Genomic DNA, 144179 nt, shown 5'->3' on the forward strand with positions numbered 1-144179 from the left:
ACACTTTTTCTTCGTGGAACGGAAACACGTGTGTGGACAAGCTGAGGAGCTCCAGGACTGGTAAGTCCACCGGGGTGCACCCGGGCTAACTTCTCTTTTGAGCACTAGACGTTCTGATGCGTGTCTGACCGTGAGGACCCTTTGTGAGCCCTGAGTGTCCTATGGGCATTTTTCCAGTTGGTTCTGGCGTGTGTCTACTGTTGAGGGCCGTTTGTGAGCACGGAGTGTCATTTGGGCATGTTTCCAGTTGGTTCTGACGTGTGTCTGACGTCGAGGGCCCTTTGCACTGGCGAAGCATTTTTGTGGGGCATCCTCTTGGCGGATCTGTGGCAGTTCTGTCTTCTGGTGTGGAGGGCATATTCCATTTGTGTGATTGGTATCTTTGTTGTTTTTGGTAAAATGGGAAATTCCGGTTCAATTCATTAGAAAAATTTTAGCTATGAGGTTAAGACTAAAGAAAAAGAAACATTTTTAAAACAATATATGACAACAGTATTTCTACACCATTAACTTATTAGATACAGGGCTTGACTGACAACAATGCTATTTTTAAAATAATACTTGAATCCCTCTTCGCTCTCATTCCATTTCTGTATAATCTTTTAATTTAAAGCTACTTAACGTGAATAGTCTTGGATATCCATTTCAAGATTTCTCAAACTATAGCTTGATCTACCTTCGAAAATTGACTCAATGACTACAAAGTAGAAGTGTTCTAGGGAGGTGAGGGAGGGAAAATAAAAAATAGTAACGTTGGGAAGTGCAGACCCTGTACTTTATCTGACACAGGTGTAAATGATCTCCCAATACAGGTGTAAATAATCTCCCAATACAGGTGTAAATAATCCCCCAATACTTGCTTATTTACTCCCCAGGCCAATTTCCCTTGCGATGTGCTAAACATAGCTGTTCAGAGGGTCTGGTGACCTCTGGCAAGTACGCCAGCCCTCTCTTCTGATGGGTGTGCCCTGGTTTATAAATATCTTCGTAATGTTTTGCTTCTGAAAAAGATACATCTTTCACATACTATTTAGTGTAACATATAGTACTTAGTAGTCAGAGTAGTTCTAAGGACTTTATAAATATTAACTAATTTAAACCTCAAAATCAGCCTGGATGGTAAGAACTATTAACTTTTCTTTTCATGCATAAGAAATTGGAACCCAGAAATGTTACTTTCCTCAGGGGCCACACATCACTGGTACTGTCTTCAGAACTGATAGCTAGTGATCTTTTATGCAGCTCTACCCAGGAATCACTAGAGTCACCTTAGAAGACCTGATATACTACATATGAATGATGCTTTGTCATGTGGTATTTCAAGTATAGACTTTAATTTAAATGTCATTGTCTCAGCCTAAACAGATTGTCAAGTGTGGTTCAATCTATATTGACCTCCAGAATGTCATGTTTATAATTAATGATCACCCGAGATACATGCGGCTTTAATTGTGGGTCTCTGCAATCTATAGGTAGACTCCTGTCACCCATTCCTAGTTTTCAGTGAGCTAAGTGTTTACTTGAGGATGACATTCCCCTATAACACTTGGTAAAAATGAAGTACAAGTATGAGAAACATAATTATTTTGTCACCCTATCACATACCATCCTATTTTATCAAGTGTAAAACCAAATGAATTGTAGCAGTGAGTGACACCATATGGCAAACATAAATACTATAACAACTAACATAAATACAGGTACTACATAATAAATAATGTAAGAATATGTAGAAAGTGTCTTGAGCTGTCTATTTATTGTGTCTTCGTATATACTATAGATGTGTATCACTTTGATTTCATAAAATGAATTAAAATTAAGTACTTAAAGTTAAGTCATACTTTTGTATTTTAATATGTTGAATTTCAATTATTGGATTCAACAAATACTTAGCAAGAAATTTTAGGCACTATGCTTAGAACTGAATACATAGGGCTCTCATGGAATTTATATGGGTAGGTGAAGCAGATATTAAACAAAAATGTAAGAGCTAATGCTTATTTACAATAAAGAACAATACAGGGAAGAATTTGTCTGTATTGGTGCTATGGGCAAGTTTGTCAGAAATCTCCCCCGAGTTGAAACATGAATGAGGAGAAGTCATTACCAGGTAGAAGTTTTGCTGGAGAAAGTGTCCCAAGCATAGAAAACATAGTGTAGGAAGGCCCTGAGCCAAGATAACAATTACAAAATGGAAATAAGCGTATGGATTTTAAAATGCATTAAATTGAATAATAAGTACAATGTTAAATTTCTTGACGTCAAAATCTCCACAGTTTAGTAATAATTATTCTTTTAAACAAATACAAAATTCTTCACATGTTTTAAAGAAAATTAACAGAAATGTTTAAATTTTCAATATGTAGTCAGCATAGGAGATGAGTTCCTCATTATTAATCAGACTGTAAAGGCAAACAATTTCTTGACTGTTAAAAATAGTTACACTTCCATTGTCAGTGTGATGAAAAAGGAACTCATTTTTCTAGCAGCAAACATTTTTGCTCTCCTCTCCATAAGACTTAGTATGAATTACTTGATACTACAAATGAAAGTGTTCTCACAAACTCCGTGAACACCTGTGCCCAAAGAGATTACCAGTGTTTTATCTTACATTCCCAGCTCTGGCCCTCATTAAGAGGAAGGTGTTTCCACCAAGATGGGAAACCAAAATAATATTTTTCAGCCTAACCCAGCAGGCAGTGTGAAGTAAAGGAGAATTTGGAAGACTGTTCAGGATAGACTAGAGGTCTAGTTTATTACCAATATAAGCTTTTATCCCTGGCATTGCAGACAGATTTAAGAGCAGGGATCAAACAACTTGGATTCCATTTTAATTTAGCCTAGATGCCAACCTGACCCAACCTCTACTGAATCCAAAATCTCTTGTGCCCACTTCACATCCTTTTGATGAGCCCTGTGCCTCTACTGTTGCCATGGCAGCAAGCTGTGGGTGGAGGGAAACTGATAGAACCTCAGCTTAGCCTCAGTGACACACTCAGCTCACTTCCTGCCAGGGTTCCTCTCTCTCCAGCTGGACTTTTGCCTGCAGGAATCTGCGCATCCATTCTATCATGGGCAGATCTGAGAAGGCAAGGTAGTTGAAAGGTGACATGAGAACCCACGAATAAGTACCTGTTCTTTCATACCTGGAGTGTGTTCCGTACAGCATCTCAGAAGGCCTCCAGGGAATCTGAGTGCTAGTTGTCCACAGGGGTTCCCATATTGACAATGAATCCTTGGATTTGTCTCTTTCCTGCCATGGCATTCTTCCCTGGCCCCCAAAACTTCTTCCTGGTGACATCTCTCAAAATAAAGTCCCTGCAAACATGCTTAATATATTACATGAAGTTAGTTAAGGATTAAATAAATCATCTTTGGTAATATTATTAATATATCTTAGGGAAATTGTAAATTCTCTGTATATGAGAAATCTGAACTCGATACGGTTTTAAATAGAGAAATGAATAGATATTAATAAAAGGTTCTGATTAATGGCAGTCCATTTACTATCATGCACTGTTACAATTTTTCAATGATTTCAGAAACTTTAAGATCACATCAGTATTACATGTTAGAAATGTAATTTATGATTCCAAATTCCATTTGTTGTTTTGGAATGTATGCTAATGTATGTCAATGATGAATGATAGCTTTACAAGACACTGGGAGTCAGAACTATTAAATGTATTAACAGACAGAAACGTAGAACATGGTGGAGATTTCTTTGTCTGCAATCCTTTGCTTTTTCATCTGTGCGATTTAGCCTGCATGAACCTTTGTTCTGGATCAAGGTTTTAATCCAAGATCCAAAAGTGAGTAGTTCTAAAACTAAAAATATAAACCATGTTTCAAGGAAATCTCTGATAGGAATGGGGGGAAAGTACCATGAATAATAAAGCAGGATACTAGCAGAAAAGTGAACAACAAAAATTAAAATAAAGACAAACAAAAACAAATGTCTGGCTAACGCTTATTATCATCTCTCATATCAAGCCTCACAAGAATTCAAAATTGATAGCATGACCTCCTTGGATTTTAGTTACAATATGGTATATATAATAACATTTAAATTCTCTATATAGTAAAAATGTATGATTCTCATTCCAGACTGTGTGTCTAAGAGCATGCAAATGCTATAATAATTATGTAGTAATTTTTGTAATCATAAGTTTAATGTCTGTCTCTTCAACCAGGTTCTGTTTTGTGAGGTGAACTGTTGTATTGATTTTGCTCACCAGTAAATCTTCAGAATATGTATATCATATAGTAGATATTCAGTAAATGTATGTTTACAGAGGTGATGGGTGTTGCCCTCATAAGTAAATCTTAATAGTTTTATAACTTTTTGATAGAGCAATAATAACCATTGACTATCTTTTTTCTAAATTGATATGCACAAATTAAGGTTCTAGTACTAAGAGTAGGCAAAACCAGGTAAAAACAAGCTCTGTTGGATATTGTTTTAAACAGACATTTTTGTTTGTATGTGGTATGTCCTATTAATATTAATATATGGTGTTAATATCAATATTTTAGAGGAAATTTTAAACTTGTTTTCCTCAGTTAAATTTTTAAACTACACACACACACACTTTGGGTTTTCAGTTTGGGGGTTGTGACGTATGGCTGTATCAAAAATGAGTTTATATCACAAAAGTAAATCGAATTTGAAAAAAATTATCAAAGAAATTCTTCTCACATGTAAACTCACATTAATTAGACAAAACTAAGGATATCATTTGTAGATGCCTAGTTATCTGCTTGATTTTTCTACCCAGCTATTTTATATATATATATATATATATATATATATATATATATATATATATATATATATATATATATATCACACATATATAAGAACAAGAAAAAGATACATGGAAGAAAACTTAGAGATCATAGATATCCACATATTTTCCAATGCAATTCTCATAGTTATCTCTAGATAAATACTATTTGAATAAATGGAATTTGGTAAAATTGTGATGTACAGGGAAAAATGGATTCTGGATGCAGATTGATCTGGCTTTGAATCCTATTTTTTCTTCTAACTAAAACTTACCTTAGACAAATGACTTTTACCTCTTTAAGCATCAACTGGCTATATGTTAAATGAAAATATTTTCCAAACTATCGAAAATCTAGTGAGGACACCATATGAGTAGGTCATAGCGTGTTCTGGCATATAGCCGGTGCTCCGTAAATACCATTCCTTTAGTGTATCGTGTAGCCACGGTTCTCAGTGTGTCAGGTGGGGGTGCCTCGCCGTGCTTGACGTCATTTTAGAGAACAGTGCAAAACTATTTTCATACTAAGTTGCCTTTTGAATTCTCACCGTTTCTGTCACACATGTACAGAGGAGTTTCTCAGATGCTACATGAGGTGTGAAGACCTCACTGAACTGACTGATAATATAATCTGTATTTGTGTTTGTGCTTTTTGGGTTTTTTAGTTCTAAATATGGGAAATATGGTGTAATGTGTTTTTGTGATTTTAAAAATATTTTGGCTTGAATTTGAAAGATAGGAAATATGAAGAGGTATAATCTATACAAACATAAGCTCTTTGAGGTTCTCAATAATTTTTAACATTGTAAAGGAGCTGTGAGGCCAGTACTTTGATATCAGCTGTGCTACAGTCTGAAGCATTGTGTCCTGCACATACAGCAATGCAGCTACCAGGAGTAAACACTAAGCATGTGAGTTGGTGTTTCAGGATAGAAAACGGCCTTGTGACTTGATTGTCTGAACTCTACCTTTATTACTTGACTTACTTGCTCTAAAATAGCCTTACTGTCACTCACTCAATATTTCTTATTTAGAGAACTATCTGAATTCTTTCAGAAGACCAATGCCTTGATAATCTGATAATCTAGTAGTATTCCTGTTTCCAACATGCCCAATTATGATATCTTGCATTGTAGTGAACAGAATTTTATAAAAGCACATGAAGTATATTTCAAGACCTGATGGGTAAATCACTTGTCATTTACTGTTAGATAAATCATAGAGGGAAATATATCACAAGTCTGGAAGCCATCATTCACACTTCTTTTCTCCCTTAACCTGCATAACCAGTGGATCATCGAGTCCTGTTGATTCCGTCTCCTAAATGGCTCTCAAACCTCTCCTTTCCTCTGCATCTCCACTGACACCATTTAGGTTAAGCAACCATTACTCTTCCCTGGATTATCAGAATAGCATCCCACCTGTCCCTCTCAATCCACTGGGGGTAGATTCAGGGAAACTCATGTCAGGATTTCATTGTAGCAACTGTTTTCTTTGAAATATTGTTTTAAATCTTGTTATCTTGTGCTTTGCCCCATTCACGTGGGCCAAACTCTCAGTGAATCATGGCATTGAAGACGGCTCAGGATAACTTCCTCAGTGGTGCCTAGAAGTTTCCTGTTGGCTGAGTGCATCAGCCCAGATCCTTCCAGTTAGTGCATTTCACCAAATTTGCATAGATCTAGGGAAAATGGATCTGTCAGTCTACCCAGCAAAGAAATGATAGGAATATGAAAAGCTGAATTAAGTCTATGACCAGGTGAATTTTGAGGGGCGTCAGGGAAGAGAATAGCTGTCATAGAGATAGAAAATCTCAGAGTATTCCAATTCTGAATCCTAATAAATGCAGCTAAAGAAAGATCAGATAAAAACTATTTATTTGCCAGGTATGTCTTGGAACTAAAGTATTTGCATCTTAAATATGACATAATAAATAAAAGGAGGTCTTAAAAATATTTATCAGTATCTCCTATCAGTGAGAACTATACTTATAAATATTTATTGTATTTCATATAATAAATGAATATGAATAAAAAGCAATATAAGGACTCTACTTCTATATATTAAATAATGTGTAAATTGTAAGCAATCATTTAAAATATGTCACATATTTTTAATAGATACATAATGGAACTGGTTTCAAAGGTGAATTAGTTATGCAAACAATTATAGTCATGGGTTTATGCACTCAGAAAAATATTGCTTCTGAAGCTTTTATGAATTTCTGAAATACGTGGGTAAATCAGGAAAGTGAAGGTTGTGTATTCAATCATGAACTATTAATAAGGCGCCCGTTATGCACCATTCATTGTTAACGTCAGGGATAAAACAATTGATTAGACACAGCCTTGCTCTTGCAGGAACTCACTGCTCCTTAACGGACCACCAGACAATAATAATCACTTTTGGAAAGAGTCCCATTAACACAAAATAAAATTCTGACATAAAAAGCCATCCTAACTTTTGGGATATGCACTCTCCAGGTTTAGTGGCATTGCTGGTAAGACCTCAGTAATGTGGAGACCTGTTCAGAGTAAAATCTCATTTTGAACCCAGTGGAATTTCCAGTATGGATGAATTTTTAAACCAAATATTTCTGAAAATAAAACTTCAAATCTAAAGGAGGATAATTGGGTCATATTTTTTGGCAAAATGAGAACAAAGTGGTTAGTTCAAGGTTTGAGTCTAGGTATTTCCTCCTAGGACTGATTCTCAGTAAATATGCATAATTTAGTCCTATATGTAACACTCCAAAATACAAACAGCTATGGCAACACATCTAAATTAAGTAAAATATGTAACATATTAATTGATAAAAAGGCTCCTGTTTACATTTTAGATTGCTAATAAAAGCAGGAAACTCTTTTTTTTTAATCTATAATTCTTCAATTCCAAGGAGTCCTAAGATCTCTTAATGAAACTCTATACTTATAATGTTCTTAAAATTCTTTACTCCTTGGTAACTGGGCAGAAAATATCCTATTTGATTCTATTTGAACAGAAGTGAGTATAACAAATGAGAGGCAACAAAATCATAAAAATATCTAATGATGCTGAATTACTGTTATGTAGCACAAAGGTTATCTAGTTCTTTAATGATATCTGTTCTATTTTAATCAAATCATCAGTCATGTATCTAAGTAGATCATCCATGTGAACTGACAAAATAAAATAGAATTAAAGCTTTACCTTGAACATATCAGATAATGCCATAGTGATTTGCAGCAATATGTAATATAATAAAATTCCTATAGAAAGACACACCAAAATATTATATGTTGATGTCTTGATGTTAACCAAAAATGCTTTTGTTCTGTAAAATCATAACGGATTACTTTTTCCATCATAAGCATTATTTTTATCCTACCTCTTAAAATACAGACCACATCTTCAGGGAATAAACAATGAAGAGGTTTATTGGTAGTAAGACTGCTCATGTTAGTGTTGATTAAAGCCCCAAGAAAACTTGAAGGAAAAGAGATGGGTACAACTGCAGTTACCATTTTTTTAAATCACGGATCCCATATTTTTTTTATTGTATTTCTTTTTTGCATAATTAGGTCTCATCCTGCAACAAATGCAGAGAGAGTTAAAAAATAGATCCTAAAGAACAAGCAGACCAATGGAGGGAAATTTTCAGGCTGTTTCCATCACACTGATGCTCTTCTTTCCAAAATTCTATTTTATTGTATTTCTTCTTTCAGTCCCTGTCACTCTGTCTGCCACGCTGTGTCAAGAAAATAGCCATAACTGATACTGAAAAATTTGAAGAAATTTCTTCAGCCTTAGTAAAGAACGAAGAATCATACATCTCAGAAAACAAGTCATAAACAAATAAACAAAAATTTGGCATGTCGGTCCCTTAATTGCTGCTCCCAATTTCTCATTAATAGGGTCACAGTTTATCTGCTGCACCTGAAATGTCAACAATTAATGTTTCCTTTCAGGTTAGTAATGTAAATATAGACAGTAACTATTAAGATACATAAAATCCAGATGGGGAAACTACATTAACATAGCATTTATTATTAACTTAATTGAGGGTTTTTTGAAAATTGTATTTGCTGTCCCTGAAGGATAAACAGGTAGACAAGAGAATGATGACACTGGGCTTTCAGGCGGGTGTGGATAAAGCTGTTAGATATCATTTAGCTAAGAATGAGATTCTAGAAAGGCAAGGGGATCATGGGGGAGGGGCACTTAGAGAACCCAGAAGATGAAAACAGTGTCTAGACAGATGTTATCTACACAATCCTTTTGCCAAGAGCTAACTACAACCTCAGAAAGGCCCAACAGTCTTAACTAACAAGCAACATTATACATAATTTAAAAGCCCCTAACTGCCCAGGAAGACTCTACATTTGATCTCTTAGTATTTGTATGTTGAAAGCTATACAAATCAGATATAGTATTAGCTACCATTGCTAAGATTATTCACAATTTTATAATCTTTTCAGTATAATATTACAACATGTTATCTATAAAGATCTTCCAAAAATCCTAATTGATTCTGTTATTGTATACTTTAAAACCATCAACATATTCTCATTAAAGACAGCAAAAAATCTAAATACTTACTATGACGTCTGATACTTTCCAAGATCTGGCCTTTGCCCATATGTTTAATGTTTACACAGTGCTTTCCACGTAGCTTTCACTCTAATCATCTATACCCATGATCATCAAATTCCTTGTCCAACATACGGCAATTTGTTTCACCGCTTAAAAATTATGTCAAGGTGTTATTTCTTCCTCTAATCTCTCCCTGATTTTGCTGCCTGGAAAATACCTTATGTTCTTTAGTGTTAGCAGGTCGTTTTTGCTGTAAATCCTCTCCTGACCCTGATGTATAGAGACTGATCATTGCCTTTAAATAATGCTCTCCCCACCCTGAACGTCTATCATGATGCCTACCATATTCATTTTCATTTAATTGCTTAAATGTTTGTTTCTCCTTCCTACACTGCAGTTAAGGCAGGGATAATATCAAGTTCTGCTGTGTGAGCCCACTCTATGACACTGTGTTCGGTAGAAATGAAGTCCTCAAAAGCCATTGGATGAACTGAAAATTATAAGTAAAACAGTAAGCAGGTTGCCAATAGAGCTGTGAGTGGTCGAGAGCTGCAGCTTTGGGTTCAGAGATACAAGTTCAGGCATGTGTGCCCTGGAAAGTTGTACACTCTTTCAAGCATGCGTCATGGAGGTCATGACATAATGTCTGCAAAATGGTAGGCAGGGAAATTAGTATAGAGTGAGCATTGAGTAATATATGTATCATCATAACATGTCAGGAATTAACAGTTTTAATTATCTGCAATAAATAAAGTAGATTTGCCAAAATTGTAACCAAGGATTGGAAATGTATGAGCTTTTTAAGGTTCTTGATGCACATTGCAAAGAGCAATTGTCTGACAGCTGTATTGGATATTGCTGCCACAGCTACTGCTAAGAGGCAGGGATGAATTGCCCTAACCTTAAGCCACTTACTCAAAACTCAGAGCCCTGGGAGGCAGCGTGTATAGGGCAGAATTGTGGTCCCATGATCACCACTCACTTTACTAGAAATCTTGGAGAGGAAGAATGGTGTTCCTGTGATTCCATACAGGAAGGCGAGCAAGTGAGATTAATGTTCCCCAAATACCACCCAAAATCAGAGAGAAAAATTTCCTCCAAATGAAACTTGATACTTTTGTGAGCTGTGAATGCATGCTAGACAACACACAAAGGCAATACCTACTATATTGACTACACAGTGAAATTAATCTAGTGGAGAGTTTTTTATCCTGTGATTTCAAAATACAATAAACTATTATATCAGATTTTTAATCAGTTTTGTTCATATCCGTTTTTGATGACACATTTATTGACAATGTAAGAAATTTTAATAGTAATATTCTGCACTTATTCACAAAATTCTTTAGTAGAATGTATGCATGACATTTTTAAAATTAAAAAAAATCTAGGAAGCAAATGAGGATTTTTGGAGGTAAAATTCTGTGGGATGATTGGTAATCAATCTGAATTTCTTAATGTGGCCCATCAAAACAAATAAATAGCTAAAGATTATAGTTATAGTTTTATGTGACTAATGTAACTATGTATTTTAATTGAAATAAGGAACTGTATATTTCAAAGAATAAACTCAGTCTGACATTCAAGGATCCATTAAAGCCTCAGGCTTTTCCTGAAATGATAGGCCTTTCCACTAGTAAGAGAATGTTAATCAAGGGAATGGAAATGGCAAAAGAAATGACATTTCATGTATTAGAAAGTTTCCTCTGGATGCTATCAAATAAATGAAAGTAGAAAAGGATGATGTGATTCCAGTCATTCAACTAATCTCAGATATCAGATGGTGTCTTAACAACGTATTTATTTTACCATCAAACATTTCCTAAAATTTCTTTTCCTTTTATTATTTTTTATTGGAGTATAATTGTTTCCCAATGTTGTGTTAGTTTCTGCTGTACAATGAAGTGAATCAGCTATATGTATACATATATATCCATATTCCCTCCCTGTTGGACCTCCCACCCCCTCCCCCAATCCCACCCATCTAGGTCGTCACAAAGCACCAAGCTGAGCTCCCAGTTCTATACCGCAGGTTCCCACTAACAATCTGTTTTACACATGGTAGTGTATTTATGTCAAACCTCATCTCCCAATTCATCCCACCCTCCTTTTCCCCAACCATGTCCACATGTCCATTCTCTACATCTGCATCTCTATTCCTGCCCTGGAGGTAGGTTGATCTGTACTATTCTTCTAGATTTCTCATGTAAGTGTTAATATACGATATTTGTTTTTCTCTTTCTAACTTACTTCACTCTGTATGACAGACTCTAGGTCCATCCACATGTCTACAAATGACCCAATTTCATTCTTTTTTATGGCTGAGTAGTATTCCATTGTATATAAAGTTTATTTTTCTTAGGGTAGAGCTATGTCTTAGATTTTTTCCCCCAACATCATCAAATATCCAACAAGAGGAGATTTGCTAATAATTTATTCAAAAACTGCAAATCATTCAAAAACTGAAATATCATTGATATATGTTTATAAACTATTGAATTACATGGGCATATGCTAATATTTAAAATAAATATTTAAAATAAATATTACACAATAATATCAATAGTGTAATCCAAGTGTGCATGAGTACTGTATATTTAGGTGTATATTTAAGATTTACAGGTGTTTAAGTGTTCGCAGTAACCTGAAACATCATGAATTGTGTCATGGCGGAATAAAACTGAACTTTATTTAAAAAGACAAATTTCATAACTCAGTTAACACATATTATTAAATTTTATAGTATGATTTTCCATGCTTGTTTAAAGCATGAAAAATATACACAAGTTTGTATTAGATAGCCTTTTGTAACATTGGACCTCTTGAAAGCACTGCTACAAATGAAGTGTTTTGACTAGAAATTGTTCTCATGCTGCTTAAACAAAACACATTTTAGGCATACTCTTTTGAACCATTTCCTTAGGCAAATCCCTTGAGGGGTTATTAGCCAAAACTTTGTATATAGGTTTATTTTTCTCTGTCAAAACAATCACTAACACCTTAGAGAATTAAAGTAAGGCAATTTAAATAGAATTATCTTACTGAATTCCATCTCGAATTTTAAAGAAATTTCAGATTTAAGAACGCTAAACCTAAATTAAAAGTACTGCAGGTTTGCAGAATATTGTAAAATGATACCATTAATGTAAACCCCTTTCTGCAGTTATTATTTTCCATTCAGCACTTTTTAAAAAAAGTTAGCTTAGATATAATTTACAGCGCTCAAAGCACACACAGCTCCAAAGGCACACACTCTTCAAGACGAGTAGATTTTGTTATTTAAATAAGTTCTGTATTTTTTCATCCTCTCTATTTCACTGAATTATTTTAAATATCTGAAATGTGAGTTTAGATCTCAGCTTGTTCATGTGACATCTAAAAAAATTATTTAATACATAATCAGTTTTCTCTTTCTAAAATGGGGATTAATAATGGAACCTCTCCTCAAAAGGTTTTGAGGGACTAAGTTAGTTAAATACAGGTAAAACAGTTTATCACACAGGCCTAATCACTACTTGGATCCAGTAAATAAACTGGCTATTATTATTGATGTCATCATCACAATCATCATTATTATTTAGGTCATTCTCTATGATTACTTAATGATGCTATGACTCATCTGTTAATATTGAGCTTTAAATAAAGTATATTTGGCTTCCTTTTTTATAGTAAACTGTCAAAAATGTTATTCAATGTTAATTACCTTTCCTGCAATAGAGAACATTTTCTAGATATTAAAGGGAAAAGTATACATATTTACACCCATAACAGTAAAATGTGAGCTGCTATTTTCAAAAATCTGGATAGTCTTTATTCTTTATTTTCTGCAACTAAAAGAGGGGGAAAAGGCTCTTTACTTTGGAAACACATATTTCTCTAGTCCTTCACAAAGGAAGGTACAATTACTTAAAAGTTAATTTTCATGAGAAAAAAAGTAAAATTAGAGATGGCCACATCATTACTGTTGACAAGAGAAAGCTCATAAACATAACATTTAGTTCAGTGTAATGAAATTGGAAGGGATCATTTCTTTAGAACTGAAAAAAGTCACTGAGATGTACCCAAAAGATAGAGCACTTCCCTTAAGTCTATTTGTTTATAAGAAGAGATTATACGGTGACCTTTTCTTTAGCTGCCTTGGTTTCTCCATTTTTAATCATTCTGCAAGATTTGATAGGAATCCTTGCTGACACTTTGCTCCTCAGGGGTCAATTAAGAGAGTAGTGAATTCACTGGAAATGGAAAATCACTTTACTTTACTACCAAAAATGACAGGAGAGAAACCAACATACTGGGACTGCTAAAGCATTCTCCCGATGTTAGTAACACAAGAATCCATACAGTTGTGCTTAAGGGAAATTACATATCCAAAAGAAAATTATAAAATGCACCTCACAGATAGATCAGTTACAATTAATGCTATCTTACACATCACTTAGAGCTATAGTCCTACACTTAGTTTGCACATTTGTACAAATAAATTTGTTCTTAGCAAATCTCCTATTTTGGTTTTTGTCTATCTTGCTCTTTATATTTTGTATTTCCAAATTATATTACTTGGCTGAGAATTTTATTTTTTAGTGCCCAAAGAGAAAAGGGAACATTAGCATTATTTTTTTTCCAAAGTGAATGAATTTAAACTAAACGATTATATTATTTGAGAAATATCTGTATATATTTTAGGAAAAAAATACTCAGAGTAAAATGTTATATGAAAGGTGTATTATTCAGTGCATGCACCACAAGCTGCTGTAACAAACACCCCCCAAAGTTTAGCAGCTTAAAACAGCGAAGGTTTATTTTTCCTCTCTTACCAGTATCAGTGAAGGATAAATGGGCTTCTCTTCTACCCTGTGGTTTCATTGCCCCTTAGAGCCCCTGATTTTTCCACCAGAAACTCTGAATGAGAGAGAGAGAGAGAAAGAGAGGATGATTTCACAATGAGAAATTTTAGAGGTCAGACCTGGTTGATGCACATGGCCTTTCTCCTTCTATTTCACTATCCAGAAATCAGATGTATAGTTCCACGTGATTATCACATGGTCTTGACATTGTCCCCGGGAAAGAGATTATCAATGGCCATTAGCATTCTCTGTAAGAACGTTTCCTTTGAAAAATGTTTTAATAGGTTTCAGCTTGAGTTATGCGTCTTCTTTGAAGAAAGTATTTATTATTTAAAAGCACAGTCACTGTAGCAACATCTTTCTTAACTAAGATATTAAGAACAAAAATGAAATAAAATTCTATCTATCTATCTATCTATCTATCTATCTATCTATCTATATGAAATTTCCGTCACAGGTGTAGACCTTCTCTTTGCATTGACTTGTGTATCCAAGTGCCTCTTGGCATACTCACTTGCATGTCCACTCTCATTAATGGACAGTCCATTCTGGTGGATGTTTGACTCTACTCGTTCCTTAAAACTCTACTTCTAACACAATAACTTGCCAGCATTAACTTCAAACTATAACCACAAGCTGGCCATTGTCACTGATATCTTTCTGGCCCAATCCACTGTTACCTCTTTACTAGCTGGTGACTGTTCTCTTCTACGCTTGGCTATTGCATTTTATTCACAAAGCAGCCAAAGAGGTGAAGTAAAGAAAAAACCAAAACCAAAACAGAACAAACTTATATCCCTTAATTGGGTCTACACAACCCTGTTGATCTGCCTCACACAGTTTTGTGCTGAATTCTGACTTTATCTCCTATTCTTCTCTCTGAATCTCACTCTGCTTCATGCACTGGCCTCCAGGCTGTGCCTCTGTTCTTTCTGTAGATTGTCCGTCTGTTCACTCCCTCATCCCTTCAGGCCTTTGCTCAGGTGCTGCTCACTGAGGCCTTCTTGGACTCATCGACTGAATATTCAAAAGCACCACCTGCAACTCCTGGCATGACTCAGCCTCATTCTCTTTTCTTTCTTCTGTAGAGCTCTTACCACTAAGTTACCACCACTACTACTTTGAAGTACAGCAAGTCCCCTACGTATGAACAAGTTCTGTTCTGAGAGCGCGTTCATAAGTCCAACAAAGTTAGCCTAGGTACCCAACTAACACAGTCGGCTATATAGTACTGAACTATAATAGGTTTATAATACTTTTCACACAAGTAATACATAAAAAACAAACAAACACAAAAATAAAACATTTTTAATCTTACAATACAGTACCTTGAGAAGTACAGTAGTACAGTACTTTCATGAAATTTCATAGTACATAGTACAGTACAACAGCTGGCATACAGGGGCTGGCATCAAGTGAACCAGGCAAGAAGAGTTACTGACTGGAGGAGGGAAAGAATGTGGGAGATGGTAGAGCTGAAGGATCGTCAGCAGTAGGAGATGGAGGGCAAGCTGTAGTCACTCACGCCTGACATTGATGGCACAGGTTCTGGATTCAATTGCTGGATTCAATTCTGTCTACCCACTTGAAAAAAGAATCCAGTGATGTCTGGGTAGTAGCTCTCTTTTTCTCCTCATAGATGACACGTTAGCACTGGATACATTCTGAATGGCTGCTGCAACCTTGGTGTACTGTTCTACTCTCGGGTTCTGTGCCTCAAAAACTAACAGTACCTCCTCAAATAAAGAAAATCCCCTTGCCATTTCCTGTGTCGTGAATCTCTTCTGTTCTTCAGTTACTTCTTCTTCCTCTTGTCTCTCTTCGTCCTTTCTCTCGGCCTCCAGTTCCATCAGGTCTTCGTTAGTAAGCTGCACAAAAGCGCAACCACTTGTAGAGGATGCACCCACGTGACAATGTACGCCAGTCACGTGAACTAACTTATGTGATTGGACATGGGAATGCACATTTGCATCTTTGAAAGTTCGCAACTGGAAGGTTTGTATGTAGGGGGCTTACTGTACTATTTACAGTGACTTTCAGTCTTCCCCATAAGAAGATGATATATCCATGCTTATCCCCTGGTACTTCACTAAGTCTCTGTAAGATATGAGTATACTTCCCTGCCTCCAGTTTGGCTTCATGCTCTCTCTCCCTAGTCCAGTGTGGTTAAACAAAAGGACTTACACACCGTATACAGTACAAGTAGAAGCTATAAGAGCAGTCTTATAGTTCCACCATTATCATTTTTCTCTGCCCTGAGAACCCTGTTTCAAAGAGGGAAAGCCCTCTTAACCTAACATGTAAGCAAGGAAATATAATTTTGTTAATATCAGCCACTGAGACTTCTTCTTTTTTTCTTTTCTGTTTTTGATATTTTTGCTTGTTTGTTTGTTATTGTTCTTCCTTAAACATAATCTGCCAAAGCAAAGCAGGCTAATATATTTTAAACAACCTCTGTTTTAATCACTTTTTAAATTGCCTGTCTCTCTGCACTAGAATGTATTTCTCATGATAGCTATAATTGTGTATATCTTATACTCTGATTTATCCCTACTACCTAGAGAGTGGCTATTATAAAGTGGGCTGTACCTCGATAAATACCTGTTTAAGGAATAAATATTGAGGGTAGAGGAGGAACCTACAGCAGGTTACAAACGGGCTTAAAATTAATCTGAGTCCAAGTTTATTAAACGATACAGTTAAAATTGTATGTACTATTTGTTTTTAAAGAGTAGGATACTTTACCCCCTGCTCCAAATTATTAGTAAAACAGCAATTATGTAGAATAGAGAGAAGGAGATGGAGTCTTTCCCACTTATTAACCTGCAGTTCTGTTGAGAGGAGACACCTTTAGGATATCTCTAGATACTCAACAACCTACTAAAATACCTTTGGATTATGACTTCTATGATACTATAATACTCTGCCGTTACAGAAAACTGTTATACTTTTATTGCCAAGCAATGTTGTAGAAATCCAGTTATTATTTCTAAATTGCTGAAGAGAAGAATAATTCTTTCAGGAATATTGCTGTCTGATGAGAAGAATTATCTTCTTACAATTGTATGAAAGTTACTGATATACCCAAATATTCTCTACAGAATTCAAGAATATGGTAATTCATCCTCTGAACTCTTCATCTTATAATGTAATTTCAGTGTTGTATGAGATGAGAAAAGCAGCATCCTATGAATGCTGCTACAAATATTGCTTAAAGGTGTGATCTATTTTAATATATGTTCTAAATACATGAAGAGGGGAGAATTCGCTCTCTGTGGACTCTAGGACGTGGTAATCACACTAAACCACCCTCTCTGAGTACATTTCTTTCTGAGGATATACATAATTTTGACCTTCTGAGGTTGTTTGTGATTCAAAAGATTAGAACATAGCTGTCTCATAGAAATACATTTAAATAAATACTAATGGTCAATATCAAAAAAAAAATTCACCAGTAATGCATCTAGTTTTGGAAGCTACATCAGAAAACCTAATACCCCTGAGGAACTTGTGAGATCAGAAGGGGATATGGGTTTGAATGCTGCCTGGAAGGTCCTTCAGAAAAGCAGTCTCAGCACAGCCTAAGTCGTTCTTTCCTCAAGCAAGTGGTAGGAACAGGTCAGAGGGAACTGAGACTCAGCAGAAGGAACAGAGGAGCCATTCATCTCTCACTTTCTGTCATTAAATTGGTGGTAAATTAATTGAGTGATTTATTTTCTGCTCCTCGCACATGAATTTGAGCTAATGAAGACTCTGGGCCTTCCCTGGTGGCACGGTGGTTAAGAATCTGCCTGCCAATGTAGGGGATGTGGGTTCGATCCCTGGTCTGGGAAGATTCCACATACCGCAGAGCAACTAAGCCCGTGTGCCACAACTACGGAACCCATGTGCCACAACTACTGAAGCCTAGAGGCCATGTTCCACAACAAGAGAAGCTACTGCAATGGAGAAGCCTGCACACTGCAATGAAGAGTAGCCCCCCGCTCGCCACAACTAGAAAAAGCCTGCGCACAGCAACGAAGACCCAACGCAGAAAAAAATAAACAAATAAATAAAAAATAAAAAAATAAAAAATAAATGGCATCCCCCCAAAAAAGGTTATTCTTTAAAAAACAAAAAAGACTGGGCTTCCCTGGTGGCGCGGTGGTTGGGAGTCCGCCTGCCGATGCAGGGGTTTGAAACGGGTTCGTGCCCCGGTCCGGGAGGATCCCGCATGCCGCGGAGTGGCTGGGCCCGTGGGCCGTGGCCGCTGAGCCTGCGCGTCCGGAGCCTGTGCTCCGCAATGGGAGAGGCCACAGCAGTGAGAGGCCCGCGTACTGAAAAAAAAAAAAAGAAAAAAAAAAAAAGACTATGTACCATCCTGTTGAGTACTGTATCCTCAATTTCTAAAACAAAATTTATAATATAGTAGTTATTCAATAAATTCTTATTGAGGAGATGCATGAATTGAATTGATTAGTTGAAGAGCCTCATGGAAGGTTGAATTAGCAGTGAATAAGTCTACTTATGAATAGTCTCAAAAATCCACTGCACACTCAAATTTTTGGAAAAATACTATAAAATTACAGGGATATGGTTAAATTTCTTTCTTAACAGTTTCAGAATTGTTTTGTAGAGACAGTATCTTCTTTTTCTTCTAAAAGAGAACTAAAGGAATATTAGTATATATGTATATGTAATGTATATAATGTACATTATATAAAATGTACATTATACATGTATATGTATATTAAATGGCTCAGTTTGGAGGTATATTTGGGAAACCACCTTAAAAATAATATACATGATTAAAGAGTTAAAGTAAATTATTTGATAGTTAAAAGGAGAAGCTAAAAGATAGTTAAACCACTGAAGGTTAAAAAAATGCCAAAGTTTGGATTTCCCTGGTGGCGCAGTGGTTGAGAATCCACCTGCCAGTGCAGGGGACATGGGCTCGATCCCTGGTCCAGGAAGATCGCACATGCCACGGAGCAATTAAGCCCGTGTGCCACAACTAGTGAGCCTGCGCTCTAGAGCCGACGAGCCCCAACTACTGAGCCTGCATGCCACAGCTACTGAAGCCCGTGTGCCTAGAGCCCATGCTCCACAATGGGAGAGGCCACTGTGGTGAGAAGACTTTGCACCATGGTGAGGAGTAGCCCTCGCTCACCACAGCTGGAGGAAGCCTGCTTGTAGCAGTGAAGACCCAATGCAGCCCCCCAAAATAAATAAATAAATAAGTAAATAAAGAAATTTATTTAAAAAAATGCCAATGTTTATACAAGGGTATATATGTGCAAAATTAAAAATTCAATTGTAAAAATAGATTAAATACAGAAGCACATTTTTTTATAACTATGGAATTTATTAGGCAGTAGACTGAGCTCTTGAGGGAATGGATGTCGATTTTGTACACTGAATCATTTAAAAACGGAGCAAATTGAACACTTAAGGATGCCCTAAAGGGACTAGTCCTTTATTAGGAATAGGATTGAATAGATGAACTAATATAGTTTCCATTCATAATGTTACTTTTCAATCCTTGACTAAAAAAGTATACAAAGCTAATAGTCTCTTGATAGCTACCTGAGTAGTTAGAATATATTAAATAACAAAATTGATGCTGCTAACTTTCTCCAACACAGAAAACAGGAGCAGTATAATTAAAGACAGAAAAAAAAAGTCTTAAAAGCAAGCTGAGAGAAAAAGAGACAATACATATAGAGAAATAAAGGTATGAATTAGAGTAAGTATCACATCAAAAACAAGACAAGGGAGTGACATGAGGAATATACTGAAAGCAACAAAACAAATCAAATCAAAACAAAACAAATGTCAGCCCAGAATTCTATACTAAGCACCAGATATATCAAAAATAGAGAATAAGTTTAAATGATTATTTATGATTTTCATTATGCACACGTTACATCATTTGTAGTGTCCCAGAGTCCTTGGATATTCTGTTATCTTTTGTTCAGTCTTTGTCATCTTTCCTCTTCAATTTTTAAGGATTCTATTGATACATCTTCTAGTTCAGAGATTTTTTCCTCAGGTGTGTCCAGTCTACTAATAAGCCCATCAAAGGTGTTCTTCATTTCTGTTACAGTGCTTTTTTCCTCTAGATTCTTTTTGGTTCTTGTTGGTTCTAGGATTTCCATCTCTCTGCTTACCTTGCCCATCTGTTCTTGCATGCTGTCTACTTTATCCATTAGGGTCATGAGCATATGAATTGTAAGTGTTTTAAATTCCCAGGTTGATAATTCCAACATTCCTGCTGTGTCTGGTTCTGATGCTTGCTCTCTCTTTAAACTGTGTTTTTTGCCTTTTGGTATGCCTTCTAATTTTTTTTTTTTTTGATAGCCAAATATGACACACTGAGTAAAAGAAATTGCTGTAAATCGGCCTTTAATAACTAGTAACGTGGTGGTTAGGTGGTGGGAGAGGTGTTCTATTGTCCTGTGATTAGGTCTTGGTCTTTACTGAGCACGTGCCTCTGGAACTGGACTTCACAAGTGTTTTGTAGTATTTCTTTCTCTCCCCTTGGGTGGGACAGCATGGTTAGAGCTGCTGGAATTGGGTTTCCCTTCTGCTTGGTCAGTTAGGCTCTGACAACACCCCAGCAGGTGAGGCTCCAGCTAACTAGTTCCCCCTGAGAGCAAGTCTGGTTAAGAACAGAGAGCTCTGGGGTATTTCAAGACGTTTCTTTTTTCCCCCTCCCTGTGGAAGCGCAAGGGGATTTTTCTCAGATGTTCACTTAGCAACCTGGTGGAACTGCTAGAGGTAAATCTCACTACCTTGTGTGGACCCTCTTCGCCCACTGTTTAGGAAAACCCTGGAGTTTTTTGACTCTCAGACTTGTCCACACTGAGCCTCCAGCAATTCATCAGTTACAGGGCTGGTTTCCCACCCAGAACTGGATCCCAAATTGGATTTAGCTCCAGAGACTCTGCACAGCTCCCTGCATTTGCCTGTCTGTCTCTCTAATCTCAGGGGCAGCAGAGGTTTCCCCTGCGTTCTTCCCTTTCATATGCATTCAAAAGTGTTGTTCATTTTTCAGTCTGTTCAGCTTTTAACTTGTTGTTTGGATGAAGTGGCAACTTTCCGTGTTCTTTCTTTTATGGAACCGGAAACCAGCAGTCTCCTCCTATTGGTGTTTCTCCATGAGTAACTTTCCTTTCCTCTCCCCAAATCAGTCACAGCTAGCTCCCCTTCTTGGCCAGAAAACTAAACTGCAGTATCTTCCTCACGTCAACAAGAATTAGAGAGGAGAGGCGCTTCCCTCAAATATCATTTTCCTTAGTCAAATTAAGGCCTTTTTGTTTTTTTTTTACTAGAATGTATTTCAATGTATTTTTTTACTAGAATGTATTTTTTTTTACTAGAAGGTATTTCGTATTTCTTGAGGAAATACGAAAAGTTAAAAACATTCAATAACAAAGCTGCAACTACGCTACAGACAAACAAAAAAATAGTTGGTATCTGTAAGCATATATAATTTTATAAATAAGCTCCAGTAATAGTTCTTAAATTTATAATCAGTACAAGAAATTGAGGATCTTAGTAAGGTTTGTGTTGAACTTTACTGGTAAAAGTTTTGCATGTGTTAACTTTTTTGACCTTCACAATAATCCTGTAATGTTTTTGTTATTATTATTCCTGCATTACAGGTCATGCAACTGGGACTCAGAAATAATATATGCTTTGTCTTTGAGTTCTTAGACAATTCAGGTTTAAAATTAATTTTGAACCCAGTTTTTTATACTATTTTTTAAACTTCACAATCACTCCACGCAGAACTCTTCTAAGTTGGTGAAAAATAACTGAGGCTTATTTCTGTAAGTGTATGAAATTCCTCACTTGGCAGAAACATTGTCCTTGACCTAACAGCTGAGAGGTTGAATAATCAATAACAAATCCTTGACCTTAACAGTAAATATAATCTGAGTGCAATGCAAATTTCAATTTGCTGTTTATAGAAAGCCTGATGTATGATATAAAACTTCTTCCAAAGAGCCTTGTTAACTGAGTTTTGTGATAAAATATGATATTCATCACAGACTTCCGACATGTCATGCTTTTAATTTCCCAGTGATCTGTACTCTTCAACACTTGTCCTCAATTAATAAGAGTTTCTTTAATAAGAGTTTCTTTCCAGTGACAGCCAGTAACTCCACCTGCAGGCATTAAGGTGTTTGCCTCTCTTTGAAAACTATTGATCTAATATGTTTCAATTCTGCCAACAACTTTTCCCTTATGGTTACCCTAAAAATAAAGCAATATTGACTGGACACTAATGTGCCATTCTATTTTCAGTGAGTGGCTTTGTACTGTTTTGTTGATTGATTTAACTGAGTACAAAATGTAAGCCTATTTGTACTTTGAAGAGATGGAGAGGGGGGTTTCACAAACCCATCGAGGGACCACCCTGGGGTCCTTGGAGAGATATACAGAGAGGAAAAGAAGTTTCCTTTTTTCAACTGTGTATCAATATAGAGATGCTTGCCCTTAAAAACTGCTGCTGTTCAAATTCAGCATGGCATTGTGGCGGATAGCTCCTTGCCAGCTGTAAGAACACACAAGTATGAAAGAGTAAAAGGGGTTTTCTGTTTGTTTTCACTGTGAAAAATTTTCCAGCATAGTTCTGATAATATACAGTAGAGAATATTTTTTCTTGTTTTTCATTGAGTCATAGGCTACTACTTCCTCAATTTGAACAAAAGAATTAAACAGATATATGCTTGTTATTCAATGTTCCTCTCATCAAGTTGGCCTTATAGCTATTTATCATTAAAAAAGAGTATGAAATGGACTTGATGACATGAACATTGAATAACATTGTTATTCAATGATAACTCCTTTTCCCCCAACCACTGTCCACACTCAGGATACAGAGAAAAAAACACAATTCTTCTCATTATCTCAGACTATCAGTTTGGCTGTGGACTAGTCCAGTTAGAGTATGGGCCCTCACCCCACAGTCTAAGGTAATTAGGAAATTATTCCTACCAAGTGAACATATTGTTCTACCTTAAAGGATGTCTAGTGGATAAAGATCTCTTTAAGTTGCCCATCATGTGGAAATCACTGGAAAAATTATCTTAAACATATATTTCTGGGCTTCCCTGGTGGCGCAGTGGTTGAGAGTCCGCCTGCCGATGCAGGGGACACGGGTTCGTGCCCTGATCCCGGAGGATCCCACATGCCGCGGAGCGGCTGGGCCCGCGAGCCATGGCCGCGGAGCCTGTGTGTCCGGAGCCTGTGCTCCGCAACGGGAGAGGCCACAGCAGTGAGAGGCCCGCGTACAGCAAAAAAAAAAAAAAAAAAACAAAAAAAACACATATATTTCTGTTAATAAACACAACTTCTATAGTGCGTGATTTGGCGTCTAGTTTTGAATCTATTACAAATTCAGTGTAGTTTTTGTCCAGTTGAAAGAAAATGATGTGCCTCTAGTGTGTGTAAATATTCCAAAAAATTGAAAAAAAAAATTTAGCGAACGTGAATATGATTTAATCAGACTCTGTGGTGGAAATTGTTCTAAGTTGTTCTAAGTACAATTGTTCTAAGTTGTTTAGAGATGAATAATCCTATTAACTCCTCAATGAGATTTTAATTATTTTTATTATTATTTTTGTGAATTGAATATAAAGTTGAAAGAGATGATATGAAGCCATGCATGATTTTAAGAGTAAATCAAATGCATGATTCCTGGAAACCAGAGTAATATATAGTTGTTCTACAGAGTGTAACTCATGGAATTTACTTTTTAAGGGCTTCAAATCTAGATGGATACAGACAAATGTACTATTCTGATACCTAGTGAAGTGTGTTATGAAGTGTGAACAAGAAATAAATCTAACTAGTTTTCATAGAAGAAGGTGCTATTTATCTGGTGATATGAATTCATGGAGTTTGGGTAAGAGGTAAACAGGAAGAAAGATATTCCAGATTGATAGAATGTTTGGGCAAGCCATGGAGACTAAAGCATAAGGCATATCTCTAGCAGTGGGACTAATTTCCAATTAAAAGCATGGCATGGGGATCATTACAAAGGATATGAAAATGAAGATAAAGAATGAAGTTAAATAAGAGAGGTCAGAAGATTTAAATCATGTATTTTATAAGTAGGGTTTTGTTTTTTTTTTTCCCACTCAAACCAGACCCTTGAGATATGAGAGCAGACCAGAGTTGCTTGTAAGACGTTTCAGAAGTACAAACACGTGATTTTCAAGCTTAAAGTAGAAACTGTAATAAACATCAAAGTGCATACATCCATGTATTGATATTTTTAAAGTTTGCACCCAACAGATAAGTGAATAAAAAGTAACTTCAGCATCTCTAGAATACCTTCAGCTGAAAAGAGCACCATTTTTCTTTTTTTCTTATTTTCTCCTGCCAGTAATGACCTTGGATGTCATCCAGGTTTTTGACTGAACAATATCTATTCCAACTACTGTGCTATTCCCTACCAATGAGCAGAGAATTGCATCCCCAACCTTTAGCTTGGATGGTTGACTCTTCTTTGGGTCTTGGCTCTTGACCAAACAACCACTGGTTTTATTTTCTCTCTATAATCTTCTCTCTATAATCACTATATGGTAATATTATTATAATGATGTCTTAGCTATTAATAAAGAAAATGTTCTGTGGTTATATGGTACAGTGACAAGATCATGAGCTACAGATTCTCTAAGAACTAGAGCTGAATGATGGTTCTGTCATTAATAAGACAGAAATTTCTTTATTTATAAAGTGATCATAATAAAAGCAAACTACTGTTTTTTTTTGTTTTTGTTTTTGGTTTTTTTTGGCCATGGCTCACGGGCCCAGCCGCTCTGCGGCATGTGGGGTCTTCCCGGACCGGGGCACCAACCCGTGTTCCCTGCATTGGCAGGCGGACTCTCAACCACTGCGCCACCAGGGAAGCCCCTAAACTACTAAGTTTTGTGATGAGTACAGAATATACTGGACACTTTCCATAAAAGTTTCCACTTTAACTGTACAAATACAATTAATCCAAATGCAACCTTGCTTTTACCTGAATAATCCATATGCTTCAGCCCATCCACATCACCTGTGCCTCCCTTTTCAGCTTTCATGGTCCTTCCTCATCTCATGGAAAAACTTGACCTCATCTACAGTTCTGAAATTAATATCAATTTCATTAATTTAAAAAATCTTCTTATTGCATGTTATATAAAAATATAAATTAACTTTCAGAGATAAATGAAAAGTTGGGGGATACTTGAGGAATATGATCCGAGACCACAATGATAAATGTTTCTCTTCCATATATTGACATAAAGCATTAAATATATAATACAGCATATGTAGAAGATCTGTCCTATACTTTAAATGATTTTGAACATGTCAGTTCCTCCACATTTTAGTAGAAGCTGTCCATGATCCCTTGGTTGATAACCACGTGATCTCTATCGCACACAACTTTCCAAGTGCCGTTACCTCCAGGGTCCAAGGTCCGTTACTGCTGATCTTCTGCCTCCTACACAGGGCCATTCATCAGTACACTCCCTTTTAATAATTCCTCTGGGGATTTTTGCTTAGTTTCTGCAGAAGAAATTCAGCCTTTGTGTCATGCTCACAGTTTCTTGGACCACTTACAGAAAGGGTTTGGCAAAATTATGCTCACACCACCACCCTCTCTCCTCCCTGATATCGTCGTATAAACCACAATAAATGGACAGCCTTAGGAAGTACATCGTTTCCATGGAAAGACTGTCTCAATTTCACTTGAACCTTGTTTTCTGTCAACAGAGTTTACTCCTGGAGAGAGACCAGTCTCCCAGTCATGACAGAAGAGCCACTTTATAACATGTGACCCTAGGAACACAGCTCCATCTCCTGTAGTGGAGCATGTTAATACATTAGTTTTCGTAGTAATTTTTGCGGTAATTTTTTCAACCATGAATAAAAATAACAATACACATGGGCATTGCAAGGAAAAGCACACAGGAAGTATTATAGTGTCTGAAAATAGATGTTAACTATCATCATTATTACCGCCATCATCATAGTCACAACAGGTAAAAGAGCAATTGCTAGTGCTGTTTTCTATAAAAAAATGTTTCTCCTTTCTTTTTCTTTTTCTTTTTTTTGGTAAGCATTTTCCAGTAAAACACTGATATTAAAGAGAGTGTAATACAACTAGTATTCTACTTTCACTTTATCAAGAATAAACTGTCTTCGGAGATTCTGTTCACTAACCTGTTTTTGAACTTGTCTGTGGAAGTGTCCTCAGAGGTCTACAATTTCCTCACTTACCAATTTGGGGCATAAGCAAGTTGTAAATTGGAGTTGTCCGTATCCCTGTGAGAAAGGTAAACACCATAGTTACTTTCTTCATTTTAGAGTAAACGATTGTCATATACAAGGTTATCACTTTTTTAAATCCATATAGCTTATGCATTATTTTGAGGTAACCATTTGAATTTTCTGCCCCAGAGAAAACATTGTAATACTTGATGTCAATATATGGAAGGGAAATATTTACCAAGCTATGCATTTTTGTTTTATGTATCCCTCAGCACAAAGGAAGACTTCTATGAAGTTTTTCCATTAATGTGTTTAAGGAAAGTTGGAGTTCAGCAACCATTTTTCTTGCCTCTTTGATTCATAGATTCTCTAAGGCCCTTGCTTCTTAATGCAAAGTGTATTAATATACTGATTTAATATAGTAACGACGCTATTGAAATATACCTCTCCAATGCCATCAGGAGCAATGAACCAGATAAAAAACTTGCAATATTAAAATCAATTAAAATATAAAGAAACATTAAGTTGCATTGTTAGGATGCAGTCAGTTTCTATAGCTGGTTCCTGAGCAATTAAGGGAGAAAATTAGGCTGGGATTTCTCATTTCTCTTGCTCATTTAGCCAAAGGTGTGGTTTTGATAATTTAAGTACTACCAGTGTCTTCTATTGAAGGCGTCTGTAAAATTTTCTGTAAAAATGATGGCTTTAACTTCCACATCTATGTTTAATCCTACTTAAGATTCTCAGGTTTTAACTTGTCTAAATCAGTCCCTATTGCTAATTCAGGATCTTAAAAAGGCACATTGACATTTCAGGGCACTGGGTACAGTGTCACGTATTTGTACAAGAAGAAAAGAGAAATGCTATCTTCTAAATTACTGATAAATATTTTACAGGTGAAACAGCTGTGGCATAGTGGGAACAGTTCCCTTTCACTGCTCTGTGCCTTGAAAAATATTTTAAAATATTAAGATTTCTCTGTATTATCTTTAAGACGTTACTTATTAGTATAATAGCATTCTGCAAATCATATAATGGAGTAATAAATAAATCCTTTAGGGGTGCTTAACATTAGGTGGGCAGTGAAAGGAGATGAAATATGAAAAAAAAATGCTACTTAAGGACAAACTCCATAAAAATGTTTACAAAACCGAAGAGGACTTGAAATTATGTACAAGTATGAAAATGTATGAAGGCCTATAAGAACTATAAAAGGGCAATTGTGTGTTTCTGTAGTCTGGAGCTGTTAGAAAAGGCTTCATATGGAGTTTAGACCTCACTCAGGATTTCAGGGTTGTGTATGATCTAAAAGCGAGGAGGATGTGTATGCAGAACATTAGTCTACGTGTTGCCATTATTAACAGCAATGAATATATTACAAATAACTAGTTCAAGTTGCATGCAGGGTGTGCCACCTGTAGGAACAGTTCCTGGATAGTAAATTCCAGACATAGTGGTGAGGATCCTTGGCCATGGCCATCAGAGTTGATGTCTTTACATTCTCACTGTTGAACTGATCAGCTGAAGTTGAGTTCCTCCTCTTGAGGGAAGGGCTAAAAGTCTAGATGGCTTTCACCTTAAAATCCTCAGGCCACTCCCTATAAAAACACATAGAGAAGACATGGAGTGTTATTTAGTCTACATCTTGTACTGAACCAAGAAAGAATCATTAGCGTCATTGCATATCAAAGATAGGAATTGACACTATGGTAATTTACCAGCAGTTGATAAAGTCTTGGCTAAAAAGCTAAGGAGGTGGGAATATGGAAAACCTGTAAAATAAGGACCTTTTAGGAAAAAATAGATTCTGATTAATTATTGACAGATCCATTGAGAGGAGAGAAAAGACTGATAAAGGATTTAGGAATTTCACATATGAGAGGAGGAAGGACACTGTCACTGATGAGCATAGGTAGGGTAGTTGTTAATAGGTATTGTCATGATGTAGAGATTTAGGAGTTTATATTAAGGAGTAAAGGGACTGGCGAGATAAATAGTACAGTGTCCTAAAAAGGACTTACAATACGGAAGTATATCTTAAAATAGCACGAAGGAGAGAAAGTAGTATAATCACTACTGTAAAGGTTATAGTCAAAAAGTCAGAACTGTCTAATGGATTTTTTATAAATAAATAGGCACATAGTAAGGACTGTTTTTGGAGAATTAAAGAGAATTAGATATTTGGAAAGTGTAGAAATGTTAGAAAAGAATGATTAATATGGATTATTCCAGAACAATAGGAAGTGAGGAAGGAATTGTGAGAGGAAAAATTTTTAGAAGGCACATTGTTGGATGCGGGCAATAAATTAGGTCAAAAACACCACTATATTTGAAAACTTACGTTGTGGAAATACTCTTTAGTTTATAAAGAAAATGGAAATTGGGCATGCTTTCCAAGATTATAAAAAAATATTTAAATGTCAACTAAGTACTTGAATACTTTAGATGTCAAGAGCACTGGCTCTTTTTTCTGTTTGTCTCCTATTTCTAACTGCCCACAACACACACATACACACACACACACACACATACATGCATGCACACACACACCCATACACACACATACCCACGCATACACCCACACATACATACACATACGCACACACACATACGCATACACACATACATGCACACACATACACACGCACAGGCATACACACACACATACACACATACACACACATAAACACACACATACACACACAATATACCTCTAAATGGATACAATTCAAAGGCTCAGGAAAACAATGAACTACTATCAGATCATGTAAAAGCAGAATTAAAATTTAATGTGTACAGATTTACAATGGCATTCAAAAATTGACCTATTCTATAGGGATGTAGATTAAGACATTAATATCTTTCACTTTTTCACAGATAAGCTATTCTAACTCTTCATCTTTAGGCTAATTATTTTTAATGTAATTTTCTTACAGTTTTCTTCATATGCCTTTCCAGAATTATTTCAGCCTGTCCCTTCGCAAAGTAAATTCACTTATATAGAAAGAAGTAAATTATAATGGGGCCTTGTATTTTTAAATAATCTCAGATAATGGAAGCACTTTTCTGTTTTTCATTTTGAATTTATTTCAGTCTTGTACTCATACCCTGTCTTGTATCAGCTCTGACATGCTTTTCATATATTCCAGGATTTTCCAAGGGCAACAAAACTAATTTAAAATATTTGAAGCATTACAGACAATAAATAAAATTTTTAAGTACTTTTGTTGAGCCAATTCTTGGAAGATTAAATGATATTTCTCCAGAAAGTCTTAAATTATAAATATGTTTTCAGTTATTAATCATCCTTATACTAGTCTAATGTTTGAAATAAATTTGAAAATGTATCTCTAGGGCTTCCCTGGTGGCGCAGTGGTTGAGAGTCTGCCTGCTGATGCAGGGGATACGGGTTCGTGCCCCGGTCTGGGAGGATCCCACATGCCGCGGAGCGGCTGGGCCCGTGAGCCATGGCCGCTGAGCCTGCGTGTCCGGAGCCTGTGCTCCACAACGGAAGAGGCCACAACAGTGAGAGGCCCGCATACCGAAAAATAAATAAATAAATAAATAAATAAATAAATAAATAAAATGTATCTCTATAACAATAAAATGAAAGCAATATTGAAATCACTTTGCATGAAGAAAACTAATTGAGTCAATATTAAAAAATGTTTGTTTCCATATGGGAAGCAAATTTACCAACCTGAGGAAAAAAATCCACTCTTTCTTTCTCATCTCATAAAAAAATTTGCTCTCTAACTGCCTTCTATAAAATTCTCTATCTTCATCTACAGATGCATCTCTCTCTCTCAGTCTACATATATATATGGTTATGAATATATATATAATATACATGTGTGTATACATGTGATATATATGTGTATATATGTATACATATATACCTTCATTTCTCAAAAATTAGATGAATTTATTAAATAATTTTACTTTAGAAAACTAGTAAATACAGGCAAATATATTAATTTCTGTTTCTTTTTTAAAACATGAGAAGACATGTCTATAATTCAACATTCTGTAAAAGGCATTCTTATGGAAATATAAAAATATAGAAAATGTTAATTATAAGAGGAAAAGCAGTCTATGATATGGGCTGAAACAATATTGTCCATATAATAGGGGAGATTCTAATTCATTTAGTGACTTATGATGTTTAATAATGATCAGGTAAAAAATTTAAAAAATGAATACTTTGCTATATTTCACAGCAAACAGAGGTCAAAATAGGTATATTATAGAAATCCTAATGCATTCTATATAAATAACTATATTTTGTACTTATAGTGATGTCTAACACACAAATAGGAAGGTTTCCTGAAACCCTCTTTCATAAGGTAGTCTCACAACAAAACAAGAATAAAAAACAGTAAACAGCTTTCTCTTATACCTTAAGATAACTTTTATTGTGTAATATTCTGTTTTATTTTTATTTTTAAGTTTCTTTGATTTGGTGTCTACTTTTGAAGTAAATACATACTGCTCAATTTATCACATATTATAATTTATTTTTAAATCTCATGTCATGTTTTAAATGATATTGCAATTTATTTGCAAATTATGTTCAAATGTTAAAATAAAATATAATTTATTTTCAAATATTTTTTCTTTGTTCTCTGTACATTTTTTTCAATATATTCTTAACAATTATCAATTTTTCACTTTTCAGGTTAAATTTAAAGCCATTGTATTGAAATTTAGGTCAGGATTGAAAGATCTTTATAAATTGTTTTGGAGAGAACTTGTTTCTTTAAATACTGAGTCTTTCAGTGCATAAACTTCATTAAGAGCTTCTGTTTTTTAGTTTTATTCCTTTTTTTCTATTCCTCAGTAAATTTTTAGAGATTACTTCACTAATACTTGTGTATCTGTTACAAACATGTAAGTAGTTACACTTTACTATTCAGATATGCAAAGAAAACCTAGCTTATTTATTTTCTAGTGACAGTTTTATCCTTGCTCATAAGCTCCTACACCCTAACCTGACAGAGGTCTTAAGTTGTCCATTGTATTTTCTCTTTAAAATTGTCACTTTTGATGATGAATATATAATATTGTCACATATGCTTCATTTATATGAAATATCTATATGTATCCATATCTACTTTACACGCTTTAGGATAACTCCATCTTTCTAGTGTAAAAAATTTAGTCTTTTATATTATTTCTTTCTCCTCTTTTTTTGATCTGCTATGGCTTCAGATTACGGGTGTCGTAGGACACCAATGGGACAATGATGTAGCCCGGAGTGAGAGCCACAGATCTGCTTGGTGTCTTCTGGGCTCTGGTTTCCACTAAGTGAGTTTTGATCTAGGTTTTGGACTCTCATTGTGGGTCCACTGTTTCCTTTAGGCCTTTTCAGCCACCGTGTATTGAATACTTCTTGAACCCGTGGACAGTTGTTGCCTCCAATTACAAATACCTGCTACTGGCGCTCTTAAGCAGACCCTAGAATCTGTCCTGCTCATCAGGCCTTTCAGCAACTCTGAGTCCTCTCACAGGACTCAGAGATTCCTGCATTTGATCAAATACATTGACCTATGTATCTAAGTAACTCAACCAACTCCAAGTAGAATAAAGATTCACATCTAGATACCTCAAAGTAAAAATGGTCCCAGCCAGAGACAAAGAGAAACTATCGAAAGCAACAAAAGAAAAAATTACATGCCATGTAAAAGGGAACCTTCACTTTTGAAGGCAAAATAAAGACATTCCAAGATAAACAAAACTGAGAAAAATCATTGCTAGCAGACCCTCCTTATGAAAAATAATAAAAGAAGATCTTCAGGCTGAAAGCAAGGGAACCAGACAGTAACTTGCCTACACGTGAAAAAGCAAAGATCATCAGTAAAGGTAATTGTGTCCACATCACTAGGGTGGGAAAGGCCACACCATATTTTCATTTATCTTTATCCACATGCTCTCTATATTAATCTGTAAGACCTATTTGTGCAGGTGCAATGTCTTATTTATCTTTCTCATGTTCCCCCATTAGAGATATGACTTAGTATGAATATTTAAATTCTTCTTTAAGGGACAAAGGAGGAGAGGGAAGGGCAGGTGTAGAAAAGTGGCTGAGATATGCATACCTCAGCGTCTTCATTATCCTGCCCTGGTTCTTGAAAGTAAAGTAGTATCTATCTTGCATAAATTTCATTACTTACAACCTTGTGGCTTAAGGTAAGAGTCAATTTACTCCCCTTATTTGTCATTTATATTTCATACTGTGCAATTTTTCTAAAACTCTTTAGCAAAGCCCATTTATATAAAACTATAAATAAATAAATAAATAAATAAACAAATAAAACTTACTAAATCCCCCTGTTGACAGCATATTGCTCATTGATGCCAAACAATATCTATTACTTAATCAGTCATTGTAATTGTCAGGAAACAATGACTAATTTTCTTCTTCTCACTTAAAGTAAATACACTCTCATACACTATTGCTATGTTTATGAAAATGAAAATAGCAAGTAACTGCTCAAAAACTAAGGTTTTATAACAAGTGATCAGCAGATTTGAATTTTTTGTAATGCAGTAAACGATCTATTACAAAATCACTAATTTATATCTAGTTTATATATGTATAGTTTATGAAATAAAACTTTCAAAATCACTAATTTACATATAATTTATATATATAGTTTACATAGTAAAGTTTTCAAAATGCCTATGACAATAGTTTATTAAGAAAATCTAGAGTTTAATTTAAACCTTCATAATTCCTCAGGCTTTTCATTAATTATTTAACCATTATACTCTAGTGGCTTAATAAAATTAATGCAGTTTCCAAATGTCTAACTTACTCTGGGATTTTTAGCACTTTTCTGATAAATATTGACTTCAAAATTACTATATGTGGAGATATTTGCAAAGAACTTTACTTTTAAAATCAATTTAAGGAGACTTCTATTATAAGGTGGCAATGTTAAGCTAGGCCCCAGATTTTTCTTCCCTCACACTTAATGATGTAACCAGATAAAAAAGGTATCAAAAATATAGAATATCAATTCATCAAATGAAGACAAAGAATAATGCCACACTCAAAACTTTAAGATATACTGTGGAGTCAACAGGAGAAATCAGTATAGTTTAGTTTGGGGAATTATCAAATATTATTGGTGAAACGAGTGAGGTATACTGAAAAAGAAAAAATTAAGCTAATAGTGGGTTCTCATTCCCATACCAATGGAAGACCAAGACTCAGAAGCCTACTTAAGGCAAGATGTTGATTCTATAATTAAGTCACAACACAGGGAAATTCCACAAAATTCAGTATTTTGTTCTTGTTTTATTTTTCCCAGCTGGAAGGAAAGCATGAAAGGGAAGAGCAGATAAGCATAATCATCAAGAATGAATTATTTTTAGACTTAGAGATTAACTAGATGGCAGATAAAGAGATAAATAAAATAAAACACTCTGTAGGAGCTGAGTGTTTAAGAAACACTGTGTGTTTTCTTAAACACAGTGTTTAAGAAAAAGTTAGGTATTGTCATGAATGCATAAAATATATGTAGATATACATATGACATACCAAATATGTGTTAATTGGCTGTTTATGTTATTGGTGAGGCTGCTAGTCCACAGTAGGCTCTTGGTAGTTAAGTTTTGGGAGAATCAAAATTTACATGCAGTTTTTTTATTGCATGGGGGTTGGCACCCCAACCTTCATGTTGTTTAAAGGTCAACTGTAATGTAATGGTAGAAATTTTGTGGGAAACATGTTCATGTTAAATATGTAACCAATGAATAGGAAAACATGGCACACCTGTAAAAGTTCAACTACAAATATGAGAGCAAAATGGGTATAATGTACAGAAGATATCTTTCATTACAAAATAAAATATAATTTCTCATATTGAATGATTTGCTCAATATAATAAATTAATAACAACACAATGTCAGTGAAAGAAGCATCAAAGACCAGGTGATAGAAAACATATAATAAAGGGTATAATAAGGGAAACTTCTGATGATAATTCATTTTAAGAATAAAGAAATAAGACTACATATCTAATCAAGATTTTAGAAATATCAAGGAACCTAATAGACCAACTAAAAGATAAACTTTGATATTTATTATCAGATCATAACAAGGGATAAAAATATGAAAAGTTAAAAGCTGACTGAAAGAAATTAATAGTTATTGTATTGTATAATACAATAAAAATATGATGAAATAGAGAATTCCACCAAATTAAAGACAGTAGAATTGTTTTCTGTTGTAAAGTCCTGAATCAGCATATTGATACTGTTACAGAAAAATTTCAAGCAAATGGTTAAAACCTAGACAGTAGTTAACTTTATAGGTAATAAACTACAAAGATAAGGATAACACAATTTCAAACATTATATGTATCTTAAAGATTCACTTAAAAGATATATCTTATCAGCTATTTCTCTTATTATGTTCCTTATTTCCCTATTTTCAAAAAAGATAAAAGAAGAGGAAAGAGAAAAAAAGCAAAAAGAAAATGACGGCAGTGTGAGAATACCAATCAGTGTGCTAGTCAGTGTACAAAGAGCCATATTGTATCTTCAAAGAATGAAGCAATAAATATCAAAATCCTAAGAAAAAGAAAGCATAAGTCCAGTTGTAATACTTAGCCTATTTCCTTTGTAATAAATAGTTCAAGTTTCTCCAAAAAATATTAGCAAATCAAATTCAACAGTATATAAAAAGAATAATATACTATAACCAAGTGGGATTTATCCTAGGTATGCAAGACCAGCTCAACATTTGAAAATCAGTTAATGTAATACATCATATCAACAGGGTGAAAGAGAAAAATCACATGATCATACCTTTAGGTGCAGAAAACTCATTTGATAAAACCCAACACCCATTTACACACACAAAATAAATAAATTTGACAACATTCCAACCCACATTCAAAATCACACTTCCTTAACTCAGTAAAAAACAACAGCTAATATCATACTTAATTCTGATAAATTCTACTAAGATCAGGAACAAGGCAAGGGTATCCTTTTTCACCCCTGCTTTCAGCATTGTACTAGAAGTCCTAGCTATTGCACTAAGAAAAGAAAAAGCAATAAAAAGCATAAAGATTGAGAAGGAAGAAATAAAATTGTCTCAGATAACATGACTGTCATGATGCTGTAACATGTAAATATAAAATACAATTGTAAAAAAACCTCCAAAAACAAATAAGTGATCATAGCAAGGTCAGGGGATGCTACGTATGGCAGGACAATTACTAACTAGAATGTACCTTCCGTAACATAGATGATCAAGTGCTCTTTGAAAGCACTGAGGTGAAAATAAAGAGCATTAGATCATCTACGTTATAGGTGGTACATTCTAATTAGTTCTTGTTCTGCCATAAGCAGTGTCTTCTTTCTGGGACTGTATCATTACCTTTAAAAGGGGAAGTGTGTCCCAGATATTTTGTCATTAATTGTTTGCCCCTCAGAGCCCCATTTTTGTGGTATTTGTTTTATATTGTTGGTTTCTTAAAAAAAAATAGTAATAATTTATATTAGCTTTATAAATGTGATCTGGCCCGTCTGAACATTCCTAAACTAATTTTGTACCCTTTCCCCAAACCCACACAGCACACCCCATCCACACTGAACTTATTCCCAACACCACTTCAAACTTGTTTTCACCTTAGAGCACCTGTCCTGGCTTTTCTTTCTAACCAGAAAGAATCTTTCCTGAATGTCAACTTTTTGGTGGAGGCTTTTCCTCATCCTTCCATACTTAAAATTAACTTTCCCCCACATTCCTATATCCTGATATTTGGCATATCATTTCACTGTTATTTTCTACTTGTGTGTTTAATGTCGGTAACTCTACACTCAAAACCAAACTCCTTGAAAGACCAAGGAAGCTGTGTCTGCTTCTTTCAGTCACCTCTCTGACCCCAGAACAGAGAATGTGTGCTCTTCATCTGACTCAACAGAAATTCACTCAGAGAATGGAAAAATGGATGGATACAGGGATGGACGAATAAATAAATGTTAACCCAGGTGACCCTATAATTTAACTTCCAAACAAGGACACTGTAGAGAATGAAACAGAGGCATTATTTAATAATTTCACCATGTCAAGAGATGTGAAAATGGGACTTTTATGGGCTAACCCAATGGTTCTGGGAAAAGTAGTAAATATGGTCACACTATTTGTCAGTTCTACAATCCTTGAACTCTGGATACAAAAATCACATGTTTTCATACAGTTTATAAGCCCTTAAATTCAATCTTAGGCATTTGATAGAAATGAATACTTTTTAAAGGTCTGGGTCATATATATTGTGAGATAGTTTTTTAGTTTTCCTGATTTAATGCAAAAGCCCATTTCAAGACATCAGGGCTATCAGTTCAAGCATGACACATAGAAATTTCACAAACGAGGTGCCATGTTAGGTGTCCTGCAAGCACACTGACTATTTGGGGGTTAAAACTTTGTACTTATTCTGAAGCCTTTCTGTCAGATAATTTCATAGCTCAGACAGTATCACAGAGTTCTAAATTCATACCTTTAAAAGGAGTCCAGAGTTAATTTTGCTGCTATCATGACCTGAGTGGAAGATTGGGGACAAGTAATGAACACTCTCTTTGGAAGTTCTTCAACACCAAATTCAATACATAGCCTCAACTGCAATTGAGATTTAGTTAAAAAAAAAAGAAAAAGAAATGATAGCAGGCAATTTATCTACAGGGTAACTCAGACATCAAAAAGAAAAAGGGGAAAAAAAAAAGAAAAGTAAAGTGACTTAACAGACATTTGTATCTATAGAAGCTGGATTGACAGCATGTCCTTTGGGTAGTTGCTCATCACTGACAGACACACAGGCCAAAATTGGAAACACAATTGATATTGATAGATACTGGTCGTTGAAGGGAATCATGCTGTTTGCAATAAATGATGAAAAAATTAAGGGCACAGCCCTAAAAGTATTACCGCATCACCGTCTCTATTGCCATATCCCATTTTACAGAGGAGTTATCCTCTAACTTCACATAGGTCAGGACCTTTCACATGGGACTGAATGGAAATAGCAGATTTGATATTTTCCATTTAAAAGTCTCATAATGTGCATAAATTTCAGAGGAGAAATATCACTCTACAGATAGGGTGTTTATAAGCTAAAATGAAATTATAATGATGACAATAAGAAAATGCAACCGGGGCTTCCCTGTTGGCACAGTGGTTGAGAGTCTGCCTGCCGATGCAGGGGACATGGGTTCGTGCCCCGGTCCGGGAAGATCCCACATGCCGCGGAGCGTCTGGGCCCGTGAGCCATGGCCGCTGAGCCTGTGCGTCCGGAGCCTGTGCTCCGCAATGGGAGAGGCCACAACAGTGAGAGGCCCGCGTACTGCAAACAAAACAAAACAAAACAAAAAGAAAATGCAGCCATATTGAGTGATATGGGAGTTGATTTCAAGATCTCCATACTTGGCCAGAGAGATGAACTTGCTCACAAAGGCAGAGCAAAGGCAAGTTTCAGAGTCCATTCTCAAAAACAAGCAGTCTCTCCCCAGGGTCTGAGCTAGAGACCCTGAGAGGTTTACTAAAAATCCAGAGCCAGAAGCTGTTTGAGCCATGAGAAGAGATAAAGTGATGAACAAACAAAACACACAAACAGAAATACAAAATTCCTGTACTCAAATAGAGGAAGAAGAAAATAAGCAACTCATTAAAATAGAGTGTGGCCTGTATTGTAAGTGCTGTGGAGGGAAAATAAAACAAAGACTGTGAACAAGATGGGAATAAGATGTTATGTTCAGGGGACAAATGTAGGGTGAAGCAGTAGATATTTTAAAAAGAGTAATCAAGAATAATTGCACTAAAAAGAGACTATGAGGGACTTCCTGGTGGTGCAGTGGTTAAGAATCCGCCTGCCCACGCAGGGGAAACGGGTTCAATCCCTGGTCCAGGAAGATCCCACATGCCGCGGAGCAACTAAGCCCGTGTTCCACAACTACTTACCCTGCACTCTATAGTCCATGAGCCACAACTACTGAGCCCGCATGCTGCAACTACTGAAGCCCATGCACCTAGAGCCCGTGCTCTGCAACAAGAGAAGCCACTGCAATGAGAAGCCCGCGCACCGCAATGAGGAGTAGCCCCCGCTCGCAGCAACTAGAGGAAGCCCATGCGCAGCAATGAAGACCCAATGCAGCCAAAAATAAATAGATAAAAAAATAAATAAATTAATTAAAAAAAAGAGAGAGACTATGAAACCAAAATCCTCACCTAAGGAAGTGCAGAAATCAGCCAGACGGAGAGGGAGGGGAGAGCTTTCCAGGCACAGGAAACAAGTGGAAAAATCCATGTGGTAGGTAGGGTGTGATGGGTATGATCAACACAACTGGAGAGGAAGGAAAGAATACTGAGTTAAGCTTCCTACCAGAATTGACGTGTATTTTTCTTCAAATTTCATGGGCCAAAGCAAATTACATGACCTTAGCTGATACTGGGTAGCTAAGAAGTACAATTTCTCTGATTAAAGAGGGATAAGTGGGTAAAAACACCACATATATAATATGTGAAAAGGATACAATGTCTAATAGACTTTACAAACTTGATATGCTTTTTAAAAAATATTTATTGAGATATAATTGTCAGACAACAAAATGCACATATTTACATTGTATAGCTTGATAAGTTCTGAAATATGTACAAAACCAATAAAAGCATCAGCACAGTCAAGGGTGAACACATCCATCATCCCCCAGATATTCCTAGTCCCTCTTATAAAGTCATCCATGTCTCCACCCACCACCCCTCCCGCTACAACCCAGGAACCACTGGTCTGCTTTTATTTTATTTTATATTTTGTATTTTCTAGTGTTTTATATAAATAGAATGGTACAGTGTACACTCTTTCTTGCGAGGTTCTGACCTCTTCATTTTACACAATACAATTATTTGGGAGTTCACTCATATATTATTATTTATCAGTTATTGATTCTTATCGCGGAGCCATATTCCGTTGTATGGATACATCACGAATTGATTAGCCATTCATCTGCATGGACATATGGGTTGTTTTCGAGTTTTTTGGCCATTACAAATAAATCTGCAGTAAACATTTATGTCTAAGTCTTTATATAGATATATGGTATCTTTTCTCTTTGATAAATATCTAGAAGGTGAATGGCTGGATGACATGTGAGATGTTCACTTAACTTTTTACACAATTGCAAACTGTTTTCCAAAGTGGATGAGAAATCTTACTTCCTGTGAGCAGAGTAATAGAGTTTCGGTATCTTTATTTCTTTACCAATACTTCATACGATCAGTATTTTAACTTTTAGCCATTTCAGTAAGTTTGTATTCGCATTGTATTGTTTTAATTTGATTTCTCTTACGACTAATGAGGTGAAACCTCAACTCATGTTCTTATCTGCCACATGAGTGCTTATCTTCTTCATGAAAGCATCTATCCAAATCTTTTGTCTATATTTAATTGGATTTTCCTCATCTATGTTGATTTTTGAGGGATATACACTTTCCTCCAAGGTAAAACATCTCTTTATATCTTTTTATACTCATAGAGTCTTTCAAGGAAGAGAAATTTTCAATTTTGGTAGAATTCAATGTATCAATTTGTTATTTATCATTATATCAATCTCTACCAAAGAAAAAGCTTACTGGATTTTTAATGCATTGAGAGTATAGATCAATGTGGTAAACATTTTATATTTTTATGGTGGTGAGTCTTCCAACACTTATTAGTTCTTCAATTTCTCTCAGCAGTCACAAATTTTTCTTGACTATTTTGTGAGACATCTCTATTTTCATATTTTTGATGCTATGGTGAATGATAATTTTATTTCAACATTTGGTTGAGTTGCTCATGTACAGAAATATAAACTGTGCTATATTCACTGCAATCTTAATAGATTCACTTACTAGTTATAGTAGTTTTATTGCAAATTCCATCATATTTTTGATCTATATGAACAGGTTGTCAGTGAACAAAAATTTTCTTCTTGATCTAGATGTTTTTTTATTCTTATTTCTTTGCTTTTGGTTTGGCAATACAGTGTAGAATAGCAGTGACAATTGTGGACATCCCAATCTTAGTTTTAAGTGAACAACACTCTATCTTTAACCATTAGGTATTATTTACCTGTAGGATTGTTGAAGATGCCCTTTCTCAGTTTGAGGAAGAGTCCTTCTATTCATAATTTTCTTAAAGTTTTTAATAAGAATTCATATTAAATTCATTCCATTTATCACAACTATTTTGACATTGAAATGGCATGCACGCCTATTTTAAACCACTGAGATTTTGGAATTGTCAATTATATTAGACTAATCCAGTCTATTTTGACTAATATATCAAGTGTTTTTTATATTTATGGTTTCACAAATATTGCTTATAAATATTTTGCTGTAACAAGTCCAGTAAATATTCCCTTTCTGGGCCTATGGATTAAAAATCAGTTAGTACAGGTCTGTGTATGATGTTAATTTAGAGTCTCTTTGACCAAATTCCTTCCTTATTTGTATGGTTCTTCTGCTATGCCTGTCCATTATACTTACTCGTGAAGTCATTCTGTTAACAGAGGCTATTTGTTCTCCTCGACTTCCTAAACTGGCAACTTTCAGTTTTGTGGAAGCTGAGGAAAAATACGAAAATAATAATAATAATGTTAGTACTGTAGTAATTATAATAACAGCCATTATAACTAACCTGAAATGTGCTCACATAAAATGTCTGGTCTGTCTACTTGGGTTAAACCTGCCAATAAATACTTTCTACAGGATATTCATAAACAGAGTTAAGTTTTTCTCTGCAAGTAAGAAGTATTAATCATTAAAATATCATTCTATGGACTTTAAAACTATAAAAGTCAAATTTAAATGTACAAAAGTTATCAAATCTATTGATGACATAAGGTAGTAAAAATGAATTGTATTGATCCTACCAGTTTTCAAGGTTATGGATTATGCATCTTTAGAAAGAAAGAAGCACCAACTTTTTAAAAGGTACTCTTGATTCTATTAAAAAAGAAACAGCATTTTTGTGATGCTTTACTGGTGCCAGCTTATCATTCCCTAAGGCTCCTGGTTCTCCAGGGGAAAAAATGATATGAAAAGATTGTTAATTTTAGACCTTCTGAAAATTGCTGATAAGGGTTAAAGAGTTCATTGTGCTATCAAATCATATCCATCATATATATGTGAAGATCAGGTGGCCAGACAATGTGCTTTTCCCCTATTTCTTGCCTTTTATCACAAGCAAACAGACCTGAAGAAAGGCACCTACCACCTATTAGATATCTATGAACAACCAATCACATGTTGTTAACATAATGTAAAATATTTGGCCTTTTAGTCAGAAGTGACACTATTTTAATAGCATCAAAATTTGCTCCAGACATGCTGCTCTTGCTGTAATAAGATGCTGTAAAAGACAACAGTGAGTTAACTCTCTGTCTTTGGGAAATTGAGTGAAAAGCAGTTCACAGCTGCACTTCTCTACATAAAAAGAGCTCACATATAACCTCATTAAATAAGACAGCGAGTCTATGTGGCATCCAAAGCTATTAAGCAAACTAGATTGGTCCATAATAATAAGAAACATGTTTTGTATCTGTTGCACAGTACAGGGCTTTTAACAAGTGAGAGGCATAGCATGCTGGAAAAGAGTTGCTATTCCCCATCAGTATATCATTATCAATGGTAGTGCTGTCTCAAAAGAAGCACTTATCTCATACACTTTATTGCTTGATACCTTGCTGATTGCTTTTACAAAACAATAAATTGATGGCCTGATTCAGTACTGACATTAGGTTATGTTCATTTTCAGTGATTGATGTCTTGAATTAGAACTCTTGTATTCATCTCTGTTTAGGAATACGAAATTCTAAACAGGCTTGTCTGATGTCACAAATAAAGCAGTATAACTGATGCCAAATGAGCTATATTTATTCATTTAAATAACTAAATGGCTTTTCCCTTTAATAAAATTTTCATAATTTATGTTTTAAGGTCTCCATTTGCAATTAAATTGTCTAGCCAAATTTAAAAGAAACTTGTAAAAAAGGTGTTAAATATTTAAAATTTGCAATTTCAAAGCAGATTAAGGAAAGACTACAAAATCAGAATAAATTTTTAATAAATCAATTAGATAAATATAATTTTGCTAATTTTAAAAGGCAGAATATATTTATTATTTTCCATTAACTGGAGTTATTGTTTGATTTTGTAATTTTAAAATAATACTGAAACTAGAAAGGTAAAAATGAATAAAACAGTAGGAGGGCAGAGCTATTGTTTTTGTTTTATGTGGTTTCCACTCTTTTTCAGAAAATTTACTTTGGTAGACTTGATAAAAATAACATTAATATTAACCACATTCCCATAGAAGGCAGCAAGTTCAGTGCTAAGATTTTTAATAGTTTAAGAAAATCAAATAACAAACGTGTTCTCAGGCCAGTATATCAAATGAGGAGCAATCTAATGTATAATTAAATAATCTCTCTAGACCAGTGGTTCTCAACTGGGCATGATTTTACCCCCAGGGAACATTTAGAAAATGGAGACATATCTGACTGTAACAAACGGAGCGTTGACATTTAGTGGGTGGCAGCTGGGGATGATGCGAAACATCTTAGAGTGCAGAGGACATCCCCATACAACAAAGAAATCTCAGACCCAGTGTGCCCCATGTGCTGGGGCTGAGAAAACTTGTTATAGATGCTTCAAGGGAGCAAGGCCAGATCGTGGGCCACCTTGCTTACCAGTCCCCTTGTCCTGTTAAAATCAAACAGCTTAGTGTTTCTCTGATGATTAGTGATGTTGAGCATCCTTACATGTGTTTGTTGGCAATCTGTATATCTTCTTTGGAGAATTGTCTATTTAGGTCTTCAGCCCATTTTTGGATTGGGTTGTTTGTTTTTTTGATATTGAGCTGCATGAGCTGCTTGTAAACTTTGGGGATTAATCCTTTGTCAGTTGCTTCATTTGCAAATATTTTCTCCCATTCTGAGGGTTGTCTTTTCGTCTGGTTTATGTTTTCTTTTTTTTTTTTTTTTTTTTTTTTGCGTATGCGGGCCTCTCACTGCTGTGGCCTCTCCCGTTGCGGAGCACAGGCTCCGGACACGCAGGCTCCGGATGCGCAGGCTCAGCGGCCATGGCTCACGGGCCCAGCCGCTCCGCGGCATATGGGATCCTCCCAGACCGGGGCACGAACCCGTATCCCCTGCATCGGCAGGCGGACTCTCAACCACTGCGCCACCAGGGAGGCCCTATGTTTTCTTTTGCTGTGCAAAAGCTTTGAAGTTTCATGAGGTCCCATTTGTTTATTTTTGTTTTTATTTCCATTTCTCTGGGAGGTGGGTCAAAAAGGATCTTGCTGTGATTTATGTCATAGAGTGTTCTGCCTATGTTTTCCTCTAAGAATTTGAGAGTGTCTGGCCTTACATTTAGGTCTTTAATCCATTTTGAGCTTATTTTTGTGTATGGTGTTAGGGAGTGTTCTAATTTCATTCTTTTACATGTAGCTGTCCAGTTTTCTCAGCACCACTTATTGAAGAGGCTGTCTTTTCTCCATTGTATATTCTTGCCTCCTTTATCAAAGATAAGGTGACTATATGTGTGTGGGTTTGTCTCTGGGCTTTTTATCCTGTTCCATTGATCTGTGTTTCTGTTTTTGTGCCATACCATACCAATCCTCTGTGTGTGTCTGTTAAAGAGACAGAACGAGAGAGAATGGGACCAATCATATAACGTTCTGTGTGCCATATTTGACTTTTATTATTTACGGAGGTATAAGTGGTAGAATATGAAGGTAGAACAAAACTAAAAATTGAACAAACAATATTTGTAATACAGCAGAGTAAAATAACATTTTATTTCCAATGAAGACTAAAAGTAGCAACTGTGATGACATGGGATTGAGATGAGGTCTTTATTGCATATACATGGCTGGGGATTTGGATTACATAATAAGATAAACAGTAAAATGGTGAAAAAAATGCTCACCCAAGGCAAATTTGACAGAGCCAAAGCCACCTTTGAAATACCTAGTATTTTCTATTGGAGGTTCTTCTTATTTGTATGATTCCTAATTTCTAGTTTCGTTTGTATTTTATGTGCACACGCACACATTTCTGAAGAATAAATTCTGAAGAATAGAATTTCTGAGAAAAAATAGGGCATTTAAGTTGTTGCTATAAAGCCACTAAAATATCTTAAAAATCCACAGCAATATTCATTGTTATTCACAAGGTTGTGGTTACATTTAATACTGACACCATTTCAGGTTGTTGATGAGTTGATCAATTAATCAAAATTCATTGATTATGTGACTATTTTATTTTTTAATTTGCCAATTTATGTAGCTTTGAATATTAAGATGTTCTAGAAGTTTCCCATTACTGTTCTAAATACTTGGGATAAAAAGATGAAAATACTTGACCACACTTCAAACAGCTTGTATTCCTCAGAGTTCTCCAGAGACACAGAACCAATAGGATATGTAGAAATACATACAAGAGGAGATTTATTATCAGAATTGGTTCATGTTTTATGGAGGCTGAGAAGTCCTACCCTCCGCCACCTGCAGTCTGGTGACCTTGGGGTGTGGAGGTATAATTCAGTCCAAATCAGAGGCTTGAGAACCAGGAGCTCCTAGTTCCAGGGCAGGAAATAATGCACATACCAGCTCAAGAAGAGAGAGAGAGATCCGTCCCCTTCCACTGCCTTTTTGTTCCATCTGGGTCTCCAACAGATGGATGAGGGCTGTGTTCATTGGTGAGAGTGAATCTTCTTTACTCAGTTACTGATTCAAATGCTAACCTCTTCCAGAAACACCCTTACAGACATCCAGAAATAGAATTTTACCAGCTATCTGGTCATTATATATATATATGTATAATTATATATATATATATATAATTATATATGTATATTATGTATATATAATTATATATATATATAATTATCTATCACACAACTAAATTGTAAAAAAAATGGTAATTATAATATATAATAACTTAATTGTCATTTAATGATAAATCATAAGTTTGTCCTCGCTGTATCATTTGCTTACCAATAATGCAATGCTTGCAAAACTCCTATCGAGACACTTTATTTAGACACGTGTGAATGTGTATGTATATACATAAAACCACTGAAGCTTATATAATGCTAAAATGCATTAAAATACGTTCTTGAAAAAAAGCTATATTCCTGAAATACCTGTTCATTGGCTAGAAATGAATATTTACAGAGTCAAGAAAAAATTAATTATGGATGCTTGATTAAATTGACAGAAAATATATTCTAGTGGCTAAAACTGGATTCCAATTTGAGTTCTGCAACTTACAATTTTGGGGACACTCAACAATTTTTTAAAATACTGTTAAACTTCAACTGTCTAATTTATACAAAGAAGCAAATATTAATGCATAAATGACGGGTGTGAGGACTTACCTGAGATATGATGTGTTAAAGGAATTAGCAAAATTTTAGCTATATTGTTAGGTGCTTAGCAAATATGTAAATTTTATGTTCACAAGTAGAATTCTGTGGCAAATGCTTCAAGGATATCCTTAGATATGACACCACTTTGGAGAAAATGTTTTAATAAATGTCTCAAGTATTGTTATAATGTTTGCAAGGCTTCTGAAGATTGAGACAGGGCTTTAAAAATGTTGCACGTTGTATTCAGCAAATTTATATCTCTTTTGCTTTATTTACTGGTCAGAAAGTTCCTCCAACATTTGGTGGAAATTGTTTTGGACCAAGAACTTGTGGAGACTTTTTAGTTCTTGATGATGAAGGTAACAGACATTTCCCTCTGAGATGCTGCATGCTGTCGTGTTACCTGTGATGCAGGCAGGACTGATTGGGGACTCCACAGGAGTTGATGGCCATTGAGATTACAGTAGTTTTCAGGAAAGAGTTCTTTAAGCTTTGCTACAATTAATAAACACTACCAAGTATGACCATGTCAGTGATCCCAGAGGCAGAGGACTATGAGGACATGGTGAGGGCTTTTTTTTTTTTTTCTTCTGCCCCTTGGAGTTTGCCTTTATTCTGAATGGTTGAGAGGACTTGTCAAGGGGAGGGGGCAGCTATCTTGCTTATCGAATTCCTCCAACATCTGGAAAAAAGTGTGTTTTTCATGAAATCTATTATAGAGAAGAGCCAAGGAAGACGTATCTCAGTATGAATACATTGTGATCACGTGAAATACCTAAACGTAAAATGTTTCCTAAAGAAAATAACAGCAGAAGGGGATTATTAAATGTTTGACATTTCTAGTTTGTATGGAAAATGGTATTTTCATTTTCTAAGGCAAAGTACATAAATGTTAAGGCTAAAGCCCTGTATAGAGAGAAATGTAAAATTTTGATTGTATGTCTTTTTGAGTCAAGTTTATCTTAAATTAAACTACTACATGGTGATTGAACATAAAACTCATAAATAGGTTTCCTTTGAACCTAGTAACTAAAATTAAATGGATATTTGGCAAAGTGTATTTTAAAATCGGTGCTTAGGTAACTTGTGATCATTAGTAGCAAAATCACTTCATTGACATTTTCTGTTATATGCACAGTAAAACAGATGCAGTATTAATATAAATTATGCAAATAAATGAGAAAAATATAAACTAGGTGGGTATAAAAATAAAGAGTGGAGTTATAGGCATACCAATATTAACAGAGAAGAAAATCAGAGGAAAGCAAGATAGAGATCGAAGAGAAACACAGCCTCACAGCCTCCACTCACAGCATCTCCGAGGCTAAGATGAGCCTGCCCCACAAAGTGGATCAGTACTGCACACAGATCTAAGCATCATCTCTAAGACAGCATTCCTCCAAGAATGCAAAAGACAGGAATGACCGTTCAGGTCTCTGAATTCCATCGCTTTCTACCTTCCTTGCATCACATATCACAGTCTATCTTACAGTTACTTTTGTACATTTTTCTATTATCTCCCCTAGATTGCTATCTTTAGGAGGGTAGCCTTTGAATTTTTCATCATTTTATTCCCTTGGTCCTTAGCAAAGCACTTTGACCACAGTGTATTCTTAAGCAGCACTGGTTGAATAAGCGGATGAAAGAATTTAATAGATGGGGGGGGGGTTACACTTGAAATATGTTAAATGTTTGAAGAAGCTGGAAAACTTACTTCAAGTCTTTGAAATTATAATGGTTTGAAATATCTTTCCCATTCTTTATTCCACACAGAGATCCAATGCTTAATTCCATATGTCATGGAACCTATGAATGAGGCTTCTGAGCATTAACAAAAATTAATGTTCATAAACAGGGAAGTAATATATCTCAACTTGCGTTCAGGTTATATGTTTAAATCCAGTATTTTATAAACAGATAGTACAATACATAGTAAATTGAAGGAAGTTTAAAATAGACCAGTAGTCTTTGAATCTATCTGTTTAGTGAGATCCATGAGACTATTACCATTATCTTAATGCATTTTAAAAGATTTAATCGCTGTTCTATTTTAATAAATAAACATAACACACGTGTACATAGGCTTTAAACAAACATCTCTAACAGTCAAGAAAAAGTACTATCACATAATTGCATTGTATTATTATGTATAACATATGGAGCACACCAGTTCATGGAAGTTTGTGCTACAAATATATTGAGAACAAGTACAAACATTTTGGTCTTGAAAAGCCAGTTTCAAATGTGCATGAGAGTGAAAAGTTAACCTACTGGAACTGATTCTAGAAAGAGGGTTGAGTTGTCTCATAAAATACAAAGATTTGTCCTTTTATGGACCTTTCTATCAGGTATCTTTAAATTTTAACCTTATCTTTCTGAGCATATATTTGGAAAACATCACAAGCTGTTCCTTCCAATTACAGTTGTCAAACTATTAGCAAAGAAAATACAATATAAGGCAATGGCCTTCCACTTTTCTCTTAGGAATGACAATTATTTACTCAATTGGTGAGTAAATAATTTGAAAATTCATCCATTTTGAAATTCATGAATGGGTCTTTCATGAAATTAAGATCTATTTGGAATAGCTCAAAACTAATATGAATAGAAAATTTCATTTTGTCTTACACAATACAGAATGTTGTAATCAGAGAAAGGGCATTTTTTTTTGTCTGATGTCACTCCTCCAATTTGTGCAAATATTATGTTAATAGTATGAGCTTTAGTCTTAAAGGTAATTAATAAGTAAAATTTAAATATCAAAATTGTCATAAGAATAAATGCACAGAGGCACAAGATTTTCAACATACAAATTGTTACAGAGAACATGCTTACCTAAAGTGAAAAATAGATAGGATTTAGATGTACCTCTAATGAGGTTCATATTTTAACGTCCTCAATGAAAAAAAAAAAAACATTTAAAGGAAAGAGAAATCAGAGAAAATGTGACAAAAATAGAAATAACCAAAGAATGTGACCAAAAACATGGAAGTCACCATATATTTTATAAGACTGATAGTGTTTCTCATTATGGTACCCCAAATGAGAACATGTTGTTAATATCAATAAATGCACTAGGAATTCCATAAGCATTTGAACACCTGTAATTTTATTATGTTTAAATGTTTTTCCAATTGTCTATTAACTTTCTACACACAATCTTCCCACAACCTCATCTTCAATCTCTTGAGTTTTAACCTGTTAGCATGCATCTGACCATTCAATTGTTCTGTTAAGGTTAAAAGACAAGTTACTTTTGAGTTTACTATTTCATTTTCCAGATTCAAGAGCTTTCCCTTCAGGTTAGCTTCCAGTTACGTGCATCTGCGTTAAGGCTTTCCATGCTCTAACTCATTGTGGAGCAGGGTAGTTGCAAGAGGTGGACATGGCAGTTTTGGATTGATGGTTTTTTATTGGGTGAAAACTACTCTAGATACATTTAGTCTCTGTATTTTGGATTGTTTAATACAATGAGTGGATGATAATTGAAACATATTTTGAGTACTTTTCTTCCAAAGTTAGGAAGAATGCTAAGCTTATTTCACAAGCCCCTTTATCTCCCTTATCATAACCTGCCTTCTACCCAAGACACACACTACATCAGAAGTAAATACATTTTTAGCTATCTACTTATGGGACTTCTTTTCTCATTTCCCTTTTACTTTTGGGTACTTTGCAAAATGTATCAACAGAAATGAAAAAAAAAGTGGTTTGAGGTTATTTATAACATTGCAATTAGAAAAAAAAAATGAGGTTCAAAAGTCCCAAGCTCATCTAGGGATAAGAAATGATTTCAATAAATTTCCTACGAAGTGAAAAATTCTCCAGTCCGTATAACGTGTCCCACTTCTCCCAAACCCATTCTTCTCCCTCTGATCAGCATATAAAGCAATTAGCTACTCATCTCACATGGAACAGAAATGCCCTGTTTCTATTTCACCATGCTGAAATACCAGACAAAATGAGATTCTGTAGTGAAACAACAGGAACAACCAAGCAAATTCGATTCAGTTATGCCTCTGCTCTCCATCCCCTAACTAACCACAAGTAACTAAATAAATAAGGCAGCCACCTCTGCCCTCTAAGAATGGAAAAGGAAATAATATGCTATCAGTCTCCTTGAAAGCATTACCACTATAAAACCTATATTTCGACCCATTCTCAGCCTTCCCTTTGGGATAGCGATCTGTTCATAAAAATCTGCGTAAATATTCCCTTCCATACATATTTTTAAAAATCCTGTCTCCCTTTACCCCACTGTATACATACTCACAAACATTAAATGAGCCTGAGTCTCAACAGGCATACAAGAAATGAAAATTTTAATATAAGAAGATGCCTTCATGCAAATGTTAAAAGAAAGCAGTTTGTTACAAATGTTTTGCATTTCCTCAAAATGCATTTATCAAAATGCATGCATTTTTAAAATACCATAGGAGATCTATTAAAAGATGACTGATGAATTGTTTTGCAGTTGCATAGCTCAAAGCATTTTCTTTTATCCAAGTAAGACATTACCCAAAGGGCACTAGGTTTAGCTATATAAAAAACAGTGCTTTGAGTCTCTTGCCAGGTAGCGGCAAATACTGCCTTCCTAGCTTATGAGCTTTACCAGCTATGGTAACTGTCATTCACCCATAGATTCTTTCTTCACCCTGCCTCCACACACTCACCTCAAGGCTTATGATGAAAGGCTGCACTACGTAAACCTGAATATCCCCCCTAAGCTGTCAAGAAACTCAAAGCAACTAAAAGATGATTCATTACTCAGAGTATCATTTTTATTTGCAAGAGACTGGAGAGTCATGGCTGAAACTAAAGGCTGTGGGAGTGAAAGTAAAAGAAGAAAGGAAAAGGAGGAAGAAGCAGGTTATTTGAGATGGTAACTTAATTATTTTTTTCTTTCTTTTACAGTCTTCTTAAGGGTAAATTTTTTATTGTGTCTCAGTGTGGTAAAAGGTCTCACTTTATTGTTTGCAGTTTGATGCATGAAAGAATTTTAAGCCTCACGCCTCCCTCTTCCTTTTGTGCCCTACGTCTGGGCAAGCACAAGAGAGCCTGAGTGCTGGGTCCTCTGGCTTCAGTGACAGATTCAAACTGCAAACCTCTTTCCCTGGGAGGGACCTCTTATCCCAGCCCCATCCTCTCATCACAGTAAAAATCCCAAACTTGTTCTCCTCCTCTTCTCTTCCAAGCTATTTTCAGACAAGCTTGGGGGACCTGCCCTGTTTTCCCCAGAAGCCTCACTATGTACGTAACAAAAGTTTTTATACTCTCGGTCTATGTGTGGCTTCATCAATCTGGGCATCTTAACCAAATTTTGAGTGGGAGCCCTGCTTCCTCAGGTTGTCTGTAAGATTTAGTCAGCTCATTTAAAATTCACTAGATTACTTTTATCTAAATTGTATAGAATACAAATTTAAGGATGTCATTCGAATTCTAAATCAATAAATTCTGGTGCATTCTCTGGAGTCCAAAAACTAATTACAAAATGTTGCAGAGAATGCTATATTAATTTTGTACATAAACTGAAGTCACACTATTCCAAGAGAATAGATGTGGCCTTATCAGATGGAAGCTACTCACCATTACATACAAGCAGTGATTTTGAACTAGAAAGTCAGAAATAGACCAGACTTAACAAAGTTTGCAAAGCAGCCTTAAATCACCCCAATCTGTGATTGGATTAAGGTGATCTATAACTAGCCTAATCCCTGACAGAAACAAACAAAAAATCTGGTTTGCAGGAGAACATTTTTCATAGCGTAAACTATGCCTATATTCTTTCATACACATAGTCTAATATAGAATCAAAGAAAACTACCAGTAACATTGTATGACAAGATGAGATGACTAAAGATTAAATTATTTTTAAAAAGCAGTCCATAGGCACAGTCACTGGAGATTCCAGCTACTAGTTATTAGATATAGATTTAAAATAAAACATGGTAAATATGTTCAGGAAAATAGAGAATGGTGTCTAATATTTCAGGTAGATTTAGGAATAAAAGTCAAATGGAAGTGCTCAAACTGAAAAATACAGTACGTGAAATTAAAAACTCAATAAATAGGTTTAACAGAATCTTAGACATAGCTGAAGAGAAGGTTACTAGACTTGAAAACATATCTATAGAAATTTTCCAGAAAAAAGACAAGAGAGGGAGTGAGAAATATAGAACATGCAGCACGAATCAACGTGTAACAAATACATAGTTATACTCTTAGAAGAATAAGAGAGAATGGAGAACAAACAGTATTTGAAGGGTTAGTTCCTGGAATTTTCTAGAGCATATGAAAGACTTTAATCCATGGATTCAAAAGTGTTATAGGGGCTTCCCTGGTGGCGCAGTGGTTGAGAGTCCGCCTGCCAATGCAGGGGACACAGGTTCGTGCCCTGGTCTGGGAAGATCCCACATGCCGTGGAGTGGCTGGGCCCGTGAGCCATGGCCACTGAGCCTGCGCGTCCGGAACCTGTGCTCCGCAATGGGAGAAGCCACAACAGTGAGAGGCCCGCATACCGAAAAAAAAAAAAAAAGTGTTATAGGCTTCCTCAGGATAAATATAAATAAAAATTACACATAGGCACTTTCTAGTAAGTCTTCTCAAAATTGTGACCAAGAAAAAACTGAAAAGAACCAGGGGAAAAAGAAACACATGATCTTCAAATGAGAGACAGTAAGGATGAAAGATAACACTATACCTAGAACTGTAGAAGCTATCGTACAGTTCAATGACATTTTCAAGGTGTTGAAAGTAAATCAGTGTCAAACTAAAATTCAGCAATTCTATCTTTCAAAAATGAAAGCATAATAAGTTAATATTCAGAGAAATAAACACAAAGTGTATTTCTCACAAACAAGCCATAGTAAGAGGAATGTAAAATGGGCTTATTAAGGCACAGTGAAAATCACCTGTATGACTTTAAGGAAATGCATATAGTAAAGAGACACATCAAAAAGGATAAAAATATGAGGAACTCTAAATAAATGTCATGTGTAAATAATAAGAAGAATGCACTGAAAAACTTTACGTAGCAATAGATTGAAAATAAATAAAAATAGTAGAAAAAAATTGGAGGGTGACAAATAGCATTGACATGCCTTAAGATCCCTGCATTGTTGATGAAGTGGTAAAAAAATACTAAGTTGTAACAATTTTTAATATGTTAAAATAACATCCGTTATGGGCAAAGTGGAGCAAACTTACTTCATTCTATTCTGTTCTGTGAATTACACCTCAAAACCCAAGACGAAACACATAAGACATCTATCAAAAGATTCTGAAAGGTAAAAGAAAAATGCCAGACCAGTTAAAAACCTCAGTATTCGAGATGTAAACCAGTAGTGAATTCCCTGTTTTGTTCTGCTTTACCTCTTATATAATATATTCCCTCCTGGGTATAGAGCTTTCCACAACTCTTTTAGAAATTACAATATCCATTCAGTTTTAAAATGGCCTAGACAACTAGATATTTTAGTCATTTAGGGCCTGACTGCTTTGCATACCCCACAAGACCTCACCCAGCATCCACCAGCCACTGATAAGACAGAGCCTTGGGGGTGTAAGACCATAAGCTGCTATGGCCCCGCAAACACAGTCACCCCTCCATGCTACTGAGCAACATCACCCTGACATGTAAGCCCCCTCTTTGACCCCCTCTTCTCCAACGAGGTCCCTTGCTCCCCTCCACTTCTGGAGGTGGCCCCTGGTCCATTTTGTCTCATACTGAAGAGACTCAGACTGTGAGAGCTTCTCCTCTTGTGCAACAATATCCAGGTGCAGCCCAGTAAAACCCTTTGTGTGTTGCTGCCTATTGTGGTCATAACTTTTTCACTGATCAGCTCCAGAATTCCTTGAACCCTGCACAAGGGGTTGTATTGCTTTGAATGTTCACTGTAGCCGTAAGTTCCAGAAGCTTCACATTCATTCAGAATCCTTGCTTTTGTCTTTTCTTTTGACTTTGGGCTCTTCTAAATGATCTGTTGAACAACCGTGGATGGGGACGTAAGGTGTGGAACTATGGGGTCATTCTATAATTTCCTAAATAGCCTTTTAGGAGGCCTGCATCTTAGGAATGTGACCTTTACCTGCATTTCTCCGTCATGTAGCTTTTTACCTCTGGCCCTATTTCCCTCTCTGTCTGTTGCATTCCCAACCTAGCCACTCGATTTTCTTACCCTTGTTGATGATTCCTCCCCCACTTAGGTGAAAAAGGAAAGTTAAAGGGGGCTGGAATCATACTCTGGTAATGCCTTTTCCTTGCGAAATAGGCTTTTTTTTTATGGAGGAGGCTCTGCATATTTCACAATGATTATTCCTCCATTCTGCCTGTCGTGGCGTGAGGGGTCTTTCTTGGATTTTGACTGTGAGAACGTGTAGGGGCTGCTGAAGGCCAAGCCCTTGAACGTGCGAGGGCCCCTCCAGACTGTGGTCTCAGGAGTTCCTCCCTCTCACGCCAGTCCACACAGCCTCTAGCAATTCACCCGAATCGCCACCAGAGAGTCCCTTCCATTTGTCTCCAGAAGCTTCTGCTCCAGGTAAGCACATTTTGGCTGTGACTCTACAGATTTTGGCAGTTTGCCCTACAAACTCAGTTCTCCTGATGGGTCCAAGAAAAGTTATTGATTTTCAGTGCATCTGGCTTTTTCTTATGGTAATTACAGGAATGATGACTCTGAAACTTTTTACACGCGGAGCTCCGGGAATCTGACTTTTAAAGCTGCTTTTCAGCTTAAAACCAATGTTGTAATCTCTGTTTTCCCCAAATTCTTTTGTCTTCTCTTTTCTCAGGGGCAATGATCCTCAAATTTAAGGTTTATGTATAATGGAGTAAAGTGTATGTAAATTGATGAATAAAAAGATAATGAAAAATTACAAAAAGAGACCATATGATACATTGAAATCATTTAATTCTACTGTCTAATGGTATCACTCTCAGGAACTGTCTGATTAATAGGAGGTATATAGGAATAAATATCGTTGTGCAGTACTGTTTGATGCGTACTTTGCTGTTAATGATATGGTGATAGAGGAGCTTCAGGGCTTAGTCTGAAGAGAAGTCAGGAAAGACTGTCTTGAAAAGATAATACTATAATACAGTCTGGGGTTGCCATGGAAAGACAGAAGAAAATGTTTGCAGACAGAGATTGCAAAGTCCACCAGTTGTCAAAGACTTGAGGTATGTAATATAAGCTTAAGGAATATATATATATATATATATATATATATATATATATATATATATATATATATATATTCCCTAATATTTAAAAAAGTGTCAGCAGAGGGGTGATCATTTTAAGTCCTGGGTACACATAAAATTATTCCTTGGGTATAGAATCCTTTTGTTCAAATAATAGATTTTGGTATAAGAGGGTGAGAACACAGCTCATCAATATACACTTTTTAGCAAAGTTGTTCAGTAGAGCTTGCACTCTGTTTTTTGAATAAAGGAAAATCAAAACTAAGAGCCAGCCTGTAGCAAGAACATGTCTCTCAAGCATCCAGGTATAGTTAAAACCAACAAATACAAACAAACCACAGGTCCTTGACTGGTTGGGCTCAAAAACACTTTGTAACAAGTATTTATCAAATGTCTACTTTCTGTAAAGCACTATGTTTGGCAGACTCAGGGTGAGGCAAATGTGTCTTACACATACATCATCGTGACAAAATCTGCATCCTCAGGGAATGCTGATCCTATTCAGAGACAGAGCCAACAGACACACACACAAGAATAAAAATCTTCATTCGTATCAATTAAAAGTAACTTTACTTAAAGAATTTATAAGTAACTTCTCTATGGAAAATATAAATATAAAAGTTCCTGAAGAAATTTAAAAGAAAGCAGTGGATACTTTGGGGATTAGTTACATATTAAATGTTTACTTTTTTTTTTTTTTTTTTTTGGAGAGTTCCTTAAGTGTTTGCTATGGAGTTGTAATCCCATTGGTTTTCTTCCATCATTTTATCCTGTGGTGATTAAATCATCTGACTTTTTTGTTAGTGATCCAGTTTGGAAATAGTCAATTAAAGCAGTTATATACTATCACCACCATCTAGTTAAAAATAGAATTTAAAAGTGTGGATGCAGAGTCTCCTCTAAAAAGTTGGTCTTCAAAAATTGTTAATGAAGAATGGATTCTGATAGTAGCAATGTTTATCATTTATTATGCATCGAAGACATGGAAGACATACTGCATTAAATTCATTATCTTATGTAGAAGCCATGACAGATTGGCAAGCTGGTTATCATTATTCTCCTTTCAGAGTCGGTGAAATGGAGAATAGGTGAGTAGTCATCTAAAGTTGTTTAGCTAGGGTAAAAACAATGTGAAATTTTACATCTAAATATGTCAGATTCCAGATTCACATTGTTAACCAGTATGTTACACTGACTTGGGAGGGAGTAATAGGAAAAACAATACATACTAAGTATTGTCTGTTAATTCATATGCATAATTTGAGAGAGGAAAAAAAATGACACATGACATTAGTGGAAGTGTCCCAGGACTTTTGTTGGGGATTTCCCCAAGATATTTCAAAAATTCCTTGACATTTTGAAACTTCCTAGCCTCAAGTGAGAATAGCTGGTAGGAGATAGTCACTTGTTTAGTTTGAGGTGGGCAGGAGATGGCTGTTTTCTGTGCATGATGAGTAGATAATTTCCCCAGGTTGGGTGATTTTTCCTCTTCCACTTACTACCAACCCCAAGGGATGTAACTCTGCTTCTCCCCACCGAGTCTGCAAACCCTCTACCCCTACCTGGAGGCACACACCCTTGCTGGCTGCTGCCTGTCCCCAAACTGGGAGGGTTTGGGGGGATCACTTTCCTGACCTAATTGTAGCCCTTGTCTCTGGGCCCCTTTCTTTGCCCGGCATCCACCATTTCTCACCCTAAACCTTCTCCTCCATCACTTCCCTAGCAGTATTGCCCTGCATGTGTTTCTGAGTTGTGGTTTCCTCCTCCAAGCTACCATGTCATTTTTCCATCCTTCAGTGGTTCCCCCTGGCTTTGGTATCCTACAGACCCTCCACTTCTTCAACAGAGACCACACATAATTACATTGCTTGTTTACCATTTCTAGGTTTGGAGCACCTTAATTATCAGCTCTTTTATGCCTGATTAACTCCCATGCCTTCTTTCAAGATTCACAGTAGCTATTATGTATTTTGATATCCATAATTAATTTCTGATACTTAGTGATCCTATTGCTCTTTTTATCTATCTCTATTAACTGCACTTATCACTTCTAAGAAAGCTACTTCTGCTTGTCTGAATCCTCTGTTAGGCTTTAAGCTTCTGGTTCAGAGAACATCATTGTTTATATTTATATTTATATTCTTACTAAATCCCAGACTGGAGTATGAAGTTGTTATTAATAAGTATCTTTTGAACTTTTAATATGTTACATTTAACATAAACATTGAAACGTTTGTTCCATTAAAAGGTTAATTAAAGTAAAATAATTGGTTTCCATAATATTTGTCTTGCGTTTAAATATTCATATTTATACTCTTTTTAGTAGAATATTTTAATTATAAAATAGAGAGTGGTAGGTAGATAAAAATTATTTACTCTGGAGCTAATTGAAATAAATGCCCAGAGTCCTTTAATGTTATAAAACTTCCAGTGAAAGCTATTTTGGCTTGTGATTTAGAGTTACTTTTATAAGTAAAGGGAAAAAAAAGCAAAACTTGCCAGTCTCTTCCTTCCCAAAGGGACAAAGAGCAGTGTATTCAGCAATAGTGATAGGAAGTATTTTCTTTATGTGGATGCTGTGCAGGGAACAATGGTAATTACTAGTCTGGAGGTGAGTTTGGAAATCACAGACAATAATAAGATACAATTGAACTCTACCTTTGGGAAAGACATTACCACAGAACACAAAATCAGAAGCTCTCTAGGCAGAACTAAGCAATCAAGTCAGAGATACAAAGTTGGAATGTTACACTATCAGAATAAAGACCCACGTGTTGAGCATACCCTAAAGGTAGTATACTGTTGCTTGCTTTGTTTTGTTTCATTTGTTTTTCCTTATTTACACTGTTTTTTAAATTACTTGTACACTTTTAAGAATCCAATTATCAGATTTTTTTTTTTTTTTTTTGCAGTACACGTGCCTCTCACTGTTGTGGCCTCTCCAGTTGCAGAGCACAGGCTCTGGACGCACAGGCTCAGTGGCCATGGCTCACGGGCCCAGCCGCTCCGCAGCATGTGGGATCCTCCCGGACCGGGGCACGAACCCGCGTCCCCTGCATCAGCAGGCGGACTCTCGACCACTGAGCCACCAGGGAAGCCCCCAGATTTTTTAATTTAAGTAACATTAGAGTTCATCTAGTCCTATCTTTCAATGAGTTTGAAAGCTAAAATGAAAGATCAGCAAAAGTGGTAAAGCCAGATGATTTAGACCCAAATCCCTTCTCTTCTAGGCCAGCCCAGGAGTTTCCCTATAATCACCCTTCAGGGTAACTATTAACATCATCATCATCATACACTTTTTCTGTTCACTTTTTAAAGTATGGTTAGGATACATACTTTCAACAAATACTGGTCCCCACACCAGAAGTACTACTTTTCAAAAGAGACTGAACAAAGAGGAATATAGTCCAGAATATTCTCCAAAGAGTCAGAGTACTTCTGTCATGAAGACACATGATGATGGATTATTGGCCCAGAAAAGGAAGAGACAGGTACTTTTCAACATGGCAGAGGGTACTTTAATTTTAAAAAATCAGGTAGCAGTCCAAAATGGACTCATGACAAATACCAGCAGGATGGGATTGTAAGAGGAGTAAAAGACCAAGAGAAATAATGAAGAAAATAAGGACAGACACAATAAAGAAAAGGCATAGTGAATCCCAAGTGAGATTGCAAGAAGAGCAGGAACACACACCCACAGTTTATTTTACCACATTTTTGTTCTCATTTAAGAATGTAAGCATTTTACTTAAATTCGCAGCTTGCAAGCAGTCCATAGAAATTTTATTTCACATACTTAAGTATCTTGTAAAACAATAAATTGTGTGTTGAAAATTGTACTGAAATAAAGTAAAAACATGTTATATGCGGAAAATACATAAATGCATGTTTAAGACATAAATTGTTTTTGAGTCTCTCACCACATGAAACTAATAAATACTAGAGACCAAGCTGTCTGTCATTTCTATCACCTGTAATGAAAACATGGAAATGCATGACTATTATAATATCTAGGTATATATTGCCCTATAGATGACTTGTGTATGCTGCATAGATGTTACTCTGGAAATAACTTTTATTTCTATTGCACTGAATCTAAGAGGATAGTCTTAGAAATTAGTGAATACTTCTTCTCAGAAGCACTGCATCAATATTAGCAGAAAACTGCAAGATCACCTTAGATATTAAATTGGACTGGTCTTGAAAGGTTTTCAATATAGTAAAGTAAAATCCACAAGGGATTAGTGGACAGCTGGATCCAAGATTTAATTCTATGAGGTGGGCCAAGAACAGGAGGTATTCCACGGGTGCCAGAAACACAAGGGTTCAATAAGGAGCAGTGAGGGGGACAAAGGGCAAATGTCCATAAGTGTTCTGTTACATAAGTGATGGTGTCACTTCACACTACTCCACTCTACCCTAGGATGTATGCTAGCTACTTTAAAATAGGTTAATATTTTCCAATTATAATTAAATTGCATGAAACTAATAACTGTTGAGTTTAAGATACCAATAATATACTATATTTTACTCCATTTCATATCAAGACCTTATAACTAAATGAAGCATGTAAGGATCATAAGAAATATCCAGATAATACTTAAAAATGCACAGTTTGCTAACAATTAATATTTCCAAAACACTATGTCTACTTTTACTTTATTTTTTTTCTAAAAACCATGGGAAAAACTAGAGCGTTAACCCAATATTTCCAAAGCCATTATCATAAAGTAATTTCAAATATCTGAATGTTGCTTTCATGTAACTTACTTCTATGGCAGAGACTCAACTTTCTATGAAAAAGTGTTATTGACATATCTGACTATATTTAATTATTTAGAAAAATCTTGAAAACTTTGTCCATCTTAACAAATATTACCTTCAGTGTTTCCTTAAACAAACAATAGCTCATAATTCAAAAATTTGTTAAAAACTATGTCTTGTGTATTTAAAACTTATGCCCCTAAATTTTTATCTGTTTTAGTATTTTATTTGCATTACAGAGGGAATTTATTAATATTTTACATGGTTTGAGTAAAAGATGTTCCTGTGACATGTCAGGTATATTTGACAGACAAAATTCACTGTAGTTTAAAATTTTTATTTATTTAACCTTAAGTATTAACAGGCAAAGTGTAACTCATTTGTAAAATTTCAGTCTCTAGAGATGAATAGTTTTGAGTGATGAATGTGTCCCTTGTTCTAGTTCTATGTCCTGGTTTCCAATAAATGTGATGGCTCCGATTCCACAGATCTGAGTGTTCTGTACTGATCAGATTAGTTAAATATGAGCTCTCACTTAGGGACTAAGAGCTATTAAGCTATTGGTTAAAAATCTAGCTTAAAATATCAAGGCTGAAAACACTATATTCTGTCTTATATTTTTTGAGAAAGAACTGGATATTCCTTCAAATAAAAGGGTTGAAATTTTTATATTAGTTTGATAATATGCTTATTAATAAACAAGGCATTACATTTATAAATCTTACAAAAGTTGCCAAAAGAAATTCCTTTATCCTATTCTAAAAAGTCTTTTGGTAACAAACAAACAAACAAACAAATAAATAAATGTCTTTTGAAATTAGTAAATGTAAACTATTTCTGGATGCATGAATATGTTTGAGCAAATATTTGAGCAAATAAATACCATGTTAACAATCATAGAATTAGTTCCTGTGATATTCATATACTAGGTATTTCCTAGATTATTAGAAGCCACTAGTATAATAACTGAGCCTATTTACATGAATTATTCATTCGAATAAAGACATTCTCAATGCAGGAGAAAAAGTTTTCGGCTTACATTGTCTTCTACCCTCAGATAATAACCTTTGAAAAACAAATCATTTTGTCTTCTACCCTCAGATAATAACCTTTGAAAAACAAATCATTTATTTCAAAAGTTTTTTCCCCAGCTAAAATATAACTTTCTTGTTGAAATTTGTCATAATTTATAGGGGATTTCAATTTATTTTTTACCTCAAAAATGATGTTTGCAAATCAGTGTGTTTGTGCATGTGTGCACATATGGGTGTATGGATGTCTGTATGACAATTTTTCCACAAATTTTTTTTTTCAAGATTAGAATCTTTTGGGATTTTAATGACTCAGTGTTTTCTAAATTTGGACAAGCTTATTAACAAAAATTGGATTGTTTATTTACCTAATGCTAGATATCCACATACTTAATTGCCATATTTCATCAATACTTATGAATTGCAGGGTAGAAGCAATTTTGCTTAAATATAAAATAATGAATTAAAAAGTAACTTTCTAATTGAGGGACTCCATAAACAGTTAATTGTGCTTTTAAAGTCTACAGTTAGGCATGAAGTATGACATATTTGGAAGAATGATCATATTTTATAACAATGAAAAATTAAGTCAATTTTGCAGTTAAGCCTGGAAAAGTGAATTCTGTATTTGGAAATCAATCATATTCAGAATATTGAACAGAACATCTCATCCTATGCGATGTTAGGTGACAAGTTTGACTTTTGTGTTAGGAACCAGAAGTTTAAGAAACTTATTTAACTTTTTCAAACCACACATTGATGAATGACAGCTGTATAGACCAGCTGTCTTGACAACCATTGCAAATATATGTTGCATCTTGTCATTACCTAAGTGATATGTATATATACATATATACATACGTATACATATATACATATATGTTGTGAAAATGACTATACTACCCAAAGCAATCTACAGATTCAGTGCAATCAAACCAAAGCAGTCTTGAGGGAAAAAAACGGAGCTGGAGGAATCAGACTCCCTGACTTAGGACTATAATACAAAGATACAGTAATCAAGACAATATTGTACTGCCAAAAAAACAGAAATATAGATCAATGGAAAAAAATAGAAGCTCCAGAAATAAACCCACGCACCTGTGGTCAGCTAATCTATGACAAAGGAGGCAAGGATATACAATGGAGAGAAGACAGTGTCTTCAATAAGTGGTGCGGGGAAAACTGGGCAGCTACATGTAAAAGAATGAAATTAGAACACTCCCTAACACCATACCCAAAAATAAATTCAAAATGTGTTAGAGACCTAAATGTAAGACTGTACCCTATAAAACTCTTAGAGGAAAACATAGGAAGATCACTCTTTGACATAAATCACAGCAAGATCTTTTTTTGATCTACCTCCTAGAGTAATGGAAATAAAAACAAAAATAAACAAATGGGACCTAATGAAACTTCAAAGCCTTTGCACAGCAAAGGAAACCATAAACAAGATGAAAAGACAACTCTCAGAACAGGAGAAAATATTTGCAAATGAATCAACAGACAAAAGATTAATCTCCAAAATAAATAAACAGCTCATGCAGCTCAATATTAAAGAAACAAACAACCGAATACAAAAATGGGCAGAAGACCTAAATAGACATTTCTGCAAAGAAGACCTACAGATGGCCAAGCAGCACATGAAAAGCTGCTCAACATCAGTAATTATTAGAGAAATGCAAATCAAAACTACAATGAGGTATCACCTCACACCAGTTAGAATGGGCATCATTAGAAAATCTACAAACAACAAGTGCTGGAGAGGGTGTGGAGAAAAGGGAACCCTCTTGCACTGTTGGTGGGTATGTAAATTGATATAGCCATTATGGAGAACAGTATGGAGGTTCCTTAAAAAACTAAAAATAGAATTACCATATTATCCAGCAATCCCACTACTGGGCATATACCCAGAGAAAACCATAATTGAAAAAGACACATGCACCCCAATGTTCATTGCAGCACTATTTACAATGGCCAGGTCATGGAAGCAACCTAAATGCCCATCGACAGACAAATGGATAAACATGTGGTACATATACACAATGGAATATTACTCAGCCATAAAAAGGAACGAAATTGGGTCATTTGTTGAGACGTGGATGGATCTAGAGACTGTCATACAGAGTGAAGTAAATCAGAAAGAAAAAAACAAATATTGTATATTAACGCATATATGTGGAACCTAGAAAAATGGTACAGATGGACCTGTTTGCAGGGCAGAAATTGAGACACAAATGTAGAGAACAAATGTATGGACACCAAGGGGGGAAAGCGGTGGGGGCGTGTGGGTGGTGGTGTGATGAATTGGGCAATTGGTATTGACATGTATACACTGATGTGTATAAAACTGATGAGTAATAAGAACATGCTGTATAAAAAAATGAGTAAGATAAAATTCAAAAGAAAAAAAGAGACTGTTTAAACTGTATAAAATGATTCCCTATATAAATGAAATTGAAAAATATTTCCATGGGGTGATGGATAGAATGGGATGAAGGAAAATAATCCAATCGTGGAAACTGAGAAAGAAAGAGAGAAAACAAGAACATAGGCATGTGATAAAGGTTAGACAGATGGAAATCTTCTGAGGCAGCATTGGAAAGTATCATTTTATCTCTGTCAACAGTTTTGTCTTAATGTCTATTTAATGTGGTGTTTGCATAGACACTCCAGCTCTTTTCTGGTTGCTGTTTACATAATATATCTTTTGTCCCCATCATTTAACTTTCAAACTGTTTTTGTCTTTGAATTTAAAGATTGTGTTTGTTGGCTTTAGTGATTTGGCTGGAATCATTCAGTGCAGCCTCTGATGTCCTGCTCAGGTTATACCCCAGGACACCCTGGGTTAGGATGCTTTAGGAGTCAGTTGTGGATTGTGCTTAAGCCCCCTGAAGCAGTGAGGTTTCTACCTGTAACTTTAGATCTGTGTGTGGCCTGGAGGCTACTTTCTCAATTCAGCGAGTTGATGAGTTTACCCCTCACTCACTCAGAGATGGGAGAACCAGAAGTTCTTTCCTCAGAGGACACAGCATTGGGAAGGTGCACAGTCGTCATGACCTTCAGGATGACTGTGATTTTAGCTGCACCCTCTGAATGCCTTTACTCTGGTCTCCCCAATAGTCTTCTGAGTTGTTTGAGTCTATTGGCAACACATACAGCTGTGTTGTTGTTGTCACACATGAGGAATGATATTCTTTTTAGGTAGAGAAAAACTGAAAGAGTATACCACCAACTTACCCATCTCGAGGGAAAAAACACAGCCAAAGTACTCTCAAATATTTATACATAATCTATAAAAGATCAGTATAAATAAATACTTTTGGAAATTTTTAAGATATAGTAACTAATTTTGAGCAATAGAATGTAAGTGTCAAGTGAAATGAATTTGGGTCACAAATTATAGCACATATATAAGACAACATAACATGTATCAATTTCAAATTATTATAAAATAATATTCAGTTGATAATATGCATAATATATTTTTAGGTGTAAAGCACACTTCAGAACTATGGTGGTTTAAACTAAATAATAGATGTATAGATATGTTCTTTGCAGACTGAGGTTTTTTTTTATTTTTCACATTGTCTCTAAATCCCAGATCTATTAATTTAAAAGAGACTACGCAAAGATATGAATCAACTATACTCTGTTAAATACCTTATATTTGAGGACACTTTCAGAAGAGAAGCCAAACAAGCTATTTAATTTTACTTTCAAGTATTTAAAGTGCTTTGTAAGATGAAGATGCTTTCAGATTTACATATTTTAGTTCCTATTTATTGCAATTCATCAATTTACCTGCCAGAATACACAGATGTCCTTACATTACATTGTGCTACTTTACATTTTATTTTTTCCAAGTTGTATTGAATCACAAATCAAAAAGTTTGCAACATAGTTTTGATTCGTTTAAGACTCAGTAGAATCTGTTTCCTGTTTTATGTTTGACGATAATTTAGCATAATATAAACTGGTGTGACATTAAACAACATTCTTGAACAGAATTCAATTCCATTAACAAGCTCCATTAGGGAAATATAACTGCCTACAAATCAACGATTTTGTGTCAGTTTCATTAAATACCGCTTGGGCATAATTGGTGTGATACCGTACCTTGCATGACAGTGCTTGAATTGTTTGGCTAGAAAAGGCAACGCATAATGTTGGATAAAGCATAACCTAAATGTAATTTTAAGTTGCTTGTATCAGAGTCTGCCACCCTAAGAAGAAAAAAAAGTCATTTGCTTTATGAAATTCATGACTGACATTTTAATTTTCAATGAAAAATCTATTAATGGATAATTCAAGGAAAATTTGTAATTTCAAAAATACAAAGATTTATTATGTATTATATACTCTTTGCATTGATGGTAGAATGCTTGCTATACTTACCACACAATATTATGATTGTGTGGATTAAGTAAACATAATTCATGATGTGAATTCAAATCACTGGATGTCCTGCGGCATCGACCAATGTTTTTCAAAAGAAGATATTGATTTTTGTAAGAGAGCATAGATTTGCTCCAAAACCCTCGAGATGTGTGCAGGGTTCCTCTATGATGCTCTATGGGCAAATCCTAACATGGCAGGAGCAGCAAAGCAGCAGTGTGGTTTAAAGAGCCCCAGCTTGAACATCACAAGGTTTAGGGCTGAGAGAAAGCAACTTAATAATTGCCATATATCATGACATCCATTGTAAGCTCACACTGATTTCAGATGCATCAAATGTGAAACAAAATAAAGGTATTGATTTACTTATTTACAAATGTGCTTGCTTATTTATTCAAATACTTATTTTAACATTTTAAAGTACAATTAGTGTACAATAAACAGCATAAATTTAAAGTGCAAACCTTCAAAAATTTGACATTTGTATACACCTGCAACACCATCACAAAATCAAAACAATGAGCATATCCATCATTCTCAAAAGTATTTTACCTTCCCTAGACCCCCAATCCCAAGGTCACCATTGATCTGCTTCTTGTCTGATATAATACACTGTATTTCCTAGTATTTTATAAAAACGGCATCATGCAGTATGGAATCTATTTGCCTGTCTTCTTTCTCTAACTATATTTACTTTCATTCATAATGTAGCCTATATAAATACTTCATTCTTTTCATTGCTATGCAGTATTGGATGTATGGATGCAACACAGCATATGACCCATTCACATACTGATGACTTTTGAGTGGCATTAGGTTTGACTGGTGCATGAATTGCTTTTATCCTTTTGGGAAAATAGCTAGACATGTAACCCCTCAGTGTTATACTTCATTTGCTTTCAGGCAAATATTTTAATAACTTTGCTGTAAACTTCCTCTTTGATCTATGGGTTATTTAAAAGCGTGTAATGTAATTTCCATATACTTGGAACTTTTCCAGTTACCTTACCATTTTTGATTTTAAGTTAAATTCTATTATGCTCTGAGAACAGAACTTGCATGATTTCTATTCTTTTAAATTTGTCTTTTTTTTTTCCTAATGGCGAATGATATGTTCTATCTTGGTGGATGTTCTAAGGGTACTTGAAAAGAATGAGTATTCCCTCTTGTTGGGTGGCTCATTACAAGTGACAAACATAGCAGGTTCCCTGATAGTGTTTTCAGGTCATTACATATTTATAAATTTGAGGCCTAATTGCTCTATCAGTTGTTGAGACTAGCATATTGTGATCTGTGATTATAATTGTGGATTTGTCTCTTTTTCCTTTCAGTTCTAACATATTTGTTTTATGAGCTTCAAATCTCTGTTGTCAGATGCTTAGTTGGGACAATCTGTCTTCTTTGAGAATGTCCAGCTCTCTCATTATGAAATACCTGTTTTCATCACTAATAATATTGCTTGTTATGAAGTCCATTTTGTCAAATATTCATGTGGCTACTCCAGCTTTCTTGTGGTTGGTGTTTGTGTGTTGGTCCTTTATCTCTCCATTTACTTTCATCTTTCTCTATATTTGAAGCATGTTTCTTATAGATACCATTTTTTTTTTCGCCTGTGTTGGGTCTTTGTTGCTGCGCATGGGCTTTCTCTAGTTGCGGTGAGAGGGGGGTACTCTCCGTTTCAGCGTGTGGGTTTCTCATTGCGGTGGCTTCTCTTGTGGAGCACGGTCTCTAGGTGCACAGGCTTCAGTAGCTGCAGCACGCAGGCTCAGTCGTTGTGGCTCACGGGCTTAGTTGCTCCACGGCATGTGGGATCTTCCCGGACCAGGGACTGAACCCGTGTCCCCTGCATTGGCAGGCAGATTCTTAACCACTGCACCACCAGGGAAGTCCCTAGATATCATATAAAAATCTACCAATTCGTTAGTTGTTTTATTCTTTTCCATTTGTTCTCTTTCTGATTTCTCTTGGTTACCTCTACAGCTTGTTCTTGTTGGTTGTTAAGAGAATATCTTTCCTGTGTCTCTTGCATTTCTGCCTATTTTCTGAACAAAGACTGACAGCTTTTGTTCCATGCCGTTCTTTCAAACGTGTCTGTATGGCAAATATAGACATGGAAGATAGATATAAAGGTCCCTCTCTCTAGGACACTATATCGAGGAAAATAAAACATATTATCTCCCTCTCTTAGCAAGTGTGGACAGTTTTGATGGCAGCCCTCCTCTAACAGATTGGGGTTTCTTATACTCTGGGTTCTGTCCTTAACACACGTGAGCACATGTTAAATGACAATTGACACATTGCCTGCGGGAATTGAGGCTTGAAGGATGTGTGCTCTGGCCCGAATGTTTGTGTCCCCCCAAACTCCACATATTGAAACCTTAATCCTCAGTGTGCTGGTATTTGGAGATGGGGCCTTTGGGAGGTAATTAGGTCCTGAGAGTGGAACACTTATAATAGGATTAATGTCCGTATAAAAAGAGATACCAGAGGGCTAGTGCTCTCCCCTCCCCATTCCTTCCCACCCCGTCTCCTTCCTTTCCTCCCTCCCTCTTTCCCTTTCTTTCTCTTTCTTTCTTTCCTTCTTTCCTTCTTTCTTTCTTTCTTTCTTTCTTTCTTTCTTTCTTTCCTTCCTTCCTTCCTTCCTTCCTTCCTTCCTTCCTTCCTTCTCTTCCTCTTTCTCTCTCCTCCCTGTCTCTCTATCTCTCTCTCCAACTTTCTCTCTGTCTCTTTGCCATGTGAAGATAAAGTGTTTGTCTGTGAGCCAGGAAGATGATCCTCACCAGACACCTGATATACCAGTGCTTTCATCTTTTTTTTTTATTTCCTCCCTTGCAGAGAACTTTAAATCTTGCTTGGTTGATTATAATCAGGATTAAACTGAACTTTCTGCCTTTGTTGTTTTGCACTTGTACAATTGAACTCCACTGAAAGAATGTGACAGCTATGTTGACTACCTGCACTTAATTGTCATGAATCTAAAATATGCCTTCAGGGTAACATGGATCTCTTAAGGACCAACTTAGCTGACCACCTCTAAGACAATCTAGCGAAACACTGAAATGATAAAATTAACATCTAAAACCAGAAAAAGGTATGTGTGGGAGAATGACAAGTATCTCAAGTGGCAGCACTTCTCACTGTCATGTGAAGCTTCAGGAGATGACATGAGTGAAACTGGAAACTGCGCTGGTTCCTCAGGAGGTGGCTGCAGGGACTCGGCAAGGTGGTTAGGACCCTAGATGTCCTGAAGGTATGTCCAGTCATGGGTCAGATTGAGTCAGAAAATGAACATGGTACATTCACATATTGCCCAAGGGTTGAATTCTCCTTCCAAACTTACTGTAAAATGTGAAATCTAGACTCCTTTTCTACTTGGAAAATAAAATCCCTCATACACAGACATTCAGTGCTCTACAGACAGGTTACTAGTTAGCCAAGCAAAGATTTGAGTATCTCAGTATTGGCAGCAAGATCATGTGTGGATCATAACCTTTAGGAAAAGAATTAATCACTGTTCATTCATTCATTCATTCATTCACTCAATCATTCACCATATAGTTAGTGAACCCCTACCACTTGGGTGGTGCTGTGCCACCCTTTTAAATATTAAGGATGGGGAGAGATTCCTACCTTATTCCTAAAGGAGAAAGAAGCCTACAAGCATAAATTGTTTCTTATTTAAAACTTTGTGACAATACAGCCATCTACTTCTTTGTTAAAAGCTAATTTTGCATAAGAGTGACACAAAAATGGGTTTTGGTATACATGCCATTTATCAACCTGTAAACAGCCTTTAACAGCAAATGAAAGCCCTTTATTTGGATGCACACATTGCCAAAAATCTTACAGACTATTATGAGATTTATGACAGCTTTCACAGCATTCTTTTTTCTGGCATCCACTTCAGTGCATTAACTTTGAAAAGAAACCGTTTGGCTTGAATTGTGAATATGACTTCAAACAATAAAAGCAAAGGAATCCATATTGCAGCTCCTCTCTTGTATATGAATTCACAAATATTTGCATATTGAACGCTACTTGGTGCTTTTAGGTAGCTGCAGGTACACTTGAAGTCAAGTAAAATGCAAAGAGGTCTGCCTGGCGAATTTAGGTGTTAGTAAATTGTGAAGTATTGGTTAACACAGTGTCAGAAAATGGAAACAAAGAACCTGCTTTTGTATCTTTATTACCCTAAAAAAAAAAAAACAACAACACATGACTTCTAAATCTGGTAAGAACAATTTTGCAGAGTTCAGACTTAATTACGTAGGTAGCCACAACTAGAAGCTCAATGTATAATTTCAAGGAGTTGAGTAACACAGATATTCCAAAAATATTTAAAACATTATATGAATGTGAGTGCAGCATAAAGAAATACTTGTGGAATAGAGCTAAACACCCTGAAACATAGTTCAGATCTTGTAATAACATTGCACCAGGCATATATTTTAAACTCTCTGGCTCAAGCATAAGCATCTAAAAATAGAAAATTATCCACTTTTCTTTGACTATTTCACAGTGTTGTTCCATCATTAATTCAAAAATTGTGTAAAGAGGATAAAAGGAAAACGGACTTCTTGGTCTACTACTTGTAATACATGAGCCCTTGTCAGAGCCCGTTTTGAAATTATGAAATTGTTAGCATGTTTAGAATAAATTATTTGTACTAATTACCATTCAATATTATAGTGATCATTTACAACACTAAAATATCACTATTAACCTTTATAATAATTCTATGAGGTAGGTACTGTTTCTCCCCATTTTACAGATGAGGAAACCAAGTCTAGGGTGAAATAAATTAATCAGGGTCACAATAGCTTATTAATTCTTATAAATTCTGGCATTGGGAATAAAATGCTGATCTGATGTCCAAAACCACGGGTTTAAACACCATGATATGCTGTAACTCCTAAATTAAACTTTTAAGATGATAGACATCTTGAGTTGAATTGGAGGAAAGGAAAGTTTTTCACCTTGTTCAGGCAAATCATTAAGATAGATTGAGCGTATTTTAAATGGAGAGCATGAATCAAGTACTTTGGAGGGTGATTTAAAAGTAGCATAGGCCCTGTTTGCACATTACTCCTTCTATCATTATAAACTCCATGGAGAGGTTAGCATCTCACGTTATCTCCTTTTGTCATGGTCTTGTACTATTTCCGCAACATAGAAGTTGTTGTCCAACAATCATTAAAATAAACTAAACTGCTACCATGCCTGAAAAATGTTTCTGTACATAAAGATGTAAACTAATGAAATCATGGTTTACCTCATATTTGGTTGTAATTTTAAGAACATATCATTTCTTTAAGATATAAATTACTGAAATATAATCATATATAACTATACTCTAGATTTTATCTACCACTATCACATTAAATGGGTACATGGTTGATAACATCAATTTTATTTTGAGTTTTCCTATCAAATGTATTTTACTATATTGGAGCTAGTACTTTAACAAGTAAGAAGTCAAAATTAAATTGGAATTACGATAATGCTCTGAAATCATATATAAATATTGTATGAAAATTCTGGGATTTTCAGACTAAATTCAGTTAAGAAGGAAAGTCTAGAAAATGGCTTTTTATAATCCCAAACCTAACTTTTGTAATTCAATTCAATTCAATTGTATGAAATTGGGAGTTTTAAATAGAAATGGATCACTAACATGAGAAAAAATTGGGGGGGTGCTCTGATTTGACATTAAACAGTAATTCATCTCCCCAAATCTGTACTAATATAAAAGTATAAGCGTGGTGATATAGTCTTTTAACTTTGGTGTTGTTATAGTGTCAGCACAAACTTATTTTGACCTGTAGCTCTGGACTGAATACAAGGACGTCAATAATGAAGTTCATCTGTATATCACATTCCTGATGGATGGGCATGGAGGTTTTCACACACTGTACACAATACAGAAATCAAATGTACCTATGGCAGATGGAAAACCTAACATTCCTCATGAAGTCTATGAAGCATGAGCCACTTCCTTGGAAGTGCCTAAAATCAATAGTTTAATATCTGACATTAAAAGAAGCAGAGTATATAATTTCAGTAAATATAATGTATTTTTCTAATGTGCTTTTTCTGCTATAATATTCTCCCTGCCTCCTTCCTCATTGCTGAGGCCCACTGAGCAATAATTTTCATGCTGCATTTTGAAATGAAATAATGAGTGGTGTTTTACTAATTAAAAACACTAATCAATTTATAATAACATGATTTAATAGAAGAAACCAGCACCCAGAATCCCTGGAGAAAGAGCCAGCTATACGAGTAGAGTAGCAAATATGCGAGATGAACCTAGAGACTTTTGTAGTGGTGGAATGAAGGAAATGCTCAAAACAGGAAAATGAATCAAATCAGACGTACAAAAACAATGAGGGGATATGTCAAAGGGACACAGGACCTAATTGAAAGGGCTCCCAATGATCAAAGCTAGAACAATTTGAGAAACAAAATAAATAAAGTAGTTTTGGTTTATAACTTAAAGTATGACATAAATATACATGAGTACCGCTGACATAAAAGCATGATTGAATGAATAAATAAATCAATGGGGGAGAGAAAGACTGTGTAGAAGGATTCCAAATAATTTATGCAGATACTCCACTGTCAAGGAGATGGAGCATAACTCAAAATATCACCCTCTTTAAGTATGAGCCGTGCATGGTGACTTCCTTAAAAAGAGCAGAGTACATAAAAGGGAGAAAAAAAGGGCAACTTTCACCTTTCGAGTAGAGAACCCTGAAGAAGAGCGCACCAACCAGCTAAAGAAGGGTAATGGCAGTCATGATAATTCATGTCGATAGGACACACTTTTGATAAGAAGAGATGAAAAATGGTACTTTACCTCTGTGCTCTTTCTCCCCAAATCCTATATCTACCATCAAATAATGAGAAAATCATCAGGCAAATCCCAGTTGAGGGTCATCCCACAGACTGCTTCACCAGTTCACCTCAAAACTGTCAATGAAGTTCATCAAAAACAAGGAAAATTTGTAAAGCTGTTGAAACAATAGGGGCCTGAGGAGACATGACAACTAAACACAACGTGGTGTCCTGGATGAGATCCTGGAGTAGAAAAAGAATAATAGGTTTAAAAAAAATAAGAATTCAGGAAATCTGAATACAGCATGGACCTTAGGTGATAATAATGAATCAATATTGGTTTATTAACTGTGACAGATGTACTTCACTACTGTAAAATATTAATAATAAGGGAAATTGGGTGTGGGGTGTATGGGAACTCTCTGTATTAGCTTTACAGTTTTTCTGTAAATCTAAGAATGTTCTAAAAAGTTTGTTAAAAAATCATAGTCATCCCAGGAAAATTTTTTATAAAGATATATGAGATTATTCTAAAATTTATGTTTGCAAAGTAACTAGAACAGATAAAACAATGTTGAATAAAAAAAAGAATTAAGTGGGAGGAATTAGTCTACCTGATTTCAAGATTTATTACATAGCCAGAGTAATCAAAAGAATTTCCAGAAGGGATACACACATAGATCGATGTAGCAGAACAGAGAGCTCAGAAACAGAACCACAAAAATATGTCCAATTGATATTTGACAAAGTTGCAAAAGCAATTTAATCGAGGAAAGATAGCCTTTTCAACAAATGGTACTGGAAAATTGGATATCCAAAGCCAAAATAATAAACCATGGATTGAAATATAAAACTATAAAACTTTTAGAAAAAAAGAAAATCTTGGAAACTAGGGCTAGGCAAAATTTTTAGACTTGACGTGTAACCATGATTCATAAAAGAAACAATTGATATCTTGGACCTCATTACAATTTTTAAAAAATTGCTCAACAAAGACCTTAAGAAGATGAAAATACAAGCTACAGGAGAAGATATTTGAATCCACATAGCCAACAAAGAACTAGTGTCTAGAAAATATAAAGAACTCTCAAATTCAACAGTAAAAAAAGCAAACAATCAAAATAAAAACTGAGCAAAAGACATAACACATTTCACCAAATAGAATACACAAATGGCAAATAAACACATGAAAAGATGTTGAGCATCATTAGCCGCTATTCCTGTTTTCTTGCCACATCAATTCGTTGTGAAAGAAGACACACTTAATGCAAGTGATGGACGTATATATTTCTAAACTGATGACAAGTAACATCCTGTCATGTACTCATCAAGCTGAAATCTTTAAGATGTTTAATAATGTTAGCAATATTTTAATGTATTGATTTACCTTTGCAGAACAAGGTATAATAATATCATGTATGAATTAATGTTAATATTCTGATGAGCAGGAAACCAAGAGGATAAATATGTTTCTGAATGAACATATATAATCAGATTGTCCAATGTGATACAAATCTGAGTATTCAGTGTTAAGCTTTACTAAAGAGGCTTAAAGACATAAGCAATTATAGACTGTCCTTCCAAAGTCCAAAACCTAATGCAGAAAATTAATAAAACTATAGGTGTATTTATCTTTACACCTTAGCTTTATATTAGCATATCTTGTCTCTTCTGTGCATCCTTTCTATTAACTTCCTCTTTATCTGGGCTATGAACGACATAGATTTTCGCTTTTCCTTGCCTTGACTTTTTTATTTAGCATGAGAAACCTATTATGAACAATGTACTTATTCCTAGGGAATTGGCTCTCAGAACACAGCTTCACTAAGTAGTACTTAAAAATTTTTAAATAAGACTCTAAGTATATTCACTTTGTGATATATTGATAATAGACTACATAATGTTTGTTCATGTCCACCAGAGACTATCTTGAAATTTATAACTTGGACCTCATTATGTCCCCCTATTCCCTGTGTGTAGCAACATAATAATTGATTATCTGTGGGTCAGTAACCCATGATGGAACATTTGTTTCCTACCCATCTCAATTGTGGTACTATAGTGGAGATGAAAATAGTTATTCATCTTAGAATTAAAATGCAATTATAATCCTAATGACGAACACATTTGCTTAACTATGGACATTTTTCTTAGTTCAAGATTGCTAAAAATTTTTACTAAGTACCACAACTCCTATCCCATCAGGTGAAAGAACCAATAAATTGTCTCAGATTGGAGGGTGTGACTTTTAACTAAAACCTTAAAGGTTGTTATGTTTCTTTGGAATGAAGCACTCAGAGATGATAGCAGTTTTATTTTAATGTTTTTTAATTTGCATAACCATAATCTTGACCTACATTTGTGCAATATACATGAGGGGAAGTTTGCAGTTATAAAAGGGAAAAAAGAGAAAAGAGTAGAGGGAGAGGGTAGAGGAAATGAAAGGTTTTCAGATTGATCATATTTAAAACAAAAACAACTGCTATTAAATCACTGAGAATCTTGGGAGAAGGACCTACAAAATTACTTAATATCAAGAAATCACTCTTGCCTGTGCTAACAAAATGCTGGATTTAAGAGGAGCATCACATTAAAAGGAAGATGTTCCTAAACAAAAAGGCTAGTGATTGAGTATGAGAGAGGCATAGGGAAAAACACATACAATGGGCATTTTTTGGGTTAGGAGGTGTAAAAGATACTCCAGGGAACAGAGTGCCAACGTGCAGAAATGTCTCAGACTCTGAGCGCTTGTAATTATGCAGTCTTTCCCTTAGGGCTTACGTGTTTATTTGTCTGTTGGTGGTTGCCTGAACATTTTAAATTAAAAGTTTGATGAAAAGAAAGTTCCTGCCTTAAAACCACACTTTGCAATCCTAAAAAGGTCTCCAGAGAACAATGTTAAGGTTTTATAAAGATATTTTTAAAAATCAGTTTTATTTTTATTGTGCATTTCACTTTCCTCTTTACTGTGCTCTGGTTAGGAGAAAATTAATTTAGAAAATAAAAGTAAGTGGCCCCCAAAGTCTTCCAAATTGTTTTCATTGTACTTTCTACAAATTAAATCTGGTAAGCTTGACTGTGGTGGAGATTTAATGGTGTTTAAAGATTCGTTAGGAGTGGAAGGATGCATTAACTTTTTTTCTCTCTGTAAAAATGTAGTGTATCAATTGTTTTAAGAATATTTTCTATTCATTAAGAGATTTTTTTCATATAAATACAGTTTTTATGAACAGAGAAAAGCAGGATTAAAGAGGAATATAAAGTTCTTTGCTAAAGAAATAAACTAAAAAAGAGCAAGATGCATTATCCCTTTATTTTGTACACATTTGAATAAATGTGTAAAAATGGTATAGATGGTATAGAAATGGTATTAATGGTATAGAAAAATATGTGGAAAAGAAAAATGCAACTTACATAAAAAAACATGAAAAGAAATTCCGTAAAAATGGGGGATACCGATGTTTGTAAAAAAGCATTGGTAATCTGGCATTTTCATTTTCAGCCTTGTCTGACATTTATTCGACCTCTCTGGCTGCAAATACCCAAATATTTCTAAATATCCACTTATTGTTTTTTATGTACATCACCGGTTTGCATGGCAGAAATTGAGACACAGATGTAGAGAACAAAAGTATGGACATCAAAGGGTGAAAGCCGCGGGGGGTTGGGGATGGTGGTGTCCTGAATTGGGCGATTGGGATTGACATTTATACAGTAATGTATATAAAATTGATGACTAATAAGAACCTGCTGTTTTAAAAAATAAATAAAATAAAATTCAAAAATTAAAAAAAGGAAAATATAGGAGAAAATTTTTGAGATCTTAGGGTAGGCAAAGATTTTATAGAACATATACCAAAAGTAGAACCCCTAAAAACTGAGTAATTGAATTTAATTCCCTGTTTGTTGAAAGACACTGAAAAGAAAATAAAAAGGCAAACCACAGACCAGAAAGATAATGTTTGTAAACACATATCTGATGGGAGACTGTATCAGTAATACAGAAAGAACTGAAACATACTCATTAAAATATTTGAACAGATGCATTACCAAAGAGAAATGATTTGGAGAGCAAACACATAGAAAGGTGCTTTCCATCAGTATTCATCAGAAAAATTCACATTAAAATCACCATGAGATACTACTACACAGCTACTAGGAGAGCTAAAATTAAGCAACAACAAGAAAAATTGGCAAAACCAAGTGCTTGAGTGTGCAGAGCTGGATCCCTTCTACATTGTTGATGGGGTGCAATGGTGCAGTCTTTTTGAATAGTCTTAGATATTTATCCAACCGAAATGTAAAAAATATGCACACAGATTTGAACATGAATGTTTATAACAGCTTCATTCATTATAGCCACATACTGGAAACAACCCAACTATCCACCAATATATAAAGAGATATACAAATTGAGACATATTGATCTAAAGAAATATGGGCTGAGCAATAAAATGGAGTGAACTACTGGTGAATAACAGGATTACTTTTAGAAGGGTTTTGGTATGTGAAAAAAGCCAGGTCGTTTATAAAACATTCCAAAAAGGCAAGACTGTGAATAACAGAGATCAGTAGCTGCCAGAGCCTGGGGGTGAGGGATTGACTGTAAAGGAGCAGGAGTTAATTGTTTTTTAAAGTTAATTCCTATTGGAGTGCAGTTGATTTACAATATTGTGTTAGCTTCTGCTGTACAGCAGAGTGAATCAGCTATACATATACATAGATCCACTCTTTTTTTGAAGTTAATTTTTGAAGTTATAGAAAGGTTTTCTATCTCACCTGGGGTGGTGATTATCCTTTATATTTGTCACAGCTCAGCAAGCTTCACACTAAAGATGGGCGAATTGTACTGTTTGTGAATCGAATTTCATTAAAACTGACTTAAAATTTCATCATAGCAAAATGTATAACCATACTTTTAGAGACATTCAGGAACTTATCAAATGCATTTTCTTGAGCTAGGAAAAGTGTTTCAAATTGTTTCATTAATTTTCTTCTCTTTATTCTTAGAAATTTTCCATTTCCATTATCCTCTCCTTTTATATAACTTAGGTTTGGGTCTTTTCATTGACCAGAAAATAAAAATAATCTGCTCCGTGTTAGGCTTCTGTGGGTCTCCATACCTGCAAGAACCCAGCCAGTGCCTTCAATCTTCTCACCACTGGTGGCCACGTTTGATGCCTCTTTCCCACCTCAGCGGGTGTGAGCTGAGGGTCCACAGTGGAGGGCTGCCAAGTCCTAACAGCGACTTTTCGCAAAGGTAGCCTTTGAGGTCTGTAGTTGCCATGGCTACTGGCATGACCAAATTTGAATACACCACTGCTTTAAAACAGTCAAAGAATTTTAAAATAGGGTTGATCTATTAGATTGAGACATGGATTATAAGCCATCCTGACATAAGAGAAGGTGACATTTTCTCTATGATACAAATTTTAGAGATAGAATAAATAAGTTTAAACATACTACTGTTTTTTTTTTTTTTTAGTAGTCTCATTTACTTGAGGAGAAAATGAGGAAACCTGGACCAGTAATAAAGCATTGACATTGATTGGCTCATGGAAACCCAAAGGGTCAAAATGGTCACCCCATTAAAGTGGGGTCTAACGGGGTCAGGGGCATCTTGACTCAAGTGTGGCTCACAGGGATCATGTCTCCAGTACCCACATGTATATTTGGGACTGATATATTTAGCAGCTGCAATAACCTCATTTTGGTTTCCAGTCCTGTGGGTAAGACCCATCAGTGTAAGGAAGCCGTGAAATTGCACCCAAGTCAAGGTAGTAAATGAAAACCAATTATTACATCCTAAGTGAGAGAGTGAAATTAGTGTCACCGTTAAAATTGTGGGGTGCAGAGGTGGTGGTCACTATCACATCTCTGTTTAATTCACCAGTCTGATCTCTGCAAAAACCAGAGGAAGCCCAGAGAATGGCTATAGAAGTTTGTACCTTCCAGAAGTCACTGGCCTCACTGAACATTGGAATGGACTATTAAAGGCAAACTTACATGGCAAGGCAGTACTCTGAATAGATGTGGTTCTGTCCTTCAGGGCGCCATATTTGTAATATGTCAAAGATTTCTCTATGGTGATTTTTGCTCAATAAATAAAACATGGGTTTGGGAATCAAGGAGTGGACATGTAAGTGGCTTTGCTCTCCATGCATTCCAATGTCCCACGGAAGGATTTAGCGTTTCCCATCCCCACTTCTCTGGGCTCTAGGAAACTGAAGTTTCCATGCTCCAAGGAGACACTCTTGGTGGAGGACATATCAAGAGCCCCATTGGTCCACAAGGTAAAGCTACTGCCAGGGAGCTTCCGGCTTCGGGGGTACAGGGGCCATGAGGCAAGGAGGAGTGCCCGCGTTGGCGGTAGTTATTGACGCAACCAGAAGGAGTGATTGGGACTGCCGTCTCCTGTCTAACAGTAACAGGGCATGTGGAGTAACGGGCAGACGTAGACTATTGAAAGTGCAGACAGTTCGTTCCGCTATTAGCTGAGGGTATGGGAAAATTCTGTATGAAAAGTGGAGGAGGGAGAGGATGAAGACCCGTTGTGGCCTCAAGGTCAACTCCCATGATGGTGGCTGTGATGTTTTCCTTGAACCACCCTGTTGTAAGTTCTCCCCCACGTGGAGTGGCTGCCTGAACCCGTGTGTGGAAACACATCTGCTTGGTGCAGGGTGAGGTGGGGTGGGGCGGCGGAGTGGTGGCCATGACAATGCAGCGCCCAGATCTCCCGCTTTAGGGAGCGTGATTGAGAGAGAACCCCAGGGACTGTGTTTGGAGCCCACCACGAGTTCGCATCACAGCCCTGCTCCCAGCGGGCTCCTCGAGCCAGCGCCTCGGGACAGCTGGGCTTCTCAGGCCTGCTCCCTCCCGCCATCCAAGGGGCTCCTCTGAGGAGCAAGGTGGGCTCGAACACGCTGCCCTGGGATGGTCAGAACTCTCCTGCACCTGCGCTGCTGCAGGTGTGAGAAAGCAGCTACCCTTCTTCGCAGGGCTCAGACGCCCCTGTGGCCTGAGGACTTTCCTCGGTATCTCCATACTCTTCTCTTTTTGTGCTTTTTCCTCCCACGTGTTCACCACAAAAATCTCTCTTGCGCATCTTATCACGTCTTGGTGTCTGCATCTTGAAGAATCTAAAACAGGGCAATAATTCCGAGCTTCAAGCTGGTTTCTGTTATTTTATTGTGTTACTTGTGAATGACCAGTGTTCTTCCAATGTGGGAGCATAGTCAATGTAAAAGCTGACTGATGCCTCCACGTTTCCTGTCACCAAGGAGCCTAAAAGCGCAAGGGAACAAAGGCTCCACGGGCTTTCACTTAGAGAAAAGCGATTACCAGCTGCAGCGCGTATGTGCTGAACACGTTTTAGGGCACATTTTAATTCATTCCCCAATTTCATATAACCCTTTGCTCAGCCCCCCGTGGAATTTGGAGAAGAGCAGATCAGCATTCTCTCAGAAGCAAACTTTCGAGAAAGTCTGTATGAGAATATTTAATCTTTCCTGAAGCTCAAAAAATTCTCGATGAGTTAGAATACTGTTTTGGGGACTTCCCTTGGAATTAAAATTTGAAGATTAACACAAACATCTATATTTCATGTTTTCCTTTGGGCCACTTTAATTATGTGCTGTTATATTTTTGATAGAGCTTTTGAAAGACTATATTTAAAGGAGTCAATAATACAAATTAATGATCTTTCAGAAAACAGGATTATGTGGTATTTCTGGATACTTCGAGTGAGCATAATTTTGTTCATGGTGCTTTTTAACTATATCACTTATATAGGAAATGTCTAGATCCTTTGAAATATTATACTCAAATCATGAGCATCCTCTCTCCTTTTTTCTTTTCTTTCTTTTTCTTTTTTTTGCGGTACACGGGCCTCTCACCGTTGTGGCCTCTCCCGTTGTGGAGCACAGGCTCCGGTCACGCAGGCTCAGCGGCCATGGCTCACGGGCCCAGCCGCTCCGCGGCATGTGGGATCCTCCCGGACCAGGGCACGAACCCGTGTCCCCTGCATCGGCAGGCGGACTCTCAACCACTGCGCCACCAGGGAAGCCCCTTCTTTTTCCTTTTTTGAACCTCAAGTCATATAAATACATTAGAAAAAAAAATACTAAACCAAATTTGTTGAGATAATAATAATAATAACGTTTTATACCTTTTTGCTACATCTTATCTTTTTTGGGGGTGTATTGAGTCGATACAGAAATCAAAATGCATGGGTCTTATTCTCAGAAGCTTTAGTTATGCACATCTAGGATCTTCCTGTCTGCACTTTTATGACTTTAAGCCACTTACTTTAATGTGATAGTCATAACATTCACTTTTGTAGGATGATGAAGTCACACTCATCTACAAATCCCCAGCAGAGAAGAAACTTTATGATATGCACAAAGTGATCATTACTGACAGACCAGAGAAGAGACTTACTATGATGTGTGTAACGTGGTTAACCTGCACAGAAATTTTGCATGTTTGTAGATGAAATTTGGGGTAGAAAATACCCATTAGACCATCACCATCTACCCTATAACATTACTAGTTTTAAGTACTTTTGTTTAGAATTTTAGTCAGTCATTCTAGTTTTAAAGTAAATCCAACAACGTAAGTGACAAAAATGTATAAGCACAATTTTTAGTAGCTCCTCTTTCCTCAGCCAGCTATGTTATATTGCACTTTTCAGCCTTGTTCATTGTCCTGAAAGATATGCTGGGTGATAATTAAAACCACACATACCAAAGGATGGAAGAAAAGACTAGACCAATTTAATAAGGATAAAGTTAGGGAATTGCATTTCAGCTTAATGATATCACATACTCCACATCTCCTTTAAGGACTGTTTGATGTCCCTAATTAACTGGTCATTAGTGACATCAATCCCCCTGCCGGCTTTAATCAAGGTTCAAACTTAAAGCACATGGGGCACTAACTATTCACCAAGGCACATAAATTAGCTCAAAACGTCTCTCTTCAGGTAGAGTCTGTGAAAGCCATTTAACAGTCCATTTTCGTGCTACACCCAAGAGAACAAGTGAAGGAGTGTTCTGGTGTCAAGGTGTGCACTTCAGCACCTAGTAATTACCAAGGGATTTTTATATCAGCCAAATTAAGTCAATTAAATGTAATACAGACAATTCATTTTTACATATTGAGAAATTAAAGTATATCCGGGAGGGGAAATACAGATGAAAAATCACTGATTAGATTTTGAAAGAAAATACTAGTCTACCTTACATTTCAACATCTCTTAATATGTGACAAGGAAAATAATAGTTGTATCATCAATGATTGGGGTGTTCAGGTGGATTAATTAGAATGTAGATGGGCTCTATTACATGCTTCCCATCACAGTATCTTACATAGTTTTCACAGTTTTGAGCCTTTTACTGCTTCTTTATATTCTCCACTACAGAGTATGCATTACAGGAAATGATTGAAATTATGTATCTGCAAATTCCAAAGCACTAACTATGTGTACCTCTAAAACTGTTAAATTTTCACACAGTCTCCAGACATAAGTTCCCACTATCCCTGGTTTTCCAGGTTTAACCATTGGCAGATCCCCTGTACTTTTTACTCAACATTTCACTAACTGATCATTCCTGCAAAATTCACTGAAGTGATAGATACTATTTTACATCCATTTCTAGCTTTCAAGAACTATGAAGGGTTTCAGATTTTACCTTACTGCATGCTAATGAATAAGATTGCAGTGGTATTACGGATGTTGGGAAAAGACACAAGACCCCTGGGTTGCAGATCAAAGACTATATACTACTCAGGTCAAAAGCAGTTGTCAAAGGATAGGTTGGCCACATCCATTCCTGCATACCAATTACCCGCTGCGCAGTACAGGTGGCCTAAGATGGAATCCGGTATTGGGTTGCATTTCAGGAGAGTACCACCTGAGCCTTATTAGTGGCCTGTAATATATTCAAGCATGCCCTTTTTCCGAGAGGAGAGGTCACCTCAGCCCTCAAGTTTGCTCACTGAAAACACAGCTTAGAGAAGTGGTCTAAAAAAAGAGAAGTCACATCCTTGCAGTCTTGGCATCCCAGCAAGACACGGAGGAGTGCAAGGGACCCACAGAAGAATGTGTTCCAATACTAGCTTCCATGACATCCTGGCACCAGCCTTGTCATTACCAAGTTCATCATTTGTTTCCTTTCCTCCAGGACCTCAAGATACCATGTATCCTGCACAATATAGCCATATTAATTGTCCAAAGGCTTTTATATAATTTTGTCACTCTCTCATTTAATACCCTTCAATACTGCATACTTAGACTGCTGATTGTGGGTGTGTGTGTAAAATTCTAGCATGCAAAACTATTCTCCCCATTAAAACACAATAGCCACGAAATCATGTAAATTCAACAATGCCTTGCAAATTTCATTAATTCAGATGACAATTTAGAGTTATTAAGGAGAGGTACATGCTTTTTGAGACACTAAACACAGGTAGTATATATTTACTATGTAACAGAATTACATATACATTTTAATATTTGAAATTTTCAAAATGTAAGAGAAGTACCCCAAATCTAAATTTTCTTACTATGTCTGACATAATTCAAGGTATATAATTAAACTATAAATTTATATTTTGCATATTATCCTGAAAAGTGTTTAGAAGTTTAATAGTCCTTACTGTGAAATCTTATTTGAATATCTAATTTGCAGATTTATATCACCAGAACGCAATTTAAAAATTGAAAGGCCCAAATCAGTCTCTCTCTACCCAACATTTCCACTCTAATTTTCTTATGTTTCTTTATTTATCTAAGAATTTAATATATTTGGGGTATTATATCAAAGACCAAAAGCTAAAACTGATTCTATTCTAGCCTAGGAACATGAATCTGTCTACATTTTCCACCTGGTTGCATACACTTTTTATTTTTAATAACTTTGTCTTTAAAAAGAAAGGGATATTATAAAGGGTAGTTTTGATTTATTGTCCTGTCTTTAAGTACTGTCCGTATTTCCAAAAACTCTACTTTGTGCACGTCTGCGGATAGAGTTTTAGTGAATCAGGAAGCTTGATATTTATCAAAACGTTCTCTACTCTCTAAGCTGCTCAGCCTTATTCTCCATTCATTTAATTGCTTCTCTTTGGATACTCCTGGGTGCACATGATACGTTCATTTATTCCACCTGAAAGAGTGCCATATTTTTTTTCAAAAATGATGAAGCTATATTAAAATTCCTCTTGACTCAATATACCTCAATCTGACATGCGACTGAACTTTTCCATCCTTGATACCTTGCTACATTCCTAGTTTTAATAATACTACTCTTTCACTTCTAAATTATTATTATTATTTTGTGTGTGTGTGTGTGTGTGTGGTACGCGGGCCTCTCACTGTTGTGGCCTCTCCCGTTTCGGAGCACAGGCTCCGGACACGCAGGCTTAGCGGCCACGGCTCACGGGCCTAGCCGCTCTGGGGCATGTGGGATCTTCCCGTACCGGGGCACGAACCCGCATCCCCTGCATCGGCAGGCGGACTCTCAACCACTGCGTCACCAGGGAAGCCCTCTAAATTATTTTTAAAGAACATTTTATATAACTTTTCAATTGCATTGTATGTTACCTTAAACTTTGGAAGTGTAAATTAACCTCACTGAGGGGGTAAACCTCGCAGCTGACCCAGTACCCTTCTCTTGTCTTTCCCCAGCACATCCACCCAAATGCGGAGCTTCCTCTCCAGAGTACTTTGAGAATCAGCCTTTGTGTGGTATAAAAGCCTAGGACTGCCTCCTAAGGGAATTAGCAAATATGTATCTGTCTTGAGATCACAGAGAGACATGTGAATTTTTGTTGCTGATTTTATATTAAATAGTTGAACAACACTTTCTCATCTTATTTAGGGTATATCAGCATTTCATTAATGTTGAGTCTTTATATTCCGCACCTACAAGCTAGAAAGCAGTATTTTTCTGTAAAAATAAAATATTGCCGGTAACTTATAAAACTATTTATTTAAAGTGTATTTTCTGTATTTGTCAAGCAATACAGGGAAATGAAGATTTAGGACCTGATTTAAAGCAGAGTTATAAAGCCTCTGGGCCCCATGGTAATACGGAAAGCCAGTCAGCAGTCAGCCTGTGCAGCACAAATCAGCAACACCTCCGGTGACAGGGCTTGGGTAGGGTCGGGATGCATACTGATTCAGGTGCCATGAAAAGAATTTAACACCCAAGCAATCCTATGAACTTGACTTTTTGGGGGTGCCATTTCTGTGGTATGCACACTCATATACAACATGCAGTCACACTGGTGGGCATCGTGGCACTCAGAGCTAATTGATATTCCAGTGTCCATTCTCACCTGTACTGTCCCAGATCTTACAGGACAACACTGATGCTCAGTTAGAGACCACAGTTCCTAGCTTCCTTTAAGGTTGGATGTGACCATATCACTAGTTTTGGCCATTGGGATATGAGCAGAAAGATTGCCTTGGACTTGACCATTCCCACTTTCTGTTGATTGGGGGTGCACAGGACCGGAGCAGACCCCTTGAACCCAGAGAAGGGCATAAATGGGTTAGTGTCAGAGCCCCCATCAACCTGGAAAACGACGTCCTGTGGAATAAAGCACAGACCATTACAGTGGTGGAAAAAAAGCTCTGTTTTGTTTGAGCCACTGTATTTTGAGCTCATTTTGTTGCAACAACTAATTCTATATCATATGAATACAAGCCAGATACCATAATTAGATTTCGTTGATATTGTCATATTTTATTCTTGCCTGCCGAGTGCTGAGCTATCACACACTTCATTGTCAGTACCGGTCTGTGTGTGGGAGGAGCTGAGCCAGTCCTCTCTATCTATATTGCTTCCAATTTTACAGAAACTTGGTTATATCTACATCCCACCTGTTCTCATCATAGTTTCCTTTTCCATTTGACCAACTCCCAGATTTTTTCTCCTTGACTCCTTTATCCCTCTTGTCCAAAATTACATCCCAATTGACAAAGCCGCCTAGACTCTCTCTAAGTGTTCTTCCTTTCACATGTTTTTCTTACTATTGCTGATATCACTCTACATATTCAATTTTATCATGCAATTTTATTGTATTTTCAGTAAACATGTGTAACTTTTTACCTTTTTCCCAAAGTATTTCTACTAACTTGTTTCATTTTTAAAAAATGGCATCCCTCTAATATCATATTGCTCCTTTGGAATCTCTTGAATTAAAAGTGTTATTTTGTCTATTCATAAAATAATGGTTTGGGATTTTCTCTTCCGAAGGAGAGAACAAATTTAGAGGTGGAGGCAATTGAGAGAACAACCATTTACATTGGATTTGATTTTAGCCACAATTATGCCAATGGTGAAAATGCACGTACTGGGTTATGTTGTGCATTAATAGAATAAGCTGGTACAAATTCCTTCTTGATTCAGAATACTTATTACTTACCAGGCCCAACTCTTTTCATTGAAACAAATTTGTAATAAAAATAATATTATATTTAATCAAAATACCTAAACTGACTTAAACAGACAGATAAGCCATTAGTCTCAAAGCCACTTTGAAACAAATGCAAACTTTTAGAAGACAGACCCGTATCTTCGTTATAATTTTGCCCTGGAGCGTGCATCTACCTAGCACATAGAGTTCCACAATTTTTAAAAAAATTTATGGAATATCCTCTTCTTTCCTGATACGGCCTGGGGCCACCCATCATGTCTTGAATTAGAACAGCACATAATTATCTCTCCATTTGTTATCCACCAACATCTATTGTTTTAAATGCTGTGACATATATGTATAGATTGTCTTGGAATCAGTAGCAGATGGTAGCATGGCAGAAGCATAAATCAAGCCAAAGAAAGTAGGAGTAAATAAAAGAATAAAGGCTGGGTTTCAGGCAGTAAAGACAGCCATTTACTGGGATTGATGCCATATCCAATGGAGGGTAAAATGAGAGCATTTTCTTAATTATTGACAGAAACACAGAAGTGGTGGAAGTTCAGAGAAGAGAGGAATATGATGGATTTAGAGAAAGTGCACAGGTGACGAAGAGCTGAGCTGATCAGGGTCTTTTCGGACTGCTACAGCTCTCCTGGATTTGATTACATTGCCTACCTTACTCAATACCTTTCCAATAGTCAGTGATGTTAATACATGCCATTGTCCTAGGGTAATGTGATGTTTGATTCCGTCCTTGTAGCAGCATCTCCTCCAGCGTTAAACTTGCCCTCGATTTTCTGGCATCCCCTCTCCTCTCTTCACCACCCACCACCCCTGTGACACTCACACAACAGACCATACACTGGCTCCCCTATGAGAAGCAGAGTGTATTCTACTGGGGTCATTGGAGAACCCTAAGTAAGGATGCATCGCTTGGCCTTTCTCCTTCAGGATTTTAGGAATAAAATTGCACAGGGACCTTGTATTTTTGAGGTCTCTTGTCCTTGCAAAGTTCCTGCCAAACCTCCAGTGTCAATTTTCTCACTTAATAAACTTGATATTAGAATGTCCATTTGCTCACACTTTAATATATTTCTCACTGGGTCACCACTTACACGAGGAGGCAACATGATCTTTATTGGATTAAGATCTGGGATACCTCAAAACTCTCCAGCTTCAAATTTACTTTTATTTTCTAATTTAAGAATCTTTATTCTCATTTTTCTTAAGTCAAATGGCATAGGTATTTGTTGAAGACCTAAGCCCCCCAGTGTGATTCTACTATTTCCATCCCTGGTTTACAAATGAGGATACCGAGGAGCAGAGATAATCCGTGATTTTCCTAAGATCCCACTGTTCATAAGTAACAAAGCTGGAAATAGAAGCCAGGCAGCCTGTGACAAAGGGTTAAGTACTGCATTAACAACTCTACCAACTCTGGATCCAAGTGTTGCCATGTTAACATTTTGCTTTGGAAGCTGCAGCTATTTTATTTATCATTCCCTCTTGCTACAGATACAATTATTCTTTTCTGATATCAAGATCTTTAATCCCTTTGCTCAGCTCTATTCTCTAAGGATATTAGTTCCAATTACAGAAGACCTTCCAAAACAAGACTGGACAATTCACCTTGTTATTTCCTCATGCCCACGTTTCCAGTTTCTGTCATAAGGGCTACTAAACATAAAATTCCAAGAAGAGGGAAAAGAGGAAAACACCAGTCATGGGAATTCTATTCTGCTTTCTTCTTGGGTGATGCATATTGCTTGTGTGGAGAGAACACCACACAGAAAGAAGGCATTCTGCAGACAGACATCCTAGGGTCCCTGGGTTTTTGGAAGGCAGAAAGGATGAGATTATTTCACGAGCCAACTCAGCGTTGTAGACATATGGAAGAATGCAAGCAAGTTCAAGGGTGGTTCAGCTGAAATCAGACTGTTGTTCCCATGTGTGAATTCATGCATGCTGTATATTTTTCCGAAAATGCTTGGAGATAGAGCACCGATGCATGTGCACTCTTAATCCCCATAGAAGTAAAAGTAACTTTGGAAATATCTGAAAGTAGTTTGTCACCTGTTATAAGTAAGGGTAGCTATATGATTCATTGTGCAAACTGAGAAACTGCTGAGAATGAAAGGAGATGGTATTAATATCATACTAGGACAACAGTATGCCTGGTACTGACCCAGGCAGACCAGAACAAATGATCCATATTTATAAGACTTGGAATTTTTGTCTATTTCTAAGATTTATTTTTTTCCTTTATATTTAATATTTATAAATGGAACTAGGGTCTGAATTAACATTCTCCTTCTGTGGCCATTTTTTTGTGGAACGTGATATAGTTTCAATTAGTGGGTTTAAACCTTATTTTATATCTGGATGGTTTCATTTGACTTTTTTAAGTTCTATGTGTTTGTCCCTTTAATAATATATAAAGACATTATTATATTAAACATTTGTTCATTTTCATTTTAATAAGCTTACTTTCACATTGTCATCTTGTTCCCTGTTTTAAAAAATTTGCCTTTGTGTCTTTTATTTTTAAAAACAAATCTCTTGTATTGATACAGACATACAGAAAGTGGCATAAACTCTGACTGTTTACCTCAGTGGATTTTCACAGTAAACACACCCATAAAATCACAAGGCAGATCAAGAAATAGACCCTTAACAGCATCTCACAGGGCCCCTGCATACTTCCTTCTAGGGTTTTCCAGCACAGTTACCATTGTCTATCTTCTATCAATATTGAATACTCTGTCCATTTGTGAGCTGTACATAAGTAGAATCTTAACACATTCCCAAGTTTTCTTTCATTCAACATCATGTTTGCATGACTTTTTCATGCTGAATCGTGTGGCAGTAATTGGTTCATTTTCTTAGCTGTACTGCATTTCTTAGTATAAAAACAAATCACCATTTATTTTATCACTCTTTTGATGACAATTTATAACATTTCCACTATTTTGCCATACATATCTTCCATTTTTTTCCAAGGATAAGATTTGCAGTGTTTCTTAATCTGGTCATTTCAGGAGAAGACAATGTTTAGTATTATAAAACAAGAGCATTTACAATATTTTCACATCTTATTACATTTCTCAGTGGTGCACGTAGTGTACACTTCCATTTGTATAAGGTTCAAAATTAGCAAAACTAATCTTCACTGCATAAAATTAAGACAGTGGTTACTTCTGAGGTATAGGGAAGGGAAGGAAAGCTTTGGGGATATTAGTAATTCTGTCTTGCTATGAGTTTCAGTGGCAGAGGAGTTTACAGTTTGTGAAAATTTATTATGATTTGTGTAATTTTCTAAGTGTATACTAAACATAAGATCTAAAAATGAATTATTGAGTGGGTCAGATTATAATCCCTATGTACAAATCATAGGGCAGTTACCTTTTTATTTCACTGGATGTTCTTCTTACTGGATGCATAAAAATAGATCTTTTCAACACCTCTTTGGAAAATAATTTGGAAGGGAAGTTGGAAATAAGGGTGCCGTATCAACTCAAGATTCTATGGACTTAACACTTAATAGCTGTGAACAAATATTTGGTAATTCTCCAACCCATTCTCCGGTACTCTGATTTGTTGATTTAACTCATGTAATTTTTCTTTTTCTCTAGTAAGAACAATGTTAATAATATCTTTAAGCAAATAAAATAATCCTATTAGAAGAAAAAGCAAAGATGAAAACTATTAGAATTGGGTTAGCTCTCAACTGTGATACATGAGTAGATAAGCAACTCTGACTTGTAAGCAGCTTCTGAGCTGCTTGAAAGTAGCAGAGAATTATAGGACTAAAGATAGCTAAGATATTTATCATGTTGCTTATAAACCATTGGTTAGAGCCCTATTTGTGTTATCATTTAGAGACGGCAATTTATCTGCATCCGTTGTTCATCAATATAAATATTTTATACATAGCAGTTTATTAGTTGGTTATGTATTTTAGTCCTTGATTCTCTTGAGGGGTGTAATGTTGTATAACTTTACTCATTAGCGTTTGCTCTGCCTCTGTCCTGAGGCCACTCACAACAGCTATTTTACTGTTACAGGTAGAAGTCAGTGCCCTGAGTCCTTTAGCTTGAATGGGTATAAACATATACGGGAATGTATATGTTATGGACTGAATGTTTGTGTCACCCCCAACTTTATGTGTTGAAGACCTAAGCCCCCCAGTGTGATGGTGTCAGGAGATGGGGCCTTTGGGAGGTGACTAGGTTGAGATGAGGTTCTGAGGGTGGGGCCCCAGGATGGGATTGCTGTCCTCCTAAGAAGAGGAAGAGACCAGAGTTCTCTCTCTCCCTTTCCACGTGCACACAAAGAAAAGCACCTGTGAGGACAAAGAGATGGCGGCTATCTCTGAGACAGGAGGGGGACCTTCACCAAGAACCTAAACTTTGTACCTTGATCTTGGACTTCACAACCTCCAAAAGTGTTAGAAATAAATGTCTGTTGTTTAAGCCATCCAGTATATGACATCTTATAACACACTGGCTAAGACAACATCTAACTCTATCAAAAGCCAAAAAGGAGCACCTTGATCAATGAGACTTTTAACATTTTTATTATTTAAAAATTTTTTAAGAAACTTTTATTGAAATATAGTTGATTGACAATGTGGTATTAATTTTTGCTGTACAGCAAAGTGATTCTTTTCCATTCTGGTTTATCACAGGATATTGAATATAGTTCCCTGTGCTATACAGTAGGACCTTGTTGTTTATCCATCCTATATATAATGCATTAGTCACACTGGGTGACTAATAACCAGCTCTAGAGCATTGTTTTTCACGTAAACTTGAAAGCATAAACATATTATAGTCATAGGCTTCTGCTTCCACAAAGAACTTCTCACTGGGTGGTTCCTTTATTGGTTTATTTTTTTCCCTCTTATTTAACTACTAAGAGAGAAAACCTTTCTCATAAGGACATAGAATGAATAGTTGGAGGACCCAGCATTTTGGCTCCCTGAATTTTGTCCACACGTTTTCAACCTGGCCTGCGTGTGTTTGTGTTGTTCTGGGAAGTTATATTACGCTAAACGGTGGAAATTGTAGGGGTATAGATATGTTTTTTATTCTCCACCTGATGCTCATGTTTTATTTCTCATTCCTGCCCCAAATGATTTAAGATTGTGTTTTCCTTATTTGATGAAAACAATGGAAAGGCTTGGCTCCCATGTAGGATTGCTTAATGGATGATGTTGTATCACTAGCCTAACTAAACAAAACTGTGTTTTAAACCTACTCTTCTCTTACTATTTATAATCATCTAACTGCACTCACTTTGCTTAGCCCTTTGATAATCTATCTTGAATTGTTTACCGTTTAAACATCATCATTATGTTAGTTAACAGGATTTAAGAAATGTCAGGAAAGTCTTAATATTTTCCAATAAAGTCTGAGTAGACATTATGGGCTGAGTTAGTTTGATCCTCATAAATTAGGCCTCTTGAAAGATAATATTTCAGCCAAAAAGTGTATATTTTTCTGTCAGAGAAGTAAGAAAAGAAAAGATGAGTGCCCCTAATGGCAGGTTTATTGTGAATGCTCTATTGTCTGTCAGCTCTGAAGAAGGAGGCAGCAGGAGTCAGTTTGAAACCCACAACTCTCTGGAGTCTCAACGTATTCAACAACTTACTCAGCTGGGACAATTTATTATTTTGCAACCCGCTCTGTAAGATGACAAGATTAAATATTCAGTCAATATTGCAGTGCTGGCTTTTGTCACAAATATATTTAATTTAATAAAAAGCACTGAATGACCCATTTATCATATAGTTACTGTTTTACACATTGAATTTGTTGACTCCATCTCTTTTTCAGTGGCATTAAGAACATTAATTAATTCATGACTATGATATGTCATCCACAACAAATGCCCCTAGAGTTCTGGCAGGTTAAAAACTGGCCAAATATACATCTCCTAATGACATTTATCTTTGTACTTAAGGGTATTACATATGATAATATAGGGATTCTCCAATAGAAAGTGTCTATAGAACAAATATGTCATGATTTATTTTTCAGTGTGGGTTACGAGTTGCCATGGGTTTATACCACATTTCAAGGTCTGTTACATGCACAACACTGAATCCAGGGAAAATTTCCTTCCAAATTTTAGCTTATAATATCCAATACAGAAATATATATATTTAGAATATCAGAATGCCTTAGAATTTAGAAATATATTAGATTTAGAATATTTTTCAGGAGCTCTCTGCATTTTGGAAAAATAAAATTTGGCTTTCTGAATGTATCTTGTATTATTTAAATTAGTGTGTGATCCCTTCAGATTTTTTTTTTTTTTTGCATTCCAGGTATTGTTTAATTCCAGTGCTCTTAAAATTGATCCCTCTGTAATTTTCCAAATTCTTGTAAGTTTTATATGGAAATAACCATTTAATTTTCAGACAGTAGCTGACTAGCCAAGTATTCAGTTAGGGGCTAGGAGGAAAAAATATTAATAGTTTGATTTTTTTATATCTATGTTCCCTAATATTTTGAGTATAGCTAATTATTTTAACTTTTCTACCAATCACAGCTTCTCACTGCACAAATATCTTGGTAGAAGTATCTTTCAGTTACGTGCTGATAACCAGTGTTCTAATTAAATTTTGGTAAAAATATAAAATAATTGACATCATTTGGCTATTCCACATTTCTTGTCACAAGGTATTTAATTACTCTAAATTAGGTCAAAGTTTTGCATATCTAAGTGAATATTTTTAATATTCCATCTTTCAGAGAAATTTTTATTTCACTTGTCTGTGAATAGTGAATAAGGCCTTCGTTGCTGTTTTATTCAATATTTCTCAAGCCTGAACTTTTAGTGTAAGAGACGCAAGACCCAAACCCCAGTGGTCGTAGGCACATACAATTTTAAGATGCATCCTAGGGCTTCCCTGGTGGCGCAGTGGTTGAGAGTCCGCCTGCCGATGCAGGGGACACGGGTTCGTGCCCCGGTCCAGGAAGATCCCATATGCCGCAGAGCGGCTGGGCCCGTGAGCCATGGCCGCTGAGTCTGTGCGTCTGGAGCCTGTGCTCTGCAACGGGAGAGGCCACAACAGTGAGAAGCCCGTGTACCGAAAAAAAAAAAAAAAAAAAAAAAAAAAAAAAAGATGCATCCTAGATGGTTCCCACCCAAGTGGTTTGCAGACACTATGAGAAACAAGTCTCGAAACCAACATATCATCTCTGGAGTGTTTGTATTTTTATCACTTTCTGATCCAGTAGTCCTCAAAAAATTTAGCTAGTCTATTTTCTTCACAAATAACTTGTTAGAGAACTAACTATAAGGCTAAGTTTGTTGTATCCTACACACCCAGCTTCACCTCTTTGCATTGGCACACTAGACCCCTTGGAAATATATTACCAAGTGCATCTTCTATGCTTGCAAAGATATGAAAGGTAAAATATTTCCCTAAATATTTTTTCTCATATTCATTTGGTCAAGTTTAGTGCAGCTTCCTGAAGTTTGATGTAAAAATGTCATTAAAAGCATAATTAAAGAAAATATAAACATATGGAAAACAATGAGACAGAAGTATAAACAAAAATAAGGGGAAATACTGTTTTGTTTTGAGAATGAGGGAAAGCAAAAAGCACAAAAATAAGTGTATGGTCTTTGTGAAGACATGGGGCAATAGTAACACTAAGGCAAGGACAAATTATTAGGGGGCGAAGATTTTCTGTTCTGCGGTTCCAGTTATGTAATACTCCCAATGATAGCAAATAATACCAGCTGGGATTTTGGAAGCAGCCGAATGACAGGCACTAATGGCTAACTATCTTGAAACCTAGAAAAAAGTCATTTTTGAACTCAGTTGATCGTATTTTATTTTGCTTTCATATGTTTCCATGTTAACTACAATCTTCTGGGTTAAGAAATTGACTGTTTAGTGTAATAAAATGGGATGATTTGGGGACTATAAAGATGGGAAGTTATTTTTAAAGTGGGTTTTCTACTTTAAAGGCACATTTCCATTATTTCTCATTGAATACACAAAAGCAAGAATATTTTTCTCCTGTTATCAAATGGCATACAAACATCTTAGAATCCTCATTCTTTTTGGATTTTGTAGAAGGAAATCAATAAAAAGATACATAAAAAGTCAAAGAAGCCTGCCATCAAGAAGAAGCATTTCCCTCTTTTAGTGACTATTTAAGTTGTGGCATGAAATGGATCATAAAAGTTTTGGTGTATTATTTATATGGAGACAGCTTTCCTGTCTCAAACTCTTACTCTGCTTTGAGCGTCTTGGGAAACAAAGAAGCAGAGAGGGGGAGCTAAGAGGTATTGAGTGCTTATCGATTAAGACAGACTTTCTGAAGTTCATTCTCTGGCCACACTGCAGGGTTGCACCTCTCTGATCTGGTTGGTTTGGAGGGTGACTCCCATGGCCGTGACCTGGCCTCCCAATGTAGACTCGTTGGCGAGGTTTACGTTACCTAACGAAGCTGCAGGTATTGATCCTGTACCTAGAAACATACTCCAGCATGTGTGATGAAGGAGCACTGAGGTTTAGCCATCCTGTGCCTGCTCAGTGCATTAACCATTGGGTTCAATGCTTTTTCACCGAATACTAGATCATTGCAGAACTGATTTTGTCATTCCCAGTCAGCGTGTCAGAAGCTAGGACCACTGTCTGTTAGTGAAGTGGGATGGTAATGTTGGCAAATGTCCCTTTTTTTTTTTTTTTTTTTAAATTGCGGTACGCGGGCCTCTCACTGCTGTGGCCTCTCCCGTTGCAGAGCACAGGCTCCAGATACGCAGGCTCAGCGGCCATGGCTCACGGGCCCAGCCGCTCCGCGGCATGTGGGATCCTCCTGGACCGGGACATGAACCTGCGTCCCCTGCAGCGGCAGGCGGACTCCCAACCACTGCGCCACCAGGGAAGCCCCAAATGTCCTATTTTTATCTGTCATCTTATATTCTTTTTTTTAAAGAAGATGTTGGGGGTAGGAGTTTATTAATTAATTTATTTATTTTTGGCTGTGTTGGGTCTTCGTTTCTGTGCCAGGGCTTTCTCTAGTTGTGGCAAGCGGGGGCCACTCTTCATCATGGTGCATGGGCCTCTCACTATCGCGGCCTCTCTTGTTGTGGAGCACAGGCTCCAGATGCACAGGCTCAGTAGTTGTGGCTCACGGGCCCAGCCGCTCCGCAGCATGTGGGATCTTCCCAGACCGGGGCACGAACCCGTGTCCCCTGCATTAGCAGGCAGATTCTCAACCACTGCGCCACCAGGGAAGCCCTGTCATCTTATATTCTTATGCATGCGTTATGTCAGCACTGGTAAAACCACACTCATCCTTCTTTATGTGTCTTTCCTATCACAGAGCTTGTAAATTAAAAAAAAACAAAAACAAAACAGGTGCTTAATTGGAAAGTCTGAGCATCTTGATAAAACAATAGTATTTTAGACATGAATGATTAGTCAAGTCAATGCCTTAAGTGAAAGTTGCTGAAACTTCAGCTATTTTTTAATAGGATTAATTTAAATATTGATGATGCCTCTTAATGAAACATTAGCATGCGCCCTATTATATGTCTTGTAAAACCAATGAAATATCTAATATTAAAAATTATTTTAGGATAGATAGATAGAGTGGGATTTTATAAGATCCCCTAGAATTATACAAAGACAATTACTGTTACAGTTTATTGGTTGATATTTCAAGTCACAACTTCTCTCTTTTAAAAAGAAAAAAACAAAGCCTTAAAAAGTAAACAAAACATTTTAATTTCTACTCATTTGAATCAAAGGCAGGTGTGTTTGTCCTTTTAAGTGTATTTTCACATTCAGTCCAGTAAATTCAGAGCTTTTATTCAATGATGAAACTAAACTCCAGAGCTGCAGTTAACTGTTAACTCCTGAGCAGTTTATTGTCAAATTACTTTCAGAGACTACTTACTGAATGCTAAGTGGTCAGTCTGACCTTGCCGGGGGTAGAGGGAGAGGCCATGTGACATTCATGACACTTATTACTTCCTGTCTGCCACGTGCAGGAGCGGAGGAGTCAGGGTGGGGAAAGGTGTGAGGAGAGACCTGTGAGACTTTAGTCTTTCCTCTTTATACAGTTCATATTTATGAACAAATGTATTAGAAAATTCAGAAAGTTGCACAATTTTTAAATAAGAATGCCTTAATATTGATACAAAGTTATACAGACAACTTGGAAAGAAATATCATCTTGCCCTCGAAAACTGAGGCTTCATTAAAATAAATTCACAGGTACAAAACATATGAAATCCAATTTCGCTTACAATTTAAAATCTCATTTTGTGGGAGATAAAGGATCTGTTACATCTTTTAAAAAATAAATTTATTTGTTTTATTTATGTATTTTTGGCTGTGTTGGGTCTTCGTTGCTGCGCTTGGGCTTTCTCTAGTTGCGGTGAGCGGGGGCTACTCTTTGTTGCGGTGCGCGGGCTTCTCATTGTGGTGGCTTCTCTTGTTGTGGAGCACGGGCTCTAGGCACTAAAGCTTGAGTAGTTTTAGCACGTGGGCTCAGTAGTTGTGGCGCACGGGCTTAGTTGCTCCGCAGCATGTGGGATCTTCCTGAACCAGGGATCGAACCCGTGTCCCCTGCATTGGCAGGCAGATTCTTAACCACTGTGCCACTAGGGAAGCCCCCAGGAGCTGATACATATTTATAACATTTTCAAAAGTGTGTAGTAAATTCCCTGTTAAGCAAAACCTGAAAATTCAGTTAGTGATATATTCCTGCCTTTCTCTTTTTCTTTTTCTCTTTAATTCTTTTTATTCCCAGTTTTGGTTATTTTCTTATCTAAGAGAACAGTAGACATGTTTAAAAGATTTAAAAATAAAAGGAATTAATTTTGTTGCTGAAAAGGATCAATGACTAGGAAGTTTGGAAAAAAAGAATAATAACTATATATAAAATTAGGGTTGGTGATTGATTTTGGGGAGTGTGTAGAAAGTAAAAATAAAGACTGGGGTCTTAAGGAAAAGAATTCCCTAGTTTTGTCAGTTATACATCTGTTTAGACATTTAATAAACAGTTTTGGCTGCTACTCGATGGCCTACTTTGAGGTATCTGCTGAACATATGGAAATTAACAGGTTGAGACATTATTCAGTGAAGGTGACAAAACAGTTAATGGTTACCTAGCATTAGTGATTAAAGGTTTATACAGAAGATAATTGGAGAACAAAGGATCTATCAGTTTTATATAATCATTGCTATAAATACCTTAATATATTTAGAAAATATTTCTTCAAGATGTTTTATGGAAATTTGCTTTTTGTCCAAATGAAATACATCTAAACTGCAATATGAGTTTTTGAAAGTTATCTCCCTGTTCTGTATTTTATAAATATCATTATTTGAATCACACTTGAAGGAAGTAAAAAATTGGACCACAGTTTTTAATTTCAAAAGATTTTCTTGTACTCTCTTTTTTTAAATCAATTATTCTGAAATGGTGTTACAATTAAAGAAGCTTCTCAGAGTTCTGAAACATGATCATTGGAGGTTAGCTTTTGGATATTTTGACAAGACAGTGATTAAATTTTTAAAGCCATATTTTCTTGAAAAAATAATGTCCAGTATTGGGAAAATGTGAGAATATAGATAATAATTTAAAATGTCACTTATGAGTGTATGGGCAAACTTATTTATATAGCAAAAGTTAGAGGAAGTCTAAATGTCCAAACAGAAAATTGATTATATACATTTTAGTATATCTATCCAAAGGAATCTAATGCAAATTTCATGAAAGTTAGCTTATGCTAACATAGAGTATTTTGAAAAAAATTCTTATCAAACTATTAGAAAAAATGTTTACAAAAATGTATATATATATATATATTTTGCATTTTTGTTAAAGTATATTATGTATATGGCATCATCATTAGATGTCTGAGAGACTGACTATACAATATATAGACAAACTACTTTGTTCATGGAACAGGAAAACCTATACAAAAGATTCCATTTACTTGGGTTCAACCTTTGCAGAAAAGGAAAAAAAAAGTTTCAAGGAGAAATTACAATTTTGCCAAAACACAGTCCATTATTTTGGTCCCGTCCTTCCTAACAAGGGGAATATATTCTGTCCTAACAGACTAAAGATTATCCAAATGTATCCTAGACACCTCACAAAATGATAATTGAGAGGATTTCTTGGTTTAACTGGATCTGGCAGTCAATTGGCATCAAAGTATTCTGAGATTGCCATGCCCTTTTATGAAGTGACCAAGTCCTCAGTAAGAGACCCTCTGCTGCGTGACCCTGAACGCAAAGGCTTTCTGTGACCCACAGTGGCATCTCCCACAGCCTTCTCTAGGCGTCCCTAACTACAAAAACCCATTTTGTCTATTTGTGCGGCAGCAATCTGGACAAAAAAGCCCTTATGGTTTTGATTCATTTTTATGGGAAATTTCAAAAAAAACCCCCAAAATTGCTTGCTCTCGCCTGCTCCTTCACCAGTTACAAAGGCTTATACCCCACGTCTGAGGGTCACAGCTGCTGCTGTTAACACTCGGCGGTGCCTCTGCTGAATGGATTCCAGGCTCCCTCTTGATCTCCTGGCTCCTGACCCAGTGCAGACTTTACTCCTCACTGAGAACACAGGGCATGTTCCAGTCCAACAATTAATGGCTTTCGAGATTCAGTTCCTCTCCCCCCCTCACTGTTCTCTTCTTCTCTGCAGAACCCTGAATCCCGCTTCTCTTCTGCCTCTGCTAGAAGGAGAAACCCAAAATTGTTTTACCTCGGTTATGGAACTTTTCTCTGCCTCTCTCCTATGTATTGGCGAGTATCTATCACATTAAATACATCACTGAGAACCCAACCTCATACGATATGGGGATGGATCTTACTCCAAAACTAAAACTGGAGGTTTTTAAGCAAGATATACTATCACTCATGTAAGCTTTTCTTTAGACTGCTGACCTTTACCTGAGGTAAAAAATCACACAAATACAAAAGATTGTAAGGAAATTATCACCTTATTAACAACACCATGTCCTTTATGATTAATGGTAGGCATATTGTTAATGATGGGCATATGAATGATGTCATTAATGACCTCTGCCCTGGGTGGAAAGCAGATCAGTCTCAAGCCAGCATGATTAGTGATGGACAATGCATTGCTCTACATTTCTTATTGACTAATCTTGGAGACATCTGTGCCATGGCTAACATTTCTTGCTGTTCTTGGATCAATAAAGCAGCTAAGGTAAAAGAGGCCATATGTTCCACTACAGAAAGAAGCTACTTGTCTCTCTAGGGTTGATCCTCGTATTCTGTGGGATTTGTCTCTTGGTCTAAGTTGGGCAATTGGGGTTCCCAATTCTGAAGCTTCTTACTTGGATTATTATTTAGTCTTGTTTCCACATGGTTGTCATATGCTTATCCACTGTGTTCTATATAGAGCCTTAATGCTTCTCTGCAGCTACTTTCTCCTCATTTGATACATGATGATATAACAACAGAAAGGTAAATAAGATCCCATAATATGACTGGTCATGGAGATAATTGAACAAACCCTGAGAGGTGAAGATCTGGCTCAGTAGCCTCTGAAAGGTGTCAGTCCTTATAAGTGAGAAACTGACCAATGGGAGGACCGAGAGACATATACAAAGGGACAATGACTAGACCCCATAGAGCAATAGAATTCTGACTCAGGATCTCTGCAGTAACCAGCCTGGGAAGCCAGACCACATCCTGTGCATCAATAAGCCTAAGACTATCTGGACTTGATCAGTGACCACCAGCTTCCCTAGGTTTTGCCCCCACCTTCACCTCAGGACCAACCAGAGAAAGTCTGAGATTCACCCCGAACCAATCACGTGAGAAGCCCTACTTCTAGTTAGCGTCCTCATCTCAATGACCTTTTCTAACTTCACAGCTTTCCAATTCCCTGCTTGTCTTCGAGTCCCTGGCAAATGCAAGTGAGGCTAACGTCTCAGTCATTTTGGATTGCTATCACAAAGTACCGTGGACTGGGTGGCTTAAAACAACAAACATTTATTTCTCACAGTTCTGGAGGCTGGAAGTCCAACTGAGGTGAGAAGCATGGTCAGGTTGTAGTGAGGGACCTCATCCGGGATGCAAACTGCTGACTTGTGGTTCGATCCTGACATGGTGAAAAGAAAGGCAGATAGTTCTCTGAATCTCTCCTATAAGGGCACTGATCCCATACAGGAAGACTCCACCCTCGTGACCTAATCACCTCCAAAGACTCCACCTCCAAATACCATCACATTGGAATTAGGTTTCAACATATGAGTGCTGAGGGAACAGAAACATTCAGCCCGTGACAGGTGGCCATAGCCAGCTCTGAATAAATAACCTCTGTTCTCATTTGGGTGCTCTCTGTTTGTTTCAACAAAACTAAATATTCAATATTACATATTAAAATATAGCTGAGAACTGTTGCATTTTTTTTCTGTATTTTAAAATTTTGTACATAAAATACACCTGCAAATTAAAAAAATGAAATTGTTTTAAATGAAGAGCATACACAATATACATTTTTTTGAAGTTTTGATTTCCATGAGAAAAAACCAAGATTAAGTTCGTCATGCCTCTGCAGCTGCCATCAGTGAGAAAAGCTTTGCTATGAGTCAGTCCAGTGTTAGTGTTTGAGGGACATTTCAAGCAGAACAAGGAAACTGCACTACACAGGAATCAAGAGAGGGGTTGCCAGAAACAGTGTCCAATCAAAAGCCAAACTTAGAGAAAATAGAAACGAGATTTAGTTCAGAGGCACAATGATGTGAAATTATGAAAATCAGAAGAGTACTTTAAAAGTGTTCCCATCTGCATTCAGTTATCCAAAGATTATCCTTAATAAGTTAGAATATGATCTGATCTGTTTTTCTGACTGGAGGATTATTGAAACATGGTTTTAGTGAGTAAAGCCTACATTAACAATTCAACTAGATTCCAGTAAAGCACCTCACCTAATACAGTTTCTATCATTGCCTTATACTATTTGATTGCAGGGTACCTTTCTTTCAAAGCAAGTAGTATATTTACATTGTTTACATAAAACCCATATTGTGGAGTCACTTAATGTCCATTTTATTCATCTATTCTAATATATTATATACTTAATATAGTCACATATGTTCATATATATATCTTTATTTATACTTAATATATTTTCTTTCTAAATATATAAAATTGTAGCTATCTTTTTATTTATTCCACGCTATTAGACTTTAAAAACATCTTTCCCACAAATTGTATGTCTTGTAAATGATTTTATTTATCTTTGATAAAGATATCTATTTATCTTTGACCCTGATTAATAAAACTATGAAAAGTATGTAAAATTACATTAGTATCTAGAAGTAAAATGGGTATAGCAATAGAAATGATTTAATTTTAGGTAAGAACTAGGTGTATTTTACGGCAGAATAATGGAAAAAAAAATCCATGTTTATTAAAAACTACTACTCTCTAAATCACAAAAGAAACAAAAAGAATGAGGGAAATAGATTAGTAATAGTGTAAAAATTTCTGCCAGATAATAGTTTGCTATGTCTAATTTCATTTCAGAGCACATGACATAAGATGTTCTGTTTCCAAGCAACAGGTGAGAATTACCTGAGAAGGAAAATTTCCTTTCCCACCCTTACTGTTAAGTGATAGTTAATATTTTAAATCCAGATAGATACCTAAAAATATGACCTCTAGTATCACTTTTCTCAAATCATGGAAATATAAATCTTTATCATGAAAAAAATAATGATATTTATTACTAATACTGGTGATGTGCTTTTGAAAAACAGAAATACTCTCTATGATCTTTATATATAAGCCACATACCTACTTGTCTAGTTAATATATATAAATGAAGTAGAAACTGGCATTAAGTGGAATTTAAGAGCATCTGTATTTAGTAGGGGATAAAAATTAATTTATACTTTACTCTTTTGGTTCTTGGCCGAAAACTCCCTGTAATAAAAGACCAATTAACAGGAGAAAAACAAACAATAATTTAATATGAAATAAAAGATTTGATGATAGGTCTCAACTTCTGGTGTGTAAGTCTGACTACAGTAATAACATACTCTATGGCAGTTTTCCTTGGATAAGATCATCATACAAATGAGAAGAGGTAATATGCCATTCCACGTATAAGATCAATAGGGCCATACTTCTATTCTGTGAAGGTGGAAGACATTTCCCTCTACCCTTCTAAGTTCTTCTGGCAGGTCCAAGAATTAAATTGATATGAGACAAATTAGCAGGAGACAATCAAACAAAAGTTTAATAACATGTATACCTGGGGGCGGGGGGAGATGCAGGAAAACCGAGTAACAGGCCTAAATGGCAAAAGCTCTCAACTTAAATACCATCTTCAACTAGAGACAAAAGAAGATGTTGAGGGTAGAAGCTTGGGATTTTACAGGGGAGGAAGGCAATTCACATGGAGCACAAAAGCAAATTTTGGTAACACATGCTTGCTGGGCCAGGCAGAGACAATGGGCAACAGTGGACTCTGATCTCTAGGCATTTCCTCCACCACATCTAGGCCATATTCTTTGCAGACATTTGGTGATAGCTCTATTCCAGGGACAGGTCCTCTATCTAAATTTTTTTGGGCAGCTAAGGAGGAAGGTCAAAGACTCTTCCTGAGTCCTTTGGGCTTTAAGTTTTTTTTTAAAACTCAAAAACTCAAAATCATTCACATACCAGAGAGACATATTTGGAGAGGCGACTTTTGCTCCCCTTCCAAAAACAAGCATTTATTTTCCCAGGCAGTGTAACCTTAAGAGTATGTTTAGTATGAGAGGCTGTTATTTCTTAGGGGATTTTCAAGAATTACCACCTTCCCTGGAATGTCACTTGACATAGATATCGGTTAGCTTTTATAGCACCCCAGTGGCTGGCTCTTCATTTATTTGAATGTAAAGCAATGTTCATGGAGCCCCAGGGATCCATAGAGAATAGTGCAATATTTCTCCCGTTTCCATGTGCATACAAATCAACTGGCAGTCTTGTTAAAATGCAGTTGCTGATTAGGGGCCCTGAAATTCCAAATATTTAAACGGACTCCTCAGTGATCTCTGTCTTGCTGGTCGTTGGACCCCCCTTCCAGCAGCAAAATCATCAAACTCCTAAGAAGCGATGCTTTGTTTTCATCACCAGTTAACTGCACATTATTACCAGCTCTGCAGCCCTGTGTCCCATCCTTTCTTCTGGGGTCCTTCTGGCTGCCTCAGTGCTTCTTGCTGAGATGTTGTTCCCTTTCACACCACTGTGAGGAATCGTTCCTGCTTCTTCCCTTCTCCTCCAGGTAGAGATCCAAGGACGCAGAGAGATGTGTCTAATAAAGACCCTTTTTCTTTCCATTCTTGCTTCCTCTCTACTTGGATCTTCCCACCAGCTGTCTTTGACCCATCCTTGTCCACCTTCTCCTGCTCTTCTTGCTGCTTCTATTTTCTCTCTTTTCTTCTCATTTCTTCCCTTTTGTTCTCCCTTCTGTACCCCCTCCAATCATAGGTTTTGAGAAATGGAATATTGCCTGCCATATTAGTAAACAAAGGATGTCACAGTCATCAGCCATTGCAGCCACCTCCCATGGTAGGCTGGTGAGCCCTGAGGGCACTCAGGAAGGAAACGAAGAATACCTGCCATCTAGCAGCCGCCCAACTGCAGCCACTCCCTACCCTGAGCCCTGGGGAAACTCAGGATGTGAAAACCTGGCATACTGGGCCCAGACAGCTGAGGTGTACATCAGAGGAATGATTTCAGTGAGCCCAGACTCTAGCATCTTCCCATGCATAGAAAAGCACTAAATTCCTTAACCTGAGATTTCTAGTTTTCTTTAATTAACAGTAATCTTTTGCTCCTACTACCTGCCCTTTGTTGCAAAATTTCTATATATCCTAGCTTCCCCCTCGCCTCCACGGAGCCGTTCTCTCAGGGTTACTTGAGATGCTGCCTCCTGGGCTTGAAGTCCTAAAAACTTCCACCGAATAAAACATAACTCTCAACTTTTAGGTTGTGAATATTTTTTTTTTAGTCACAGTTTCATCCTTTTCTTTCGTGTTTTCCCTTATTTTCTCCTTCTTCCTCTTTCCTCCTCCTCTCTTCCTCCCTCCCACGTCTAGACAGCTGCCTCTCCCAGGAACTGAGTTGACTCAACACTTGCCTCTGTGGTAGTCTGTATATGTACGTGCAAAGTTTTGAAACTCACACACACTCGCACACACCAGCTCAACTCTCACTGTAACCCTACTTGAGAAGATGGTATAACATCCCCAAAAGGTCATTTATAATTTTATCCATCTAGCTGAGATAACTACTGATAGACTAATCTTTATTCTAAATTGCCAACTTTCAATTTCTCTGAATTTTTTTGTGTGCAAATTGAAAACCTATTTTTATTTTTATTTTTAAATTTTTTTATTGGAGTATAGTTGCTTGACAATGTTATGTTAGTTTCTGCTGTACAGCAAAGTGAATCAGCCACATGTATACATACATCCCCTCTTTTTTGGATTTCTTTCCCATTTAGGTCACCACAGAGCATTGAGTAGAGTTCCCCGTGTTATACAGCAGGTTCTCATTAAAGTTATCTATTTTATACAAAGTAGTGTATATATGTCAATCCCAATCTCCCAGTCTATCCCCCCCTTCCCCCTGGTGTCCATATGTTTGTTCTCTATGTCTGTCTCCATTTCTGCTTTGCAAATAGGTTCATCTGTATCATTTTTCTAGATTCCACATATATGCATTAATATACAATATTTGTTTTTCTCCTTCTGACTTATTTCATTCTTTATGACAGTCTCTAGGTCCATTCAGGTCTCAACAAATGACCCACTTTCATTCCTTTTTATGGCTGAGTATTTTCCATTGTATATATGTACCACATCTTCTTTATCCATTCCTCTGTCGATAGACATTTAGGTTGCTTCCATGTCCTAACTATCCTCTTGCACTGTTGGTGGGAACATAAATTGATACATTTACATTCCCACCAACAGTATGGAGGTTTCCCTAAAAAACTAAAACTAGAACTACCATATGACCCAGCAATCCCACTCCTGGGCATGTACCCTGAGAAAACCATAGTTCGAAAAGACACATGCACCCCAGTGTTCATTGCAGCACTATTTACAATTTCTTTGTATTAATTTGAGATTTGCTTTCTGTTGTGTCCTTCATGCCTAAGATATAGGGGACTGTTTTAACCTCGCCCATTCCATTAAACAAATATGTTTTCAGGGTAAACACAATCGCTGGTGGTTTAAAAAAAAACTAGATTATGTCCTTAGCAATGAGAGTTTAAGTCCTGGGCCTCTTATATTTATTTGTTCTTTAATTTTCCTTGCTTGCTTGCCTCTGAATGCTGCCTGATATGTTCTCACTATTCACCATTCCATACCTTTTCTGAGGCTCCCTTTCCATTTACTATTTTGTCCGTTTACACAGTTCTCTCCTGGCCACGCCTCTTCCACCTGTAGCTTTCGTCTCAAGTAAGCCCTAGAACATGCTCACGGGAAAGCAAGCTTAAACTCTGACCCACAATATGTTTTTGCAGTAACAGTGGGAACTGCAGGCTTCTGGTGGCAGCAGACACAATGAAAGCAACAGTGTGGCTGATCATGTTTAGTTTGCATTTTATTAATGTTCACGCACAGTGCCGTTCTGGTTTTTTTTCCATCATTTCTTCACTAATGATAGCTTTGCTGTAAGCCCTGTAACTTAAGTAACATAAAAGGTTAGAGTTGACCAGTTCTTAAACCAATTCTCAAGCATGAATATTGAACTCAGTTTTATGTCTAAAATTTATTATTTCATGTATTTTAAATTTGATTTACATTAAATTGTTTTAAAAACAGGAAATTAATTAGAATAAATCATCCTGACTTGACATGATGATAGAAATGCAAAAATTCTGATCAGTCTCTCAACTGGTAATAGGCATTTTGCGTTAAGTTTTATTGAATAAAGTCATATAATAAATATTGGTCCAAATCACCTATAATTAGTGGAAGAGTAACATTTATTGGATGATAAAGCAAGTCACATAAATTTTGAACAGATCGTCAATGTAACAGTAAATACTTGAGCTTCTAATGTCTAACCAAGGAAAGGAGAAAATGTTCTATGCTTTGTAGGGTAGGGAAGGAAATACTTTTCTCTACCTTTCTAGGTTCTTTTGGCTGGTCTAATGAATTAAATTGACATAAGACAGATTAACAGGAGAAAAACAAATTTAAATATGTACAGGATCCCCAAAGATATGAGACCCAAGCATAGGTTGGGCAGCTGAGGCTCATACAGCATCCTTAGCTAAGGAATGTTTTAGGGGCCTGGGGCTTCAAAGGGGAGGAGGGTGATTCACAAAACAGGACAATAAGAAGAGTAGAGGTCTGCTCATTAGATGTTTGTCCTGCTGTACAGATAGGTAATTCAGAAGAGAGTTACCTTTGGTTGTAGCTCTGTCTCTGGACAAGCCCCCCTTTCTAAGTTAGTTTAGGCAGTTCAAGGGGAAGTTAAAAGCTCTTCCTGAGTCTTTTGGGCCTTGATTGTATTCAGCTCAAAAAGTCCACATGCCAAGGTAGCCCATTTTTGGGGAGGCTCATTCTGAACCTCTTTGGCTTCCTAGCTGTAGAACCAGGTGAGAAGCCTTTGCTTTTTACAATATGCCCAAAATAAGCCTCTAAAGAATAAATGTCAATTAAAAAGTCTGTTCTTTCTCATTTTATCTTTGGAAATGCATTTCCTCACACCCCAGATTGGTAAAGTTTTTCAAGTAAAGTCTAGATTTCCTGTTTTTATTTTGTAAAATGGTATTGAGAGAAATTTTTTTCTATAGCTGTGGAATTGGTAATAAAACCCACAGGTCAAGCAATAGGTTTTGTATAATTTTTCTTCATTTTTGATCTCATTGGAGTTTTTGGTGGTTGTTTATATAATAAATGTGAAAAAACTGTGTTTGTCCATGAAATGAGGTTTTAGTCTCAGTGTATGCCAGGTGCTACAATGAATGATGTATAACCACCTATCACCCTTCCATTTCTCAAATATTATAAAAATTTAAAAAATACTCCTACAAATTTCTAAAATTCCCCTAGGATTCAGTCCATCCCACATGAAAAATGACTCAAGTAGATGACTCCCTCATTTTTAAAGTATTTTCATTTCTTGGCCTTGGAAATACCAAACTCTTGGAATTTTCACCCTACCTCTCTATCTGCAATTTCCAGTCTTCTTTGCCCATTCTCTTTCCAAACCTGTCACTGTTGAAATGTCCCAGGATTCTGTCATAGCACTAGTCTCTTTATTTACCTCTATTTGTATACTGAGGTTTTCCATATATGAATCTGCAGCTTCTTTCTCTCCTCTGAGAGCTGGATTCTGATGACCTACTGCCTATTTCATATTTTAGCTTAAATGTTGATAGGCATCTTCATCTTCAGCTTAACATATATAAACAGACCTAAAAATTTTTTTTCCAAACCTTCTCATACTTTAGTTTCCCTCCTATCAGCAAATGTTATTACTATTCATCTGGTTGCTTAGTCCAAAAATACTCAAAGACATTTTTCTCTTGCTGTCACACTCAACATTCAACATATCAGCAACTCCTGCCAGGTCTGTCTTCAAAATATATTCTAAATTTCACTTCTAGATTCTTTTGAATGGAAAACTGCATTTTGAGCTATAATAGCTCTGCTTGTTTCTGACATAGCTTCCTATATGGTTTACGTGTTACCAGTCTTGTTCTTGAAGATTAAAATTTTTATGTAGAAACAAGAATAACACTTTAATCACATGATCCATGTCATTTTACTTCCTTTTTCAAAAAATTTCCAAAGGCTTCTATTCACAATCAAAATATTAAATTCCCTGACCACAGTCCATAGAGTCCTACATTATCAGCTCAGGCCCATCACTGCTTCATCACCACTTCCCTTCTTCAACTCTATCCATGGAAGCATTGGCACTTCTTGAAATGTGCAAAACGTGTCTGCCTCAAGATCTTTACAACTGATCTGAGTCCATTCTTCCAACAGGTTATATTAGAGTTCAGGCATCATTCAGGTCTCCCAAACCACACCACCTGTTCAAGGAGTCTTCCTTACTCTTTTATGTAAAATACTATACACTCTCACTCCATAACCCTGTGTCATCTTTTTAAAAAATTTATTTTATTGAAGTATTGTTGATTTACAGTGTTGTGTTACTTTCTGCTCTCCAGCAAAGTGATTCAGTTACATATATATATACACATTCTTTTTCATATCCTTTTCCATTACGGTTTATCACAGGATATTGACTATAGTTCCCTGTGCTGTACAGTAGAACCTTGTCATTCATCCATTCTATATACAATAGTTTGCATCTGCTTATCCCAAACTCCCACTCCTTCCCTCCCCCTCTGCCCCTGCCAACCCCTGGCAACCACAAGTCTGTTCTCTATGTTTGTGAGTCTGTTTCTGTTTTGTAGATAAGTTCATTTGTGTTATATTTTAGATTCCACATAAGTGATATCATATGGTATTTGTGTGTCATCTTTTATATTTATAAATAGACTTCCCACTATATAATATTAGAACTTATGTTTATTTAAATGTTTAGTATCCATATCCCTCTCTAGAATATAAACCATGTAAGTGATAGAGTTTTATCTGTCCGGCTCACCATTCTCTCTCAGGCATCTAGAATATTTTCTTGTACATTATAGTCACGTAGCAATCAAAGTTTCTTTACAAATAAATTCAGATATGCAAAAATGACATTTTATTTGTAAACTTAAATTTTTGAAATAATGAAAAATGTAAAAAGAGAGAAGATATCAAGAGAAATGGATTTCGAGTTTGAATTATCCAAAGAAAAAATTTTGACAGTACAACCTCATTTATTGTTCAGCTTTACTCTTGCAGTGACAAAATAAATAAGTAAAAATGTGGATAATCCCTTAGAATTGCAGCATATAAATATCAACCCAATTATAGAGTGCACACACTATGGTGACCGCCCACCCCAGTAAGTCATACCTTGTGGTTTTAGCCACTAGAATATGGCGAAGATAATGGAACAGTCAATCCCCCGATTAAATCAAGTTTTATCACAAAAGTGATGGGACATCTCTTGCTTGAATTAGACTACGTTATATGATATATAATGTATATAACCATGGTATGCTACTACCATGGTTATCATACTTGAGAGGACCACATGGCAAGGGACTGAGGGCGGCCTGTAGGATCTGTAGAAAATACCCCAGCTGAATGCCAACAACAACAACAAAGACCTCAGTTATACAGCTGCAAGGGACTGAATTCTGCCTACATCCCCTTGAGCTTGGAAGGGCTTGTCAAACTGCAGAAAGGAACTCAGACTGGCCTACAGCTTGCATAAACCCTTGTGAGATCTGGATCAAAGCACCCAGCTAAGTTATGTCCAGACTTCTGACCTAAAAAAATCTCTGTGACAATAAACGTGTGTTATTCCAAGCTACTAAATTTGTGATTGTTATGCAGCAATATAAAACAAAAATAGCAATGTTGATAACTATATTGTAATACATTTTTTCTAATTTATTACACAGAAAAATAAGAACAACACTTTCAAATAATAAAATCTTGATTGTAAAGTGATTGGTCAGAAATGTCAAGGCCTCTACAGAACTATTTAAGAAGCACCTGGATTAGAAATAAGATCTTTCTCTTCTTGGTTGGATTAAAAATTAGATCATAGTATAGCCAGAGGCTTTTGTGCAAATTTATGGCAACTGAGTATTTGAACTAGTTTGTATTCCTCTATCGTTATATGTATGTTTCTTTGAGATAATATTAGGTCAAAGGATATGTAAGGTGTTCATTTGTCAAAATAATTTACTTCATATTTCTTTTGAGGGAATGAAAATAAAAGCTGACTGAATTTTTCAAATAGTTGTACTGCAATTTTAGACATCTAAATTGTTTTCTGCTTCAGGCAATGACAACCAAGTTATACTTTGGAGTTTGAAGAATATCTGAGAAAGGACTTTTGCATTATATTCTGGTTTTGCTTCTAATTGATCTTGAAAGTTATCAATGATAACAACACAACTTCAATATATGTAGGCACCCATGCATTGTTAGAGTGGTGAATTTGTCCTAGGCTGTGGTATACATTGCTGCCATTGTGTGATCTTTAGGTTTCCTGGGACATTTCTTTAGAAACCCACTGTAAGTCAACACTGAAATCTTCTGACTTATTATGTATTAAGTATATAATAGTATCTACCTATCTATCTGTCTACATATATGACAGAAATATTCAGTGAACACCGTACTTACAAGGACAGTATGGGATGCTTCTTAATTAAAAACACCAATTCCATAATGTTATTAAAACACTGGAATAAGATAAAAAGTCAACAGTCATTTTCAAAACTCAGGCCAAAGATAATTATTGCAAATGAGAAAATGTAACTTGAACTCCATGACAGTCAAGGCAGTAAGATGGAAACAATGAGTTGCATAGCCTCATTTTTAATAAAAGAAAGCATAGTATTTATTTTATCAGGTGTAAGACTCATAGTTTTTAAAGAAAAAATGATATTAAATGTAAGAACTTTTAACAGTAAAACTGACGTTAGTATTTTTATGCTTCATTATATCATTTTATTTCTAAAACTGTACAACAGTAGGGAAACACTGGAAAATATCCACTTTCATGTATTTTGCAATCATTTCTTTCAATAACATTTATGAAGTCTTTTCTGTGTTTGTTGTGAGTTTGGGAATATTGTTGAAGGAAACTGACATTGTTCTAGTTAGTCATGTATCTTTCATAACGTAATTTATGTGACTCACCATTTCTGATTGAGTGCTGGACTTTGTGTATAGAACAGTGATGACTGAGGTGAGGAGTGGGATAGGATTCCTTTTCTTCTGTTTGGCTCCTGGTGTGGGAGTTGGAACCAATCTATGCAGCAGTTAGGCTGGTTTGGGGCTTGTTGTTGTTACAGTTACCTTCAGCAAACCTTGGTTTCAAATTCCTCTATTTTATCTTATACTTGGAACAAAGACTGGTGAGAAGAAGATATTTTACTCTATATTTCTGCTCCTGACTTCCCTGTACACCTGTACCCTACATGTAGTTTCTTCTACTCTTTTATTCCATTATATGACAAACTGCAATTGCTCCCTGAACAGTGTTTGCACACTTGATGGGAAAGGCTAGCTTGCTCTTTATTATAATCTGATGTCAGTGTTATGTGGGCTCCCACATGCCTGGTTCTCTGTGGTCCAGCTTTCTTGGTTATCCTTTCCTTTCTACCTGAAACAACCAGCTATGTCTTGTATGTTTGGTGAATCTTGAAGGGGGAGGATGCCCTGCCCCTCATGGTGGGAACCCTATAATATAGGATAACCCATCATTGTAGGATAAATATGGACTCAGCTTTCTCTCTCTTCTCCAGTGGTGGAAGGTGTTTTATGTTTTGTTTTGCTTTTTCCCCTAGCCATAATGGGTCTTCACCTGTGCCCTGGGGATGACAGAGTTGCTGCCCTCTCCCCAGTGGCTTAAGACATTTCTCCTGTTAGGGAGAAGGTTCTGGGGAAGGGAGTTGTGACTGGCAGTTGACGGCTGCTCCTTCGATGCTCTGCCTCAGATGATCCAGTGTTCATGCTCCATCTTGCCTTGGAGTGGGCCTCTCTTTCTTTATCTATCCAACTAATTGGTTACATTGTAACCTCAGTACTCTACTGGGTTCAAGAAAAGTTATTATTTTATAGTTTATCTGGCTTTTTTTTGGGAGTCAAGGTAGGAGCAATGTATTTTCCAACCTTTATTGTACTGGGTGAAGGTAAACACCAAAACACATTTTCAACACCAGAGAAGTGTCCAGAGAATAGAATGGTGGTCTCCAGTGGCTGGGGGAGGGGGAAATGGGAAGCTGCTGTTTAAGAGGTGTAACGTTTCCATTATGCAAACTGAGTAAGTTCTAGAGACCTGCTGGGCAACATAGTATCTATAATTAACCGTACTGTATTGTGTGTTTAAATATTTGGTAAGAGGGTAGATCTCATGTTAAGTGTTCTTACCACAATTAAAAATAAATAAAGGAAAAAAAAAGTAGACCTCTAAAGTTAAAATCAGTTGTTTTCCACAAAATTCTTCTTGGACTCTATTCTAAATACTTCTTGACAATGGATTAGCTTTTTGCCAGAAATCCATTGTGGTTTTGTAAATAAATATTCTTCATATAAGTCACAACATCTTGTCCAATAAGCAGTGGAAAGATCTCATCTGGAGGTCAAGAAATGTTCAACATGTGAAAAATGATAGTAGATATTTTCACTAACTCTCTCATTTAATTGACAACATAGTGCCTTGAGGTAAGATTTTGTTTGGACCACCGTTTGCCAATAAAGAAATTAGGGCAAAGGAAAGTGAAAATATCTTGTTCGAGGTCACAGCACTATAAAGATGGAAAGCTAGGATTCAGAGTTGGAATTTGTGCTCATAGCCATCATATTTTACTTCATCCCTGTCCTACCAGTGATTTCAAGACAATCTAAGTAAGCTAAGAAGCACAACACTCCCACCCATTTTGTCATGTATTTTTACTTAAGAAATGGAAAGAAATTTGAAAATAGATTTCCCCAGCTGAAGCTGCCAATTAACTAAGAAGAGGAAATCCTAAGAGGCTATGATGAGACTTGAAATTCAAAGGCTGATGCTGTCTCCTAAAGTATGCATAAATTTTTGGTAATTTTAAAGTCTAGGGCTTCCCTGGTGGTGCAGTGGCTGAGAGTCTGCCTGCTGATGCAGGGGACACGGGTTCGAGCCCTGGTCTGGGAGGATCCCACATGCCGCTGAGCAGCTAGGCCCGTGAGCCATGGCCACTGAGCCTGCACGTCCAGAGCCTGTGCACTGCAATGGGAGAGGCCACAACAGTGAGAGGCCCACGTACCGCAAAAAAAAAAAAAAAAAAAAAAAAAAAAAAGTGACCAGCATGTAGGAAAAAAATAGAACTTCAAATTTAAAACAGAATGAGAGGTGAAACAGAAGATTAGGAAAAACTGAGTGGAAAATTAGTGAATTAGAAAATAGAGCCAAATAAATTATATAAAGTAACTCACAAAGAGAAAAGACATAAACAAAAAGAATCAAAGAAAACCTTAACAGGCAGGGAGAAGTTTTAAGGTATTTCTAATCAGAAGCCAAGGAGAACAGAAGAAAGCAGATAGGGGGTTGATAATGCTTGAATTAACAAGAGCTAAGAAGTGTCTTAAAGTGAAGAAAGTTGGGGATTAGCTAAACAAGAACAAATTATACCAAGCAGGTTTAAATAAAGAAGTCCACTACTTATATCTCCTGTATATAACATATATTTAATAATGATAAGTATATTACATAAAATAAATAACAAATACATGTAATTTAATTTATTATTTAAATTAAGAATAAAATGAAAAAAATATAGAACATGTTTCATAGTGGTAAACATATTAATTACAATGATAATTAAATTGATTTTATAATATATAATAATGCAAATAGTAATACTTAATAAATGCAATTATTGTAATGATAGGTAGTATTTTTCAGCATATGGTTGACCAGACACAGTGTTAAGCTCCCAACATACATTGTCTCTCCTTTTTTCTCATGATCTTATCTTAGAAAGCATTTTCCTTAATGTTCAATTGTCATATAGATACCAAGTTTCATCTGGTATTCAATCTCAAAGAGTCTGTGTCCACTAATGACCTTTTTTCCTTTTCAGTACTTTCTTCTTCTTTTTTTTTTTTTTTGGTTTATTTTAAATGATGCTATATCTAACAGTTTTCAGACTATAGAGATATATTTAAATGAACATCATTCCATTTTTGTTACTACATTTTTTTCCAAATCATGCAACTTTTGAAATATCTTCAGGTTATAAAAATATTTACCTGGAAATAGTTCCTGTTCTCTTGAGTAAATTTTGTGAACTATATCTAGTGTATATATATATATATATATATATATATATATATATATATATATATATATATATATATATATATATATATATTTATTTATTTATATATGATATATCTTCACAACTAGTGATAAAGGTACACAACTAGTCTTTTTTTTCAGAAGCCCTTGAGTCACCCTCTTCAAACAGTGCATGGGCCCAGAGATCCATAGAGAAGTGTCTCTATAGTCAGAATCCTCCCTCCAATTAATCCAAATTTTACTGCAGTATATATGATGAACGATCATCTTGATATGTGATTGGGATCTATATTTCATTTTAATCATATGTAGATTTTTCTTAATAGTTTACCTATTGTCTTCCTGTGGTTTCAAAGGAAGAGTAAGCTATTTTTAACTTCTGCAGATTTAAAAAAAAGTGAATATTGTTACTTCAGATCAATGCAACTGATGGCCTAGTAAAAAAAAAAAGGCAAATCAAAAAGGAAACCCTACTCAACTCATTTGCCACTACTAAAGAGAAAGGTAAGCATTTTACTACAATGCTAATTTTCTGTCCTACCTTCTCCTATGTTTCACCTATGTTTTAGCGTAACCATCTGTTTTACAACCCATTTGAGTCCACGTGACACCTATTATTTAGATTTATAAGACAGGTAATATTTAGCCAAATTAGCAATCAGAATGCCTGAATGTTTTAACATCATTTATAATTAACTTCCGGTGTAATAACAAATAGGAACAGCAGCTGCAACAAAACTCCGATTAGGCAGTCAAAGTGGGAATAATTCACATTTATGGAAGGCCCCAAACTCATCTTCAAGACACGTAATAACATCTCAATAATAACTCAGCCAGGCCACTGGGCACGAACATCCTGGTGTTTATTTAGCTCAGGTGAAGAATCCTTCCAAAAAATGAGCCTCATCCCTCATCAACCCCAATAATTCTTGGAACTTGAGGATGAGATCTAAACCTAAATTATATTTATCCCTAGACTGAATCCAGAATTCACGGCTCCAACTTTATGTAATCACTGTGGCTCTGAATCCTTTCTAGTCACACATCCCCCACCACCCCGTATTTCTAGATCATTGAATAATGATCTAAAATCCTGTCCTTAAAAAATCAAAACAAAACAGAAAGTTGCATTTACTCTCAACAGCACTGTATAGCTATCTAAACTAAAATCTTCCCTTCACAGATGAGGAAGCTGAAACCCAGAAATGAAGATATTTCCTTATGAGTTTACCCAGAACTAGTAGGAGAGCTAGGAATAATCCATCAGCTGTAATGCTTTTTATTATTCACGCTTGGTTTTCAGTCATAACTTCCAACTTTTTAAAAACTATAAATCTATGGAACATAAAATCCAAACTATTTTTATTAAAAAGGGGGGCAAGTTCTTTCAATGTTGCAAATAACAAAAAACAGTAGTACTATTAATATTAATAACAGTATTATTAGTGCAGTAATTAAAATTTATTTTGCATTCACTTTTGACAAGGCATTTTAATAAACATTTAATGCAGCCTTTCATCCTGATGACAACCTTTAGATTGATATTCTTCTTTCATTTTCATTCACAAGTAACAAAATATTGCAGTCATTAAAAAAAATGTCTATATTCTCTGTCTGAAATTGGAAGAACAAATCAGGGTCTTTTGGAGGAATGCAAACCATGCATTCAAACATATTTTCTTTTCAAACTGCCTTGGGATTGGCTGCTTTTGAGGGCTGTGAGGACAAATTCAGTAGCTGAACGGTTGGGAGAGTGATGACCATACTAGTTACAGTGTTTTGTTTTGTTTTGTTTTTTCCGGTACGTGGGCCTCTCACTGTTGTGGCCTCTCCCGTTGCGGAGCACAGGCTCTGGACGCGCAGGATCAGCGGCCATGGCTCACAGGCCCAGCCGCTCCGCGGCATGTGGGATCTTCCCGGACCGGGGCACGAACCTGTGTCCCCTGCATTGGCAGGTGGACTCTCAACCACTGCGCCACCAGGGAAGCTCCTTTCCTCCTCCTTTTCAGTGTTGGTTTTATTCTTAATCTGAATTCAGTGGCAAATTGTTGCCACAGATGTACATTGTAACATAATCCCAGCTTCATGTCTAGTGGGGAAACACACTTGTTTTGCTCTCAGAAGTTGCATTCTGTCTATTTGACTCCTGGTTTCACCTGCTGCATCCTAAACTATTTAGAGTGATCAAGAATGTGGAATCCAGAAAATAATTTCTATCAGTGAAGGGCTGGCCCCTGAAACTTCAGTTGGGGACATCACATCCAGTCCACACTGCCTGACAGTGTGAGTGGGGTGTTGGCTTAAACTTAACGAGGGCGGGGGTATTATTTTACTAAAAGAAGTTCACATGCCCTGGAGAAATCATCATAACAACAGCAGTAGTGTACTGATAGCTCATGCAGATGGAGCGCTTGCTGTGTATTAGGCACTGACACAAGAAGTTTACATACAATAACTGTGTAATTCAAATCTACCAGATTTTTTTTATTACCCATGCTGCGTGGCTTGCAGAGATCTTAGTTCCCCGACCAGGGATCTAGCCTGGCAGTGGAAGCGCCGAGTCCTAACCCCTGGGCCACCAGGGAACTTCCTAGATAGTTTATTATTTGGCCTCTTCACCATTGAATCTATTGAGACATAGGAAACATGAGTAGCTTGCTCTAGATGGACCATCTAATGTAAGCTAGATTTGGGCTTCAACTTTAGATTGCCTATTTGAAGTCTTTATACCTAACCACAATGGTAAATGGCCTGTCTGCAGTGGACAATCACACATTCTCAGAGATGAAAGATGCAACAAACAAACTAGTAAACTAACTAAATGACTAAATAAGTAAATTAAAAAAAAACACACAAAACACAAGAAATCCGTAAATACATAAAATATTTGAAGAGGATAAGTAACTTCCAATTGAATAATTTACATCAAATCTGAAAAGAAAATGATACTCAAAATATAAATTTCAAAAATAAAAACAGTAACATCAATACAATCTTGAAAAAAGGAAATGAGGTAGAACTTCCTACCAGACAGTAACTTATTAGAAAGCTGTAGACTTTAATATAATCTGATAATGACACAGTTTGGAAAAATAGCCCAGTGAAACAGAATAGTTAGTGCAGAATATCCCTTATAATGACATACCTTTTTACTACAGTCGGAGAATATGTAGTCATTTTTACAAATGCTGCTAGTTCAACTGGTTTTACATATGGACACATAAATCCATCTTGACTCCTACCTCACACCTTACAGAAGGATTGCATGTGGATTGTAAATCTAAATGAAAAAAATAAAAATAAATATTTTAGAAGATAATGAGGAAAATATCTTTTTGTCTTATATCATTAAATTTCAATAATATTTTGTGGTTTGCTTTTCCCCCTCTTCTGCTCACTGGATAATTTCAATTGCACTATCATCAATTGTACTGATTTCTTTCCTTCCGCATGCTCAGATTTTTACTGAGTCTCTTTAATGGAATTTTATTTCATTTATTGTATTTTATAACTGCAGAATTTCTATCTGGTTCTTTTAATACTTTCTGGAGTATCAGCCATGCATCGAGAAGGGTTCCAAGGGAAACCTAGGGATGGTCAAACTCAGTGACTGAATGAATGAACAAAAAATTGAGTGAGAATGTGAATGAACAAATGATCACTGAATAATTGACTTAAAGAATTAGGACTACTGACACATCTCTACTATTCAGTCTCTGGCCAGCACTTCACAATTATGGAAGCAGGAGTAGAGAAGAGTGATTTTTCATTTTATATTTCAACCCAAAGTGATCTTATCATAAAAGAGGCATATAATTTTTTTTTATTCTAAAGAGAGAACAGCAGCAGACACAGAAAATATACAAAAGTCAGACAAGGATCATTCTCAAGTAGAAGGAAATGGTGCTGTAGTGCATCTTAGCTATTCCACTAACTGGTAAGGCTGACCCTTCTCACAAGAAATAAGAAAGGGAGCCTGAAATGAAAGAGCCCTAGAGGGTAACTTCAATCCACACGAAGAATAAAGAGCATCAGGACAGTAACTGCAGGGGCATGAAAGGCAATGTGAAAGTGTTTTTGTTTGTCACTTTCCGTTCTGTTTCATTTTTATTAATAATTATAACACTGTGTTACCAGGCTTCTAACATAAAAGAGTGTGATTTGTATAACAATTACAGTACAAAGCAGGGGGTAGGATGTAAATTGGAGTAAATTTCTTTAGAGTATTGAAATTAAGTTAATATTAATTTGAACTAGATTGTTTTAAGTTGAGATGCATTTTCAGCTTTTTAACAATTACTAAATGATGGGCACTGTTACGAATTTTATGTATGTTATATACTTTAACATGTGGAAGAGCAATAGGGCATGTAATTACAATATAATGTGGTAAAGTCAATGACAGATGTACAGACAGGGTGCCCTGGGAAGTCTGGGGTGGACCTAGGTCAATGTTGAGGAGGTAACGGCTGACCAGAATTTTGGTATATGATGGCGGTTCTTTCCAGGATTATGGGATGAGTAAACCGAAACACAGAAGAAAGAAATAATTGAAAGATTACTCGCCGAGTAAAACAGTTGGGAGCTCATTAAACTTGCATATTAAAGTGGGGAGGGGTTGTGTATGAGGCTAGAGGGAAAAAAACACTACAAAACATGATTTTCTTAGTACAGGACCACTTTATATCATCAGTGAACGGTGAAATTGATATAAGTGGCATTGTGGACAGAAGAATAAGGTAAAAGACGTGGGAGATATGAGACTTTTACAGGAAACTTTTACCTCTGCTGCTCTTTTTGGATGGACTTGTTTCCCTAGTAGCAGCGTGGCTAAGACAGCACCACAAGTATTCCATTGCCCCAGTTGTTCGTCTTCCGTTATCTCTGATAAGAGCTGGCATACCCCAGGAATCTTAGAGCACATCTTTGTCTATCTACAGCCACTCCCTTGGTTACTCCTATTCAATCTGCTGGCTTTACGTGTGCATTTATGTCTCAGCCTAGAACGCACGCCTGCACTCCAGACTCAAATATCCACCTGCCCGATCAATATTTCGACTTGGATATGTAATAGGCATCTCGTACTGAATGTGGCCAGTGCTGTGGTTCTGATATTTCCTCACTTGCCTCCAAATCTGCTCGCCAGTTAATGTCTCCATTTCAGTGACATCCCCATTTTTACATTTGCTCAAGCAAGTGCGCACACACACACACACACACACACACACACACACTTTTTAGGGTAGCCCCTGACTTCTTCTTTCTCTACAACCTAAACATCATTGATCAATAAATCTTGCTGGCTCTAACATCAAAATATACACAGAACCTATTCTATGACCACTGGTATATATTCATTGCTGCCACTCAAAACCTGAGAGTCCTGCCCTAACCTGCCCCCCTCAGCTTTCTGACAGCCTTCACTCCTGCTGCATTGACCCCCTCACTGCTCCTAAGTGTAAACCTTCCTGCTTGCCATGCTTCCCACACCATCCTGCAGGGTTTTATCTATTACTCTCATGTATACCTTACTTGGTCACGTTATTTATCATTCCGCCTCCCACACCTTTTCTGTGTTTTATTTTTATCTCTAGAACTTGTCCTCTAACAAAATATTTATTGTACTTATCTTTGATCTTTCTGCCCTTTGGATTGTAATATCCACGAGGGTACAGATTTTGTGTTTTGTTCACTCTCTCATTTGAAGTACGTTGAAGAGAAAATGGCCCCTTCTACTCAAGCTGTAAATATTTAACGATGAAGAAATAACTTCAATTGATTTGAAACATTGCCTTGATAATAAAGAATGCTGCAATTCTCCAGTGTGGCAGATTCATTCCTGGTGTGCAAAAATTACTACCAAGTAGAACAGGCAAAGTGACAGAGATTTAAAAATCTCTGGATTGTTGACATTGACTGTGATCACGTAAGGACAGAAGATAAATATTCTGCAAAGTGTTGAGCAAAGCAAATCTCAGAAATCCCTGAGCTGAGACTGATAATTAAGTGGAATTTAGTAGAGAAGTGGGAAGGAGGATAGCATAAAAAGATGGAGGATGATGGACACACTTTGACAGGATAAGTGAGGGGATTAAACTTGGACCAGGAGGAATGTTGAAAGCTCTAAAATTTTATGGAACGTGTTAATTTCAGTTATCTAGTCAATTTTCTGCTTCCTTTTTCTACCTACTCATTTTGATTTTTATTTATTTATTTATTTATTTATTTATTTTTTGCAGTACGCGGGCCTCTCACTGTTGTGGCCTCTCCTGTTGCAGAGCACAGGCTCTGGACACGCAGGCCCAGCGGCCATGGCTCACGGGCCCAGCTGCTCCGTGGCATGTGGGGTCTTCCCGGACCGGGGCACGAACCTGTGTCCCCTGCTTCGGCAGGCGGACTCTCAACCACTGCGCCACCAGGGAAGCCATCCTTTTTTTTTTTAATCGAGGTTTCTTCTCATTACTTTGACAGGGCCTGTACCAGAGTCAAGATCTTACATGCAGTTGGGATGGAAAAGAAGGTGATCAGAAGTTCTTGTAGGAAGTAAATTTTCTCTTTTTATCACACCAGCTTGTTAGCTGTTCTGTTTAAGTAATGGGGATGCTTAGTTGGACTATGTGGGGTTGGGGAGCGGGGGATGGGGACTAAATTACTGTGATGAACAATTAAGAAAACTGGTGATGATGAGGGATGAGGAGAGGCAGCTACACAAGATCACAGGAAAAGTGACAGCAAGTTAATAGTTTAAGGGCAAAATGGTGCAGGGATTTTAGGAATAGACCAGTGTGATATCCACTGTTAAATATCTGGCCGTGGTGCTTCCTGCTCTTTCCTTGTCCTTTGAATCCTTAGCAGTGAGCTTCATGCATCTAATTATTTAGGTGGTTCTTTCATCCACAAAGGTATGTGAAGTATATCTCAGCCTTCTTAGAGCTTAACAGATAACAGAGATAGAAAATTCAGAGGAAACAAGAAACTGAGCTGGAAATGCGGAGTAGGTGCATATAGTTCACACAGGCCCCGAGTCTTCCTCCCAGTTATCCCTAAAGATACTGTGATGGATCATAATGAGCTTACTGGAGAAAGATAAATGTCTTTCTAACCAATCCTATTTTCCTGTTATCAGGCAGGGTAATGCCAGGAAAGGGAACCACTAGAAGAAACCTGGAGGGTTGAGTTCTGGATTAAAAAATTATATCTGTATACGAACTGAATTTTACCTTTTCAGAAACTAAACTGGTCATGTTGGTTACTTATATAAGTCTTCAGTCAACTTATCTTTAGAAACTCAAATGATTTTTTAAGTACTAATGCTCTGCCAACTATATGTGTAGTAGTTATATAATAAATATAATAATTATACATACACGTATATGTATAAAATTTTGAAGCTTATAGTGTTTGGGGTTTCAGGTAAATCTACTTATGATTTTCTCTCATCATCATTACTGTCTGACATAATTTGTAATTCTTGCCACGTACTTTGGGAATGGAGTTTCAGAGGGCATTTCAGGTGGCATATTTGGGACAGTAAAGTTATTCCCTTGGTGATGATTATGAGTTCTTTTCCCTAAAGGCAGAGCATAACAAATCATTTCCTCTTCCTTACCCTAAAACATCTCAAGTAAAATAGCCATAAGAACATATCCACATTTAGCAGGTGGGTGTACTTAGTTTACGTTATCAAAAATCCTGTAGCTGCAACCCTCAGCCTACATAAATGGTGGGATTGTGTCATCTCGATGTGCTACAAAGGCCAAGGCCAGCTGGGGCTGCTCACAGAGCCAGGCACCTGCACCTCTACTTTTGTTCTTCTCATAATTTTCGAGCATGTGTGCAGGGGGTATAATGCACGATGTCACATGAGGCAGAGTTGGCCGAAAAAAATCTCATTAACCAACACTTGAATTCGTAACTGGAGTGCCTGTGTCATAGCACATCCTAAATTATGTGATTACACTCTGATTTCACTTAAATTAAATGGAGAGTATGTTCATTTTTTTCCAAAGAGAATCTGTAATAGAATATGGATTTATTTTGTTGTAGTAGTATCAAGGAGATGGTATGAAGGATTAAATATTTTGATTTTCTAGATTGTCCTTTGAATATTTATTTTCCTTTTTATTGAATAGACTCACCTTCCTAGTAAAAGGGCAAGGAGATACAATTTTAATGTGTAACTGCCTTAAGTGCATTCTAATCTGGAAAATGCCCATCAGAATGTTTGGGATTTGCTTCAGGGAGCAGGAATGGTAGGGGTGGAGAGAGATTACCTTTACATTAAAGGTAATTTTTGAGGGGCTGCAAATTGTTTGACAACTTGCCTGAAAAAAAATGCATTACTTGACATAAAGGTGAGAGTACATTCACTTCTGTATAGAAGGCTTATTAACATTTTGTCAGTACTAACATTCACTTATTTTATTGGGCTTTTGTTATGACATATTTTCAGCATATATATATATATATATATATATATATATATATATAATTTATCTATCTATCTATCTACTTATTTTGGCTGTGCCAGGTCTTAGTTGTGACACACGGGATCTTTTGTTGCTGCAGGTGGACTATTAGTTGCTGCACGCAAACTCTTTGTTGTGGCATGCTGGATCTAGTTCCCCCACCAGGGATCGAACCTGGGCCCCCTACTTTGGGAGCACGGAGTCTTACCCACTGGACCACCAGGGCAGTCTCTCAGCGTATATTTTTAATTTTAGAAAACAATGTCAAAAAATATCCAAAAGACATGAACTATGTTATTAGTGCTCTAAAGTATAGTGTATTTGTGATTAATTTATAAGTAATTTATTAAAGTATAGTGTATTTTAGATGAATTTATTTCAACTATAATGTTGATATTGATGGGTTCACTGACACTCTCACTAAGGTTTATAAGAGTTTTTTTGTAAAAATTCCTTTTATCTTATTTCAAAGTTATTTTAATGTGTATGGTTTAATACCTTCAAGAAGATTATAATGACCATGAACTTTGATGTTATATTATTCTTTAAATATGGATATTTTATAGTGTATTTATTTTAAAATAAAAATTAAACCAACTAATCTATAGTCATTAACTGAACATTTTGTTTTCTAAGTTTTTAATATTCAATGTGAGATTTTTTGAAATTAGATGAGTTTGTTGAAATCTTGAACAGTCAGGTCTTAAAATATAAGTTGCTAGTTTACTATCTCCACTGTATTTCATGGAAATGACTTTATCTTTTCTTTGAACATTGAGATAGTAATAGAAATTCAATACCACCATTGCCCTCTTGAAGATCAGAAATAATTTAAAATGTTTCATAAGAACTGATACCATTTGGTATTATAAAATTGTATTTTATGCTTAAAAAGTCTTAAGGATCTATCTTTTGTATGTATGTATGTATGATGTATGTACGAGTAGAGAGTTTAAAGTAGCGTGAGAAATATAGAGATGAGAAAAAGAAGCAAAATTTAATCATCCTCTAGTAGCACTCTCTTGTCAAATTATACAGTTTTTTTTTTTTTTGGCAATATGGCATCTCTGTCCTGTCTGCTGTGGATCTATGGCTGTTCCTTTTTTACAAACTAAGAACCTATGTTCTCAGTTCTGTACATCTGTGTAAGTGATTGATCTTTTAAAGAACAATAGAATTCTGTATATCAGATTCAGAAAGCCTCCAATGATTTTGTAATACCAACTTTATTTTATGCACTTCTGTATCACAGTGGCAATAAAAAGACTATCGAATGGCAGTGTGTGGTAATTATTATAGAGTTACATGGTTATAGAATGAAGCTGCTTTTGGAAATGTGATGAACTGCTCTGCAGTTGCTACAGCAGACACAAAGATAGATAATAATAGAACATTCAAGCAAATGCCATATGGGCATTGGAAAAGGGACAAGTACCAATGCAGTAGGATTAAGCCAGATCACGAATTTTGAAAGAATGAACTGAAATAGTGTGGAATGTGCAGGAATTATTACTTTCATTAGTCCTATTAGCTAAATGAATCCTTAACTATGCTATCTTAGCTGATTTTAAGTTATATGTAAGGATAATTATAACACACTTGTTAAAATAAAAATGTCATCAATACCAATTTTTACTTGCACACTTGAAAATAGACAAATGTTATTAACAGAATTTTAAATTACAATCTAAAAAAGCAATAGCAATTAAGGACAATGATTTTAATAGTAATATAGGCTGTATATGGTTTTCAATACTCATGAAACAAGTTTTTGTTCTTAACTGTGGTGGAGTTATAAATCAGATTGCTATTAGGTTTTAACATTCCTTTCCCTTCCAAATGAATGTCTCTCAATATTAGAAGTATTTTCCAGAATTTAGGGAAAAATATACTGATATTTCAAGGACATTAGGGATATCTCAAAGGAAAATAAATGCATAAATGTATAATTAAAGTCCTAAGCAATTTTCCCTGAATTCAAATATATATTTTTATTTTCAAATTCAAGCTTTGATTTACAATTCAGTGATTTTAAATTTCATCAGATTTGTCATCCCAATTCAACTTAGAAACCTAATATTTCCTACTGACTGTTTCTGATGATTTTGCTTTCCTTATTCCTAGGTTAAATGATGTTGCTGATTGCATTTGTTTTAATTTCACATTCAATTGCATCACCTTGATGTATCCGTCTCAGTGTGTTGTTATAGTTTTATAATCTATTAATTTTGGCATATTTATAGATTTCCTTGAAGAATACAAGGAAGAATACAAGGAGATCCTCTATAATGTTTACTCAGATTCCCCCTGATTGTAATATCTTGCTAACTATATCACATCCAGGAACATGACAATGATACAATCCGTCAGTCTTATTCAGATTTCATCAGTTTCACATGCATTCATTTTACAGCCACAGGTATACCTCCCTCCCTGGCAACCTACTTTTGTCATGTCAGGAAAGTTGGCTATTTTCCCTCAGCATAAAATCCTTGAGATCCATAAACTGCGCAGTCAAGAATACGTTCCTTTTTTTGGCTGAATGTTATGGATTTACTCTATTCAAGCATCCTTCAGTTGAAAGACATCTGTTTCCAGTTTGGGGCTATCACAAATAAAACTTTTGCATATATTTGAGTATAGGTTTTTGTGTTGTATAAGATTTAATTTCTCTGGGATAAATATGCAAGAATAAAATTGCTTGATCACATGACACGTGATTGTCTAATTTAGAAAAGAACTTCCATACACTTTTCTAGAGGGACTGTACCATTTACAGTCCCAGCAGCAAAGTGATCCATTTCTTCACATCCTTTTCTGCATTTGATATTAGTGCTATTTTCTTTTTTTTAAATTTTAGCTGTTCTAGTAGGTGTGACATCTCAGTGTCCTTTTATTTCACATTCCCTTAAGGACTAAAAATGTTGAATATCTCTTCATGTGTTTATTTATGATCTGTATGTTCTCCTAAGTAAATCTCTCTTCAAGTCTTTTGCTCATTTTCTAATTGACTTCTTTTGTTCTGAATTTTCTTTTGGCTGCATTGGGTCTTTGTTGCTGTGTGCTGGCTTCTTATTATGGTGGCTTCTGTTGTTATGGAGCGTGGGCTCTAGGTGCGCGGGCTTCAGTAGTTGTGGCTCGCGGGCTCTAGAGTGCAGGCTCAGTAGTTGTGGTGCACGGGCTTAGTTGCTCTGCGGCATGTGGGATCTTTCTGGGCCAGGGATCGAACCCATGTCCCCTGCATTGGCAGGCGGATTCTGAACCACTGCGCCCCCAGGGAAGCCCCCTGTTTTTGATTTTGAATGCTTGTATTTTCAGAGCTCTTCACATATTCTAGATAATACATCTTTGTCCAATATGCGATCAGCAAATATCTTCTCCTAGTCTGTAGCTTCTCTACATCCTCTAAACAGGGCTTTTTGTTTATTTTTTTTTTAATTTAATGAGTTTCAGTTTATCTTTTTTTTTTTTTTCCTTTATCTGTCACGCTTTTGATGTCAGGTCTCTCTGCCTAGTCCTAAAACCTAAGATTTTTTCTATTTTTTATTGTAAATAGGTTTATAGTCTTAATGCACACAGTGTTCTAAATATCTCTGTCAGTACTGATTTCTTTCTTAGTGTATTCATTTACATAATTTTATAAATGGTTGTTTTTGTTATTACAATATACTCACTACAATCTACTGGTATTGCCATTTTCACTGCTATGTAACTGTTATCTTCATATTTCGATATATTACATTTTTATTTTCATTCACACATCTATGTGTTTCTTCTAGAAAGCATATAGTTGAATCATATATATTTTTAATCCACTCTGCCATCTCAGACATAGAATTAGAGAGAGAGTGCAATCCAAGACCAGCTTTGCCAGCCCCCAACTATTTGAATCTTTCCATCCCAGGCATTAGACAAGGGATTTAGTAAAATGATCCCAGCACTCAGCCTTCAAACCAAACTAGATGATTCTGAGTAGAACAAAGAGACGCTCGGTCTATCAACCTCTACAGAAACTGGGAGAGATAGGAAGGAAGTATGGTTGATTTAAGCCACTATGTATGGGGGATAATTTCTTTTGTCACCAACAGATAATTTGTTCGCTACATGAAAAAAAAAAAGAAAAGGAAGAATTCCACTAGCATAATTTAGAAGGGAAGAATCCAGACACAAAAGTATACACAGTATGTGATTTGACTTATATAACTTTCAGGAAAGGTAGACCCAACCTATGGAGATAGAAGTTAGAATAGTGATTAACGTAGGTGCTATAATGAAGAGAAGAGCATGACAGAGGTTATTAAATATTTTTTTTTCTTTTTCTATATTTGTCTTGCATGGTAGTTAAATAGATGTGCTCATTTTGTTAAAAAATAATAACAAACTACATTTGGGATTCTCTGTATATTTGTAATAATCAAATAATAAAAAAATGACCAATAATGAACAGATAGAAATAAATAAAAAATAAATTACCACTTAGTGCATGGGTAAAATTCTTTAATATTCTACCATTTATATTTTATTTTACATTTTTATAACCATAAAAAAGGTAACTAGAACATTTACCGCATAGCTAAGTTTCTAGTTATGTCAGTCTCTGCCTAGAATTCAATTGTGTTCTTCTTCTTAAAATTGAGGTCACTTTTAAGCCCTCAACCTCACATCCTATGTAAGGGCTGTTTCTGATTATAATCAGGAGAGATTCAAAGAAACCTGGGACAAATTTTGATTCTAAACAAAACATTTCCTTTTTGCTTATCTAATTTGAACACTATGCCTCATTTGTGATTTTAAAATATCAGCCTTCTTCCCAATAAACTGACCCCCCATTACCATCAGCTGTTAGAAATTGACCTTTGTGTATTTGAGTGCTATGTGTCCTGTGTCTGAGTCCCCATATTTGTAATTTCCTAACAGAGATCGTAAGTAAAAGTGAAAACTATAATTCTATTCACGTAAATAGCCTTCTGTGGGCTAAATTGGTTTAGGCATAATTTATCGTCTCACAGTATGGACCAAGCAGCTGGTAAACTAATCTCACAACAAAAGGGAAATAGATTATTTTGACTTTGTCCCTTGTTAGCAATGTCCTGGGAAATCCTTACCACAGCTCTTCTCTCCTTAAAAAATTCCAAAAATGAATTAGATTCCCACTTTTATCTCATACATATTCCAGAAATACTCCACCATCTCAGTCTCCTCCAAATATTTACCTGTGAATATAAGACTTCTACCCATATAACATGCCCTGTGTCCCATCCCCTCTTAATCTTTCTCTCTCATTGAACCACACTGTGAAATTCTGATATATTGTTTTACATTAATTTTTCCTGCTTCATATTGAGACATGTTTGGCTAATTGCTTGAGTCCGGGTAGCTCCTGACTCAAGACTGTTAATTGAATGTACTGTGTTCTTACCTCCCATTTCATACTGCAACGTATTTCAAGAGAAGTCACACGTGGACAAGAGTATCTTTCACCTCAACCTGTTATACACTATGTGGTTTAGGCAACAGATTAGTATTTCTTTGTGCTTTTATATAATATATAAAAATATAAAAATAAAATAAAAATATATTATTTATATATGTGTGTGTATTTATTTATTTATTTATTTATTTATTTATTTATTAGAACAGCTTGATTTTCCTCTGTTTTCTCTTATCAGAGCTCTGAAAAAACTCCCTTACAGAGCAGTGGGGTCAGAGTCGTACACTGATCTCATACACTCATTCCACTCTGATCAAAACCAGTGGTCTCTTTGATACTGACCCACTGATTTAAGATAAGTTGAACACATCTTTCTGGCCATAAGAAATTCCTTCCTGGGCTCTTCAGGCACATACATGCATGGCAAGTCTGCTTTAAAATCCCAGCAGATCTGCTGACATGGTCTTTGGAGAACAGTGTTCAGGCTGGATCTTGAAAGGCCAAGGGCAAAGTAAAATATTATAGAGTACAAAACTTACAGTACATAGAGTTTTCTCCTGGAACATTTTCAAAGGGGCTATGACCAGGCACTCTGGCTGCAACTGTTTCATGGACCTTCCCAGTGATGTTTGCACTTTATCCTGTTATCTGCCAATTTTGGCTGTCACCTCTCTGTGTCCTTTCTTTGCCTCCAAAATGAACTTCCTTCTAGAATCTTTAGCCAAGTCTTATATTGCCACACTGATGGCTTGTCCTGAATTCTCCAGTTAATAAGACTTAACTTCAAGCTTCTGTCCTTATGCAGGATAAAGTTCTTTGTGTCTTCCACCTGCCTTCTTTTTAATAATTCATCAGGGAATGTGATGTTAATTACAATTATTCAATGAATTATTGTAGCAATAAATGCACATAGTCAGGAATACACATGTATAAAAATACTTGGAACCATATGAAAAGAGCATTTTTAAAAAGTTAAAGCACTTGAATTGGTATTAGAATTTAACCTACTTTATGAAATATCCTGTGATACTAGAAACCCCATATATTCATGAGTTCTAAAATCTATTTTTATAGAAAGGCCAATATAACGGAATGCCCTTGTTTAACTTTTCTCCTTCTCTTTTCTTTGCACATTTTAATTATAGCCATTTCCTTTGGAAATGTATTTTTGGACTGTGTTACTCTAATCTTCTGTTTTAAATCTTGTTTTAAAATTATATCAGGAAAATTCTTACTGAATGAATTCTGGCTCCAGGTTATGAGTAAGATACTTTGGTGCAGGGGGCTTACTCATATCTCAAAAGGATTAAATTCCTGCTTCCCCTTAATTTACTCCCTTCCCTGTCTTTCAACCATCGCACCTCTGCTTCAGCTCAATTTCTTCTCTGCCCTGTATAAAGCATGATGCCACATCTGAGAAACACAAATGACTACATGCCACTTCACCTCCATTAACTGCCTTGGGTCTCTCCTCTATGAAAGGAGGCAGCCAAGGATGCCTGATCAAACATTTATACATCAGGTACAAAGGGGTGGATGTGGCCTCGATGTCACCATGCAGCTGACAGTGGGAAATCACATGTACACACATGCCAGATGTGGTGCTCACGGAGATGTGTTTGAACTCTCTGCACCACGTGTCAACATGCTGTGTTAGAGGCTTAATGAATGCCAGAAAAGTAAAGGTCTCCCAGTCCTCAGAAGGTTAAAGACTTGAGAAACAAGTCAGAGTGGGTTTTCCCTAGTTCCATCCATTAATACTGTTTGTGATGATGAACACACTTTGTGATAAAATGCCTTTGGAGTTGGACATGTCTGACAGTCATTGTTATGTCCATGGGGCAGTCTCCACCCAACGCATTTCACAGATGAGTGAGACAACGTACGGAAGACACTTGCATTACAACGTATGAGTCCAATGGCCTGAACATTATAAAATGGGTATTTTCCTATTGCCTGACATTCCTTAAAATAATTGAGGATTTTAGGGTCAAGGAGAATCACCACTACTTTAGAATTCTTACACAAGATTAATAATGAATATACAACATTCATATACAGCCTGGGTTGAATTTCTAGCTTACATTGAAGAGCAAACTCTTAAATATCAAAGGGGTTTTTATGTCATAGCAGAAACAAAGCACTTGCCTTTACTCCAAAAGTGTCAGTTGTATTTAACAATCTTAGGAATTTATTTCCAAATTATTTGCAAGACAAATGCATTCAGGACAATAGAGGCAAGGGGATCCCACTAAAAATGCATATAGCATTTATACAATTTTTGATAAATTCAGGTTCCCATATGTCATATAAGAAGTTCTCGATTTGCTTAGAATGTTTCCAGGAGAGCCAACATCCTTAAGAAGGGATCAAGTTCTGCCTCTTAACATCAAAGCTAACTGTGCTTCACTAAACAGAATATTAGAATACATTTCATTTGCATAAAATATGTTTTGTAAAACATTATAAAGCAAATCCAATTTCTAACCTTCTAAAGGAAAAAACCTTGCATGCTATATTTCTTGCTGTTTTTAAACATGACACAAATTTTGATATCAGCATTTTGAACCTGTTATTTATTACAGCTTCAAGAATGTGCCCTACTGTCTGCGTGCTGTCTGGGGCTGAGCCAGTGGGTGATGAGGTATTATGCAATTTAAAATAGCCTGAGGAAGCCCCATGGCAAAGCTTGCAGTTCACTCTGTGCATGTGTATATATGTATGTATTTTTCTAGTTATATTTTATTTTTGAAAATCCACATTCAAATATAGTTAGATAGAGTCATATTTTGGAGTGAAGCAAAACGTCATGATAACTGCACATGCTATTTAGGATGGAACACATTCCAACGTAATGATAGTTATTTTCCTGTCAACTGCCATTCTGCAGGCAAATATTAATCTGAACACAAGCCGCGTTCATTGTCTCAAGATAGGCAAAATTTACAAAGCTCCATAATAATTTTGCCATCTCAGGAGAAATATCTTCAATATATGCCTTATGAGTAAAGAAAAGACTAAGGAATGAGACTGTATTTATGTTGCCTCTTATATGACAGTCACTTTTCTAGGCACTGTCTTGTTATAGCAAATCAGTCAGGAAATGCTATACAAAATGTCATTAAGTTGTCTAGTCCTTTTAGTCAAATCTAATTGGAAAAAAAACCTTTTATCTGGTTTTTAAAATATCCTAATTGATTCTCTTTTGGTGTCATTCAAACAAACTTCATTGAGGAACACACGCCAGAAAGAGAATGGTAACAAACACACAAAGGACTATGAAAAATTAAAATTTTCTGACCAAAATATGGCCTTCATTAAATGTGACTATTCTTAAAACTGTACACAAATATTTTCATTTACCAAGAATGAATGCACAAAGCATTCTCTCTCACTCACTCTGTCTTGCTTTCCCCCAATTTATTATTTGAATAAAAGTCATAGTAACATTGTTTATGAATTTGCTTCTGCTAATCCTTTTTAAAGCTTAAAATAGTATTTGATGGATGTAAAAAAATTAATTGACATAATAATGTACCATCTTCTTTACAGGGCAAAATATTTTGTGAGAATAACAAATATTTGGGCCATGTAAATTGAGTAGACAATAAAATGATAAATATTAATTTAAGAACACATTTCATACACAGTCAAAATTAATACATCCAACTGATCTAACATTTGAGTTTGTCTTTTATTTTTTCCAAATGTAGTCACCTACCACAATACTATTGCTATAAACAACCACTCAGGTAATTACAGAAACTCAGGTAACGTCTTCACTTCCTTGATGAAATAGCTAAACGCAGTTTCCCTTAAGCTGTAATAGTATATGGAAAACAGAAACCTTATTTTTTCTATAATCAAACTTACTAAAAATAATGTTAGTGCTTTGTCAAGGTAAATCACTGTGGAATAAACCTTGAGATAATAAAGCAAATAAAATTTAAATTGTATAAAAATTTATCCCAGTAAAATTCCCCTATGGTTTGCCTACTACAGTGATTAAATGTGTTGTTAATTTCTACAACATATTTAGGAAATTACTCTTCTTTTTTTTTAAGATCTTTACTGGAGTATAATTGCTTTACAATGGTGTGTTAGTTTCTGCTGTATAACAAAGTGAATCAGTTATACATACACATATATCCCCATATCTCCTCCCTCTTGCGTCTCCCTCCCACTCTCCCTATCCTGCCCCTCTAGGTGGTCACAAAGCACCGAGCTGATCTCCCTGTGCTATGTGGCTGCTTCCCACTAGCTATCTATTTTACATTTCGTAGTGTATATATGTCCATGCCACTCTCTCACTTCGTCCCAGCTTACCCTTACCCCTCCACGTGTCCTCAAGTCCATTCTCTACGTCTGTGTCTTTATTCCTGTCCTGCCCCTAGGTTCTTCAAAACCATTTTTTTTTAGATTCCATATATATGTGTTAGCATACAGTATTTGTTTTTCTCTTTCTGACTTACTTCACTCTGTATGACAGACTCTAGGTCCATCCACCTCACTACAGATGAACCAATTTCATTTCTTTTTATGGCTGAGTAATATTCCATTGTATATATGTGCCACATCTTCTTTATCCATTCATCTGTTGATGGACACTTAGGTTGCTTCCATGTCCTGGCTATTGTAAATAGAGCTGCAATGAACATTGTGGTATAAGACTCTTTTTGAATTATGGTTTTCTCAGGGTATAATGTCCTGATGCATCTCTTACCAAGATCCTGACACTGTTGCTAAGTAAGCCCTGATGCTGTGCCTAACTCAGGCTCTGATGCTGTCCATAACTCGGGCCCTGACAATGTCTTAAACTAAGATCCTGATGCTGTCCCTAACTAAGCCCCTGACACTAGTCCTAACACAGGCCCTGACACTGTCCCCAACTAAGGCCCTGATGCTAGGCCTAACTCAGGCATTGCTGCTAGGCCTAATTCAGGCCCTGACCGTGTCCCTAACGAAGGCCCTGAAGCTTTCCCTAACATAGCCTCTTCTGCCGTCAATAACTGAAACCTTGACACTATCCTTAATTTATGTCCTGACACATCTCTTACCAAGGTTTTGACACTGTCCCTAAGTAAACCCTGATGCTATGCCTAACTCAGGCCCTGACGAAGTCCCTAACTCAGTCTCTGATGCTCTCCCTACCTCAGTCCCTGACGCTGGTCCTAATTAAGGTCCTGACAGTCCCAATAAGTTCTTGACACTAAACCGAGCTCTTTCCCTGTTGCTGTCCCTAGATAATGTCCTGACTCTGATTATAGCTAAACCATGATGCTGTCCCTAACTAAGGCCTTGATGCTAGTCCTAACTCAAGCTCTGACTCTGTCTCTAACTAAGGCCCTGAAGCTGTCCCAAAGGGAGGCCCTGCTACCGTCAATAACTAAAGTCCTGAAACTATCATTAGCTAATGTCCTGAGGCATCTCTTACCAAGGTCCTGACAAGGTCCCTAAGTATGGCCCTATTACTAGTCCTAACTGAGACACAGACACTGTCCCTAACGAAGGCCTTGATACTAGTCTGAACTCAGGCCATGATGCTAGGCCTAATTCAGGCCGTGACTGTGTCCCTAATTAATGTTGTCCCAGATATCTCTGAGACTGTCCTCAATTCTATTCATTCTTTTTTCTTTATTCTGCTCTGGGGTAGTTATTTCCACTGTTTTATCTTCCAGGCCACTTATTCATTGTTCTGCCTCAGTTATTCTGCTGTTGATTCCTTCTAGAGAATTTTTGATTTCATTTGTTGTGGTTCATCATTGTTTGTTTGCTCTTAATTCTTATAGGTCCTTGTTACACGTTTCTTGTATTTTCTCCATTCTATTTCCAAGATTTGGATCATCATTACTGTCATTATTCTGAATTCTTTTTCAGGTAGACTGCCTATTTTCTCTTCATTTGTTAGGTCTGGTGGGTTTTTGCCTTGCTCCTTCATCTGCTGTGTGTTTTTCTGTCTTCTCATTTTGCTTATCTTACTGTGTTTGGGGTCTCCTTTTCGCAGGCTGTAGTTTGTAGTTCCCGTTGTTTTCGGTGTCTGCCCCCAGTGGCTAAGGTTGATTCAGTGAGTTGTGTAGGGTTCCTGGTGGATGGGACTGGTGCCTGTGTTCTGGTGCATGAGGCTGGATCTTGTCTTTCTGGTGGGCAGGACCATGTCCGGTGGTGTGTTTTGGGGTGTCTGTGACCTTATTATGATTTTAGGCAGCCTCTCTGCTAATGGGTGGGGTTGTGTTCTTGTCTTGCTAGTTGTTTGGCATGGGGTTTCAAGCACTGTAGCTTGCTGGTCATTGAGTGGAGCTGGGTCTTAGTGTTGAGATGGAGATCTCTGGGAGAGCTTTTGCCGTTTGATATTATGTGGGGCCGGGAAGTCTCTGGTGGACCAATGTCCTGAACTCAGCTCTTCCACCTCAGAGGCTCAGGCCTGACTCCCAGCCCGAGCACCAAGACCCTGTCAGCCACACGTTTCAGAAGAACAGGGAGAAAAAAAAAAAAAAGAAAGAAAGAAAAAATAAAATAAAGTTACTAAAATAAGAAATTAAAAAATTGTTATTGGGCTTCACTGGTGGCACAGTGGTTGAGAGTCCACCTGCTGATGCAGGGGACACGGGTTCGTGTCCCGGTCTGGGAAGATCCCACATGCTGCGGAGCAGCTGGGCCCGTGAGCCATGGCTGCTGAGCCTGCGCGTCCAAAGCCTGTGCTCCGCAACGGGAGAGGCCACAACAGTGAGAGCCCCACGTACCACAAAAAAAAAAAAAAAAAAAAATTGTGATTAAATTTTTTTTTAATTGAAAAGTAATTAAAAAAAGAAAAAAAAAAGAAAGAAAAATGAAGAGAGCAACCAAACCAAACAAACAATCCACCAATGATACAAAGCACTAAAAACTATACTATAAAAACAGAAAAAGAAACAAAAAAAATGACAGAATTTTAGGACAAATGATAAAAGCAAAGCTATACAGAGAAAATTACACAAATAAATATACACATACACATAAAAAAGAGAGCAACCAAACGAATAAACAAATCTACCAATGATAATAAGCTCTAAGTACTAAACTAACATAAACATAAAACCAGAAACAAATTAGATGCAGAAAGAAAACCCCAAGTCTGCAGTTGCCTCCAAAGTCCACCTCCTCAATTTTGAGATGATTCGTTGTCTATTCAGGTATTCCACAGACGCAGGGTACATCAAGTTGATGGTGGAGATTTAATCCACTGTTCCTGAGGCTGCTGGGAGAGATTTCCCTTTCTCTTCTTTGTTCGCACAGCTCCTGGGGTTCAGCTTTGGATCTGGACCCGCCTCTGCATGTAGGTCGCCTGAGGGTGTCTGTTCTTCGCTCAGACAGGATGGGGTTAAAGAAGTGGCTGATTCGGGGGTTCTGGCTCACTCAGGCCAGGGGGAGGGAGGGGCACGGATGCGGGGCGAGCCTGTGGCGGCAGAGGCCAGCATGACGTTGTACCAGCCTGAGGTGCGCTGTGCATTCTCCCGGGGAAATTGTTCCTGGGTCACGGGACCCTGGCAGTGGCGGGCTGCACAGGCTCCCTGGAAGGGAGGTGTGGACAGTGACCTGTGCTCACACACAGGCTTCTTGGTGGCGGCAGCAGCAGCCTTAGAGTCTCATGCCCGTCTCTGGTGTCTGCACTGATAGCCATGTCTCGCGCTGGTCTCTGGAGCTCATTTAGGCAGTGCTCTGAATCCCCTCTACTTCTGTACCCTGAAACAATGGTCTCTTGCCTCTTCGGCAGCTCCAGACTTTTCCCCGGACTCCCTCCCAGCCAGCTGTGGTGCACTAACCCCTTTCAGTCTGTGTTCACGCCGCCAACCCCAGTCCTCTCCCTGCATCCGACCGAAGCCCGAGCCTCAGCTCCCAGCCCCGCCCACCCCAGCGGGTGAGCAGACAAGCCCCTCGGGCTGGTGAGTGCCAGTCGGCACCGATCCTTTGTGCAGGAATCTCTCTGCTTTGCCCTCTGCACCCCTGTGGCTGCGCTCTCCTCCGCGACTCCGAAGCTTCCCCCTCCGCCACCTGCAGTCTCCTCCCTAGAAGGGGCTTCTAGTGTGTGGAAACCTTTCCTCCTTCACACCTCCCTCCCACTGGTGCAGGTACCATCCCTATTCTTTTGTCTGTGTTTTTTCTTTTTTCTTTTGCCCTACCTACATGGGGAGTTTCTTGCCTATGGGGAGGTCTGAGGTCGTCTGCCAGCGTTCAGTAGATGTTCTGTAGGAGTTGTTCCACATGTAGATATATTTCTGATGTATTTGTGGGGAGGAAGGTGATCTCCACATCTTACTCCTCCACCATCTTGAGGAGTTTTGAAGGTCTCCCCGCAAATTACTCTTAATAGAAATATTTGCTTTGTTTTCCATATCATACCAATTATTAGTTGAACTCACTGTTAATTAAAAAATTAGGTGATTTACTGTTTTAAAAATTTTGAGTATAAAATGAAAATAACTTCCTAATATTTTAATAAATATGTTGCTCTCGTTTTACTATCTATTCACTCCATTATGTAATACCATATATTAAATGATGTGAATAATACAAAGGACTCTAGAGACAAGTTTTTTAAAAAATAATTTTGGGGCTTCCCTGGTGGCGCAGTGGTTGAGAGTCCGCCTGCCGATGCAGGGGACGCGGGTTCGTGTCCCGGTCTGGGAGGATCCCACATGCTGCGGAGCGGCTGGGCCTGTGAGCCATGGCCGCTGAGCCTGCACATCCGGAGCCTGTGCTCCGCAACGGGAGAGGCCACAGCAGTGAGAGGCCCGCATACCGCAAAAAAAAAAAAAAAAAAAAAAAAAAATTAATTTTGCCAGAAAGAAAGGAATAATGATGTAAGACCATATACAAAGTAATCAGAGTCATCAGATTTCTCAGTAACATCATGGAAGCTAAAACACAATGGGAAAGTGTCTTTAAAATCCTTCAGGGGATCATTTTCCAACTTGGAATTCTATCTGCAGGTAAAGTATCAATTATTATAATCAAATCAATATATTTTCTTGGAATTACATTGCTAGTGTTAGAATACAATGAAATAAAACAACTTAACGTTTGTTCTTAATGATTCCATCAGTTGCTGGGAAGTTTTACAATTAATTCAAGAACACATTTTGTCAAACCCTTGGTCTATGGTCAGACATTATGTCACACTCTTTCACCTCAACTACTTCATGACATGTAACAGGGTTAGACAAGTGGAAAGGATGGTTTCTCTTCATGGTCAGTAGGGAAAACTGTCCCTTAAATACCTGCATTATAAAGGTTGACTAAGAAGAGCTGAAATTGGCCATAATTAACCCTAACTTACTATGTAAGCCTTCAACATACTCCAGAGTTGCAAGACAGTTGCATGAGACAGAGTCTGCCAGTTCAGTGGGCAACAGATTCCTGGTGCTTCCTCCTCTGCCGTCTTCTTGGAATCCTCTTTTGAAATGTTTATGTATTTTTTGAAGTTTTTGGAATGTTTGTGGTTGTGTAGAATTATCTACTTGTACAAATATTTTCTCTATTTTTAGATGTTCTCTTTTCCTTTAGCTCCAAGTAGAATATTCTTCTGTCTTTGATCAGCAAAAATGGAAATCCTTGGTGATTCCTTTGACTTTCATGAAGACCATTTCTATAGAAAGACTATTGGTTAGAGCTTCTGTAGATGAAAGAGAAGAGCCTATGGATCTGGACTATTTAGAAAGCCTTGGAATAGAGGACAGAAGCTATCTTTTGCTACAACTAGTCAAAATCATGAAACGCCCAAATCCTTATTGGACATATCTCTCAAAACATGCTTTTCTGAAAGTAGGCATTTATTTAGCTAAAGGGTACTGAAGGTCCCAACACATGGTCAAATTTATGACCACGAGGGGGCTCTGTCAAGTACAAATTGGCACTTGCCATTGGCACTTGCCATCTACCTCTACAAGTATTAAATCATGTGCTGCTGCAGCTGTTGAAACCCCCTGAAAGTGGTTCAGGGTGGAGAGCAGCAATGAGGCCTCTGTGCTCGGGCAAAAACTGGAAAAACAGGTCTTCAGATGTTTAGATTTTTCCAGGAGCTGATTTTATGAGCCCAATTCTTGTATCTGCTCATATCTAGAAAAGCACTAAAATCCTTTATGGTGACGTCTGTTCCGTGTGACTAGCAGAAACCTTCACAAGACTAGCAGAAACCTGCAAAACATGTGTGCTTGATTGCATGTACTCCCCCTTCACCAAAATCACATCTATACTGACTTTCCCCCCCTTAACCTCTTTGGAGCAGTTCCTCAGAGCTATCTGAAATGTTGTCTCCTGGGCTATAGTCCTCATTTTGCCCCAAATAAAACTTAACTCACAACTCTCATGTTGTGAATTTTTTTAAAGTTGACATGGTGTTCAGTATTTTTACCAGTTACTCTTTGGACTTGGACTGAGAAATGATTTGATTAGAGGATTAATTTGTAATATCTGGACACATCACTTTGGAGCAAAGAAAAAAAATCAAGTTAGAATTTATTGTATTTATTGATATATCTTGAGGTTCTTTTATTTGCCTGTGTCCACCATTGCTGTTGTCATTGCTGTGGTTGAGGAATCAAGCGCTGGTCTGCAAGGACTTAGATCCATGAGCAAGAGGAGCCAAGGCTAAAATCCAGTTCCTGAACTAATGCAGGTTAAGGCCTAAGCTGTAAGTCTTATGGGTATGAAATGACTTTTACTCATTTCCCCCTAACTTTGCCCACTCATTCCTATCTTCCCCATCAGTCACCTCCCCCACTGAGGCCCACATACAACTTACTTTCCCAGCTCTTCATCTTTCTTAAGAACGTTAACGTATTCCAGCCACTATGGAGAACAGTATGGAGGTTCCTTAAAAAACTAAAAATAGAATTACCATATGACCCAGATCCCACTACTGGGCATATACCCAGAGAAAACCGTAATTGAAAAAGACACAAATGCCCCAATGTTCATTGCAGCACTGTTTACAATAGCCAGGTCATGGAAACAACCTAAATGCCCATCGACAGACAAATGGGTAAAGAAGATGTGGTACATATATATAATGGAATATTACTCAGCCATAAAAAAGAATGAAATTGGGTCATTTGTTGAGATGTGGATGGACCTAGAGACTGTCATACAGAGTGAAGTAAGTCACAAAGAGAAAAACAAATATTGTATATTAACGCACATATGTGGGACCTAGAGAAATGGTGCAGATGAACCAATTTGCAAGGCAGAAATAGAGACACAGATGTAGAGAACAAACGTATGGACACCAAGGGGGGAAAGCGGCGGGGTCTGGTGGTGGTGGTGGGATGAACGGGGAGATTGGGATTGACAAATATACACTAATATGTATAAAATAGATAAGTAATAAGAACCTGCTGTATAAAAAAATATAAGCATGAAGAATGTTAATGTATTCAGTGCTGATATTCAGTAAAATCTCATTTTCATTTTTCATTTTGACACATTTTATATCTTTTATTAGTTTATTATCTAATTTCATAACAACATTTCCCAAGGTGATTAAAATATACATTTCAGTTATTTGTTAAGCATTTTTTGAGTATTAACAATGTGTCACAAACTGTATAATGAGGCACGGATTTTAAAGAAATAACTTGTGCACTGGTCTCCAGGGTCTAACCCTTTAATGGATGAAATGGATGATTTTTTAACTATATATAATTAGAGAATTTTTATAATATAAAAATAAAATATGTATTATTGAGCTCAGAAGAGGAGTGACACGTTTTGCTGTGCCATGAGCTGGGAAATACCGGCAGGAAAGAATGAAGACAATAGTGATGATAGCACGAGTACTAATGACAGCTGCTCCGTGTAATGCTCATAATAAGTCGAAGTCTGCTTTCTGATCTCTTTCTACATACACAGAAAAGCACTCCGATGAATCAATGTGGTTATGATACGATGAATGCTTGCTCTTGTCCTTTACCTTGAACTCATCACCACTGCAAAGCCCAGCCATCCTCTCCTCCCCCTGCTCTATTGAAAATAACAGACTAAAGTTCTTATCTTCTAATGGGAACGTGTAGGTGAGACGTAGAGATGAGGGTATAGGAAAAGATTGTATTGAATGGCAAGTAGAGTAGCCAGATTTCCAAAGCAGCCACCAGGCAGAGTCCTCCCCGAGGATAATTAACTCACAGTTGACTATGGCCACAGAACATGGCAAGACTTCCTAAGACGGTGACAGATTTGGAGGAATTTAGTTCAGCCCCTCAGTCTTAAGGGCAGCTGTCTGCAGAAATCCTCCCTGGTTATTTCATAAATCTCTTAGAAATGTCATCCCAACATATTACACTATAGAGGGACTATATTGTATTATCTTACTTAGTCCTTATAGCAACTCTCTGAGGTAGGTACTCATGTCACCTCTTTTACTTTTGCATTGGAGGAAATAGAGGTACAGAAAGTTGAACTAGGTGCTCAAGGAAGAACGGAGATTCTATGAAAGAGCAGATTTCAAAGTCCATACTTCTTAGCTCTGTGCTTTAATGACTACGGATGAAGACGATCACCTAAATTAAAATGTAAAGGAAAAATTATGAGAAGTGACATGTAAAATAAATTATGAACCATAAGAAAAAAGTTTATTTAATATTCCTTTTAATATGAATCCAGACTGATAATGTAATGCAAATCCAGACTCAAAATCCATCTGATAATTTGGGTATTATTGTGGAGGATTTAGGGAGCTTAAATCCTAAACTGTAAAAACAGGGTGTTATTTCATTATGCCTTAAGATCTACAGACATCAGATGGCTCACGATATCAAGTAGTGACAATAATTATGTAAAATTCCAATATGACATTAAGCATATTACCCATTAAACTTAAGAATCGTTGATATTTTAAAAAGCTGAGCTTTTCCTCTTACACAGCAATTGGCCAATTTTGGACACTCGTGACAATTTGGCTTTCCTAAATGGTAAATACTGTGTGAGGGAAAGACTGAACATCTGGCCCTGAGAGCCATATAAGAAACAGGTCATCCACCAGGAGATTAATAGTTGACTCACCTGAAAAGTGTCCTAGCACCAATACCTAGTTGAATCTCACTGCTGTATGTCCTCCTGAATCAGCACTTCAAAGAGGACCATAAAAGAGGAGGCTGACAGAAGGAAGCTGAGGTGGGACTAAGTGGGCAGCCCACCTTGGAGGATTGAAAGCCCTAGCATCACTGGAGAAATTTATCAGTGAAAGCGTTCAAGGAAGTAATTAACCTTGGAGGATTTACCTTCTTCCCTCGCCCCCCACCCAGCCCTGATGTTCAAAGGGCCACACCACAAAAGAGCATCATTAAATGGGGACTAGTTGAAATCGCCTGAAAGCAAGAGAAAGAGGAAACACAAATCTAGGTCTCCTTGCTCAGCGTTTCCTTTGCCGGGAAATGGCACAGAGCCTGCTGATTCTCCACTGGAATGATTATGAGGACTCGCTTTCATTATGAGTTTCAAGGGTCTAGGGAAACTTCTTTTTTTCCCTTCCCATTAAAAAAGTGATGTTTTATACACGCTCCTTTGAATATAATACCCTTTCTAATATTAAAAAAATCATTTCCCAGACTCCAAGATTCTTCTGATTAATTTCTAAAACACCATAGTGTGTCCTTACCTGTGGGGGAAAAAGGAAATTTAAAATGGTTTTTGAAAAGCATATTTACCTGCGGAGTGATCTTTGTTAGATGTGTGCAGAACACTTTGGATGGTGTACAGTGCAGTGACTTCACTTTAAATGAAACCTCTTTACTGGATCTTCCTGTCACTGCCTTAAAGAACTGAAGGGAGGTCTTATGAGATGACATGATGTCACCTCTTGTCTCACTGGCTTTTTTGAAGGTCACTATGTCTAAGCTCTGTCCTTTGTCCTGAATAAACAGAGGTGGGAGGCAGTAAGCACAGAGCTGTTATTTCTGCCTTCCGACTTCAAGCACTATTTATCCTTTCCCAACTGCCCCTTCCTATGAATGTGGAAGCACAGAGGATACTATATGCAACCAAAATTTCCAACAATTATGATATGTGTGTATCTGTTGTTTTCTCACTGGTCAAATAAGTCATTTATAATTTTCAAATTGTGTCAGTAAGTGGATAAAATGGTCGCATGAAAAGAAGAATCAGATATATTTAATTAATTGATTAGATCCCCTAAGCTAAATGTAATTCATTTAAAATAATACTTTATTGAAAAAAAGGAAATTAAGTACATTCTTAAATTTGAAATAAATTAGTGTTTCTAAAATTTTCAGATTTGACCACAGTGTGTAAAAGAGAAAATGATATCTCCTGAAGAATACTATTACATAATGGTAACATTTAAAGCTAGCAGCCAACTTAAAACATAGACTTTCTGAAGGATTTTTACCTGAAAAGAAAAACATGAATGAAATGACACACACATGATTTCCAACTCTAAGACACTTTGGGCCTAATGTTCCTTTTCAATGAAAAACTGATAATATCACAGAGAATGTAAAATATGTGATTAAACAAAATGATTGCATTTAAGCCAAAGAATCATATATCTAGAATTATTTTTTACTTGAAAAATGTAATTATTGTATTTTCCAATAACTGAAAAAATATTTACTCATTCTAAAACAGTAACACCAACATTTTACTCTTCAAATTTGTTTTAATGGTGAAGACAATATATTTTAGTGGGAGTGGACAGGGAATGGTGGGTCTTAGAAAAAATAAGGAAGCAGACTTAGTTTTGGTGCTTTTTCAAAACAGCTGTGTTGACCAATATACCATAACTTGCACCCACTATAGACATAAAATTCAAGGATTTTTAGTAAATGTATCAAGTTGTATAACCACTACAAAATTTTGTTTTAAAACAGTTCCATCACTCCAAAATGTCTTTTATCCCCATTTAGAGGTCACTCCTGTTTCCAGCTCCATCACTAGTATACATTCCTGTATACACAATACTACATTTTCCACTTGCTCTTTCAACATATTTTATCCTTTTTCCTCTGCTACACATATGCCACCTCTTAAGCAGTCTTGTCAATCTTAAGTGACATAACCACAAACATTTAAAAATAATTTACCAAACATCATGGATTTACTTGATAAATTATATTGCCATGTTTCTTGACGGACAAATGTGCTATTGATGGAAGCAACATTGTACAAAGAATATAGTCATAGTTTCTACAGGGCACGAATAACCTTCTCCCAACTAAACCCTGTCACTTTTACTATAACTTAATTGTTTTTTTAATCTGTATTCTTTATGCCTCACCAAGGTCCAATATGCTCGTAGACATTAAATGAATATTTTAAATATAAATACACCTTTTAATATGAGAAGGTCGTGTAATGAAATCACAAAGTAGAGAATAAGCTTGGTGGATTATGTGAAGTTACAATATACAGAGCAGAGGATCAGTAGATGTTCCCCTCTGTGTCACTAATCAGATACTTGAAAAGGTCACTTAATATCATTGAGCATCTCTTTCCTCACACTGAAATTAGGGCTGATTAGATGGACAAACTTTAAAAGGCCTTTGAGTTCTAGTAGTCTTCTGTTATCATTTTTTCCTAAATAGAAAGAAGATAAATTGTTCATGTTTGAAGACAAACCGGCAAGACTTCTTATTATACATTTATGAAATGAGATAATGTCATAATATTTTCCTGGTGGAAGCTAATGATGTATTTGTCTTCATTTGAGATTTTCTTTTTCTTTTTTTTGGAATATCTACAATGTGTTTGCTGCTACGTGCAAAGTGCCAAATGTTGGATATACAAAAATAAAATCAATATATTCCTAGCTACCAACACTTTTCTCTCTAATGCAAGAGAGAAGACAAGCAAAATGAATGGTTTTCCAATGTGATAAGGGCTGTGAAAGAGGTATTTTAAGTATTAGGGAAAATCATCTCTTAGAAATAATAAAGAATTGTTTCATAATTTTTATGCTCACATAAAATTATTTCAGAAGTTTAGGAAAATAAACAATAATTTTTCTATTACTTTAAAGACTTTTGTCATATATAAACTACAGTTCAATATATAACTCTGTTTGCAGAGTTTCAGATAATAGTCTATTAAGCTTAGAAAACACCAAAGATATTATTATTATAGATGATAAACATGAATTTTCTATCATGCAGCGTGTATTCATGACCTTTCTAAGTCAGTGCTAATTCATCCTTAAGAACTCAATATAGAAAAGACAACATACTAAGCATTATGGAGACTGTAAGTTTAGGAAAAATGTGGTGTACTGGTGTTGCCACCTGGAGAAAGGAAGCAGCATGACCACTGGCGCCACATTCAGTCCCTCAAATCAACTGGCAGTTGTGTAAATCTGGAAAGGTGGTTGGATCACAGCCTTTTACTACTCTCAATTTTCCTATTGGTAACCACTGCTGTTTATAATACTGATATGAGTTGGATTTTGAGAGGATATTGTGATATATTGTGGATAGTGAGAATATTGAGATATAACATAAAATCCCTGGATACTCAAAGATGTGTTTGTATTGCATTCCTTCTTAACTGCTAAAATGTTCTTATTTTATGAGTAAGGAATATTTTATAAGGTGCATTGGCTTTCTAAAAGCTCAGAATGACTCCAGGTAATGGAAAATAATGAAATCATCCCTTTTTTGGAACTTTGCTATGTACTCAGTATTTTCTTGAGTGTTTCATTAATTCCTGAAACTTAATGTGTGTGATGAGAATGGCTGTAAAAAATATAGTCTGAGAATAAACAGAGGTAAAATTATGCAAACACACTAATTTTGTGACCAGTGATTGAA

This window comes from Mesoplodon mirus (assembly GCF_964341445.2).
Source record: "Mesoplodon mirus genome assembly, chromosome: 13".
NCBI lineage: Eukaryota > Metazoa > Chordata > Mammalia > Artiodactyla > Ziphiidae > Mesoplodon > Mesoplodon mirus.